Source organism: Lytechinus pictus, chromosome 12, assembly GCF_037042905.1.
Source record: "Lytechinus pictus isolate F3 Inbred chromosome 12, Lp3.0, whole genome shotgun sequence".
Classification (NCBI taxonomy): Eukaryota; Metazoa; Echinodermata; class Echinoidea; order Temnopleuroida; family Toxopneustidae; genus Lytechinus; species Lytechinus pictus.
In genome coordinates this window covers 15452261-15596439 of record NC_087256.1, presented here as the reverse complement: position 1 = coordinate 15596439, position 144179 = coordinate 15452261, and the positions used below count along the sequence as shown (strand labels likewise).

Here is a 144179-nt window from a genome sequence, read left to right as displayed (position 1 = left end):
ATATAAAACAGTTATCGATAAGCCTGTAGGGATACGTCATTTCAACACAATGAAATGAGGAATGCCATTTAAAATCACTTTCTGCGCCATCTTGCTACCTATATAGATTGCTTCCAAATTTATACAACCTCTATGGCGCAATGTGTTTTCACCAATTTGGAAATATGATTCGGTAGCGTTCACTGAGGGCACATTTATGTCTGGGAATCAAATTACGACACGGGCACTCGGCTTTAGTGTGTCTATATTCCTGGGTTCCCGCGAAATGACAAATTGAAAAATTGCAATGACACAACTGCGTTTGGAGTTATCTTGTTACCAGTTTATGAAAGTCCCAATAGAAGCAAGCGGGGGGTAAAGCGATAGGTGATTTGGAACATTCGTTTCAAAACAGGAGATTGATGTTTGGCTAGGAGCAAGATTGATATTGCGAAGAGCAGGTTTGATGAGTACTAGGCGTAGACAGGAACTGTTTTAGAGGATTTTAGTACTTACTTTATTCGATGGCAGGAGTGGGATAAAGAAACCACTATATGCCATACTAAAGAAAGTTTGACAACCCTATAATGGGAACGGATGTCAGAAAGAACAGGGTGGGTCCTTTCATGAAAATTATTGTTTAAAAGGAAATAGTTTTCCTGGATATTTCAATGTGAACTACCTGCAATGGAAAGGAATGATCTAGTCAGTAGTACTTGCATAAGGGGACACATTCGTTGTAAGATGAAATTACAGAAGAATACACGTGACGATTTACATTAAAATGTGCAAAAGAATGATGGGTGTATACGATCCCTATCACCACCACCCCACCTCTACATCTACCAATGGTTCACCACCACCACCACCTGTCTTATACCATAAATGCCACCAAGGAAAGGATGTTCCTCCAGCAATTGCGACAGCAGTGCTACTAACTTTAGAAAACTAATCTTTCGCTTTTGGGAACCATAAAGCGTTCTGATTCGGTTTGACATATTAAGTAATAAGCAAAGCAAATGAAAGAAAATACAATAACAGTCAAAATGTACATGAACGCATCATAGGGAAACACGTTGAGAAAGGAAACATGTATATGCAATACTTCGATGATTCTTTCTCCATATGGTGCAGCAGCGTCGCTAATGCGAAAGATCAATCACCCTGACTAAACTCTGTATCATAAAAAAATAAACTAATTACTCCTGATTAGGCGACGCCATCTTTCCTTTTTTAATATATCGCCGGGACGTACATGATGTGAGTTGAGTATGTACTCATATTGATCATTTGGAAGTGTGTATGATGAAAGACATCTGCTATATACATACATCTTTACCAAGTGTGCCATCTTTGCCAACCTGTTAGTGTCATTGATGTTAATAGGTTAGTTTGTCATCGCTTCTTCTTCCTTGGGGTTATGAAGTCGGATAGAAGCACGTGCTAGCTGAGTTGTGCTGCATGTTGATAACATCATTTGTAACGATGGCGCATGTATTTTGCAAATCAAAAGTGGTCAAGTATACTAATTCATTGTGACAAAGTATAATAATTTATCGTGACATGACGAATGGCATGATTAGTATACCATTTTATGTATATATATATAAAAACTGATCAGCCTTCAGATGGGTGAAGGGGAGGGGCGGACTTAGCAGCTAAAGAAGAATCATGGAGCTATTGGAAGAATATAACACACCAACTTGTATGATATCATGCTACATAAATCTTGTCAATTGTCAAATTAAGAGGTTGGTGTATTAAAACCATTCATTATTACTTTGCCACGTACCCATTGCTCAATATTTTTTGGTATGTTTTGTATCTATACGTTCGACAACCCTAAAATACATGAATTAGTATTCGCTAGCATTGCTTTGTAGGTATGTTTTCTTTCTATAGGTATATTAATGTATTGGATTTAACAAGATATGTTATATCAAACGGATAATGTCCATACTTATATATTTTCTTTGAACAACCCAAAATTGACATTTTCCCTATATATTCACTGATAATTTTTGATTTTTTTTATTCTTTTTATTAAATTAATACAACTATTATAATAACATGCTATATAAGCCAAATTCGATCTATATTCAAAGCGGAACATTAAATGCAATTCGTTAACCATATTAAGCAAAAGTAATGGTTAAGAATTGACATGTGTCGAATTTTATTTAGAAAATTAATAACTTTTGAAACATCACTTTTGGACATAAAACGTATACAACAAGTATTGTCACGTACTTTCCCAACGACCCTCCCTCAGCAAAGTTATGAGATATGAATACATGTATATCTTCGATTCTTATTCCAAACATGCCAAAGGAGGAAACTCAAATATTGAGAGACCAAAAATAGACACGGTGAAGCAGAGCTATGCAATTATCGATGTTCAACAATGAGTTTGCAATTCATTATGATCAAGATTTCAGTTTAATCAATATCTATTGATGAAAAATATTAATACAAAGACAGACAAGGTATATATGCATTGGCGTCCGATAAAATCCGCAATTACTTTTAAACCATGATCGTGGTGACGATAGTTTTTTTTTTGCTTGATGGGTTATAGAATAGTTATTAGTTTTATTTTTTTTCTCATCGATATGTTCCCCGAAGAATTTCAAAGGTATTTTACGCATCAACACCTCTTGACCGGCACACTTTCCCCAATCTGTTAAAAATAGTCTGGTTATCGGGAGGACCAGCCTGGTTGGATGAAAAATTATTGTGGTCTAAGGTTTCAAGATTCAAGATTCAAGATTTATCAAAAACATGTGATCGCAGCTTAAAAGCTGAATTGACAGATGTTTTACAATTTAAAAACAATGAAATTAACAAATAAGAAATATAACAAAACAATCAAGAAATTTACAGAAAATACAATACAAATTCAAAATATTATGGTATTCTCAAGATAATAGTGGTAATGTAGAAAAAGGTTTACTGGAGCCGGAATGATACACCCAATATTCCATGAAACCGGGAATGGCGTCTGACGATTAATTATTGGAGGTTAGGTTGCTAGTCTGGGTAAAACAGGAGTTATTATCATCATTACTCATGGCAAGTGAAACATGTATTGCACAATACTTACAGGTAACTTTATAGCATATTACCTTTATAGGCCTATGAATACTCTCATGTGGCACTTGAATTTCTATTTTCTTCAGGTTTCTCAGGCAGCGATCTTATGAGACCTCGTTTCTCGAAAGTTACCTCCATATACATACTGCTTGCTCATTGTTCCATTGAAAAACTCCTTTTCCCTTGACCTCACCTGACCAGCTAGTATATTGATTTAAAAGACGTTAAAAATGTTTCATCGTCATGCAGTTCATGATACAGTTTTGTTACTGGGGTTCCAAGTTCCAAAGATAATTAATTTTATATCCGGAAGCATGGCACATAATTCTTAAGCAGGTAATAACTGTTAATGTAGGTCATTTCCGTCAATTTGGTGTCTTTCAAGACCTTGAATTTTTTTCAAGCCTCTCCTGATCATAAAGTGGATGCATGACATTTTATCAATCTATCCATCCTCTTTCATTATAGATCGTGGAGAAGACATTGAAGAAAGACCACCTTATTGATGTGATAATCTTAACCAAATATATAAACTTATATTGAGACTATCCCCACGACCAATATAATAGTACGTATTGTTTTGGATAGGTTTAGCATTGATGTTTATAATGTCCTTGAAAGTGGGAAATGGATATATCACGTCTTACCTGTCCGCAGATGTGGGCCATATTAGTCACGAAAATGAACTATGAATGCATGGGATAACAATTAAGTGATGTCTGAAGTACCCCATATAGTCTTTCCTTCTTATCTGTTTTAATCATCACAATGATTAATAAGTCAGCTCAAAACAACATACGATGAATACACCGAGAGGAACTAGGCCTATATCAATTACTCGTGTGTACTTCGTAGATTTATACTGAGTGACGTAGAGATGATAATGATTCGTAATTCTGGCACATTTTTAATATATTCGTATCATCTAGATAATGAAAAGTGTTTTTTTACTTTTTCGATAAGGATATAGGGTTCATATGTGTAAATAAAGCAAAAATGTTAGATCCTTATCGACGTCTAAATCTTGTAACTGGTTTTAGAAGGTGTATGACACTTATGATAATGTAAAAAGGAAATAATTATAAAAGAGTAACATATTGTACGAGGGTGCCAAGACATATTAATATTTATATTAATTAATACAATTACAACTAACAATTTTAAGTAAACTGGAGTTGAATCTTCAGCAATAGCAATTTGTAACGAAATTCTGATTAACTACAGCGAAATTCCCACGAAAAAGATTGAAGTCTATTTCTTGACTAATGAAGACTATGCGAGGCGATGTAAATCCCGTGTTATTCATAAATTTGGTTGACATTTTTATAAAATGACCATAACTAATAATACACTCTTAGAATATTGGGCAACATACTGTCCACGAAACGATTGGTTAAACAAATTTCAAACTCTGGGTAGTTTTCAACCAAGACTGTGTAGTTTTCACCCGAAGCACACATTATTGGTTTTAAACCACCCATAATTAGATAAAGTATTAACCATTTGGTATGCGGACAGTATGTTGCCCAACATTTTTAAGAATAGAACTTTCTGTAATACTATATGATGTTCGAAAATGTACAACTTTTAATTAGGGTCCCAGTTTGCGGGCGAGTACAGTTAAAAGTCTTATAAATCTTCGCACTACAATACTCGTCAGATAGTGCATATTGACAGTGGTCATTACGCACATCTTTCAACACACTTGTTATTGACACAATCGAATTTAAAGTGGAATCGGACATCTTTTCTCTCACTATCTCTTCGCCCAAAATAGATTTTCCACAGATTACCTCGGACGTGCGAGCAATGCTAATTAAAGAAAATATGCCTATCGCAAGGAACCAGTATTTCAGCAGGGTCACTTTTCGTTACTTTTATTCCCTTTCTTATTTAAGTACTAACCTTGCAGACGACATTGCCGCACGCAAAGTACGATAGATCGATACGATTCATGTCTTGGGGAAAATTCCACGATACCAAGTATCGATCTTTTTTCCAGGTGTAGCATCTAGGCGGTTTAATATTATGTTGCGACTGCTTCGCCTATATTGCTGCTCGGACAGAAAACGCCCATATTCTTATTCAGCGTCGAGAGTTATTGATTCTAACCTGTTAAAAGCAGCGTATGTGCAAGTTGAGTATCAAAGGATGTGTTGTTTAGAATTCATAGGCCTAATTTCATATCATAAGCGCGGATGCTACGATGAGTAAACCGCCAAATCAAGTCTGATCGTTCAGCTCTAACCTATTTTGGTACTATGGTTATACTGAAATAATTACTTCCTATGTGCAAGAAACTACATATAAAATTAGAATAATATTTCATTCAAGGACGGTACAATATATGATACACTTGTCATGAACATTTTACCAGTATGCCCTTGTATAAAGTCAGTATGCCCTTGTATAAAGAGACACATGGATTTGTACCCGCCAACATAACAGTCTATCTTCAATCTTAAATCCAACCAATTGTATAACATAAAACTAGACAAAAAAGAACTCTTAAATACAACGATCAAATAAAGACTCCTATCGACACACCCTGTATCTCAAAACCATCCCAGTGAGGATCTTAGTGAGGATGCTAGAAATTCCAAAGACACAGGAGAATCAAAACTTAAATTAGAAAGTCTGGATATTAAACACCCTTGTCACTCTCAAAAGTACATTATCAAAATTAGCCGTGTTTTCCCCTAAACCCAACTTACGCGACAACCAGATGCTGGTAATTGTATGTCATGGACAGATACATTCTCTACCCCTCTCTCTCTTGTTTCTACCAACAGAGCTGACTTTCAAAGATTTCGGCGGCAAATCAATCCGCTCTACCGTTATTACAATCCTATTGATGCCATAAATCATGCCTTGAATAATATATATGGGATGCATCTGAAATAGCCCGCGGTTCGTTATTTGTTTTCTGCTAGCATGCTAAGGCATGCAAGATACACTGGAATGTGGGTGTTTTTTTTAGGAATAAAAAACCCCACTATATCTCTGGCTCCTTTTAAAAAAATTATTCATTATTAAACAGCTCATCAGTCATTATCTGTATAATATTTCGAGAACCGTGATTCCATCTGATTTCCATGATATCCCGGAATATCCGGATGTTGTTACAGATTCTATATTATAATGCCAAATCTATGGCAGGTTTTTTTTTAAGATAATGTAGAACTTCGGTAGCTCGGATTTTTTAAGAAAAAGAACAGTGTATGTGAAACGCATACCCTTGATACTTTACAGAATATCCCTGCTGAAATGGACAAAGTGTCACACAGCGTTAGCACAGTGTGCTCAAGGTATGGACTATGTCAAAATAATATTCACACTCACTCTAAAAGAAATATTGGGTAAAAGTGCTCCATGAGGGTAATTATGTGTCCAACCAACATTGGGCATTCCTTTTGGGCAATTTTATTTATCCAGTGTGATGAAAATTTTGCTCATTCTAAAGTAATTACTGCTTTTTTATAACTTTACTGGACAATATGCTTCCCACATTGGGTAAAATATTGCCGCAAATTGGTTGGACACATAATTACCGCGGTGGTGGTAGAAATTGTACCCAATATATTTTTTACAGTGTGTTAAAATGCTCAAATTCAACAGTTTGAAGATATTTTCACACTGTGGACACCTCGACAGTGTGACTGTTCACGCCGTGTTCACATATTCGACTATGTGAGAATGTGATATAGACTGTTGAAATGCTCAAATTCAACCGTGTAAGGGGGATTTCATATTGTGTTCCACACTGTGAACGCACTGTGGCACACACTGTGGAACACTGTGATCTTTCCAGTAGGAATTTGCCCATACGTTTCATTTCAACATGACTAAGAACAATTGAAATATCATCCTATGAAGTAGACATTGTATTACCATTATAATATAATAATAATGGTCTTTATTTATACATCAACAAATATCCGTTGCAGCCAAAGGCTAAATAACAAATACTATATAGTACAAGGTAAAAAAGACATATAAATTGAAAAAAAAACGCAAATATACAAACAAGGTATAAATTATATATGGATAAAAAATGCACATGAAACAGCCAGTCGATACACAGTAAAGAGTGAACTCCATTCGACCTTGCAAAGCCAACAAGAAACATAAATGAGTGGCGATATGGAATAAGGTCGATCAAAAATCACTAAGTATTTAACATGTGTGGAACGGAAACATTCAGAACACCAGGGGAAAGAAATGCGCAAAATTTGACATAATCATTGTCATTACATTATCATGATTTTTATTTTCCGCCATCTTTTATACTGCTTAGTGTCACTTACCTCTGATAACATTTTCCGGTCTGCATGGATAATCCGACAGCTGAAAAATAGAAAGGTGCAAGTATTAGGTATCACGCTTTAGGTTTGACTTGTTTTCAGCTATTTAAAGACCTGCCCTGTGCAATAAGAGACGGATTCTCGAATCACGTATCGGATTACTATCGGAAGGGCAAAAAAGGTCATGAAAACATGAAACTTGATCAACTTATTTCAATATCTTTCTCGGTTTATTACTATCATTATGTGATTTCTATTTTTTAACCCCGCCAGTAACAGGGACTTAGTTTTATAATTGTGAGGGGAGCAATAAAAAGCTCTCCTAGAACTTTTAAGGAGAGCGGTAGAGGAGCACTGCAAAAAGCTCTTCTTCAACATACAAGGGGAGCTTTTTGTCCAATTAACAAAACAGATGGAGGAAATATATGTACTAAGTTACAATCAACAACCAAAGGAAGGAAACAATCGAATATGCAATATTTATAATTGTTTTACAATGTATTGTAATTAGATTGTAAAACCTGTTTGAGTTAGGTTTTGACTTTGGCTTAAAGTTAAGTCACTGACAATTTTTTTTTTTTTCGGGGGCTCCATTTTTTTATTTTTTGGTCAAATTTTTGGGCTAATTTTGCATTTCGGGGGCTCTTTTTAAATGCTACTTTTTTGTATTTTCAGGAATACCTGTTCACTTATTAATGAATTATTACTTTTTGTTAAATATTGTATGATTTTTAAAGTTATTTTTTCATGCTTAGAATCTTGGATGTGGGTGTGTGTGGGTGTGTGGCACTGTGCGTGTGTGTGTGACTGTGACTTGGATATAAATGAATTCAATATCTAATTTCTACTCCGTCTATTCCAGTACAATACCCTGTACTCGGCCATGTACATGTAATAAAGGCCCACATACCCTAACTTTTCCTGAAGTTCTTTGAAAACGCAGATCTCCACGAAAATTGCATTTCTCTATGGGGGAGTCTAAATTTGGTGAGAATGTATTCATTAAGAACTTAAATATACATGACAATGAAGAAATCATCAAACTTTATTGGCAGTTTTGAATAATATACCTGAAATGTAAACTCTGTCTGAAACAGAAAATCACCATCATTGAGGCCTTTACTGAGCGAATTGTCCCCCAGAGCTCTGGCAGAGAGACAGAGCTCCGACTGGCTACATGCGCCAATGCGTTCGTGCGTGAGCCTGCCGCCGGCCTTGTAAAATAAATGGAGCTTTGTTTGATGATTTATTTTCTGATATTTACCTCATCCCCTAGAAAAAGAAAATAAATGATTTTTTAGTTATAATTAATAAATAAGGTAACTTATTTTGGATGTTAATAGGCCGTTTTGAAAAGCAAAGTCGAATGACAACTCACCAATGCTAGGTTACTAGACTCTGAATTGTGATATATGTAGGGGAAAACATGTGCATTAGAAATTGCACTTGGTGCGTGGTAGTCATAATGGACCCTATACATGCAACTGTTTCCCGACCGTTGCGTTTATTTTTTTTTTCCATACCTGGTACCATGTGTATGGAAATACGTGGTACAGAAAAAAAGACGCAACTTCGGAATTTGAAACTGCGCTCCTCGCTATTTTCAAGGCTTATTCATGAAATTTGAGTGTGGATATTGGATGATTTTTAAATGGTAAGCGGAGCTCGAACATGGCCGTTGAGTTGTTATCACTCGGCAATGATTTTGGGTGATTTCGAGGGGGACTTTAGGCATTTCTGCGCAGCTCAGCGATCGCGAGGCGCGCTATTAATCGCGCTACCTAAAATGGATTAAGGCGCGCATGTAGCGCGCGATCGCTCTCGCGCGCCTTAAAATCGAGTCCCTGCAGTAATTCTTAGCCTGCCCACCATTCCTTCCCCATTTTCCTATCATTTCTTCCATTCATATTGCTTGAGTTTCCATCGTTTTCGTTAATGGTATTTGTGTCTGGTGTTATCTCCTTGCATTCACTTCAAATTTGTGGCGGATCCATGATTTATTATAAGTGTGGAGGGGGGGGGGGGGAGTAAACAGGGTCATGTTTTGTTTCTTTTAAAAAAAAATCTCACTTTTTTTTCTTCGGGGGTGTCGGTGTGTGTGTGGGGGAGGGGGGGGGGTAGCAATTTGAATTAGCCGCTGCATCGTCCCATACTTTATTTGTAACTCAATACGTTTTGACACAAAGTTTTCACCCATTCGATTTTGAAAGTCTGCAATTTCTCTTTTTACCGATATTTGACATTGTTTTGCAAAGGACCATAAGCATTGATATCTTTAAACTTTCTCTAAGAGCTGTTTCTTAAGAATGAAAAAAAGAGGATGCCTTTCTTTAAATGTTTTAAGCCAAAAAAAAAACTTCACCCAGAAAAAAAAAATTTAATACGTGGTTGTCGTTTCTATAATGCTTTTACGATTATATAAATAAACTGATAGAGCGAAGGATTTTGCCTTTAACTTCACTCAGATAAGGTGGCATATAAATAGCGTTCTTTTGAAAACCATCTTTCACTTCAGAACGCACAGCATGAATATTGTATGTGTCTGGATGTGGTCATTACTTATTCAGGAGCAACGGAATCCGATGATGTGTAATCTTCATACAAATCCATTTATCACTACAGCCTTGACATTCATGACTTTATCTCATTTTATTTTCTTGCATCATTAAACACGGATTCAATATGAGCAGTGAACCAAATGATGCAAACACCTCACTCAACACTAAAGCATGTTTGGTGTCATACCGCCATTCGCGCCTGTTGAGAGGCAAGGGTTAATGTCATATTTAGTGGTAGGGTGGTGGTATGCAACCACTAATCATCGTAAGGGGCATGCGGGGGGGGGGGGGCGTTCAGAGCGCTCCTCTGACGGAATCTTGATAAACTCTTTTTTTATTAATTGTCAGGCTTTTTTTACGAGAAAGTGATTCCGTGAATGGTTTTGATCTTTGGTCGTTTTCTGAGGGAGTTGTTAAATTTTGTAGAATTTTTTGTGCATGTCCGATAAAAAACATCTAAATTTAGAAGTGTGAACTTGCGCACAAATCTGTATAAGGGATATCCTGGATATAAATTATCCTTGATTCTTGGACTAAACGATTGATAAACATCATACCTTTCTTATTATTGAACTTTCTGATAACCGTCATCACTTTATTTCTAAATGTGTAAGCAAAAGGTGTGATTGCATGAAACATAATTACAACCTAACACATAATTGGATACCGATATTAATCTTCGTCAGTCTGCCACTGTCTCAAATGACATTGGCTCTCTCATGAACACACACAGTTGATAAAAGTAACGTGGCAACTGAAAGAAACTCGATGAAGGGAATATTTGTCTCCCACCCCAAACATCCGGGCTACCACCCGTCATGATTTCCGCTTCTTTGAAATTCAACAATCCCCCGCCGAGCTCCGGGCTTAAAGAGACATTGCCTGTAAATGTTTCAAGGGATGATAATGCAGCATTTATTGAAATGAATATATAATCTACCCCATATAACTTCAAATAGGTTTACACCTCGGTGTCATCTAAAAGCGTCATTACAGTTTTATAATTAAACGTGCCATACTCCTAGAAGTTAGGGCCCGATTATCTGTGGATGACTTCCTGTTGCGATATGAGATTATGATATCGATTGATATCGCACGAATACAAATCGTGAAGGGATATTGATATTGCGGTCACGTTGTAGGTGTTGCACTCACCCAATCTCTGATCAATGCACTGAATACTGCTCTAGATTAAACTATGCCGTACTAATCGTAATAATTGATATTAAAAGCAGCATAAAAGGAAGAAAAGGAAAAGAGTTGTCTCTCTTTAATCTGCCCGAGGCAACGGTATTTGATACAAGAAATAAATAATGCCTTTGACACGGTGGTAGATAGCTGAAGGTTACCGACAGTGGTTCACTTCATCAATGTCTTTATGTTAGTTCTTTCGTTTCTCAAGGCAAGACACCGTATATCCGCCAGGGTTCTTTGAAGTATTATATTTTGTGCTTGGGGTGATCAGGGAAGAGAATACTTGCCAAAAGGGGAGGTACCAAAGGCTTTATATGAGCAAAGAATGGTAAACCTGACATCTTAAGAGGAGAACTCACTAAAAGGATGAATATAACATACGAATATATAATAAATACTTATTCATTATGATAAAGTTGAGGGGATGTATTGATTTCGCCGAAAGTAGACAAAATTCTCCAGGTAAATGAGCGACATCATTCATCCCTTCAAAGTAAATATACTTAACAATATGTATATAGGTGAAATAGTTAGCCGGAAATGGTAGTCATAGACTCTCTGAAAGCCCCCCCCCCAAAAAAAAAAAAAAAAAAAAAAAACACACACACACCCTCACTCTCTCCCATGCATAATCATAGATCGATAGTTTATGTACAATATTACTAAAACTAATTTTGAACCTATACATATTTTAGCTTTTTGTTAAAAAACATAGGTTGACGTAATCGGTAGAAGATAAATTATGTAACCAAAACTGATATCTTTTATGCAAGTGATGATGGATCAATAAGTAAGAAATTCTGTCCACAGAACTACACAAATTAGATATCATGTGTATGTTAAATTTAATTATGAAGCCTCCTATAGAAACACAAGAGTATAGTTGTTTCACATCTAACGTAGATAGTCACGCTGTGATTCCCGGGAAGCGTTTCACCATTCTGTTGATGATACTTGCTCTCTAAGCCTGTAAAGCCAATCAGGTGCAGAGAGCGGCTCTGTTTTGAGGGTAGACATTGACAATTCACTTCATATAACCATCTCCTCAAAACAATGCTAAGATTTTAGATTTCTTTTCTTTATTTCATTAATTTTATTCCATTGAAGAACGTTTCTTTCTCTCGGAAATTGATCGGAATAAAATCGGCAGATAGTTTTGCTTGTGGATATATTGTATTTTTGCGTTACTGAATTTTGGTCATTCGTGAAATGAGGAAACTTTCTTATTGACTTGATTGTAAATAGAAATTTAACTACGGCAATAAAGTTTGGCCAAGTCACTCTCAAATAATATCGCAGCAAGCATATACGCGGATGACTGACAATGGCAATATGACCATGATGATTTTACCACTAGGCCACAAACTCAATAAAAATGTCATTGATAACTTAACATGACAAGTAAATTACGTGTTCGACCCTGTGCGAGTGACTTTCAACCTTGCATATGTCATAATGACATTTATATTAGTGATATATTTTGTATGAAAACTATTACAGGCATGCAATGTTTGCCCTGATACATTCAATGATGATTAATGAGTACCTGTTTTATTGCATATTCCATCTCCTTCCATACGGAATCGTTATCCAATGATGAATGCGTTTAAGCTTTCGGACAACATCTCCTGCTGGCAGGAGAGACGTACTCCAAGGATCTTCTTACGGGACGCTACTTGTTTAGTCAAAGACATGCACTTACCTATTTGTAATGTGATCTTTTAAAGTCTTTTATTTTTTTATCTTTTATTTCTTTTCCATTGAATCAAAGTTTGCAAATACTCTCACACACACACCGTCATAATAATAATAATAATAATGATACTACTACTACTACTACTACTACTACTACTACTACTACTACTACTACTACTACTAATAATAATAATGATAAACTATCGAGAATGTATATAGAATCAGGCTTTTGAATTTATCAATGAAAAACATAATATTGGTGATGCTTTTTCGTTTGATATGGACAGGGCTGTATTTGTTGCTAGAGGGTTAGTACATGTCGTGAGTAAATTAAACTGATCGAATGAAGGGAAGACAGATAAGATTCTCGAGGAATCGTATGGACACCTTTTACGGTGGATTCTTGGATAAAGGGTATTGTCACATGACGAATATAAGCTTACTAATCAGTTTCAAGTAGGCCCTACTTTGAAATGAATCTTGTTTTTATAAAATCCCTGAAACTGTGGGGTCTCTGTGAATGCCAGAATTCCGCAAGGCATTCCTAGCTGAACACTGTCGTATTCCATAAGGGTATAGCTTTCGAAAACTCGACGTGGTGAAATAGGACTTTATCATCCTATGAAAAACGGCCAGCGCATGTCCATTCGGGAACAATTTAAGGATATGCTTTCTTTTCTGATGTAATAAACATAAGCAAGCAGTGATGACGAAGGATTGAGAGAAAATAGAAGCTATATAAAAGATTTAACCTGTTTGGAAACTTGCTGATATGACATAGTGGGAGAGTATTCAATTTAAACTGTCATGCCTGTCAGTGGGCATGTATTGATTGACGCTTGTAGTAAAATCTAAATGTATGCCTGGACCACATACGATTCCCCCAGGAATGTGACCCTTTTGGGCATTTCGGTAGTCGATATTTTCCGTGCCCTGATTTTTTGTTAAACTAAGTGGGGTCAAGGGCGTCTTCATATTTTGGGCACGTGGTGGAGGACTTGAAAGACACATGGTTGTAATGGAATTCCCAGACAGAATGGAGATGCACGAACTGTCCGAAGGTATCCTCAGGCAATTAGGGGATAAGGAGATAGAATTTAAGAAGAAAGACAGATTTGAAGAATGGGGTGAAAGAAAACTAAACCACATGTATAGAAAGAGAGAAATAGAGAGCAGCAGAAGATGATTATTATGGAGAAGACAAGGAAGAGAGGCTGCCGAAAAAAATGATCGTCAAAATAGATGTGTAACCCAAATAATGGATTTATTATTTGCTAAAAATGGTTTTGATCCCTAGGGACTTCTTAGGGGACACGTGTGTGAAACCAAAGACCTAAGAATGTCCTCAAAAATAAAAGATACAGTAAATTATGATATAGTCACCAATTCTGGAGTGGGAATTATTTCGTTATATATTAATATTGTGTCTTAATGTACACTAAAGTCGTTTAAAATTATTTCCATCTTTCATCTTTTCTTTTCTCTTCCACTGCCTCCTACTTTTCTCTCCTATTTTGAATTATTATTTTTTGCTTCAGTGTGTTCGTTGCAACGGAGCCTACTGATGCCAGGTCGGTAAACATAACGTAGTATATTTGGTTGGTTTGGAGTCTGTTCATTTAGAGTGACTGTAGCATATGTTTGGATAATGCTTAAAACTTGAAAAAAAAAGAAAATTGAAAAATGAGAAGGGGCAAGGATTTATCTGGTTTTAAACATTGTTCAGAGCCATCATCCTGACCAACCATGCTACGCCTGTGGTGGAAATATTGTCTTTATTTTTGCTTACAAAATGATTATCCTGGCTAGTCAATATTATTTTTGTGCTGAATAATAATTCATTCGGTTGGAGACAGTATTCTCTACACTGACTGGTCCAGTCTTTTCGTGCAATTTAATTGTGTCCCCATGGGAAATCTACGATACTTAGCTTTGTTTACGTAAAATTTATGATTATACTTCCGTGATTTTATACGCCACTTGCACGTCTTTCACGCACTTTGATTTCATTTAGCAGATTACGTTTTGCCATAACATAATTATAGAACGATGTAGAGAAATGAAAGGAAAGAGTGAAAGAGCGAGAAAGAGGGAAAGAGGGAGAAAGAGGAAACGAGAGAAAGTTTTATACTCTTATGAAGCCCTGTATTATATGATATAAATCAATACTGCGTGTTGGAAAAGCAAGACTACAGAGAGACACACTAGCATGTACTCTGAAGTTCCGGTTTAACTTAGGCCATAGTCTAAACTCTCTGCTAAAATTACGGAAAGCCGAAAATATATCAAAAAAATTGTAAAGCATGTACTCTGAAGTTCCGGTTTAACTGAGGCCATAGTCTAACTCTCTGCTAAAATTATGGAAAACCGAAAATATATCAAAAAAAATGTAAACATTTTAAGTTTATTTTGGTCACCACTCACTTTCATTATGTTGTATAAATAGCAAAAAAAAAAAGAATTCAGTTATAATTTCCAGAAAGTTTTCTTTTTTTATCTGAGAAAAAGATGAGCTGATAAATAGAACCTTGTTAGAGATTTGTGTCACGATTTGCTATCCATAGTTAAACCACAATAGACCAGAGTTAAATTTAAGCCTCGGTTCAGAATATGGGCTAATGACTGAGTTCCAAGGAGAGAGAGAGAGAGAGAGACAGAGAGACAGAGAATAAAGGGTTGGGGGACCCCGAAGACAGAAGGAGGATATACATATAAAACAAACTTCGTAAATCACAGGTAAGTAGTGAAGTATGATGTAAAATGAAGAAAGATAGAGATCGAAAAGTGGGTCGTGTATTAATGACATTAAAACATAATGATCTGATGTTTTATTTCATACATGTATCGTGTTGCATTGAGATAAAAATAAAAGGAGGCCATAAAGAAATTACCACACCTATTTGCACTCCCATACATACACACCCACACACGCTCACGCCCGAAACACACTCATGTACCCTAGTGCATCCAACCCACACCTTCACCCACAAGTGCACCCTCACAAACATACATTCTTACACAAACGCACACAGTTATAGCATCGCATAAGAAATTCAAGGAACATCCTAAACTATTCTCAGAGTAAAATGATATCCTAATTATTTCCTCTCATTATTAATCTTTATTTGATCTCAAAGAAATCTATCCTGAATGATTTCTATTATTGAACAATCACAAAGATGATCAAGATAAATACTAAAAATAAGTCAGTGCTAAAATTTGTATTAAGTGGTTTGACGTGTAGTTCAATTAAGTCTAGATGGTTAAATAGTGAGTATCTTTTCATGAATAAATGAATTTTGTATCATTACAAAGCCTCGACATATCTGACAATTTGTATGATATGATGTAATTCATTTTAATGTTTTAACAGTGCTCATTTCCATCCGTCTATCTCGTTTTCTTCATCATAACTCCTACGCAGGCTGTGGTGGTATGAAAACGCAGGAACATTTTTTTTTCAATCTCTAAAATCACACATGTGACCTTTTCTGGTGTAAGCAGAAACGAAATCTGATTCAGCCAACCAATATTGAAAAGTTCGACGTTTTTTTATTTTGATATGATAATGCAAGTCGATGATAAAGTCTATATCAGCCCGATGTCACCTCATCCGCGTTGGGACGATATCGCATCTACCGTGAAAAACAGAGGGAAAATAAATCATGCCATCTTACATTATTAACCCGGTGTTTTAACTATGTTTAACATGTATATTGCTGTAAAGGATTTGCCCATCTGGTCGTGTTTTTTGCATCTCTTGGTGTGTGTGTCGAGTGGAAGGGGGAGAGCTTTATTGAATATTGCGCACAAAGTACACCTATGCTCGTTTCCGAATTCCACAAGCAGTAATGAAGGTAAATGCACTCTGCGTATTGCACATACAGCACGGAAAGGACCTTCACATTCACATTGAAAACCCATATTACTTTGGATGACTTAAGAGTTTGTGTGGGAGAGAGTGCATTGAAAATTTGGGAAGAAAAGACAGAAAAAGAGAAAATGACGAAAAGTACATATAATATTAAAGAAATAGAATGCGTGTGAGTTTGGGGTGGTGTGAAAGAGAAAAAGAGAAATTAGAAGAGAGATAATTAGAAAGAGGGCAGATACAGATGTTGATAAAAGGAGGACGAAAGGGTGAATGATGAAGTGAGAGAGAGAGAGAGAGGGGGGGGGTCAATTACTTCATGACTGAAAACAGACCATGGGTGCTGTGGCAATACACGGAGAGAGAAAGAGAGAGAGAGAGGGGGGGGGGTGAATTTTGAAGAAAAAAAAAAGCAATTTGTCTAAAAAAGTTAAGATTCGACAAAAGTCAACTTTTTATAAGGACTTGATAGAAACTTACTGTGTCCTTATGTAATATTACAACAGTGGAAAACATTTTTTTTTTGTAATCATCATGTTTGCGAAGACAAAATAAATATCTTGTATCTTGCATCTTGTACCTTACCCTGCAGTTATATCACAGAATAAAATAAAATTCAATTATCGACATATCCAAGGGCGGATAAAAGTATAAATAGGCTCTAACAAAATATGCCCTTTACCCGACTAGCCAGTGAAATGGAGAATGGTTGTACACGATAACGAAAATGTTTTTCTCCCACATCAGGACTATTCGAGCGAGACCAGCAGGTTTAGACTACTGTTTCCCAACGGCCAATATTGGAACACAAAATGCAAATATAACTATGCAATCGCGGAACGAAGAAATGACAAGTTAAATACGCAGACGGGTCCCACTTTCCTCCGCACTCATGTGTTCAGGAAACAGGGTTAAGTAGAAGATTAAACCATTTTTTTACGAAAATCCAAAATAGAAACAATTCGAGTAAAAATCACGGGTGAATGATGAAGTCTTAAGCTAAACATAAGTTCTATGATGGATGACGATGATTAGTTTCTTGGGTGTTCGGAATTCAGTCATGATTGCTTCAAATTCATTTCTATTCAAATAAAGAAAAAAAGAAGAAAATGTATCAAAACCAAGATGAAAGGCGAACTGCGATTCTTGCTGTACCCAAATGATATTGAATTATCGACAGCTAGCTTGTTGGATACCCTAAGATGTGTTATATGGTTTAATCCACCATATTGATACATAATGAGTATTTTCGACATTGTTTGAAATATTCTCAAATAAAGATAATTATTATTGTAAATGCACCTCATGTTATAACACATGTCTAAAGTTGTATTGGGTGGCTAAGTGTGTATTAAAGGTGGGGTGCAAGGGCCGCGGAACCGGGGGGGGGGGGAGGGACTTCGGCCCCCTCTTTTCCTAAACTATGTTAAAAGCGTAAAAAATGACCAGCTGAATGTGATTTTTGTTTGCATGGTCAGCTCCCTACTTTCGGCTCAGCCCCTCACTTTCGCAACCTATCCGCGGCCCCTAGGGCGTGCGGACACGACGGCACAAATGTTTAATTCCTGCGTTTAATTGTCCTTTCGGGAAATTTGTGGGCCCTTCAATTCTCAATATTTTCAATATATTTTCAGCAATATTCTCAAATAAACTAGTTTGAAACATTTGAATTCAAAGGTAACTTTAGATACTGGAAATGGCATAAACTTTTTAGTTTGAAAGGGGAACTATAATTCTCTTATTGAGGTATAAAAAAGGGGGTATTTAAGATATGAAGTGAAAAAATACGATCCAATATTTCAAAGCGATAGCAGTCTGTGATGACATCTTACGGTTGTGGTTTCAAATTATGTGCGAAATATCAAGCCGTCCATATACATTACATGTTTCATTTTGGCTTATGTTTTCTTAATCATGTGTTCATTCTGTTCCTTAATTTGTCGAAGTTGGAATTAGTGACGCTTCTCGCACAACGTGCCCTTTTTGTTCAATGTATCTAGTTACCTACAGGGAATATCAATGACTATGAATGAAATAGATATGCCCTTTCCATGTACTCTGTTACCGTATCAAGTTAATATGCTATAAAAATGCCACGGTTAGAATGGTATTGGCTTTCATTGTTTGCTACATCGCCTTTCTTAACAATACTCGAAAGCTTTGTGTTTTGTTAATACGCAGCAGGTATAACAAATAGCCGCCACACAAGGACCGCACTCCCAGCGTTGTCCTGTTTCGTAATGTTAAGTAGAAGCTCGAACTTAATTCGATTATTTTGATCTTCATTTGGGTTTAATCTAATTGAAGATTAGCGTGCCTGCCTATCCTTAGAGGCATATAGCGTTTCCTTCCATATAAAGATCGATCGAGGTATCTGGGGGTGCAGATCCAGGGGTTACACTCGAATGGACCAGGGGCTAGCTGCCACCCGATCACATGAATGATTTCGTTGGAGATGTAACCTTTCATAGTTTGTTACCTCCCATGTCTCCGTAGTCATACCCCAACGCCGAACGCACTACGTGGGACAATGATATACAGCGGCGTGCATCTGCCAATATTTACACTTCGTTTATCACTTTGACATAATGGGAACAGTTAAACAGCGGGAACTTTTCTTGAGCACGTAAAGCACCCCTTCATCATTCAATCGCTGCATACCAATAATATTAATGGTGTGCTGGACTGAAAATTACATAGTGATACAATCTGGATAATGTGAGCTTGAAAATTTAAATGATTTGTTTATAAACAAAATTTGTAGATTTGAATACTCTTGGAGCGTTGTGGCCCAGTGGATTAGTCTCCGGACTTTGAAACAGAGGGTCGTGGGTTCGAATCCCAGCCATGGTGTAATTTCCTTCAGCAAGAAACTGATCCACAATGTGCTGCACTCAACCCAGGTGAGGTAAATGGGTACCGGTAGGAAGTAATTCCTTTAAAAAGCTGTGTGCGCTATGAACGCCTAGCTTAGCCGGGTAATATAGGAGCGCCTTGAGCACCTAACAATGTGGATATGTGCGCAATATAAATACCCTATATTATTATATAATTGATAACAACGGAACAATATGTGCTTGGTTAGTAAAACGAATGAGCAAGTACCAAATTACTTAACAAGGATATGATAGGATTCAGTTACAAGATGTCGGATTGCCATCTGGATTAAGCGTTGTTTTATGATATCATCATGCCCAGATCCCATTGTTGTCAAATATATTTATTCTTTGGATCAATTCACTCGTCAAAAACAATCATTGTAAGGAGTGTCCACTACCAATAAGGTCAGGAGATTGATATATTGACCGAGGATTATGGATGGTCTATTAAACTAAATTGAGTAGGGTTGGCCTCGTGGCCTTTTCAAACTAATATCCCTATACATGATACTGTCAAATATCATGAAATAATAATGTTGGACGAAACGCGTGATTGGTCCACTCCCCATGCATGTCAGGTTATCTCATTATAGCTAACTCAATTGTCACATGTGATTATAGGGAATTATAGAAATCTAATGCTTATCTGTATACTTGTCTATACCCTTTTCCATTACTCACAAGTCAACATATGTGATTATTCTTGTCACATGTAAAATGAGAAAGGCTGGCCATTTCATCATTAACAAGTAGAGGTTTAAAAATGGCAACATTAATAAAATTTAGAAAGTTTGATGCTTTTGCAGTGGTTTTTATTTCGCCATCTCTGCTGAACAGTTAGTGTCATTCAGGGTTCTTCAAACTGTTAACATGGTTTGAGAAAAACTGACATGAAATACCTATTTATTCATTATTTAGGAGAAGTGCACCAAAGCGATAAGGATATCATAAATCATAATGTGAGACACACAATTCGAAGGAATGTCACATTATTAACTTTATGATGGGTGAACATCAACCTTTAATTCTCTCCTATCACACTAAAAGCATCCTCTATCTTTGTTAGATGTGAACATAGTATGAACAATCCCCGCACTGCTGTATGAATTGATGCTATTTTCACGGAATCTGGCAATATTTCTACTAGTAACCTTCTAACTATGGGCCTACACAACAATGGATGGGTTTCTGCCATTTAGAACTATTACAAAATAGTTTATCCTACTTATAAGACTATAGAAAAAGTTCAAAGTCATAGAAAACATAACTGTTTTAATACGCCATAACGCTACACTTTTTACGGCTCGTTTAATGACATTTTATGAAAGCATTTACATCTTTACAATCGTCTATCAAATGTTAGAATGTTGGTTGGTTTGTTGGTTTTTATTATTATAGGCCTATTAGTAATGGTTTACAAATTAATAAAATAAAGAAATTACGTTGGTAATAATCATCTTTTGGCTGATCATTGATGTCATTGCGGGACTCGTTATGTATATGAAGAGCTCACTTGCAAAAGGGGTTAGGTCCATTTTTCATCAAATTTGATTTTTATGTCTCAATGTATAGATTTTTAGTAGCTCTATAAGATGATACCAAAGAACAGTTGAAATTCCTATTAAAAGTGAACTAAAATGGCAAAGATTTTTTTTTTTCAAAAGAGGTTAGGTCCATTTCAGTTTAGTTGCAAAAGGGGTGAGGTCCACACAATTTTTTTGGGAAAAGAGTATCATAAAAAATATGAAGACAGGTAGATTTCTTTTATACCCAATTTTATATTATCATGGTAAGGTATCATGAAAATTTAGTTTCGCATAAGAATATTGCAATATGGGAGAATTAAAAAAATGAATTTCTTTGAGTGGACCTAACCCCTTTTGCAAACAAACTCTTCTGAAGAGCTCATTTGTCAAAAGGGGTTAGGTCCATTGTTCATAAATTTTATTGTTTTCTGTCTAAAAACCTCTAAATTTTTTGTCGCTCTGATGAAAACAGAAAATTTGAAATTTTCATGAAAACGTGAATAAAAGTGGCAAAGAAAAATCACTTTTTTAATCAAAATAGATTGAATTAATTTCAGTTTACTTGCAAAAGGGGTTAGGTCCACAATGATGATTTTTAAAAGAATATATAGAAAAAAATGTAATGCAGGTAAATTTCTTTTCTACCCAATTTTATGTTCACATTATAAAGTAGTACATTATGACAATTTAGTTTCTCATAAGAATATTGCAGTAAGTGAGAATAAAAAAACATGGTTTTTCTCGGAATGGTCCAAAGTGAACCTAACCCCTTTTGCAACTAAACTCTTCATATGTTGTTCTTTTTATGCGATTAGTTTTGTAGATAATATTTGTAAGCATATCGATTATACGGCATATACAGACAAGGATAGAAACCCCGGCAAAAATTGTCGGCCATAGCGAAGACATTTGAATAACACATTAAAGCTCTGACTAGTTATGACATTATAACCAGGAGGTGAACATATGGCACGGAACAAATAGAATGGTCATAGTTAGGTTGACTGAAGAGGCATTTCACAGATATTAATTTTCAACAAATCGAATACAGAAGATAAAAAGAAACTACAAATACTTCAAGACTAATGAGAATAGGAACCTAGAAAATTGCAAATGATAAACCGAATAATAAAGTAGCATTATATGGAACGAGCCTATTTAAGCCGTTTATGTTCCTGACAAAATGCCTCTTCACTCCTGACGCAGAGCAAAATAAAGCAAATAAATTAGCACATCCTTCCTCATCCATGCTGTCCTAATGGGCTATAATTATAGACACCTGATAATGATGCGCTAGGCGAGAAATGTGATGGATAATTCTTTGTCTCAGGCTAGAAGATGGATTGATCGCGGATGGTTTTTATTCGTAATCATTATTTGACGTCGATTCTCAGATGAGTTTGTCAACGAGTCGCGATGTCTGGGGGTAGTCTAGGCTTGTGTGTAACTGACAGTGAAGCACGTGGCCGCTGGCGACACCGGCTAGGATCGTGTATGAGGTTGTAACTTATTTTCTTAAAGAAGGACGCTCACACATGTCCGCTTACTTTGCTAAGCTTTAGAGAAGAGAGTGCATGATATATACCTACAATGTGAGAACGTTATAGTAACGTGCAAAATATGTGCAATTACGTAAGATATCGCTTCACACAGTTTCAATATTTTTCAGTAAGATCGAAAACTCTCCATCGACTGCCATTTCTTTGCTTAAAATCATTTTCTAAACATTTCCTAACAACGTACAGTGAGTGGCATTAAGGAATGAATTATAAGGAATAAGAAAAATTGTTCGGAAAATTAAATAAGGAACTAGAACATGATAAAATTAGACACATTTTGATAAATCAAACTCCCCGTGTCTCATCCGATCGGTATCGAGAGTCGGGGTGAAATGTTGTCTTCTTTAGTTCTACGACAAATATTTAAGTGGAACAGCCTTGCTAATCGTGATGTCTGCGACCCAGATCGACGGGAAATGAAAATCTCCGCTTTCAATCTTAGCTAAATCAAAGAGAATTCGCAAATGAATTTAATCAATTAGTCATGGAAGTCGGGCAATTCCTGCATAAAACAGGTCGCAATGATAGAATGCATGGTTTCTCTAGGCAATGGATTCAACATAAAATCATAATTACATTGACTGTTAATTATTTTAATTTATCATGTCGGTTCATGTAATCGAGAGATACATATGAAAACGATTGAAATTAAAAAAATTTGGTTAAACCTAGGCCGGTATATAGTTTACACTTAGTCCGGCGATTACTGTATTCTATAATTGTAAATGGTCCATTTAGTATCACCAGTTCATGATTTAACTGGCTAATATTAGTTTGGATTTCCATTCCTAACCAACAAGGTGACAATTTGATGGTAGGCAAGGTGATCTCTTCAATCACCAGGTTAGAGTATACCGCAAATCACTTAGCCATGTACCTCATGCAACCGAATAAATGCAGGCTATTTCAAAGGACTCGGGAGGTATGGTCCATGTATGAAGCATTTAAAGTTTACTCCATGATAACATTTAAAACAACGATTCTAAAGTAGTAAAAAGGTGTGTTAGCCAGGAACACAACAATGTAATATGAGAGGCACTGTTTATTTTGTTCTTAAAGATTGTTGACCAGAGTCAAATGAAGTGAGCTAGATAAAAACAAGAATCACATCGATAAGGGGAAGGTAGCCGACTCAACATCTACATAATAATGTAGAGATTTCAAGAGCGGTATCAACCTTTGAGTGAATTCCTTCATCCTTTTTAGAGCGCTGCATTTTACGGCAAGACGTAAGACGGACAAGTTTGATCTCCTAACTATCCACTTTGTGGATAACATTTCCCTCTCTGCCACTTGACTGTCCTAATGGAGGCGGACGCGGTGATGTGTCGTTGTTAACCTAACGCAAGTCACCTACATTTTGTAAGTTGATACAAGCGTAGAAAGTGTTGATACTCATTTGACCATTGACTAAATTAAACCAATGTGTAGGGAACCTCTCCGGACTGATGGAAAAGTAATGGATTAGAAGAGAGATTGATAAAAGAGAGAGAGAGAGAGATATAGAGAAGAAGGTGGCGGAGGAAGACAGATATTTTGGAAAGAGAGTTTTTCTTGATCTATTTTAATTTGCCTGTCAGAGACGTTTCGGTCACAGAGGAGCGTCCGTCCTCCAATGAGTAGTTGCCGTATGTATATCCCCTAAAAGAAATAAATCTGATTCCATGCATTTACGAAAGGTCAACACGGACATCTGCGATAACCACCACTAAAGTGTGTTTGTTAACCACTAAGAAGGGAGAGAGTGTTTTGTTTAAGGGGTCGGAGTACAATGTGCTAACATAAGGTCAAATTAGATCATGGGCAAATGGAACGAATATAAAGTACCTGGGGGGGAATGTAAAGAACATAATAGTTGTGATGGACGTGAAGCGGAATTGTTTGAATAATTTGAAAAGCAATGTGCGATCGTCCATGAAATTGTTTGAAATGGCATGAAAAATAAAGTGCTAATTTGTGGGGACGGGGGTCTCTTGATATTAGTTCATATCACCTACTATACTATCATCTCTTCCCTTTCTTTGATTTCATCATGATTCATTTCAGTATTACAACCATCACCGTCAATACTACTACTACCACCACCGTCGCCGCCACCACCACTACCACAACTGCCACATCCTATTATCGCCATATTTACAAATTTCGTTATGTTTATACCAATGTTTTTGTCATCATCATCATCATCATCATCATCATCATCACTATCACCACTATCATATTAATCATCATGATCATAATGGTCATCACCATCGTCATTATCGTCTTCGTCATCATCATCATCATCATCATCATCATCATCATCATCATCATCATCTTCATCATCATCATCTTCATCATCATCATTGTTTTCACAAGCGAAGTCAGATTACGTGTTACGGGTTTGAAGTTCTTCATCATAAATATCGAAGGGTGGAATCACCTTCACCATTGCTCACACCCAAACTTGTCTCTCTACTAGACACCCACCAAACAGAATCAAAACACCACATCCCCTAGACTCAACCGCACCAGACGTCTCCTAATCATATTGGCAATCAACTTAATATTGTGTTAGATACGGCCGTGTCAATTTGGCATAGTTTAATTCAATTTACTTGTGACCTTTTTCGCTCATTCATCATACATATAGACACGATGGTATCAAGATGGCTCTGAAAAAGCAAAGCATATTAGATTTAATGAACAACTTAAACGAATGTAGACAGGTTGAGAGATATTTTCATAAGCCACGGAGATTTTTTTTTAACATAGTATGCCGCCGACTCAAGAGAACATAGTTTGGTTCGCCTAACATCATATCAACTTGATTGATTAATATAACTTGCATACCGTTATTAGGGTTCACAATCCTTGAATTAGAAAATAAATAATAACTACACAATATAATGAAATATGATTGAGGACAACCAAATAATATTTTAGATGGTTCATATTGCAATAATGTATTAATCTTTTAAAGCGATCAATTTCATGTCGACATGGTCTTTAAAGAAAATGCATTCATCCATTCCGCTTCTGGCAGAGTGAATAGACAAAGAACTGTTTGTAGATTGGTGTCATGTAAACACGTCTTCACCTTACGACTGATGGACATTATGTTTTCATTCATCTTGAAAAAGAAATCAAGCAATTAGATGGAGTGCCTATATGCCCCTGGCTGTGTCCATTCGGGCTCTTCCAACTACCCATATCCTAAAATCGATGGTCCTAATTCAATCCATAATTCGACCGAACAAACAACTGTCAGCCTCTTATCGAACTTGGTGAATCCTCCGAGGGTTGGATTCCAACCTCTATCTTTACACTCTTAAAATACAAAAGCCTTCACTTTTCGTCACCTGAACCTTGGTGAATATAACATTACGTTATAAAATCTAACCATTTAAGTAAGATTCAACGATGTTAACTGGACGAAAGATATGATGGGCGTCGATCTGTATGTTTGATTAAGGGGTGAGACCAAAGTGACAAAATCGTCAAAAATAATTTTGCGCACAACGCCCACCCTCCAAATTACAACTTTATTTGTCGTATTTTTATGCCAAGTTTAATGGTTTCAGTACTTATCAATGCTTTTTTTTTTAAATTTGCATCACATAGTATGCCTTTTTTAAGTTTTCATGGTCATTATTATTGGGCAAATCGATCAACCTTTTTTTCACCCAATATTTTCATAAGGAGATGGAAGTTCGCCCATGCACTGTCCGCCATCCGGATCGACGCATCCGTGACCAATAAAAAACAACAAAACAATACCATACTTCTCCCTCATCACGATTGTGTTATCATTTTCAAACATTTTGACATTCGCTATTTCAGTTTTGATTATATAGACATGATAGGATTCATTATATCTGTATATACCTGTATGATTCAAAAGAGATTTTCGGCCACACACCCAACTTAACCGACACTGCACACCCACACGTACAATAAGTCCCACAAAAAAGGATACCCACTTTCAAAGACAGATTTCACAGTTATTAAATATGCTTTTGCTATAAATTTGGTACTCAGGGCAAGTGTGGAATCTCATCTCTAATCCACTCTCATTTCAGGGATCAGTGGGAGAATCTTAACACAGAATACAAAAGAAATGCTAATGAGCAAATCGTCGAGTAAGCACGGTCGTCGTATCACCAACCAATCTTGTCCAATTTTTCGGCGCAACCTAATTTTGACATAAAATTTTCAAACTCGTCTTGTTCATTAATGCGTGAAGTGTTTGTTTCATATTAAGTATCAATTTAAAGAAGAATAATTGATTTATATGATTATGTAAATGAAATATATTAATTTATTTGAGTTTGAAGAAAAAAGACTTGGGAATTCTGGATTCCTTTTTTAATGGGACGCACTGTACACGTAGACTACCTTTCGCTATGGGATGACATTTTTTCATGCTGTAAATCCCATTAGAAATTGTTTCCTTTCGGGATATTATCAGCGTTTCATCTAACATTTTAGAGGTATGTCATCCATCATACCACCTAAAATATTGCGATCATGCTCATTGAGGCACAAAAATAAGAACGTAATTCAACCTATATCACCTAGAAGATTACGAACATACCGATTTCTGACCTTCGATCCCTTACAACTTTGATATAAGTTACAAGCTGCGTGTCCTCCATGTAAAAAAGAAACCGCTTTTCAATAGTCTACCAATGCCATAGATTAAATACACCTTAAAAATCTTAAGAATATTAGCTACTAGTAGTACAGTTATAGGGCTATTACACTGAATGTCAAGCACGTGAGGTAAAATCTTACTTTTCAAAGGGAAGAAGGTTGAAAGGAGGATAGCTTCTTATCAGCACATACTGTATATCGGTCAGTACTTCAAAGAAGAGGAAAATTTGAATCTACTTATTCCCAATATTGAACAAAAATGAATTTTCACAATGACTTTCTGATATTTTGATATACGATCAATCCCCCCCCCCAAAAAAAAAAAAACTACTTTAATTTTTTAGATCCGGGAAGCAACATTTCTACCACAGTGACGGAGGTGAGATCCTCCCACCTCCACATAAATAATTCCCTCCCAAGTTTGCTTGCTCTTCTGCTTTGAGCCTGCATTGATTTTTGCCCCTTCTACTGCTTCTCGGTCACATCTTACAGGTGAACCCTATAGGGACAGGTTCTCCATCCAATGTTATACTTAATACTTCTTTCGGCGTCCTGGTAGGTGTTCGAGATGGGCAGGGGGCAGTATCACAACCTCCGTTTTTTTCGTGAGGGGTAATAGATTGAAATTTGTCTCGTAATTTCGTAACTTATTATCAGGGAAAGGCTATCATCGGTTCCTATGAGACTGAAATGCAAAGTATAAAAAAAAATTATCCATTGTCCTAATTGGTAAACGTAGAAATAATGACCTAATCGTGAAAGTTTTGAAAGGGTATGTTTGAGCATGGTATCAATTGGTTAATCTCTTCTCAGGGATACTGATCGAACACTGTTTCTTAAAGCAAAACCCTAAAGAAATTAATTATTATTTTGAATTTATATACCAATGTCGTTGGGTTTTCATTCTCCATTTTTAAATTCTAACTGCCCATTATCATTTCTCACAAACTTGCAATGCATGGCATGGTAAGACCACAAGGTTGTGCTTTTATTCATACACCCCCTATTTTCATTCCTTCCACATGTACATCTAATGGGAATACGAATCAAATCAAAACAGTCTGGAGATACTTAATCAATAATATATATACTTGTCTCCTCAGCGACGAAGTGTATAAAACATTCCGAGAGTACAAAGCTGGCAAGGCAGACTTGTGATCTGCAGCAGCGGTGACCCCAGTCCGAATAGGCTCCCTGAAAAAAAGTTTCCCCGTATCCTACGACCAGTAATAAATACCCAAGGCATATCTAGTATATTGTTCGTCTTCATGAATTCATGTAAATCAAATGAATTCGTAGAATTCAATAAAGGCATACATGAATGTTAGTACATCGACCAAACTGTTGGCCGCATTGCGGGATGATGGGGGACCGTTAGGGAAAGCCTCGAATTTGAATTATGAAATTGTGACACCAAATTAGAATGTGATCGAAAGTACGGTAGACATGCTTTGTACGAAATATGCGCTTTGAGTCTGTGTTACAAGCCAAGGGTCAATTTGGTTGGCGTGTCTTACAAAATGAACATCTGCATTTCAGCCTAAATTCTTGTCACAAAAGTACCAAAAAAAAACATTTTCTTCATAGATCTAACCCTCCTTTGAGAATGCATATTCATAAAATCATCATCCTCAGATATCTACGTACGACGTATTTTAGTATGTTATTCTAAAAGCGATTATTGCATTTGCAAAAAATCTCTTCTAGTAACAACGTACATGTCTGATGCTTTATTGGACATAGTCTTCCGTTTACTTGCCTAGCTTTTAACCTAAAAGTTGGCCCATGTCATCCACAGTTAGTTATCCAGATAGATCTACATTGAAAGCATGGCCGTTTAATGGCATCTTGTTTCGTAACCAGCTATTTTCTTGTGGATGGACACGGAAGAGAAGAAACTATAATCAATGAATCGAGTTGAATATGTCTCGAGTGATTTCGAGTGGGTAGCTGGAATAGAAGTAACAAAGGCCATGGAAAGGCAAGATGAGATCCGGGATGTCATCAGAGTACACGAGAAACCTGATCCTGCCCTGGCCTCTCGGTTACTTTCAGGTGGATTTACGCCGTAGGAGCCCCGTCGAAGCCCAACTAATAACCATCACCCAGAAGTCATTACTACTTAATACCCGGCCTTGCGTTCCCACATGCCTACAAATAACTTCCAGTGTTTTTTTCTTTATTTTTAGAGAGATGTATTCTGCATTGGAAACATGGAATATCCAATGCTATAATCATAATAGCAGATGATTTGCTGATCATAGGCTTCAATTTGGGTAGAAAATTCGCTGTAAATATTCCGCTGCAACTTAACATACATGAAATATGATATAGGTAAATGGCAGCGGCGGTGGAACCAGGGGGGGGGGCAAATTCCCAGTAAGGAAACAATGTCCTTTTTCAAAATGCAAAATACCTCTTTTTCAAAATGAAATACCCTTTTTAAAGTACGTCTAAAACATAATAAATTCTAGGCCGGAAAATCACAAAAGTTATGGCTCACGCTTCACCCTCGCATCAATTATTGTTTGTTAAGGTTCTTATTCTGTTCCTGATTACAAAAAGGCTTAGAATATCCAGTTTTCGGGTCAAAATAGCACAAATTTTCAGCTCGCGCTTCGCACTCGCATTATTTGATTGGTGCGATATGTATCCTATTCATGAGTCACTAAATGCAGTCCTTTTCAGGTTCCTCTTCTGGTTTGTACATTAACAATTTTCGGCTCGAGCTTAGCGCTCGCGTTAATTGTTTAGTTAGATAAACTTGTTATTAATTATTACAAATCTGCTTAATTTTCATGTCTCTTACATGAAATATCCAACAATTTGAGCTCGCGATTCGCGTTTGCAACATCTCCAAGGATACATTGTTAACAGTTATTAGCGACATAATTGACAAAAAGCGTGTTTTACAACTTCAGATTAGGACAATTTTCCAAACAGCTCTCTCGTTACGCTCTCACGCGGAAAAATGAAACCTAAATATATAACTTATCAATCAGAAATCATTTCTAAAAGGCTTTACTCAACCTAATAAATCCACAACACACTTCTAGGAGATCATTATCTTACTGTGAAAATATCCGTTTGCTCCAAACTGTCAATTTTTGACATAATAAGTGCCCTTTTTGGCTTTGCCCCCAAAGGATATTACGTTCGGCCTCCCCGGGTAAACGGTGATAACATTTTTTTATGAAGTAGTTTAGGTATAAATACTCAGATGTGTAAGTTGTAAGTGACCATTTGTGATCGGTCACTTTCAACTCTTTCTTATTTGTTTCTCATTTATATTTTATTTTTTTAAGCAGGTATTTCTGCATTTATTAATAAATCAAAATTACAAATTTATAACAATGATATAACATCAAACATACATCATGATCAAATTACAAAGGTGACAATTGTATAGTAGTTAAGTAGGTATAGACATAATTCATGTAAACAATAACAAATAAATTTAAATGCAGAGGCCATCTATCGTAAGCTGAAAGCTTGAAATAATAGCAGCCAGGAAAATATGAATGGCTTTATATAAGAACTTCATCGAATACTATCTTTTCAATAAACAAGTTTCAGACTTCTTGTTTTACAGAAATGACAGATTATTTACTTACATCTGTATTTATCCTGTGATACGATGCTACTTTCGGAGCGTTGAACATGTCATTTGACAATTTCTTTCTCATCTCGAATACTTCGTCTTAACTTGGAGGAAGATAAACATTTTAATCGGACACAACGTAGCTCTGTTCAATAATACACTCTTCAACAACCATCATCACAGTTTATCAATAATTGGCTGTTTGTTGGTTTAAGTGAATCATTTGATCCGTCTTTAATCCACCCTGCTTTTCAGATCAAATTCAAATTCACTAAGAGTCACGAATAATCACTACAACAACACCGCCTTGCTTACTTGTGTAGCCTGTATTCTTGATGTTATTCCTATTTCACAGAATTTCAATCTTAATAATCATAATAATCTTGATTGTTAAGATCATTTCCACAAAATCAAACTTTAAAAGATAAATGCATCATAGTTCTTAAAATCGAGGTGTTTGATAGCGAATTAACAGCTACAATCTGTCAATCTAAATCATAGTTAATCAGTTTATAAGTAAATGATCATTCCCACTTCAATCACAAAAAATCCATATCTCCAGTATTCCCGTCCAATTGATTTATGACATGTATATGAGGGAATGAATAATATTAATTTTCAAAGGGATGTACGTTTTCTACATTCTTTTACCCTTTCATTTCTATTTACCTTTGTATTCTCATTCCAATGATTCATATCTATTATATATCATATAGGTATTTTCTACAAAAAAAAAAAAAAAATAAACAAATGAACAAGCAAACAAAAAACAACACTAAAAAGTAATAGAAGTGATGTGGGCGGGGGTGTTTCATCATGTAAAAAAAAATTCAGGGTATCTTACCTCATATTCATTAAAAATCTAAGAAAGTGATCTATAAATGACCTGAATCTTTACCCAAACCATTTTAAGAAAACATCCTCAATCATGATACTGTAAGTACAATCGATGGTTCACTTTTATCGAGGAAAACCATGGCAACAAAGAAAAAACTTACAAAAACGCATCGTTCTGTTTTATTTTAACATGTCATTCTTTATATTTTTATTTGATAACATAATTTATGGCGTTTTGGGGCTGTTTTTTTCCAGTGGATCCTTCCATTTTCTCAGATAGTTATAACGTTTATGATAATTTGCTTTTATATAATATTTTGTTCTACTAATGGAAGAATAACATACATTGTAACTACCTCAATTTATATTGTTTGTATAAGTTTCATTTGCAAATGTAGTTGTAATTATATAAGACCATTTTTTGTTTTATTGAAAACGGAAATAAAACAATCTAAAGAAAAAAAATGAATCCGTTGTATATAATGAGTACCACTGTGCTTTCTACAGTTGATGTGTAATCATTCATGAGCGAGGTTTTCTCCTAGGGTGGCGGGGTAGAAGATGCCAACAAACACATGTAAGCGACGGAAAAAGAAAGCAAGCAGGTTTTAAAATTGTTTACAAATTCGAGTCGAAGGATTCAATTTATTGATTCTTTAAATGAAAATTGTCTTCTGTAGCAATGAATTGGTAAGATTTTTAAAAAGTATTAAAGCAGTAGTAACAAGAGTATTCTTTTTATTCTTTTTTATTTGTAGAGGGGGGGGGGGGGGTAACTGCCTCTAATTGCCAATTAGCAAAACCAACTTAAGTTGCTTGCGGAATCACAATATCACTGGCAGACACAAGAACTGCTTGCCTTTATTCTTATTGTGGTAAACAATTTGAGCAAACTGGGGAGCATTAAATGGCTTTCGCCGTCAACTATGATTAAGAGAGATATTCTGAAGGGAACACTAACTTTTAAAAAATTGTTCAATATTCCATCGCTGATCTCCCGGCGGCATTTGTCGAGTCAATAATGCAGCGTAACCACCCTCGGGCAGGGCGATGGGAAGAGAGGATCTGTATAAACAGCATCGACATCGAGTAATGGTGTGTGTGGATGAAAGTACCAAGGACAAACTGAGGATGGTACAAAGTTGAGATTTGGAGAATCATCATAGTTTGCAAATGTTATGGAGTCAAGGCGTAGCTATGGGGGTGCCGAGCACCATGTGCGTAGAGAGAATGGAATTAGAGAAATAGGTAGATAGACAGAGAGAAGAGAGAGAGAGAAATAAAGAGAGATAAGGGGATGCAGACATACTGAAAGTAAGGACGTAAGAAATATGACCCCCCAAATAACCCTACTAATACAACTGAAGATGTCACTGAACTATACAAACTGATTGCACTGGTTGAATAATTATTAAAGTGACCACTATTCTTAAAATTCTATATTTATCAGGTTTTCATTAGCAAAATGACCTCAATCATTCGGGTCTCTGGGGGAGGATTTTAAGAAACAGCATTGTTTGTTTCTTTACTGATAAATCTACTCTCGACAGAATAGATGTAGAAATTTATGTTGCTTACAAGAGTTGTCAGTTAAAGTAACTGATAGATGGTTCGGTAGTACGGAGAAGTGATCTCATAAGAATATCCTCAGTTCAAACCCCAAATTTGATCACTACAACTGTAGGGTCTACCCGTATCATGATGAAGGAGAGAAGGTTCTCTCGAGGAAGAAATTAAAATATCTATAATTCAGTACATGAAGCTGGAATAGCAGCCCAAACCCTTTGTCTAAATCTACTCAGCAAGTTGCGAATATGAGATTTACTGAAGTTTTAGTGATCTTCCTCCCCCCCCCATTGTTCATAACTTTTCATTTGTTGTCCGACTTTTATACACCTTTCCTCATTCTGCCCGTATGGTGAATAGTGAAAATTCGATGAACTGAGCACGGGAACCAACGGATTTCGATAGTGGATTAACCCGATCATTCCTGTCAAATATCATCTTGTTTTGTATACCGGACACGTCACTTTCCTAACTAGGTGAACTAAATTTCGAAATGAAATTAGGCCCCCTCCTTCGCCCTGTATCCTATTAAGGCTACTCCCAAACGTATTGACAGGTTCACGGTACTTTATTAAGAAGTCAGAACATCGCATGTTTTACCAAACATGTTTCCCTCGTCATGTGTCACTACTCAGAGACTAGATTGCTTTAATCTTCCTCGCCTGATTAACTAGAATGTGTTTGAGATAATCATGATTTCAATTATGCAGTAATTCATTCCTATAAACTTAGAGACAGAAAGGAAAAGCCTCTAGAATACGGAAAGTGGTATACGAAATTTGTACATAGTCTGAAATTAATGACCATAAACTCCTTTCGGTAAACACCGCCGATAATTATATTCTCTCACTTAAGAGGCATACATATCTAATAAAATAGTTTATTTCTGTTTTTTAAAGTGAATGCTTCGTATTTGTGATTCATGATTAGGGTATTTCTTACATGACAGAAAATTGTGTTGCTCGTTGCTAATACTTCATTCTATTATGTTTTCAAAAGAAATAATTAATAGAGATTAATTGACATGACATGAGTCGTACGAGAGTAAAAGTAATTAATAGTAATGAATGAATTCAAGTAAGCCATGAGTAGGCCTGGTCGATTACACATCACATCAAATGCTTCAAGGTGAAATTTTACTGAAGCTTTAACACTTGTAATATCGATAGCTCAGAATTTGATAAACATATTTTATTTGAACGTGATATCTCATTGGTCCAACACCAACAGAGGGTAGTTATGAAGATATAAATGTGAAAGAGAACGCACCTATATAAACACAATCATCAAACATGCGAATAGGGAAACTGATATTTTAAATTTCAGAGAAAATGAGGCAGAGAGAGAGAGAGTGAATGATGATAACGATAATAATAATTGAATTTCAAATGGCGCCAATTTTAGAAGGTGTAAGCAATAATCAATGTTAAGATTAGCATTAAGTCTGATGAAAGAGGTGTGCTTTTAAAACGCTTTGCGGAAAGATCAAGTGATGAAATGTTGCGTAATATTGAGAGGGATTGCAGCCAGTCTATTTTCTGGTTTTGGAAATAAAATAAGAAGGAGTAATGTAGGAAAAAAGAACATTGTTGTTATCTGTTGCTGACAGACTGAAGAGATGTAAGAAGGGGGGGGGGGGGGGGGTGGTTAGGGGAAATTGTATTCGCCCAGAAACAGGTAGCCAAAAATTCATTTGAGCAGAGAGGAGGGAGACACCATTGTATCGTGGGACAAGCGTGGATCTGATTTTAAATGAAGTAATGCAGTACGATCCGTATCGAACGTTTAATCATCCGTTGTACTTTTCGAAGTTAGTCCCTACAGAAAGGGGATCTTTGATGTCTTATGACTTCTGTAATATAAAAAAGGATTAAGGTTAGGATGTTAAATAGAACCTCAGCTCTTAGGTTAAGCAATCTATAAAGTTAAGGCTATGAAAGTGGATTTAGGTATGCAATTATATGATATAACCTAGAGAAGTAGGCCTATCCGGGTTTATTCTTGCGAGGAACGTATAGGATCAACAAATCTACACCATCTAAAGAGAGCACGACCTATGTTCCTCATCCTAGTTTGAAATGTTAGGGGAGGGGGGGGGGGAGGGGGGAGGGGTGGGAGTGAGATTGTCTGGCAGTGACGCAGAATGGAGAAGAAGCTAGATGAGTTGTAAAAGGGGAGTGTGTATTGTATTTCACCATCTGCATCCTGCAAGGAAGAAGCCATAGGGGAATGGAAAAAGAATATAAAAGGAGAACGACTGAGGGAATAAACACCTGAACTCGAGTCGTTCCATTCTATGGACATGGTTGTATAAACCATGCAGAAAATTCGTGGAAATTGTGGTATAAACTAAGTAAGCTCCCATGGAAAATGACTGATAATTTCTTTAGTCTGCGACAGTAGTCAGGTAATAAAACAAGTGGAACGCCTCTGGCAGTCTCGCCTGCATTACGCGATTCAATATAGCAGCAGTGCTGAGTTTGAAAACAGCAATTGAATAATTATTCACAGAATAATACATTCATATGATAATACTATGTCCATTGAACAAAAATGACCTTTGACCATGATCATGTGATCAATAAGATGTGTGCAAAATAATAATTTATTTATAACTTTATGGCTATGTTTCATGAACTAGATCAACAAACTTTAAATAATCCAATTCAACAAATACCCTCAACATGACCTCCCCCGAATAACAAAAACATGAGACAAAAATATATATAAAAAAAGAAGTAAAAATTACATTAAATTGATTCAGAGAGTCAGCTGGAACGGTTGATATACAAGTGCCGTTTTACAAACAGATGACGATGATTAAAGGACAAGTCCACCACAACAAAAAGTTGATTTGAAAAAAAGGAGAAAAATCCAACAAGCAAAACATTGAAAATTTCATCAAAATCGGATGTAAAATAAGAAAGTTATGACATTTCAAAGTTTCTTTTAATTTCACAAAACAATTATATGCACATCCTGGTCGGTATGCAAATTCACTATTTCTTTTGTATTTTATTATATGAAATATTCTTATTTTCTCCCCCTTGTCAAGTGAAACAAAGTTTTATTTCTCCCTGAACATGTAGAATTACCATTATTTTAACAGTTTATGGTTAAGTTGGTCCTTTCTTGTTAGATCTGTTAAAAATAAAAAAAAATTATAATTCAAACAATAAAAAACAAAAGAAATAGTGAGTGATGGACATCATCGACTCTCTCATTTGCATATTGCTGAGTTGTGCATTTAACCGATTTGTGAAATATAAGCGAAACTTAAAAATGTCATAACTTTCTTATTTTACATCCGATTTCGATGAAATTTGCAGCGTTATGTTTGTTTGATTTTTCTCTATCGACTCAAATCAACAATTTTCTGGGGTGGACTTGACCTTTAAGAAAATACTGAAGAAGTATAATAAGTAGAAGTAGTGGCAGCTGTATAATATCTTTACAAAAGGAAGTGAAGCAGAAGAAGGAGATGAGAAAGAGAAAAAGAAAAGATTACGGAAACGAGAGGAGGAATAAAGCCAACAGGAAATTGAATAATGAGAAAATTTTAGAGAATAGAATGAAATAAAGGAGACCAATAAAGACGGGTAAAAGATGATGAAACAGGGATGATATGATGAAGAACATGAGGCAGCATTTCCAGAAGAAGACGACAACATTTTTAAAACAAGAAAAAAGGTATAACATTAGTTGCTTAAAAGCTTTATCTTCATGGCAGATCTTGAAACATGACGAGTCATCTGAGCCAATACTGACGGCAGAATAGAAGCTCTTCTATTGCACAAGATCGTGAATGAAATATAAAACTAGAGAAAATACACCAAGCTCCTAACAAAATTCTGGATATAGTTCCAGGCTTCTCGTCTCATGATTATTCTATAACTTCTCAATGAAATTTCCACAAACATTTGACATGTTAGATCAGCTTGCCAAAAATCTTAAATCATTCATAACCACCTGCGAAAACAAATCCCTCTGAAAACACATGCATCTTAGAATAGTTGAATATGATTCTAATGAATGGCAACCAAAACACACAATGACAATGACATACCCCCCTGATGCCAAGAAAAACCAGAAATCCATCTCCTGAAATTCAAACTATATACTCAGGAAGGAGACAAGAAAGAAAAGAAATCGATCCACCAGGATGTTGTTGCCCCAAGATACAACTCTGGCACAGTGAACCGGAGATCAGATGAAGTATCTGGGTTAGGTGTGAAAGCAAGAAAACAAGCAAGAGTGAATAGATTACAGTCATCACAAACACGGGATCACAGAGGAGTCGCCACGAGATTCCATCTCACACACGGGTTGGAGGGAGATGGTTTTGGATACGAATTGGGAGTATCGATATCCCCGCTACAGTGTCAATAAGACTATGGCGGATTAGTTCTTCTTAAAGCAAGACTAATCAATCGCCCTAAACATTGAAGAGTTAAATGTCATTGGGCATTGCTTCGTATATCTAAATGTTAATAAACTCAGACGAACTGCTGGGCACGCAAGGCACTTTTAATCCAGGCCTGGTAATGGCAAGACCCAATGTCCCAATATTTTCATCAGTTTCTCACTTTTAGGAAGTCAGTATTATAACAAGACAAAATCATTCCACATCTTACTGAAGTTACTCCTCATTATGAATCTTTATAAAACACGGAAAACGCATTATAGTCTGAAATATCCTCAATATTTTCTTCTTAAATCCCTTGACAAAAATACAATACTAAAAGTACTGCAGACGTTTGAAACAAAATAAATTCTGCTGGAATATATTTTGAGAAGCTTTGCTTGAACGCACGCATTTGCGGTAATGCCGGTTTTTTTTTTAGCCAAGGTCAAGAATGACCGTTATTTATTGCACTAGTTTCGGTGATTTCAATACTTCTAGCAGCCTGATCTGTGTCACCGTCATTCAGCTGCCCTTCTTTAAGATAGCGTACAGGAGGTGAATATAGGCATGGTAAAAATTTGTGCTGGCATGTTGAAGCGTACATTCTGTATTCGATAATGCTTTAAAACCGGAATCTTGACGATTCACGATTAAATAACGGCATAAAACTACCCGTTTTCACTTCATATCGATCATATTAATATGATATGGTTAAATCTATTTATAATTGACCGTAACCAGGACAAGCAATTTGCCTGGACATTGAACCCGAACTAGTTCAAGCAGATCACATCAAACGTTGCTGAGAACAAATACCCCATAAGAACACATCCCTTGGGTATCACTAACAGCGTTATTTTTATCTTTAGTTTGAAGCATTTCATATACCGTAGCCTATGGCTACTCCAATACTCCGAATATAACGTGATTACCGCAAGGGGTATGGTAGGAAATTTGATAAAGCTCACCGGTGAAAGAAAAACATCTTCGGCTTTTTCACGGATATTAAGTTGGCGATTGTTTTAGCTCGCTATGACGACAACTCTCTTTTAATGTGTTCATGTTATCTTGTCGGACTGAATGTTCAATAACCACGAAATGCATGGAGACTTTCCAATATCACCAGTGTAAAACCCAAACATGGTCAAATGCCTTTACTAAGTTTTGAGGTTGATAGGCAGAGAAAAAATATTTTTTTGTTATTTTCTTCTCTTCATCATATTAAATTGCTAGACGTTTAGAAACGTACACGTATATCACGACTCAGTAGGTTTCCCCCTCATCATGATAGATCAACAAAACAAAAGACCAGTTATTTCTCTATTCACCCATGCATCGTGATAATGTAGGCCAATCATTCCAGCTGATAATCGGGGAGCAAATCCCGCTGAGATTTCCATTCATCTATGAATATAACTGCCTATATTTTCCGTTATATCACAGATCAGACGGGGCAAGACCTTCGTTAACCCGTGATATTTAAGCCAACCAAATGTGACAGGCAACTTACGCGCGCCGACCATCTTCGCAGTCGATCGATCGAATCGATACCGGCCTGAGCACATACGTATCGTCTGTGCGCAAAAGGTCGTAACTGCAATATACATCGACAAAATGAGCGACCTTCTAGCCGGCATTGTGAGCGAAGATAGCTAGGGTGCAAGAAATAGAAAGAGGAATTCCCCCCTGAGTCTTAAAGTACGTCTTGCATCACAAAAAGAGTCACCGAGTGGGTTGGGCATTTGCCCTTATGTACTGCACTCGTGGCCACATTGGCTGGGTTGATTAGCATGCTGAGGATGGGAGAATTGATGTCGATTGCAACGGTGACGAATCAAAAGGACATTATCTGTTTTGTAATGAAATTCATCCACGAATCAGTTGATATTTAAAATTTATATGATAGCTTTTCGATTTAAGTTAGATCAAAGTTCCATTGTTTTCCTCACAATCTATATTATTATCAATATCATCATCATCACCATCATTATCATCACCATCATCATCATCATCATCATCATCATCATCACCGTTATCATCATCATCACCATCACCATCACCATCATCATCATCATAATTATCATTATCACTGGAAGTATAACAGATAGTAGAAGTTAAAACAGTCTTAGGAGAAGAAGCAGCAGCAGCAGCAGCAGCACCACCACCACCACCACCACCACCACCACCACCACCACCCCCAACCACCAGCAGCAGTAGTCTCACACTCACAGTAGTCGCTTCTTTAATATCTAACATAGATATCAACGTTAATCTTTCCCAGTCAGAAATTGATAGAACCAATTACCATAGTACTCGGAGTAGAAAGATGGTCGATACTCATTGTCTGTTTGGCGGCTTCCTGGGTCTACAGTCTATGTCGTGTATTCAGAATGTGTATACACTCGAATGTGGTAATAGTAATTTTATTCTTCTTCTTTGTTTTGTTTCAGTCAATGCCGATGAGGACACACATCAACTGATCCTTGATCTGATGAAAGACTACGATCCCCAAGTACGCCCAGTCAAGAACGCGTCGACTGTAGTAAATGTTCAATTCATCTTGTTCTTCAATCAAGTATTGGATATGGTAAGCCTGCATACAAATATTATTTCATTCTGGTCTTTCTGGACGTTAACATCATATCTTGAAATGATTTTTCCAAAGAGTAGAATATGACTTAAAATAATTTCTAGTTGCGTGCCCTATAAAAGGAATCACCACATTGGTCACAAACATGCTACAAGGACGCACACTGAGTCTCTGACAATTACGAACATGCAAATAAGCCATGGATGAAACAATTGCTAGAAGCTACAAAACTCGTGAAATGAATATGTAATGGGATATAGGGCAATGACATCTACAATATTGTACAAAATAAAGTTGGTACTGTGGCAAATATACTGAAACGATGACGTCAAAATCTTCTTTTCAAGGCTTTTCAGCTTTTTGTTATAAGTCTCGGTTAAACGTGATAAACATATAATAAATTTCGTGGTGAATTGGTTCGGCCCCACATGGCCGCATAAATACCTGCTTAGTGGTACAGATCATTTTCTTGATGGGGTGGGGTTATTTGCTTATAACCAGAATGCAAGAGCGCATGCCACCTTTTCCCCTTTTTGATATTTCTTCAACCATCTTGATCACAACCTGCGGACAAAGAAGTTGGAAAAAGTTTTGTCTTTATTTCAAAGACAATTCTGCACTGTACATGAGAGATTTGTCCGCATCTTGTCCAATATCATTTTGCGAATGAAGATTCATGGCATGTAGCAGTATATTTTGATTAAACTGAGTTAATTTATGGTAAGTGTAGACAAAACAAAGAAATACAGACTTAAGGGTGGGGATTATATGATCGGGTATGTGAAGATGTTCTCTTGTTAGGTCATGTCTCAGGAGGAGAGTAAGAAATTGGGGTCAAAATATTCCAGGCACGACCACATGGAGGACGGATACTCTCTTCATACGTGCTGTTGACCAAGATCCTCCTTAATCGAATATTGACAACGGATTAGAACTTTTCAGATGGTGTTTTTTAATTCGTGCTCCTTTGCCTAATTCGGCTTTATACGACCGTCTGGTTTTTGACATTGATAATAAGTTCTCCAATAGAGACTATTATGAAAAAATATGGAATCAGCAATTAATTGTATCCTGGACGATGTATGAGATGATCTTGGAAATCGTTCGATGCGATTGACTATCAAGTTTGGAAAAGAAAGAAACGTGAATGTTTCGAAAACCGGGAGGAAATCTATAGAAATCTGAATTCCTTCGAAGTCACTATATAGACAAAGATTGTTGAAATGTTGTATGGCTCCATGATACTGTTGACAAAGATTAACAACAAATAAAGCAGTATATTTGTCGCATTTGTAACACTGAATTTTAATTATGATTCCGTTGACAAACTGGTGAAAGGAAAACGATGGAAACGGATGATAACAAAGTATTTCAATCAATACACGTGCAGGGTCCAAATAACGTTTCTTTTTCAAAAGGAGGTGCTGGATTTGAAGAAAAATTTGACAAGCAAAACGTTTTTAAAAAGTTTTCACTTTGAAATAAAGGCGATTTCGCTCAGAAAAAATTAGATAAGCAAAAAAAAAATTGAAGGTGATTTTGGTTACATAAATTTTCTACTTCTAACATACCTACTTGATGTCCTGGGGGTGCTACCTATGGTGAATAACATACGCAACACCCCCAGGAAAATCACCCCAAGCACCCCCTCCTCTCAGGGCCATGTACACGGGTCAGGACTATACATTTAAAAACACTACCGTAGATTCGGGAATAGATCGGTCACGTAACTATTGCAACACCAAAATAGTTAATGAAAACATCTGATTTAATCATCAATTTACTATATTTCTATTCAAGGATAAAGTCAATACCTTTAAAAGCCAGGCGAAATACCCACAGTCAATTATCCTTTTAACTATGTTCCAGTTTCAGCGCTGTAACAATACAACAGTATTGATTATATTAATTCTGCAGGGGGAGAAAACAACTGGTTCGGAAGCCTGACTAAACAGGGTTTGGTCGGAAAAGAGGGACTATCAAGGGGCCCAGAATTGCCATTAAGAATGTATACGGACTGGAATAAAACAAACTTTATTGCATTTTACATGACTGTAATGAATGGGATATGGGAGTCAGAACTTCTTCTGCTTGTTCAGATAATATCCATCTGGGAGTCACATCAGTAAGGGGAGGGGGTATAAATGTACATGGAATACATTCTTGAACTGAATGTAAAAAGTCATCAGTCAAGGCGAAATATAAAACGAACATTCGGTTAACATTAGAATGGAGGATTTTCTTAGTATTCCGATGACGCTGTCTGTTATGTACATGTATATTGCCTATCTATCCCTTTCTTGATTTACATTCATCCTTGTTAATGTTAAATGGTTCGAGATGGGGGCAATCTACTGCTTCCAGAATGTCATGGCTCAAATCATTCGCATTCGGGTAGAACCTATAAAGGATATTATATAGATGAAGAGAGCTCAATACAAATTTATAGAATACAGACAATGAGTCAATTAAGATTCCTTAATGAACGTCATGGGCGGAAATCCCAGGGGGGACAGAGGGGACTCAAAATAGTAGGGGGGACACAATATCAAATGTCCCCCTACTATTTTTGGTCTGTTATGATGGTAAGAAATACATCATTCAAAATCGAAATAAAACATGTATTTTAGGACGAAATGACCTTAAATTTGGGATGATAACCTTTCTTTTTTTCTTTTTTTTTTGCCTGTCAAATTTATTTTTGTCGATTTTGTCGAAATGACTTTAAATTTGGGATGATAACCTTTTTTTTTTTTTTTTGCTTGTCAAATTTATTTTTGTCTAAATGACCTTAAATTTGGGGTGATAACCTTTTTTTTTTTTTTGCTTGTCAAATTTTCCTGCCCCTTGTCCCCCCTACCTTTTGGGATAGAGAGAGATTTCCGCCCCTGATGACCGTATACATGCCGTTCTTCATGAGTTTCCGTATGTACGCCATGTTGTCAACCTTATATTACGAGCCCGTTGCCATTTTGAACGGGGCCATTATGTCAATTAGCGTCTACTTTATTGTCAAAATATTCTGGTGACTTGAAAGGGGTCCCGACCATGTTCAGAGAAACAGGCTAATTACCTAATAGGCATTGTAATGGACCTTGCTCTGAAGAGCACAGCTAAGGCATGTGTAAGGCAAACAACATCGGCGGGGGTCCGTGCGCCGCGTCTTCATTCTATCTCCCGAAACTTCCGAAGAATGGTGCAAGTATTGACGTCTGCCGTACGATTCAAAATACCCTTAAAGGTAGCATGTAGTCACGGTTTGGTCTTTTAAGTGTTAAACACAATGCGAAATCACCTTCACACTGTTAAATTTGAGCATCTCAACAGTGTGAATCACATATTCACATAGTCGACTATAGGAACATGCTGTGAACAGTCACGCTGTTAAGAAATCAGTGTGAACATTTCTTCACACTGTTGAATTTGAGCATTTTAACAGTGTGAATATTACTATCACACATTCCACATTGTGAACACATTGTATGATACTGATTGAGTTCTTTCCAGCAGGAATATGCCCATATAATATACGCACACCCCCTCGACGCCGCTCGCGCATACATCCTCTGATGAAATACGATAAGCACTTCCGATACCAATACATTAAAAACCGGCATTAAAGAACCCCTTTTCTGGATATCAGCTAAATCGCACTACTAAATGGGATAAAAGCTTCACAGAAAATATCATACTGAGGGCTCCCTATATAATATAATCTAGAAAAATGTCACATTAGTACAAATGATGCTAATTTATAATACAAAAATGTTCGCCCAAGGTGCTTTAAAGGGCCGTAAGCATTATACCTCGTAAAATGTATCCTTTCATTTCAATATTTGCTTAAATTTGTAAAAGTAATCTTAGGACGAGGGTGTCGCTAGTGCATTGCAAATTCACATGGTTCCGTTTTTGGGATGGGAAGGGAATGATAATAATGTGAAAGGGAAACATTCGCCGCCAGCTAGATTTATTACCAAATTTCATCACTCAAGCGTCTGTTCAATAATGACACATACGAATTAAGTTTTGCGAAATGTCGGACTACATGCGGCGTATCAACAACGGCATAATGAGCCAATAATTTTGAGGGTGCCAGATCTGGTGTAATTGACAAAATATAGTTTTAAAAAGTTACGAGCGACTGAAGCGAGTGAGCAAAAATTCCGACATTCTTCATATTAAAAAAAAATCAAATTTTGTGATGGATTTTGACTTATCATTAAAAAAACAACATCGTATTTCACCCTTCTCTCTTATTTTTTCCCCTTTTTTTCTTGGTCATGTTACCTTTTTAATAATTGTTATTATTATTATTTATTATTTTTTTTTTGGGGGGGGAGAGCCCCTCAAGCTTGTCTTTTTATGAAATATATTTTTTTCATAAAGCAAATTAAAAAAGTATATTACAAACGAGTCATTATCTACTTTAAATCGGGAGGACAAGCTCATCCTGATCATGGCTACATCAATTGAGGATTAAAGATTTAAACTACACATCGAGATAGCAGACACAATTGAAGGTTGTGTGGCTAGACGGTCATCAGCCCGCCAAAATTTCCCTTGCCTTTAGGGTGCAATAATATCAAGAAAAGAATAAATTCCAGAGACAGTCTTGGGATTGAACAGCAGAACACTTCCGGCGACAGGATCGGCCGATGGAAGATCGAGGGTGATTTGATTGTATTTGATGAAAAGTGATCCCTTCTTTTTGTTGTAATTAGCATTAATGCATTGTTCACCCCTTGGAAAAAATACCTTTCTGTCATTGAACCCGAAAAAAGAAGATAGACAGGAGTGGGTGGAAAAAGGCAATGTTTATGCACTTTAGGTGAGAAGTGCGAGACTATTGCTGCATAATTTACTCCTTACCATCCCGGGCATCGATAAAAAAGTACTTAGTTGACGTGGAGGATGAAGACAAGGAGGGGAAAAAAGAAACATGAAGGAGAAGTTCAAAATGATGAATGAGAATAAGAATTAGGAACGAGGAATAACGAAGGAGGAGGTGAACAAAGGGTGAGAAGGGTGAGGAACATGAGATGGAGCAATAGGATGGATTAAAATAAGAAATGAAGGTGATAAAAACCAAAAAGTACTATTTTAACGACGAAAAAATTGTTATTTTTCATGTTAGCTTGATACTTATGTATGGTATACAGGTTTATGTGCCGATGCAATGACTACATAATCTTTTTGAATTTTAACAATCTTCTCTTATTCTTTATACGTAGGATGAAAGGGTTCAGATGTTAACCAGTGCGACTTGGCTGACGATCGTAAGTTATGTTTGACTTTATTCAATTTTATCGTGCAGTAAGTTATTCCTATTTCAATCTTGAATCTAAAATGAAATAACGGATTGTTTATTGGAGTGTATAAATCACGCAAGTCATACTACGAGTACGAGTAATAGAGTATCCTATCGAATATAAACATGACAAATATTTGAAATATTAGAACAATGATTTAGATGACTTGAGGTATATGACATGAACATCAAAGTAAAGCAATCTCACACTCAAATGAGAATATTTATGTATATATATATATATATACATATATAAGATATAAATAATCACAAATAGTTTAGAAAATGCCTTAGAAATAAAATCGTAGATTATATATATACTGTTTATGTGTCTTTGATCCGATATCTATGTTCGATGAGATATACTATTTTTTTCATGTTTCTACTTCTAGCAATGCAACTGAAACGAATTGGATGAATTGTTTGTTTTAGTATTTACCATGAACATGAAATGAACTGTAAATAAAACCTATTGATATTTTTTGATTGATATTTTAAACTTGAACGTACAAAGTTAAAAGGATAAAATGTTATGCCCTTGAAATAAAATCACAATATCATAAATAAACTTATTCAGAATAAGAGTCTACAATATTATCTCACGGATATATCTTGTCGTTGAGGGCAATTGTTTGTAAATTAATTAAAAAATGATTAGCAAAGTATTTGTTTGCAGATGGAAATCTTAAAAATATCCCTTGGAACACCAGAACGCGCATCTTTGTGTAGTTTTGTTCTTGAATAGGATTGTAAGATAGTGTATGGGACCCCAAATGCTCAAATCAGGACCTGCGTTTTACATTGACTTGTTTGAAGAATTCTAACCTAATACTCAACGAATAGTTCCTTCATTGAAGAGCACAGTGCCATAGTTTCTGATTTGCAAAGCTCCATTTTAGGCTATAATCTGGAGTTTAAATAATATAGATAATGACTAGCCTCTTAGTTTCCATTTGTTTCGTAGAAACGTCTGGGTAAAGTGTGAACCTTTTGAACTGCTACCTTGGGGTATACTATATGGGTGGATATGAATCGATAAAAACCAAGACCTTGTAAAAATTATTAAGAAGGATGCAAGTTCACCAAAGTATCAGTAGGGTTCAGCATCATCCCTTCTCTATTTCATCTGCCTTGCTACGTTTCTTAAATTTCACCAGACAGTTTTTTCTGCTTAACCCCTTGTTGAACCGATATTATGTGTGTTTCCATGGTAACTAGTTCGCATTGAAATCAGTTTTGACTTTTTGCATGCAGTCATTTCATTTAGATTTGTCCATGTCTTTAAGTAGTACTGGAAATTGTTTATATATTTAAAGCAAATCATAACAACGAATTGTTGAAACTGTAGGGTCTACGTTGATAGTCAAATTAAGAAGTTGTAATTCAGTCCATCCTTTAATTTTCTATATTGTCTCGTTTTGTAAAAAATGTTAACATATTGAATATAATAAAAAATGAAAATGATAAAGTAAATGTAATCAAAACAAACGATTAAGCGAATATAATTATTAATAGAACATGGATGAATACATTTAGGTAATTACAAGGTAGGCAACTAATACATATTACGGAAGAGTGAAGAGATAATAATGAGACGATAATGAATAACCCTTTCTCAAATGTCATGAATATTCTTAAATTGACATATATATACATGACACACAGTTTGTTTGCAAACAGAGCAATCGAATCTGAACTTACATACAATATGAAAGTTTGAGTGCTTCAGTTGAGTTTACCAGAGTCAAAATCATGCATTTAACTTAAGAAAACTTTCTGGAGAAGAGAGCAAGAAAATATCCCGTACTGCTTAGATTTTGTCATGTTTATAGGTGCCTGGATTATTTTTTTATTTTTTGCTTTGCTTTTAGCATTGTGTTCCACAAAATATCCTTTCTTATTTCAGATTCTTTTGGAAATACTTATTTCTTAATACCAGACACCTTTCAGCAAACCGTCGCATTGAAATGTAGCAAAAATCGTATTCCTTCCTCAAGTCATCAAGAAATTCATTGATGCCAATAATATTGAAATGTATCAAAATTGCTATTTCAAATATAAAATGTGTACGATGTACCATAAAGCTATATCTAAAAAAAACAACTCTTTTTTCAGTCACCAAACTTCTGTGCGATATATGCATGCACTGCCTTCGTGACTTTCGCATTTTTGGCCGGAGAGTATTAGGCTCATCCTATGAAATGTATATATTTAAAGTCCATCAAATAATAAGCTTGAATCCTCTATTCACTTTCTAAAGCCTGCTGGATGACTTTAAATGTATAATCGTGATAATAGGACAAACATGAATTTTGAAACTCCATCAAACTTTATGCTGGAGACCTCTACACGATTTCTATATAAAATCTACTGCAAAGCTTCCTGAAAAATATGTATGATAACAAGAATAGGAATACTGAGAGTCTATCAAATAATATTTTGGAACATATCAGTTTTTAAAACCTACTTTAAAGCTTCTTGCTACATTTCTTTTAATGTAAAATAGGGGGGGGGGATATGACGTAAGATTAATCAGTTGGGATTTTCTTCAAAATAATTGGAAACCAAACAGGGTAAACATAATATTTACTGAGGAACACTTGATGTCATGTTCCTATTTACTTTTGTCACCTAAAAGTTCATTACTGCATGCAATTTCATCATCAAAATGATCTACCTCGAGATTAATGATTGAGAAACATAGCTATTTTTTCTCCCAATCTGAATATTTCCTTTAAGCTTAGGCACACGCTTCCCATCCCACTCTATTCATATAAAGTACATTGGCAGCATAGATACAAACATTTGATATTATACGAGCCAAACTTACTTACTGCTTTTCAAAATTGCATGAGCTGTAACTACCCACGACCTTCAAAAGTGAATGTTTAATAAAAGCTTTTGAATTCTCTATTGTAAAAGGAATTATATTGGACATAGCCAATATGATGATATCATTGCAGTGTGAATTAGATTTATATATTGGTAATTATCAGCTCCGAAATATGAATACATCTATAATTTTTTATTATGTTAAAGATTGCAAGGGTATATAATATATAAAAGTTACATATTATTTTTTTAGATGGGAGTGGGGTGGGTGAAAGGGGGGGGGGGTAATGAACTAGTATAGCAGTGATTAATTGGGTGATATTCAGTGACTGGATGTCAAATCATAATTTTGTAGGCAAGTTAATGCCGCAATGTGCTGAAGATTTCTACTCTGCATGGTCCATACAAACTTTACAGAAACGATTATCAATATCAACTCATGATGATTCTATATATAGTCACTGACTCAACTGCGATTGTTTGTTGAAAGTGAACGCTATTCATCTTGTTTCATTTGACATTCTTCATGCGTGTCTGACCTAAATCATCTTCAATTCTTAGCAATGTTCATGAGTGAGTGATTTTATTTGTTATCATCTATTCGAGAATCCATGATTTCATTGTACGGTGTTAGCCTTACCTCCAGAATTTGGTGAAAATTTCTCTAATCTGCCCACAGGAACTATGCACTTCCCTGATTACCGAGCTCTTACAAAATAATAATTAAAAATATCTCCTCGAATCTTCTGTATGCACATCATTACGTATGATAAAATGCCTTTGATGGACACGTTGCCCTTCGACAAATTTCAGAGAGTAATTTCGATTAGAGTACACTTTTCAGGACACTTCTGATAATGTAGCCTTTATTAAAAATGGGCAAATATAAGGCTAAGGGTATACATTTAAAGCTCCTGTTGATAAATGAATGAAGAAAAAGTGACCTCATCATAAAACATTTTTATTTCATTTCCCAAAGTAACTTTTTTCAAAATTGTGTCTGAAAAAACGCCACATAGAACGTTAACAATTTTAGTTGCTATTATTTTGAAAAAAAAATGTTGAAAACCTCATATTTAAGAATTACAAGTAATTGAACCCAAACTGATTAGATAAACATGATTATTCACGATTTTTCCTGGAGTTAAGGTTATATGTCTCCATTGCATGAATATATCACGTCTTTTTGTTTCGCTTTGTTTTTTGCACTCTTCATCTTCCCCCTGCTCTTTCTACATGCCCTCCATTTCTTTTTCTACCTCCTTTGAAACATTTCATGCAGATTTGGGAGGATGAATACTTAATGTGGGATCCCGAAGACTATGGTGGAGTTAAGAAGATAAAAGTCCAGAGCGATAGACTTTGGTTGCCGGACATTTTCTACTATAACAGGTGATATATTATGTATCATTCATGAAAATACTAGACGATAGTGTCCCACTTTGAGAAAAAAACATCCATGTCACAATCAAACACACACAATGTGTCCCCAATGTGTTGTGTGTGTCGCCGATAACTGTCACGCCGGGGGAAACGTTACACCGTGACGCTGTTGCATATATGTAACTTGTCACATCCTGTGAATATGTCTTTCCACAGCTATGGAGAGATGAGTTTCTGGAATGGGATCCAGACCTTTATGGTGGAACAAAGAAGATTAAGCTAGTCTCAAGCAACGTCTGGCTTCCCGATATATACTTTTATAACAAGTAAGGTGTTGTTATACGAAAAAAAGAAGTGTGAATATATATTTTTCTATGAAACTAGTAGTGCTGTGTGCCGTCAAAGGTGTGCATGCTGACATTGCAGTCAGGTAGCCGTTGAGTGTTCTGTCTATATTTGTGTGTATTTCTTAATTCTGTAACTGTTTGTTTCGTGACCAGTGAATTGACGATTTCTGTACCCATTGCTCTACCATAAGTAGTCCAGGATAAAAGGGGTCGAACCTTGTTTTTTTTTAGATATACAATGTGTTTTGATGGTTTCTTGTCAATTCGAGGGTGCTGATTCCGAATCTGAATGATGCCACTCGTGTAACCTTCAGCATTCCTGCAAATTGGCAAAATCCAATATGGCCACCGAAATTATCAAATTACCCATGAAAATCATAAAATTGTCTACACATTGGCTAAAAAGTACATGCAATTGTGCTGCCGGAGTGAAATACTCTCTGAAAAAATGATTTTTGACAAAATATTGATTTTCTTGACATTCAAAATGGCCGCCATAGACCCCTGTACAATATGAATGGGGAAAATTATTTTTTTCCACAAACGTGAGCACTAAAATGCAAGTAATAAGGATCTATGAGTGAAGTAATGTCTGAAAACATGATTGCTAACGATATATATCATTTGTTATGTCATGTATGTGATAAAATCCTGTATTTTTATATTCAAAATGGCCTCCAAAAGTCATATCACTATTATGTACAATGTGAATGGGGACAAAAAAAAATCACAAGAGTGAGCACTAAAATGCATTTTGTTGAGCACTAAAATGCATTTTGTTGAGATAAACGAGTGGAATACTGATTAAAAACATATTGTTAACGAAATTCATTATTCAACATGCCATGTATATGATAAATTTTGTGTATTGATATTTAAAATGGCCGTCAAAGGCCCTAAGTATTATGTACGATGTTAGAGAGGACAAAAACAATCACAAGGGGCCTGTTGCATAAAACTTTTTACCTGAGAAAACTCTGGTAAAAACTGAAAATTAAGGTTAGTCTGGTTTCTGCCATTGACTTTAACACAGGGCAAAAACTCTGGTAAAAAAACCCTGAGTTTTCTCAGGTAAAAAGTTTTATGCAACGGGCCCAAGGTGAGCGTAAAAACGTATGTATTTGTGGTAAATTAGTGGAATACTGCCTTCAAATATAATTTTCAACGAAAAATATTATTTGGGTTTAATGTTTGTGTTAAACATTGTATTTTGACTTTCAAAACGGCCGCGAAAGACACTGACTGCCTATTATGTACAATCAATCTGGGAAGCCAATTTTCACAGGAGTCAGCACCATGAAATGCATATAACTGTGATCTAAGAGTAAAATATTGTCTGAAAACATCATTTCTAACAAGATATATCATTTATTCTACCAGGTAGGTGATAAATAATGTATTTTGAAGTCAAAATGGCCGCTACAGGCCCTAACGGTAGGTCTATTATGTATTATGTGAATGTGAACATATAATTTCAACAGAATTTGGCTTTGCTTGACTAAATGGTCTTACATTTATGAGTGAAATATTGTCTGAAAATATGATTTTTAACGAAATAGATCATTTGTTATGTTATTTAGGTGATAAATGCTATATTTTAAATTCCAAAATGGCTGCAATATGCTTTTTTGTGGAAATTATCTTTCCCCAATTCAAATTTTACATATTAAGATAAGGGACTATGGCGGCCATTTTCAGTTCAAATGCAGCATTCATCACCTTTATGACACAAGCTATGATATATTTCGTTAGAAATCATTGGGTTTAGACAACACTTCACACTTACATCAAAATTAAGCAATTTTTGTAGTAAAAATTCTGTCAAAATTATCTGTCCCCAGTTACAATGTACATGCTACTTTGGGGTCCTATGGAAGCCATTTTGAATTTCAAAGTAAGGCGTTTATCACCTTCTCAACCAATACGTGATGTATTTAGTTCGAAATCATGTTCAAGACAATATTTTACTTATACATCACACAGTTACGTGCGTTTTTGGTTCTCATTCCGATGAAAATTAGTTTCCCTATACGCATGTTACATGATTTAGTTAGGGCTTGTAGCGGCCATTTTGAAAGTCAAAACACAGTATTTATCACCTACATGGGAAAGGAAATGCTATATTTCATTAAAAAATCACGTTTTCAAACAATATTTTCCTCATACAACAGAATTATATAGAATTCATAGTCAGGCAAATCCTAATTCTTACAAAATTATTGGTCCCCATTCTCATTGTAGATAATAATGTAAGGGTCAATAGGGGCCATTTTGAATTTCACTATACATCATTTATCTCATGCATGACAAAGGAAATGATATGTTTCGCTATAAAACATGTTTTCAGACAATATTTCACTCCTAGATTACAATTACATTCATTTTATTGTTCTTACTTTTGAAAATTGGTTTCTTTATTCGATTTGTTCATAATACAGATAGGGCCTATGGCAGCTGAATGTCAAAATACAGCATAATTACCAAAATGGCAAGGGAAATGATATGTCTCATTAGAAATCATGTTGTCAGACATTTTTACAACAATATTTATCAATTATTGGCATTTTATAGTCAAGCAAATCCAAATGTTGTGAAAATTATTTGTCCCCTTTTATAATTGTACACAGTATGAGGGGTCTATTACAGCCATTTTGAATATCATAATACAGCATTTATCACATTAGATAGTATACAAATGACATAGTTTTGTTGATAATCATGTTTTCAGACAGTAGTCCACTCGTAGGTCACAATCACATGCAATAATAGTGCTCTTGTTTTAAAATTATTTCCCCCCATTCATATTCTACATAATAAAGTATACAGGGGCTTATGGCGGCCATTTTGAATATCAACAAAATAAACATTTTGTCAAATATCGATTTCCAACGAGTATTTCACTTCTGCACAACAACTACATGCATTTTATAGTTAATATGTTGGCAATTTATGATTTTCATGGGTAATTTGCATATTTAGGCGGCCATATTGGATTTTGCCAATTTGCGGGAAATGCTCAAGGTTACAAGAGTGGCATCATTCAGATTCGGAATCAGCACCCTCGAATTGACAAGAAACCATCAAGGAACATTGTATATCTAAAAAAAAACAAAGGTTCGACCCCTTCTCTATATGGGGCCTATCCTGGACTAAAAGGACAAGACCACCCCAACAAAAAGATAATTGGAATGAAGAGAAAAATCAACGAAGCATAACACTGAAAACTTCATCAAAATCTGATGTAAAATAAGGAAAATATGACATTTCAAAGTTTCACTTAATTTTACAATAAAGTTATATTCACATCCTGGTTGGTATGCAAATGAGGGGACTGATGTAGACATCACCCAAATACTGTAATCATTGTATTTCATTATATGTAATATGTGCGTTTTTAATTTTCTCTTCATGGTCATGTGAAACGAAGTCTAATTCTTCTCTGCACATGTGGAATTACCATTGTGTAACATTTTTTGGTTCGGTCAAGTTGGTCCTTATTGTAAAATATGAAAAAAAGAAGAATTGTCTATTTTAAGATAATACAAAAAAATAACAAGAGAAATAGTGAGGGACATCCCCGACTATCTCATTTGAATATCACTGAGTTGTGCATGGTTAGTGAAAAATAATTGTTACTTTAAAATGTCATATGTGCACTAACCTTTATGTTTAAAGTAGAAAGAAAAAAAACTCTGGTCCGTGATTTTCCATTCATTCTTCCACCATGGCCGATAGACCGATTTGTTTAAAGAAAAACAAATAAAATAAAATGACCATCTACAGGTATGCATTCCTCCGCCGAGAATAAGCGCGTCACAAAATTTCAGGAGGAAATCCCAATCTAATTTTAGAAAAAAATGCAGATTAGGATAATGATGTTTCATTTGCATATTTGCAAATCGAAGCCGAAATTTGTTTAGATTGGATCTATCGTTGTAATGCTTGTATGATTGTGAAGTGTCTATTTTGTATCCGTACGTAATTGAATGTAATTTTGTAAAATGGTAATACATGTAGTAAGATTGTTAATGTCATGACCATGATAAAATTGGTCATATACACTTAGTCATTTGGGAAAAATGTGGTTTGTGGATTTTGATCATTTATTCACCTTTTTATGGGCCTGATAAAGGGGACCTTTAAGCTTACATTAAAATGACAAAGAATAGCCAACCTTGATTACAGACGACAATATGGCCCCAACATTGATAACCAAATTTGATACGAACTCAAACTACACAATTATATTGATCATCAAAAGGCTCATGTAATCGACATACACTTATACCTGTTACTATTATTTTGCTGATCCCATTGATGATTTTGATTCCAGTGCCCTGGTGCAGCATCAACCTTTTCTTAAAGGGACCATCATAAAGGTGAAATACAATGGAGAGATCATGTGGGCTGCTCCTGTCAACTTTAAGGGCCATTGCAAGATCAATGTGAGGTACTTCCCATTTGACAAGCAGAGCTGCGAAATGAAGTTCGGACCATGGCAACACGACGGCACAGAGTTGGAATTACAAGGACAAGGTAGTGTATTTCTTTTTGTTTAACCAAGAAAGTTTCTGATGACCATTGTCAATTGCTTTTGTCATCGTTATTAAATTTATAATGCAATTCAAAATATGATAAACATCATGATCATATCTGATATCGGACAATCTAATATGATATATACACCTCATACTACACAACTATTTTCATGGACATACTCGCTATTAAACTATAATGTCCTAAATAAGCCAAAGTTATAAGGTCACACTGATGCTGATATTTGCATTTAAAAATGGAATTACTTGGAATCCTGTGAATCATTTTCATTTTTGAATGGTCACGTAAATGGTTGATCTATATCACTTTTACAATACCATGTGATCATTAACTAGTCAGGAGAAAGAACTTAAGACCACCATTTAATTTTAATTTTTATTCATTATGTAACAGACACCGACACTTGAAACATAGGCCGACGGGAAGTGCCCATTCTTAGTGATCATCAATCATGATTTCATTGAGTCAACCGGGTAGAAAAAGAAACGAGTATTACGCTACATAAAGTCCCATCAATGAAACCAGCTTAAAAACTAACCGATATAGCATTTGAAATAACCTTATAGCTTTTTATCGGTCAGTGATCGGTCTGATTGGTCTGACTGAAGCATCAAAGTCAGAGCGCTTCGTTCACAAGATGAACCTAAATTCAGAATGCGGAAACTTTCTATTCTGAAGATGCAAACGTCATATTGATCTCAAGCAATGCTTGACTGAAGATTTAGAAGAAAAAAAAATCATAATCCCCTTCATTCACTGAAAAAATATATGAATATCACCACGCACCTGCATATTAAATGTATGTTGGTGAAAGGGATGAGAATATGAAAAACAATTTCATGCCCCAAAATAATAATCGACCAGTGGAGATCTTAAAGGAGTCGTTTTATTTTCGAGTTGCCACTATCACCTGCGATAGATTTACGGATTTCGAAAATGTCATGACTCTGTCGGGTGAGTATGGATTAGGTGGTAGAAGCCTGAAGGGTCCCTTATTTTGGAGGTGGAGACCCGAAAGATGTTTGCTTCCTCACCAAGTGTTATTAAAAGCGACCCTAAAAATAGTAAACGAAGAAAGAAAGGACATGGGCGGTGAGGATCTTCAAGGAAACTCAAATACCAAATACTGCTACACCTTAAATATTCCTTCTTGTTCTTCATCTTGTTCTTCTTCTTTTTGTTGTTGTTGTTGTTCTTCTTCTTCCTCTTCTTCTCTACTACTACTACTTTCATTCATCACTGTAATCACTATTCATTTCCCACTACCAGGTGATACGTCAGTATTCATAAGCAATGGAGAGTGGGACATGAAAGGCTTGACCTGGGTCAACAACGTCGAGTACTACCCCGATGACCCTGGTGTGCCGTACACTGATGTCACATTCACTGTCTATTTCCAGCGCCGATCTCAGTTCTATGTCTTCAATCTTCTCATCCCTGCCAGTATCATAACGTTGATGGCGTCAATGGCCTTTCTTCTTCCGCCAACATCGCAGGGAAAGGTAGGCCTACCTACGCCTTTTGTTGGGCGCCGAGGCCAGCATTATGCTGGATTTGTCATACTCAAGAGAAATGCGATAAAGACGTATATTTAGTAACGCTTAATGAGCATAACTACGGTGTTATTTATGCTCGTTTGTTTTTGTTTTTTGGGTGAGAGGTGGCAAACGCAACAAATGCACAGACCGAGGGCGTTCCAAGAGTGTTCTTTCGGGATAAATCATATCGGAAAATAAATAGCAAAAAGAGAGTATTTAAAGGTTTGCAATGTTGTTTAAAAAGGTAAATGCTGAGTGGATTAATGATCGATAAAAGATGTGCGTTCTTGAATTAAACATGGTTTGACCCCTATAAGGGATGTATGAAGTCATCCTTATCGTAACATATTTTGAATCATTAACTTATACAAACCGAATTCAATCCACCACATGTATTGAACTTTTCATGAAATATTCATACTTATCAACTGTACGATTTCAGATAAAAACAGGAAAGAACAGAATAGAATGGACCCTCTGCTTGTTATCTTATGACCATAAGTAATAACCAGAATGTTTTGTTTCTCTTTATAATAGGTTACACTTGGTGTCACCTTCTTGCTTTCGAAGACAGTGTTTCTGATGATTGTTGCCGAATCAATGCCCCCAACCAACGAAGTTCCTATATTAGGTAAAGGATTAATATGATGATTTATTCGGCTGTCACTCCTTCATATTTTCGCTAGCATATACCGACCTACGTATGGGAAGTCATTTTCTCATTTAATCTTTTTCTTTACATAACACAAACATGTACCTTTGATGTAAAGAATTGGATTTCTCGATATTTGTTGTTGTTAGAACAATGCAATTATTGATATCAATACATAGGAGTTAATGGGTTAACGGTTTACCATACCTACGTCGACACACGCTGGTTTTAACGTCCAGGCGCCTGTCACACAAAGCTTTGCGATCGATCGTCAGGCTGAGTTTTATGATGGATCATACACAATAATCTATTAAATCAATCGTAGAAATCAGCCCATGATCAGTCGCTAAGATTTATTTTACGGCACACAGGCGTGACTAACCCTTCATCATGTTTATTTAGATGATGTATGACGCGCTCAAGTGGGCAAATTATATAGTCCCATTACATTGGATGTGATCAAGCCTAATAATTTAATAAATAAGTTGAAATGAAGAAAAAATACGCACATGAAATATTGAATCCAAGTGGTAGATTGGACTAGAACCCCTTATCTTGGATTCAAACATTTGGTTGGGTCTTGCCCCTCTATATACATATAGGATGTATAGAGAAGACAAAACCTTCAATCGCGATCTGTGCGTTTCCTATCTAAGCACCAGTAATACCTAGTTTCCACTGTCACGATATGCGCGGCCACGATTCAAACGGCGTACTTAATCGTGGAGTAATCGTAGTGATCTTATCACATCGTATCAGATCAGTCGTGGCAGTCGTATTGATCGTAGGAAAATTTTCAATGGTTCAAAATTTGTCGCGATCAGTTACGAAAGGCCAATCGTGGCGCTCGAAACGGATTGCACGAAAGTGGGAAGGAGGTATTAAGAAAGTAACCAGAGTATGTGTATTTATCTTAGAACAGATTATAACTTGTGTATAACTTGTTTTTACTGGGTTTCTTTCATTTCTTTTCGACTGCTACTTTATTTCCAAAATCAATTAAAAAAATAAAATAGATATTGATTATTTCTTAAGACGTACCTGCTTGATAGATGACTGCTACTTTGAAATGGAATTGATTGGAGATTAATATTTCAAATAACCGGTGATAGTATTTTTCATTGTCACTAATGATAATTCCATTATCGTTATCCTCTTTATTATCATGCTCGTTTGAGAAGAAAAAAAAAACCTTGCAAACAATGCTTTGTTCCTGCTTTATATTATTAACTGTGTATGAACATAATTGTCAAGCAGATTTCCAAATTTTAAAATTATATTCGATATTTCAAACCATCCAATTCTCCCACCATAGCTACTTCGGTATTCTGAAGACATGTTTAACAAAATCTGTTAAAAGCACTCGAAAGTATTCAATAGTGGTCCGAAACAAGAATTCACTTCACCATCGTTTACTTATATCCTATCATGAATTCATTATTCATATTATTACTCATCTGCAGGTGAATACTTCGCAGTGCTCATGTTTCTTGTCAGCATTTCACTGGTTCTCAACGTCATCGTAGTCTCTGTCTACAACTGTGGCAATTGCGGGGACCCTCTACCGCATTGGGTTCGAGTTGTGGCCTTACATGTCCTTGCCCCGATAGTGCGTGTGAAGGTAGAGCCGAAGCGGTTTCCACCGACTCGTGCTGCAAGACACGCCAGTGGGCGACCGTCTGCAGGACACAGGGTGAAGGCAAAGTTACGTGAGAAGGCGTACGAGAAGGTGCCGCTAAAGGACAGGTCTATGAACCTCATGAACAATCACTCGCAGGAGTACACAGTCGGTGACCAGTACTCCATGCACAATGGTGGAAGCATGGAAAAGGAGAACTCACACGGCGGGATGTATGCTGGACACTTCCAGAAGATTGCGGGTGAGCTTCGACGAATGAATGACATTCTCGTCACTATCACAACAGAGGCTCTCAGCGTCGACAAGAAAGCCTCGACCAAGGAGAAAGCCATTCAAAAAGAATGGTTGCTGATAGCCAAGGTGCTGGATCGAGTGTTCTTATCGCTCTATCTTCTTGGTAATGGCATGGGAATCACTTATCTATTAGTAACCATTCACCAGACATCCACCATCCTAGAAGATATCCAAAACGCACAGGAATCTAACGTTGAAGCGCATTACAATGGCGGTTAAACCGTCAATGAAACCTTGCCCTGTGGCCGGAGATTCGTTAAAAACAAAGAATGAACGGTTTAGCCGCAGCTCAAGAGGGCAAACAAGATGCTGCAATGATCCCTCGAGATCATACCAGCTTTGTCAATGATTGGCATTGCATGGGCAAGCACATCTGTATAAAAGGATAACACCCTCTACGATTCGTATTTGATCCATATATTATCCACTGTCAACTTTCTTTATTACAGTCTGCATGATGAATGGTACAACAAATAAGTAATTCCCAAACTCCCCTAGACAGTTCCTAGACTGACCCAAATGAACCAAGTATATAACCTACTATTTATGGTGTTTTCGTAGTTATTGTTGAAGAGTTATCAAAGGCAAGAGAGGAGCTTCTCTATAATTCATCACAAACAAGAACCTTACATTTCTTTTGACAATGGAGATCAGGGTCGCAATTGATGCCAGTGTTCTTGAACTACTGAATATATAAACCGTAGAATTAACTCGTACGGAAGACGAAAAATCAAGAAGTGGAGCAAATGGTGGAGAACTCCATCAAGCGTTTGGAAACTTGTCGTGGAAGCTGAATTCCTATATTCCCGAGGGATTTACAAAGAAACACTGCCACAACATGCATCTTCTTGGACGGTGGACACCTATAAAAATACAATTTGTATGATGATTCGTTTTTCCAAATGGCTACGATTTTCATTTTACGAATTTCCAAGAACGGAGTCTCTGGTTCGCACTGACATCAATCACTTCTGGTATCTGTGTGTATATAAAGATCTACATTTTGTATCTGGCTGAGGATATATTTGCTCTCATAATCTTACATGGTACAATGAGTTCTTGAAGTAACTATGTTTATTCATGCTGTCCAGCAATATTTTAGGAAACGGGTGGATGAAATTAGTGTAACCATGGTAACCATGGGATAGGGAAGGCAGAAGTGAAAGTCAACGAATATCACGTTTAGATACGGCCCTGAGTGTATTTTCCGCATTTTTTTTGGCGACAAGGGCAGTGATTCGAAACAATGGAAAATACAAGATAGAGTACAAGAGTAGTTTCCTTGATGTGACAAAATGGATGCCATTGTATCATAGTACGGGGGAACGCATTGAATCTGTATGTTTATTTTAAAGTAAACGTTATCAGGAATACTGGAATTTGAAATAAAACTAGCTTCGTTAAAAGAATTACCTTGTGAGAAACTGTGTGGAAACGTGAACTAATGGACCTATGCGCTTGTTTGTATAACAGCCCCTAATTCCTCGAAAGATCTGTCTTCATGTAGATCATGTCCTTCATTATGTTTGTACTATATCAGATCAGACGCACAATGAAGAGCGCCATCTTTGGACATTGAAAATAAGCCGTGAAGGCTTTCGGACGTCAGAGGCGATCTGATTACAATGGAATGCTTAATCATAAATGATTGTTAAAGTAATGTACCAGACGACCCATGGCTTCATTTCCTTCCTTCGAAACCTAGTAAATATGATAATAAAGGCAAACACGTCTCCGGCTCTGTATTACACTGCCATCCTGGAATAGTAAGGTCTGAGACCATTATGAGTTCGTGGATTAGACTTTTTCCAATGACTTCCTTATAATTGAGCGAGTTGCCACCCGGAAAAGGATAAACTTTTGTGTGATGTTTCTAGACTGGTTTTTGTTAAGCTGAATATAGATATATGAGGTAAACAGGCTGTAGCCTGACCCTTAACACATTAGTGCGCTTTTTAAATGGCCGATAACAGTTTCAGAATATTTGAGCTTTCGTACATAAATTTTGACACAGACATTCAATTGCCACAGAAGAGGTGACGTATGCAAGATAAATAAAAAAATATGTATGAAAATTCAAACTTTCTGAAAATGTGGTGGACATTTTGAAAAAAAAAACGCCCTTAAGAGTTAAACACAATTTCTTCTTCTCCGACTGGCACCTCACTCAGGTATATCTCGAGTCTCACCACTCAATGTGAGTAACTGAATCGTAAACAAGATGTTCATAGACATTGCTTCACTTCATGAAATAATTTGGATATTTTCAAATGTATACACCCGAAAAGCAAAATAGCTCATCAAACTCCTCTCAGAGTGAGACGAGGGACCAGTCGTTTTAGTGTGGTATTTACATCTTTTGAGAGTGCATTGCAGCTCCTTCTGGAGTGAACAGTGTACATTTTTAGACATTTTCACTCCAGAATGAGCTATAATGCACTCTTAAGAGGTGTAAATCCCACTCCAAACGACTGGTCCCTCGTCTCACTCTGAAATGAGTGTTATAAGGGACCAGATTAGATCTTTTGTATTAGATTGAACATTGCATTGTAATGATGAAGACTGACATGGTAATTACGTTTAGAGATTATGTTATCCTGAGGAGATTATTTGCATGGTAAACATAATTCATGATAAAATAAATTAGAAAAGCAATAATTGTGGATCATGTTACCTTCCGAATGATTTTCTTTACTGAGTGCATGGACTCTAATTGATTTATATCATATGCGTTGACTCAAATAACGCATAAGTAGCAGCTGTGTAAAAAAGGGTATGGTGCTCCTGTTTCATCAGGTTTATATCTGTAATGACAAATATCAAAGGGCATGTTAACATATTCAGGTGATAATTAAACATACCTCATATCATTGGATATAATATTCAGTTTCCACACCCTACATGCCCTATACAGTGCGGTTTTCATGGGAGAAACGAACATTTTTCGAAGGATGCCAATGTCGAAAAAATGGCAAATTCTGAGAAGATTTTGTTCCGAATCTATCATGTCTATCACGGCAAGTGGGTCCGACATTTCTTACTCAGCATTATTCTCGCGATTTTTGTGAGAATGTCCACATAAACGAAGAACGTGCAAATAAAAAAAGATTATCGTAAATGTTTCCAAAATCTGTAGCGTCAGTTAGGCCGAAAGTTTGAGGGACCAGATTTGGCGTATGGGGCAAATATTGCAAATACACTAGCGAGCGAACCGGGCTATTAAAAAAAATTTCAACTTTTTCAATCCCCCCACAAAAAAAAATCAATTTTGCGATATAAAAATAACATGTAGAAAATAATGTCGCATTTCACCTCGTTTGATTTCCCTTCTTTTCCTTTTTTCCCTCTTTTTCTTGGTCGTGGAAATTTTGGAGGCTCATTTCCCCCAGGCCCCCATCTTTACGTCAGTGTCAAGAATTACAGGATAGCTATTGGGACGAAATTCACAAATCTTTTATGTTCTGGCTAGGGATTTGCAAAAACTTTGAGAACATGGTACACCTATGATAATTATATGATTTGCATTATAAAATACATTGCATAGGTCACACATTTATTTGACTACTACTTATGGACTTTGATCTTTGTCATGATTATAGGGTCAGCATCAGTGTGCTTTTATATTGGGCATGCCATAGTGCACTTGCAAACATGTTACTTTGTAGGCTATACAGATGTGGGTGTGGTTGCGGGTGTGTGCGTGTTTATTCCTGAATACAAATTAAACATTAAACCATCCCCCAGGCCCCCATCCTCACGTCATTTGATTTACAAAAACTTTGAGAACATGGCACACGTTTTCAATCTTTCACAGTTTATGCCATACAACGAATCCGAAAAAAACCCACATACCGGTATACAAGAATGTACATGATGTACAGTATGTGCGATTAATTTCATTTTTCAAATTTACCTTGAACAAAAAAAAAAGAAGTACACACTATAACTATATGCAAAGTTTTTGACCCATAACACGCCTTCGGCACACCTTTCCGCCCTTTTCCACACGGAAGTAAGACTGTTGGACTAGTTCGTTTCCTTTTGCTTTCATAATGATGAAAAATATTTCAGTTTTCATTCCCAGACGATTTGGGTGTCATATGAGTTAATGAACTGGATGTGTACTTTTAGGGATTTGTGCACCAATTGGCTCTCCATTTTTAAACCACAACTTTAAACCATGGTTTAATTCAAACCCGAGTTCAGAATACGGGCCATTGAATCGATGACACAATAGGTACGCAGCCAGTGGGATTTATAATATCATTTTCCGTGTATTTGTGAATGTGCACAAGAGGCATTAATAAAAAAAAATGCACTTCTAATAATGCATTGTAACAATGCATTACCATGATTATATAACATAGAGATATTCACATAACCATGCGTTCACCTAACTATCATGTGCGTGAAGTTGTACTATTATCTTGATATCATTGTGGGTACTATGAGAGGATTAATATGAATTGCTTTCCCCAGTGTAGTTTCGCAATATGAATGTACATAAAATGTCTTCCTATATGTGTATTTAAAACTAATTACGTATGCATGAGACAGAAATCGAACTTTCGCATCATTATTTATCGTTAAACTACAATCATATGTAGTGATCTCGGTGATGCCATATTTAAATAATCACGTAAATTATTTACCACTTATTTATGGTATAACTGTTTAAAATCTATTTTACGCTATGCACATTAAGAATAATGTCGGAAATTGTGAATCTGTATGTTTATTCATTAGGTTGTATGGATATTATGGAACCACATGCAGACGTGCCAACACTTTACATTAATATGTTTATGGAATAAACATTCGTTTATACTGTACTGGAAAATCGTAATTCTCTCATTTGGGTTTATTATCCAAACACATAAAAAAAAAATAACATTAAGAAAATAATCTAATTAATATAAAAGGTCAAATACAATCCGGAAATTGTTGATTTGACTCAACAGAGGAAAACAAGCATACCGCTGACAACTTCATCAAAATTGGTTGTACAATAACAAAATCATGACATCTTAAACTTTCGCTTTATGTTAGTTTCATAAAACTATTGTATGCGTACGTCAACGATATGCAAAGGAGGAAGTCTTATGACGTAACTTCTTTATTGTTTGAATTGTACAATATTACCAATTTTAATACAAATGTCACATTAAGGGCCCTCTTGATTGAACCACAAAATGTTCAAATGAGGGTAATTTCACCTAATCATGGAAGAATAAGACTTTGTTTCACGTGAAAACGAGAGGAAAATTAGAATTATAATTTAAAATAAAATTCAAAAGAAATAGTTAGTGGGTGATGTCATCGGTCTCCTCATTGCAAGCTGACCAATATGTATATAACTATTACGTGAAATTAAGCATAAGTTCAAATCGTCATAACTTTTTAATTTTACATCAGATTATGATGGAATTTTCAGTGTTATACTTGTTTGATTTTTCAGTTTTTATTCAAAATTCAAATGAATTTTGTTTTGGTGGACTTGTTTGTAGTATTACTCACTGAAAATACACAATTTAATTTACCGTCGAGAGTGTGTAGCATTATGTAATAAACTCCTTGTTTAATTCTTAGTAAATCTGAAAAAATGTCATTTTCAAGGTTTTCAAAGTGAGAGAAAGACGACGGGCTTGTGTGATAATTCTATGGAGGTTTACATAATAATAATAATAGCCAATTTTTATAAAGCGCTTTTCCCAGAATTGCTCAAAGCGCGTTACAGCATATTATTACCCCGGTCATTGGATTCATTTTAATCCCGCACGAAAAGTGCACAATTTCCACTCCCTGGGAGCATTCCTTGCATTCATCGCAGCCTCATTATGGCGCTGGCAAAATCAATCATACAATATCTTTCGCATCCTACCGGGTACCCATTTAGCACCTGGGTCAAGAGTGGCAAAGTGTGGATTATCGCCTTGCCAAAGGACGCTAGACCGCGGTGGGATTCGAACACACGACCCTCTGTTTACAAGGCGAGAGTCAGAACCACTACACCACGGCTCTTCCACCAGGTATGCAAATGAAAATTTGGAACATTCTTGCCTATTTATCATTCTTGGCTTCACCTCAGGTAATTTCAGGACAGAAAGGAACAGATAAATCTCCCCGAAAATAATTTCCCCCATCATCTTCAATGTGCAAAAATGCTATACACCATGAATGACATGAAGAAAGAATGACATATTTCATTTAATTCGTCTACCAGCAATATAATGTTAATCGCTATATTTAAGAATGACAGTTCCTTACAGCAATTTCGATTATCAAATTATCTGTGTTGCGTATGGAATGATACAGATTGTGAAATGGATTGATTTGATATAACCAAGATGTATAAAGTGAAACATTACAAACTTGCTTTGTATATATATTTCGACAATGGTGATTGATGGTTAGCTACCAAACCGGATAATATTTATGGGTGTAGATTTTTGCAATGTGCCAAGCAATCATCAATATTGGTTTATTATGTTTATCATATGATTCCGAAAATTACACATACTGACATTATATGAGACGATTGTTAGTTATGAATTTTTACAATTTTTCTCCCACTGTTATTTGCAATACTAGATCAGTCCAAAAATCATTGCCCTGAGGGTGGGGGGGGGGGGGTGTTGGGGATGCTATCCTCCATAGGCTGCACCCCCTGGAATTATGGTAGGTATGATAAGTGGCATGATGATGATAAAAACAAAAATCGTTCTTAGGGCAAGTGTCAAACGGGCATTATGCCCGTTTGACACTTGCACACATTGCGGTGCCCGCATTGCTCCGCATTGATGCGTGCCTGTGCAGAACATTTTATGGCACGACTTGCCCGTATCAGTGCATGCATTGTCCGGACACATTTACGACATAGTTGCGACATGTTTCCGCATTGCTTGGGCATAATTCACGCAATGTTCACGCACTGTCCCTGAGTGCTTTCAGCATATATTATCGACACCCTATTCTGTGACGTATCTAGCGCAAATTTAAATATTGCAACGTTGTGGTGTTGACGCCCTCTCCGTTCGTTTATCAGGACCACTTGCACTGGTCACGTGGCCTATGTGCATAATTTTGTACGTATCATTCGTGGACTATGCTTGAAGTATGCTTAGCCTCTGCGTAAAGTATGAGCGCCCTGTCGTGAACTCCCACTACCCCGGACACTACCTACTATTTTTTTTCGCCACGAAATTTCTATTTCGACGCCACGCAGTGGTACGCACTGGCATGGCCATGTTGCGCATAGTTTACGAATGGTTCGTGGATTTGAATTGCGTGCCCAAATTGTCAAAATGTTGAAAATTTTACGCACTGCCACGCGTCCTATACGCAAGCTGACACGCATGAGTGCGTGCCCGTGCGCAAACTCTGCGGGACCACAATGCGTGCAAGTGTCAACCGGGCTTTTTCCGATACGTAAATTAATTAATTAATTTTTTTTTTCAAATCAGACCCATTGAAATACTTGGAGGATTGGGGTACCCTGTTTTGTAAATTCCTTTATCAACGAGTTTTCGGTGGAAGTGAATGCAAACCATGGCAACAACCGTCTCTATTATGTCTCTTATGTTCTAAATTTTACAACGTACACCCCTTATTAAAAATGAAAATTATTTGTATACAAATTCTGTATGATTTAACAATCTTAATAAACATTGCTCTTTCAAACATATGCTATCGTTTTCAACGTTTCCTTTCGTGTGAAGATATTAATCCTATGTTATTTCTTCTATAATATTTGTTTTGCCTATTTTCTTCATACATTTTACTATTTGTTAATTTATTGTATGCTTGCTTGATTATTCAATTAATAAATTTGTTATTATTATAACTATGATTATTATTATCATCATCATTATTATTTATATTATTTATTCATTCATTTAACTATTTTTTTAAATTTAATTGTAAGAACCAACAGGTTTTGGGGGCCACTCATTGTATAATACAAATAAAATAAAAAAAACCCAAAACACGTTGCCTTTGGGAATGATGATATATGCGCGGTGAGGGTTAGCCTATAATCTAGGCGGAGGCTGCAGTTATTGTATTTGCCGTTATGCTTAACGCAAGCGATACGTCTGATGTGGCAAAGACTACGTATCGCTTGCGTTCAGCATAGCAGCAAAGACAATAAATAGAGCCTCAGCTCCGCCTAGATTATAGGCAAACCCTCACCGCGCATATTATATCTCATCATTCACAAAGGCAACGTGTTTTTCGTATTTGGATTTTAGAAAAAAAAAAATAATGATGATGATAATAACAATAGTAATAATAATACTGATGATAATAATAATAATAATAATAATAATAGCGTAGCGCTTGCGTTAAGCATAACATCAAAGACAATAACTGCAGCCTCCGCCTAGATTATAGGCTAGGGGAGGGTCTGATGGAGTGGTCTTCAAAGCATGCCGAGTCGATTAACTTACCGATTAGCTTAAAGGGGAATCCAACCCAAATAAAAACTTGTTTTTATAAGAAAAAGAAATATCAGACAAGTTGATAGGTGAAAGTTTGAACAATATTGGACAAACAACAAGAAAGTTATGAATTTTTAAAAGTTGTAAATATTGGTAATCACTATACTCATGGAGACTTCAAATTGGCCGCATATGTGATGTCATAGTGATGTAAGGCAAGGACTACTCTTCCATGTACTCCAATACATATTATGGCTAAAATGTCATTTTTCCCAACATTTTTATTTCAAATTATATTTTTCTTTCATGAGGACATTAAACAAAATACTACCTGGGTTATATTTAGATTACTGCCCCAGGGGAATGGGTATTTAGGAGAAAACCACAAATCCCTGATAATAAAGTACATAGCCTATGGGAAAGTTGTCCTTGCCTTTTGTCATAATTCACTTACCAGTTGCCAATTTGAAATCTACATACTAATAGTGATCTCCATTTTAAAGCAGCTATAACTTTCTTATTGCTTGTCCGATTTCTTTCAAACTTTTACCATTCTGTTTAATTTGTTTTTCTCCTTTTAACACAACATTTCATGGCCAAGGCTGGATTCCCCTTTAATCCATGAAAATGTGAAAAGGTTCTTTCTTATCGGTTGGTCATTGCTTTATGGTGCCTTTTATGACGAATATATGCCACTGTTGCATCTCAATGTATAATGTATAACCTTGTATTGTGAAAATGAAGAAATGGCTTACCAGATATCAAAAGTTCTTATTAAAGATTTAAGACTTTCCAGAAAGCTGCAAAAGCACAATGGATTCATTTTCCATCAAATTTAAAGGATAAACAATGAAAACACTGAAAATTTCATCAAAATCAAGTAAGGAATAACAAAGTTATGGCATTTTAAAACTGTACATTATTTTTGTGAAACTGATCTAGGCATGTCTTCATGAATATGCTAATTACGTCATATTCTCATTTATTATTTTGTATTTTGTAATACAAAGTTATTTTTCTTCATATAGTTTTTAAACCAAGAATGAAAAAAATACTCGTTTTTAAACCATCAGTAAATCTCAAAATAGCAAAACATGTAAGATAATCAATGCTACATGCAAATTGTTTTACGTGGGTGGCCTATTATACACACATGTATAATAATTAAATTCAGAAAAAAAAGAAGTGGGGACGTGATATCATCGGTCCATCTCCTGCATATTGTTGAAGGCGTTCATCCTTAAAATATTGCTTAACTTCATAATTCAATTACTCCGTTACTTTTATCAGATTTTAATGGATTTTTAGCGTTTTGCTCAGTAAATGTTATAATATTATATTTAAATATTATTTTCAGCCTGGAGTAACACCTTTAGAAATTACAAGACTTGACAGTTTAAAAGTAGAATTAAAAACAGACATCTCTATTGGATGTTTTTATTAAGTTCCATCTCTTCAAACTCAATGATGTTTGGAATATTCATCTATTTTTTTTCTTCAAATTTTCAGTCGAGATTTTAGCATATTTTCCGCCACTTACTACTACTACTAATACTACTACTAACAATTATTACTATCATAATCATTTTATAATCAATTTATTAATTAGAATACAAATATATCACGCTTTGACAAAGAAGGCCTATAGTGGGAAATCCGAGGTAGGTCTGGCAATTACTATTTTCCCCACTATGCTTTTGAAGGAAACGCCTGAGATATTTGTTTTATATCCCTTCTTTAAGTGGGAACTGTTGTGTAACCAATCTGGACCATAGTAGCGTTAGATCGTCCTGGCTTAAAAACAAACGTTCTAACGTTAGACCTATAGCGCCTGAGCTGTAAATGCTAACCAGCTTAGTAGGCTGTGCGCGGCTTCTACCCTACAGCGGTTAATGAGAGGTCCGCTGCGCTGCGCTCTTGCTGCTTTTTCACTCAAGTCAAATTGCAACGCGCTAGCCGGCTAACGTTAATTACTGTACATCGGATCTTTATTGACTCACCTTGTTATGCTTCTTCACAATTTAATTATCCTGTATGAAGTTGCAGAATAAATCTAAAATTCTCGATGAAAAAATTGCAGTTTTTGTAAGTGCACTTGATTAACGTTAGTGCCAGGCATGGTTAGTGCTAACGTCCCAGCGCAGCTCGCCGAAACTTTCCCGTGGCATGCATGCGATTCTAGGACATCTACCCCCTGGACATCCACCCCCGGATATCCACCCACTGGCGTAAATCCGTGTTGATGGGTGGGGGGATGACTGAAATATTTTGGCATTTTTTTGCAATCATGTTTTTAGATATGCAAGGAATTGTCATTGATATGTCCACAGTGGCGTACCGTGGGTCACGGCATGGGGGGGGGGGGGGGGGGCACCAGCAAAATTTTTGAATGACTGAGTGAGTGACCTAATAGAGACATTTTAAGGACAATGTCATTAAACAGATATGTATCTCACTGATCAAATAATGCGAGCGCGAAGCGCGAGCTGAAATTTTTTTATATTCACACCTAAAAAGGGACATTATAATCAAATTTGTGTAATCATGATAGGTACCTGTCTCGCTTAACAATGCGAGTGCGAGCTGAAAACTTAGATAATTCAGACCTGAAGTGGGGAATTCTAAGGTTTCTTTGTAGGAATTAACTAGGACCATACGTATTTCATTAACCAAATGATGCGAGCGCGAAGCGCGAGCTGAAAATTTTTGATATTTAGATCAGAAGAAGGGACATTTTAAGGACTGATTTCAGGAATTCATGAAGAGCAGACATATCTCACCAATCCACTAATGCGAACGTAATCACGGACAGGAAATGTTTCATATATACGAAGACCTTAACATGGGGCAATCACTTTTGAGTCATGAAAAAGAAGCATATGTCACTACATAAAACAATGATAACTCAAGTGCTAGGAAATATATTTGGTTCATATTGACTTGAAAACGGGATGTTTTAGTAAAACAGGATTATATATCTCGTTAAACAGACAATGCGAGCACCAGGAACAATGAATACGTAGGCCCTGGGCAAATTATGTTTCATAAAGTTATGATAAAAATGTTTCTTATGTAATGTAACTTAACATAATTATAATATAATATAACATTATAATGAATAATATTTTGTTCTTTCCCACTACGTTTCTCTTCCTTTCTCCCTCTTTTCTCCTTTTCCACCTTTCCCCGTTTTTTTTTTTTGTCAGCTGATGGGGGGGGGGGGATGTGCCCCCGATGTCCCCCGTAGTTACACCTCCAATATTATTATCTTTTTTACCCCATGATGGTTTAATGGTTTTATTAGAGATTACATTCAAAAGTTTTTGACATTCCATCTTAATCCCTTCCCAAAGACCCCAACATTGATGAATTGGAAGAAACGGGGGTTTTCTCTTCAATGTTATAATAAGGACATAAGTATTTCGTTTGGAAATGGTGAACTGGCTCTTTATTTGCATTTTATGATTCAACAATATTATTTTACTTGTTAAGCGGTATTTTCGGAAGAATTTTCACCAATAAAACAATTATCTCTTGTGATTTTTTTTTCATTTCTTTCGTAAAAAGTGGGGGGATGTTTGTACAGGCCATCCCCCCTCCTCGAAAAGTGGGGGGGGGGGGATATATCCCCCCATCCCCCCGGGATTTACGCCAGTGCATCCACCACCCGGACATTCACCCCCGGATATCTACCCCCTTAGGACAATTACCCCCTAGGACATCTACCCCCCGGACATCTACCCCCGGACATCATGCTCACTAAAAAGTGCTGACAATAAAAAAAAATTATCCAGCGCTACGCGCTCGCATGATTTTATTACCTAAGATACGCATCTTCTCCATGAAATCCGGCAAACAGTCCTTGGGATACGGGGGTAGATGTCAGGGGGGTAGATGTCCGGAGGTAAATGTCCGGGGGGTATAGATGTCCGGGAGGTAGATTTCCGGGGGGTGAATGTCCAGGGGTAGAAGTCCTGATACGATGCATGCAGTGCAGTGGAGGTTACAGCTCAGCTAGCGCTACAGCTCGGGAATAGGAGGGGGGGGGGGGTGAACAAACGTGTAGTTCATTTTTCCCCAAGGGGAAAATGGACTATGCGTGACGTCAGCAAGGAAAATGAACTATTTCATGGCAAACGTTTCTCGTAGTAAAACTATTCTTTTTCTTCTGTTGTGCACTCTCAATGCCACAATCTTAAGTAAGGGATATAATATAGAATAATCACAAATTTAGGTTCATCGCGCAACGTCATGGAGGACGGCCGCAACCCGTTGTCTTCTGACTAGAAAATCTCGCCTAGGACTCAAATTCAGGATGTAATATACCTCAAACGTTGGAAATAATCTAGTATGAGTGACTCTGCAAAGCATAATCCAGGACGTGACCCATATTTTCTTCGTCAAAAGGGGGAAAAAAGGTGATAAAGGTGACTCAAATAGGGACTCAACTACTCGACCACGTGCACCCGCACCCCAAATGCACACAGACGCCCCATCTACAGGCAGCATTACACCAGAAAACACCGCGGAAAAAGCGACGTTTGCTCATCCCGTAACTTCACACACAGATACGCAAGAATCAAACATGGCGGACAAAAACGAACCGGTGAGTCATGCTGAATTTCCATAGGTCACAAACACAAATTATTGACAAAATTGATAATATGAACTCGAATGTATCTTCTCTGAGAAAGGAGATCATAGACATCAAGAAATCAATGGCTGAATAGAGAAATTTGCTACTGACTCTTCTGATAGGCTAACCAAAATTGAAAATGAATCATTGCCAAGCATGCGAAAGGAAACACAAAGAGTAGAGTCTGACTTGAATGTGAAGCTTAGTGCACTTGAAATCTATGATAGAAAAATGAATCTGTTGCTATATGGGGCAAAACGAGAAACTGATGAGAACGTTGTCGATGTGGTGGGAAAGGTCTTCAAATAAATTGGTATTCAGCGATATATACTCCTCAGTAATGCTCACCGCCTACCCCGCCGTGCTCAAGGCGGCAGCCAACAATCGCCAGAACCAGTCATCATCAGATTTGTCTCGATGATGGATCGAAACAAAGTATTGAACGCCTACCAGCAACGGACATCAAGAAGAGGAGACAATACACCTACGCAGTCACAACAGTTCCCATGGAGATTCGTCGTAGATTTACCTCCTCAATTGAAAAAGCATCGATACCTACTCGAGAAAGAGGCCTACAGAATCCGTAAAGAGGAAAATATTAAAGTCGACTAGAATCAGGCTGATTGGAGTCAAGTTATATCTACAAACCAGAGAAAGGGGCTCAATCCACTCAGAATGGAAAACTGTGAATGGCTAGCTTTGCAGATTTACTCATCATCATCAAGTTTTAGATCATTATATTTTTGACTTTCGGACTTCCCTGAAAAAAAAATCATCCCAAGCGTTTTATATTTCTTTTATTTAACTTTGGACTACATCCATTCCATTTCTAGTGCTTAGTTTTCATTTTTTTAGTTCTTAACACATTGCTTTGTCCATGTCATACAAAAGAAAGATAAGCACATGTTTCTGATTTTTGCCTAAATGAACTGATGGGCAATGTAATGCTTTTGTTGTTGTTGTTGTTTTTTATTACATGAAACAAAATGAATAGGCCTATTTTCCAGTACAAGATAACAATTTACCTGGATGATAACAAAATATTTTGGAAAAAATAGAAAAGAACTTGTACGGGGATTTTGTGCCATAATGGAAAGGGCATAGAGAATACTTTAGTTTTATGAGACCCAGTATTAAAATTTAAAAAAATCCTTTCTGCTTCTTTTGTACTGCTCGAATAAAGAAAATTGAGTGTTTTTATGTCATGGCTTTTATTCATAGCATGGATGATAAAGACTTAGTTGCTGCTTTTATATATATATATATATATTTTTTTTTTCATGCATCTCCAAATAATAGAGATGTCAAATAAGGAGTTGGTTAACCTTTGAAGACATTTTTAATTTCATGTTTTTAAGGCTTTTAGGTCAAGACCTAATGATTTAAATTTTTCAGTTATGTATTTGACATGAATTTTTTTTTAATTATTATTATGGGGTACTTTGTAATAATATGAAAGAAAACAAATGAAAGAAAGTAATATAAAAGAAAGCACGTGAATAACGTGTAGCTCAAGTAAACTGGTATAGTTTTCACCAATGTTATTTGCATGTCTATGGAAAAGTAGTAGTTTATTCGGCCATTGTTGCTCTAAATATTGACCAAATTTCATGTTTTTGGTATCTTTGTAAAGAAGAAGAATCATTCTTTCAGGTCATGTGTTTGGGTTTTTAAAAGAATGTTGTAATATAGGAAAAACTGTTGATCTAAAACATGAAACAAAATATTTTTTTTCATGCAACAAAAGTTGTTGTTTTCACACTTAATTTCTGTTTGGGCACAAATAATTTTTAAATCATGATAAAGCTGAAGATCTAAGCTTTAATATGATATAATTTTTATAAGAAGATGTATTTTAGATGGGTCAGCAGCCAGCTTTTCATAGGCCAAGTACATTTTGCAGCTCAAAAACAAGAATACTGCGCTCTGATTGGTCATAGAGACCACACACCCACGCAAATTCCAATGTTCCCCACACTGGGCCTCTGCAAGGTCACACTCACCATGTGGTAATCTCTTCAAATTACCCGCGCCTGTTTGTTTTGAAAACAGTATTTAGCCAATCAGAACTCTGGATTTTATGTTACTCAGAAATTTCAGAAATCTCGTCTTGCATCTTGATGGAAAAAGCTGGCTGCTGACCCATCTAAAAGATGCCACATATCAAAAGTGACATTGTAAGAAAGTATAGAGTTTGAGCTTTCTGATGATATAAATAATGTTGGTGCCTAAAACACAAAATGTTGCACAATTTGCCAGTGAAAACAGAGGAAGAAAATTATGTTTGATGCATCTTTTCAGGTAAAAAAATCACTAATTTATCAAAATATTTCATTCAAAAGAAATGACCAATATAAAAGAGTAACATCTATTCTTGCCCATGGTATAAAAATAATCAATATTACTCATGGAGAAAGTGGTTAAATTCTTTGAGAAAGAAAGTCTCACAATTTACGAGATTTTGCAGGGACATGAATTCAGCCACGAGAGGACTTGGATAACTCTTGCTCATTTGCTCATTAACACAGGGGCTTGCGGACTGACTGTTGTGTTGTCAGTGTTGAAAACAACTGAAAAAGCCTCCACAGGAATTATTGTTCATAACTCAATGCTAGATTCAATGTATGATGGGTAGTTGCAGTATAATTTCTTTGAACTGTCGAGGTTTAGGAAATAGTAAAAAAAGAAATGATGTCTTAGAATATATTAAGGCAAAAAAGTTTCATATCTGCTGCTTGCAGGACACTCATTTTGTAGGTGAAGAAGAAGTTTCAATATAACATATTTTGGGAGATAATAGTTTTTTTAGTCATAAAACGTCTAATGCTAGGGGTGTAGCCATTCTCTTTGCGGAGGGTGTTATCTTTAATATAAATCAAATCAAAATGTCAACCGAAGGGAATTTTGTTGCTTTAGATTTCCAGATATATGATTATAATATAACATTGATATCTCTATATGGCCCCAACCAAGACAATGTTAACTTTTATTCAGATGTTGAAAATGTTGCATTAGAATTTGAAAACCCTTTAACAATTTTTTGTGGTGATTGGAATTTGGTCCAAAATTTTATAAAGACACATTTAATTATGTTCGTTTGAATAATCCAAACGCAAAGAAAAGAGTTGATGAAATGAAAACTAACTTAAGCTTGGTGGATCCATGGAGAGAATTACATGAACATGAAAATATATTTACATGGCGCCAACCCACTCCATTTAAGGCAGCCAGATTGGATTATTTTCTTGTATTTTCTTGTATCTCATGAATTAATGTATCTTGTTAACAGAATATAAATTCTACCGGGATACAGAACTGATCATTCGTTGGTGAAGTTATCATTGAATCTAAATCATTGTAAGACAGGACCGAGTTACTGGAAATTTAACAACTCATTGTTAAAAGATGATATTTATATAGAACTGATTAAAGGTGTTATTCAACAGACAATTGATACCTACTCAACCCGACCGGTAAGATTCGGTGGAAATGTAGTAGATGGTCAAAATCCTTGGTATGAGTTTAATGTAAGCGATCAGCTGTTTTTTGATACGCTGTTAACAGTTGTTAGAGGTGAAACAATTTCATATGCTGCTGCAAAAAAGAAAAAAAACGTTAATCTAGAAAATGATTTAGAGAAAGAAATTGTAAATTTAGAAAAATATTTGGTTTTAAATACAAATATAGAAAGGGGGTTAACTGTTCTGAATGAGAAGAAAGCTCAGTTAGAGTAATTGAGAAAGAAAATAATGAAGAAGTAAAGATGAGATTCAGAACTAAATGGATGGAGTTCGGAGAGAAACCATCCAAATATTTTTTTTAATTTAGAAAAGAAAAATTTTGTTAATAAAAGAATATGCAAATTGATTACCAATGAAAATAAGGAAGTAACAACACATGAGGATATTACATCAGAAATTTTTTTTTTATTCACAACTGTATGAAAGGCACCCTGTTATAAATATTGATTTAAATGCAATGATAAACAAAGATGAACTAAATAAATTAACAAATGCTATGTCACGGAATTTAGAAGGAGAGCTCTCCACCGACGAGGTTTATTATGCCCTAACAAATATGAAAAACAATAAATCTCCTGGTCTAGATGGATTCACTGTTGAATTTTTAAAACATTTTTGGAAGGAAATCCATATATTTTTAGTTAGATATTTAAACTCTTCATTTTTATCTGGTATGCCTTACATACAGAAGTTGGGAGTTATTACTTTAATCCCCAAAGGAAGTAAAGTTAGACACTATTTAAAAAATTGGAGACCCATATCATTATTAACTGTCGTATACAAAATAGGATCTACTTGTATAGCTAATAGATTGAAGAATGTACTCCCTCTTCTTATTCATGAGAATCAGAAAGGGTTTATGTCCGGACGCTTTATCGGAGAAAACATCCGCTTGTTATATGATATATTATTATATACTGAATTAAACGATATTCCCGGTTTATTGTTACTTATAGATTTTGAGAAGGCATTCGATTCAATTTCTCATGACTTTATTCGCAATGTACTACACTTCTTTAAATTCGGTCCGACCATTGTTAAATGGTTTGATGTGTTTTATGAAAATGCTCAATCTTGTGTTTTAATCAATGGACACCTGTCTCCCAGATTTTCAATAGAGCGAGGCTGTCGCCAAGGAGATCCATTGTCTCCATATATTTTTCTACTATGTGCTGAAATACTTGGCGTTTTGTTTCGACAATCAACGTCAATAGATGGTTTGAGGATGCCCTCTGGTAAATGTCATAAAATATTACAGTATGCAGATGACACTCTTCTGACATTAAATGGTTCAGAAAGAGAATTGAGTAGTGCTTTTGACATCTTGGAAAAATATAAAACAATATCAGGTTTGACCGTTAATATAACCAAGACACATGCAATATGGATTGGAGGATACAAGAACAAGAAAGACTGTATTCTTGCCAATAGGAATTTGAATTGGGTATTTGATGAATACTTCAGATATTTAGGTAAAGATTTTTGTACAGATCTTCAGAAAATAACAGTGCATAATTACAATGAAAAGTTTAAAGAGATCAAAAGTCAAATGACTTCATGGTTAAGACGTTACCTGACGGTCCTTGGAAGAGTTACGGTTGTCAACTCATTGTTTGTGTCTAAATTGAACTACTTAATTCTTTCTCTCCCGAATCCAAGAGAGTTATTTCTAAAATATGTAAATTCCCAATTTCATAGATTCATATGGGGAGAGAAACCAGATAAAGTAGAAATCAAATGTCTCAGAGTTATTCTGAAGGTGGAGTAAAAATGATAGACATAAATCTGCATTGCCAGTCATTGAAAATTTCTTGGATGAAAAATATGATAAACGGTTCCATTGACGGTAATATTATTTGTCTTCTTCAGTCGTTTTTGCATAAAACGCAAAACTTGGATCATTATATGGGAAATGGCTATTTTTTTAGACTGGCACACGAAATTAAAAATCCTTTTTGGAAAGAAATGTTCTTAGCGTATAGCACACTGTTATCTATGCACTGTAATGATATACCTTGCCAACCCTTATGGAACAATGATTTTATCAAAATAGGTAATAGCTCAATTCACAGTAGATCTCTAAATAATAGGGGTGTTCGTTTTGTTAATGATATTTTAGATGTACATGGCAATTTCCTCTCTTTGAATGACCTTCAGGAAAAATACAATGTTCAAATAGATCTTATTTTTTACCGTGGATTATGTGATGCTATAAGAGACGGTTTTAGCAATGGCACATACTTAAGCAAAGTTCCAAGAACCTATTATCCCTGATACGATAGCACTTGTTATGAAATATAATAAAGGTTGTTCACACATCTATACGATTCTTAAAAAGAAAAGAAAAGTGGAATGTGAAAGTTTTCTTAAGTGGAAGTGTATATTCGATATGAATGACAAGCAATGGCAGTCTTATTGCTTTATTGGATTCAGTTGTACTACCGATGTGAATTTACGTTGGTTTCAGTTCAAAATAATGCAACGTATTTTATATACAAATGAAATATTGTTTAAAATTAATTTAGCTCAACAAAAAGAATGTACTTTTTGTAATGTACACCGTGAAACAGTTACTCATCTACTTTGTGAATGTACATGTATTAAACATATATGGGACAGGTTTGAACAATGGATATTTCTTAAAACTGGAAAAAGAATATTTTTATCTAATAAAGAAAAATTATTTGGTTTAAGAGGTTCAAGTAATTATGCATTAAATTGTTTATTGATAGTGATACGACAGATGATTTACACTTCTAGAGTAAAACATCAATTACCAGTTTTTGATAATATCAAATTTGCACTTCAGAATTATTTCAAGAATGAAAAATATGTCGCAGAGTCAAATTGTAAAATGGTAAAGTTTACAAAGAAATGGTTTCAATTACGTGCCATGTTTACATGAAGTGATCTGTTCAGTTCCCTTTCCATGAATATTATTGTTCATTTACTCCTTGCTTGTTCCTTAAATTGTTTACTATTATGTGAACCTGACAGTTCAATTTATATATTTGTTGCAATTACTGTTGTACTGTATTCCGTTGTTATTAATTTGATTTGTCATTGAAAAGATATATTGTTATGTTTGAATAATAATACAATCCCTAAGCCGAGGGAAACAAATTGAAAAAAAAAATCACAAATTTCAAAACAATAATATAAAATGTTTGATATAGTACTTTAACTGTACTTGCATTAGTGTTTTAAAAGGGATTTAATACGATTGGGATAATTGATTTATAGAAGATAAATGAAATGTTTACTGATTATTCACTCCCTCCGAGGAGTTGATAATTAAGTCTTTTCAGAGGGTTTTGTAGGCTTGAAAGCGAACAATCCCATGAAATGGGAAACGTTTAACACGTAGAGCTGAAACGCATGATATCTCGAAGATTTGCTAAAACGCACTTCATCTCCGTGTAACACGAACACATGGCTGAAGAGTTTTTACTATGAGAAGGTGAATTATCATTATCATCACTATCGGTATTTTTATTGTGAGAAATAGCATTGTAGTAATACATCAGGAGCCGCGGACGCGGGAGGGGGGGGGGTGCTTCAGCCCCCGCTCCCACTTTGAAAACCGTCCTGCGGCCCCTGTACATTATACAATGAATTTAGGTAAGACATGTCAAGTTTCTTTAATATAAATTTATATATATATATAAATAATAGGTTGAATTGGGTACACACATGTCAATTTTCTTCAATGCAGAAAACATAGGTTAAATTAGGTGCAAATACTTACACTATGTGCATGTGGTGTATATGCACGCACACACCCACTCCGGCACGCACGTACATGTATCCACGCACACTCACACACATATCCATCATAATAAATGTTTGCACTTTCCATGCAGTGCATACGACCTATAGCATGTTCATAGCCAGGGGGGCGATGGGGGCGGTCGCCCCTAAAAACTCTCCCAAAAAGAAAAAAAAAGAAGGGGAAAGGAGGAAAAGGAAGAGCGAAGGGAGAAAGTGAAGAAGGATATGATTTTGTTGTTTTTTCTCTCTTTTTTTGTGTCAACAGAATAAAAACCTAAACGAGACGTACTTCTTTCTCTTCATACAAAATTTTGCTTTCCCGCTCCGCGCGGGAAAAAAATATCGAAATTGCCTTTCCCCTTTGTTTCCCTCACCTTTTTTCTACTCCGTTTTCCTCCCCGGCAAAAGGTACCGTGAATTCTTTCCAGAAAGTATACAGTTGAGGCCAGAAGTTTACATACACCCAGGAAATTCAAAGAAAAGCAAACACTTGCCAAACATCATAAAATGTGCTCTATCTTGTATATTAATTTGTGCTATCATGACGAATTCGATATCAAACAAATGAGTATGTTATGTCCCTTCATCACATTGCTTTGTCACCAGGTGCTGAAAAATATCAAGGTGTCATTTTCCCCCAATATCTTCAATTTAAAAATAAAAACTTGATAAAAACATTTAATATCTGTGCTGGTTACTATATACTCAACACAAACATTTTAGATTACATTTTTTTGTTCAGTGGTGACATATTATGATAGAAAATGTAATATAAATCATAGATTTGACATTTATTTATTTCCATTAAATGATGTTTGAAAATATAATAACTAACAGTAGAATACATTTGGCACGAATATTTCTTTTTTTTCTTCAAAGAAAATTCCACCTGAAATACACTTTGATTCCAGCAGCTTAATACACTCTTTCATTTGATACCAAATTCGTCACAGTAGTATTTATATTTCTAAAGATATAGTAAATTTTATGTTTGGCAAGCGAACAAATGTCCCTTAATTCCATGGGTGTATGTAAACTTTTGGCTCAGGACTGGGCTGGGAACATGGCGACGCTCGCAGCAACGTAGAGCTCTCAGACGTCTGCCTTTCGTGTACTAAATATTCCTTAAGTTAGTTTAAGCTCATATAATATAACTAGAAAATGATTGATAATTTTTTATAGAAGACATTGCCACAATAATCATGACAAGTCCAGTGAAGAAAAAAGCTAAAACTGATGACATTAAATCCGATATGAATGCGAGTGCGATGAGCACGTTGTGTGACGATGATGCCCCCCGGTGGGCTCGGGCATTTGAAGCGAGAATACACGCCCGATTCAAACAGGTAAGAGAGGATTGTGCCAACGCTCACGGTCTAATTCAACATGATGTAGATAAGTTACGTGAGAAGGTCAATGCACTAGCAGGTGCTTTAGCGAAGGTTGAGGAGAAGATAGATGACCTAGAGAATCGATCACGGAGGTGTAACATCGTCATCTTTAATGTTCCTGAAGATGATAAGAGTGAGGGTGATGGTGGCGCTGAAGCTTGTCTGAAGACAATTAAGCAGCTCATTTCTGATGCGAAGATAGTTGTAGATATTGTTGCCCAGACGCACTCCAACTTACCGTAGTGGCCAGACATCGCGACCTCGTCCAATCCATCTAGGTTTCACAAGCTTCAGAATGAAAGAGTACGTGAAGAAGGAGTTAATCAAATATGTGTCATCGCAAGACAAGCGATAGAAGAAAATTTTCGTCAGTGATGACCTCTCTAAACGAGCAAGGCCTCAAGTCTTCCTTTTCCTGCAATCCTCAATGCCAGAAATTCATCAGGGAAGATTATTTCTCCCCCTGACAAGTAGAAATCCATATCATAGAGGCTGAGGTAAAAAAAAAATGGTTACACAGAACAAACATTAAATATCTTCAATTGAAAATAAGCTTGAGATAGCACGGGAGAGCATCTAGGACCCTAGAGCTGCACCCCGGCCGCAAGGGACTTCGCGCTCGTGATGTGCGTTCGCGCACATCAAGTTGAAGTTTTCAGTTTGCTTGGGGATCCAGGCGGGAGAATCTCCAGATCAGAAGGTGCTTGGGGTTTGAGTCTCTGTTAAACAATGGTTAGTCGCGTGTATTTGAGTGTCCGAAAGTCCACACACAGTGCTTCAACACAAGGAACAGTCGTTTTCACGAGCATAATATTGCGAAAACCCGGTTATATCTTTATAATTATTAATAATCTCACACCAGATTGATACACTGTAAAAACAGTGGTGTTAAAACTGACACCAGTGGGTGTTAATATAGGACCACACCCTCTGGTGTTAAAATTACACACTAGAGATTGAATATAAACACCAAAGAGTGTACATGTAACAACCAAAGGTGTTGCAATAACACCTATAGGTGCTAAACTAACACTGTCAATTTAACACCAGTGTAAAATAACTGGTGTGGTCCTCTATGTACACCGGTTAACACCGCAGTTTTTGCTGTGTAGGATTATGAAAAATTAATTAATTTTCATTAATTTGATGTAAATATTATTACAATTAATTTTGTTTTTACGTTTCGCTTTTCATTTGAAATTAACCATGTTCAGAACTTTTGCTATGGCAATCGGTCGAAACTACCCACTGGCACCTTTGTTTTCCCACTAAAATATCCCGAAGGATCAAAAGGTCAAGATTGATTGTCATCTTAATGCTAAATAGATTACCTACATGTTGATGTATAATACTATGATACTATGATACTGTGACTGATGTAATAAAGGTTTACATCTCGTTATTTTCCCTAACATTGAGATCGAGCAGACAGAACATGGCATATCCGTTCTAGAACATCGCGTGACTAGCATAAATTATGATAGTTTCCGTGCCTAGTATAGACCCTTTTCATTTGAAACAATTGATTCAGTCCAAACAAAATCAATTAACGCTCTTATTGTTGACAGTAACAATGTTCCTGTACTATTAAACCGACCTGCTGATAGTTACAATTTACCTCCAGTTTGAGAAAGCCAATATTATTATAGTATCGAGTCCGGAATTGATTCTGATTTGCAATAGGGTCTACGTACACTAAATGAGCGTACATGACCAAAACTAAATATCGTGTTGAACGTTAATGATTTTATAATATCGAAAACAAAATACACGAAATAACTTCAGTCATGTGCAAGAAGTAAAATGCACGCACCAGAAATATGTATGCATTGTATAGCACTATTTCGTGCTAGTATGGAATTTATTTCCTATGGGAAATTAGAAATATCTCGTCAGTCAGTGTTCAGCAAAACCATGTGATTACAGATATCAGGTCGTCTATATTAAACAAAAAAGAAGATTCTGCGAAACAAATCTTTGTGCATCTTTGATGTAATAAATAATACAGCTAAAATGCCATGCGAGCACTGAAAGGCATATCATCGCAATACTTACATGGTGGGGATATTCCCGCGAATATAGTAAAATAGTATCAAATAGAAGAAAACTGGTCAACTATTAAGCAATTCCCATTCCACACATCCAGCAAATATTATTCTCACTATCTATTGCATTTTCATTGACTGTTTTTCGTAACAAAATTGAGTTTGGAAATTATTTTGTTCGAGGAATGTATTCACGGAACGTTCAAGCGAACACTTGGCACCTCATAATGACATAGTCTCACAGTCTCCATCATTTCCGGGAATCGTTTGGTATGCACAGACTTCATGTTATGACTTTCTCATTCCTTGTCGTGTATAGGGTGATATCGTATCTCATTCTTTCATTCTTCACTTGCAGTTTAGAATGCAACTTGTCAAATCTGTATTTTCTGCGTGTTGAGATCTGCAAATGCTTTTGCTCCTAGTCGTATAGTCATGTTTCCCGTTGTAAAATCAATCGCTGGTTATACCATTTTGTAACAGATTGTATTACCTACCAAAATATCAGCCATACAAGGATGTATAGTGTTTTCAATGGGTGAAAAATATTCATAAATGCTGATCCGTTTTGTTTTTACTGAGGTAAGTTATTTGTGTTATTATATCTCCCCTGTGTTAAAGGGTGTGTATGTGTGTATGGGGAGGGTGTGAAAATGTGTGTGCCACCGCGTGCCAGCATTTACAATGGCACACTGGGGACATTTCCCTACATTTTACCAATAAACCGAGGAAGCCCCGGCCAAGCTAACTATGTCAATCAATTCATCTTCTCATTTCAAACCAGGGCCCTTGGAATGATTTTTTTCAGTGGGGGTGCTGAAATCTCTCCTCAAAGGTGGGGGCCGGGGGGGGGGGACACAACTGAGTTTTCCATTGTTACTTTACACACACACCACTAAGGGCACCACACACACATACTCACACACACACTACCACACATTTTTAGCAATGTTTGTGGTCCTGTATCGGCCGCACAGAAACGATGTTAGCGTAACATTGCGCTAACACTGCGCTAACAAAGGGCCCTGTTACAACCGGTAATCTCGCCCGTGAAAGTTGTGACTGGCCCTACTGTTACGCTACAACGCTTCTGTGCGGTCGCCACTGAACAAGATGCGTATGTAACAAATAATAACTGCGAGCGCGATCAGCGCGAGCAGATATTTTTAATATACGCTCTGCCTGATCGAAAGGGACCTGTTATAAGGACTGCTTGCAGTTACCCATGAAGACGATACATATATCAACAATTAAATAATGCGAGCGCGAAGTGCGAGCTGAAAATGTTTACATTCCGACCTAAATACTGGACATTCTAAGCACTTTTTGTAATCATAAACTGGATAGGTATATAACTATACAATTGATGCGAGCGCGAGCGGAAACAAAATTGAGATTTCAGACCAATAAAACCGAGACATTCTTAGTACTTTTCTAATCATGAATAGGATAGGTATATAACTATATCGATGCGAGCGCAAAGCGCGAGCGGAAACAACATTGAGATTTCAGACCTAAAAGCGGGACATTCTATTCATGTTTTGTAAATCAAGAAAATGATGGGTAATTGGATATCTTCCTACATTCATAATGTGAGCTCGGAGCGCGAGCAGAAATTTTTTGATATTCTGATCTGAAACTTTATATTTAAGCACGTTTAAAGGGGGTACTCCAGACTGAATGTAATATGGTTTGAACAGATAAAGAAAAATCAGACGAACAAAAGAATAAATATTTGATCAAAATCAGACAAGGAATATCAAAGTTATTGCATTTTAAAGATTAGTATTATTCCGGTGAAACAGTTTTAGGCATGTCGTCATTAATATTCAATGAGCAAACTGATGATGTCATATCCCCACTTGTTCTGTTGTATTTTATTATATAAAATTAGGTTTATTCAAGATTTCCCCTTCAAGAACAAAAACATTTGAATTGACAACTGATTTAGTCCATTAGATATTTTTTGCTGCAACTTATTTCATTATAAGGGAGACATATCATTCACACTGGTATGAAAAATATGAAACAATTTTGATTCCATGTAATAACATAAGAAAAATGATAGTGGGGATGTGACATCATCAACCCACCTATTACATGTTCATGACGACATGCATATCACCATTAAAAAAAATATTGCTGAACTTTAAAATTAAATAACTTAACTATTTGTTATTAGATTTTGATGAAAATTTGTTTATTTTGATAAAATGTATCAGATATAAATATTCTCAGCCCGGAGTACCCCCCAAAACAAGCTGCGTATCTGAATAAACATGCGTGCGCGTGTTTGGATCTAGACCTAGTATCTGGGCATTCTAAATACATGTTTTCATTATTAAAAACAATAATGGGAGCGCGAAGCGCGAGCAGAAAATATTTGATATTCCGATCTGAAAAAGGTTGAATTTAAAAACACTATTTCAACTACTGTGTCGGAAAATTCTGATGTGGGGGGGGGGGGGGTGCAAAGGTTTCTACACAATGTCCTTCATTTTCATTCCATTTCTGTCATTTATACTAGATTTCCAGGGGGTGCTGCCTATGGAAAATAACACACGCAGTACCCAAAATTTTAGGGGTGCTTCATCACCCTCAGCACCCCCGCTTCCCAGGGCCATGGGGCAGGGCGAAAAAGACTGTGAAATTTGATTTCTGACTTGTATTTTTTATACAAAATACGGGCGGTCGTGCGTTGCACACTTGATTCGACATAAAACCTGGAAGTTTCAAGTCCAACCACATCCATGTCCCTCCCTGCTATCGAGTAGTGTCATGGTTATCACGTATCGCGCGGGACCACGTCTGTATCGGAGCATGGACCTATCCATGATCGGAGTGCCGGAGTTTGATTGAGTCGCGTTAGGAGGGATATATGCTATTGGAATAATGTGAAAAACAGAAAGCCCTAGTAAGTGATTTGCGATTGTCGGATGTGATAATTGTGTACATTATAACATTAAAAACAAATACAGGGGGAACCTGATTTCGCGGGGGTGCGGCCTATGGAAAATAATACACGCAGCACTCCCAGGAAAATTTCTGCTTCACCCCCGCTTCCCAGGTCCATGTTTCAAACCATTATACAGCGTGTCCCACAAAAATGTTAATGGCACTGTAAATGGGTATAATGTAAAGAAAGAATCTGAATCATATTGTATATAATTTATAATCGTAAACTAGCATTTATTTACTAACTGGCTCAAATTTTATGCAGTATGGTCAATTGAACACATATATATGAGCCTTCTTTCAGCACTCGTCAGAAAACCTCTCAATGCAAGTTTCGTTATTTCATTGAATAAAGTGCGTAGTCCAATTGTGTTTTCTTTCACACCTATTTTAGCTCCCTTTTTAGATTTTGTGCCCACAACTTGCGGGCCCATACAAAATTAAAATGTATTTGTATTATACTGACATGACTTAACAATTACTAAAACAAAATAAATCAAAACATTATTTTAATCCATGATCTCACCTTGAAAAGGTCTGTGTTTATTTTTTCCTGCCTAGTTTGTAGGGATGGATTTTAGGTCTTTATGTAATTCGGTTGAATGTTGGTTTAGCTATTTGTGGAACATTGTTTCTCCTGCAGCTTTGTCGGGGTTCTTGAATGAGGCTTTACCTTAAAGTCCAGTCAATCTAGCCAGAATAGGGGGGTAACCCACCACTAATTGCAACACGAGATATTCCACTGAAATGCTTTCCAGGAAGGTCCCCTAAACAACATACTAAAAGTCCCAAGAAATCCGAGCAGTGGAAATTTATGAAATTTGCATATTATGCAAATTAGCCATGAAAAATTAGAAAAAGAAGGGAAATAATCCAAAGATTACAAATTAAATGTCCAAAATAATTTAATTTGAATGGAAATTCATGATAAATAACTGAATTCAATGTTTTCAATCAAAAGTGCAAAAATTTCTACCTCATTTGCATATTATGCAAATAAGCATCCTTATATGGAAATAATGTCAAGATATTGTGAATTTTCTCATATAGACTGCTTGAAAACATTTCATTAATGTTGACATTAATATGCTTCTATATCACTAAGCACGAGAATTCATCCCAATGCCTGAAAATTAATTTGCATATTATGCAAATTACCCATTTAAAAAAATAGAAAATGAGGAAATTAATCCAAAGATTACAAATTAAATGTCCACAGCAAGTAATTTTGAACAATATGAATAAATAAGTTCAATGTCTTTATTTAAAAAAGCTAGCAAATCTGCCTCATTTGCATATTATGCAAATAAGTATCCTTATATGGAAAATGTCAAGAAATTTAGATTTTTATCACATTGACTGCAGTGAAAACATTTCAGTTTTTCAAATTAATATGCTGCTATCACTAAGCATTCAAATCTATCCTAATATGATTTATATTCAAGGAAAAATACTGGAAATATGTTTTTCGCTTCCTAAGCGTTAGTCTGACAAGATGATGGGATTGGCAAGAACAAAGCACAGTATTTGAATTGGTGTGTAGTTTGTTAGAGTTGACAACCCTTTCTTATATGGATGGGAACGACTTAGACTTTCTTGAAATTTCACCGCATAAACATGATAAAGGGAGGCCAGGAAAAGCAAACTTATGGCAGGTAAGATCTGATGAGTAGTCTCATTAAGAAGTGCAGCAGAGATTCCGTCTGGCCTAGTAGCTTCATGCAGGTTGTTTTCTTTAACAATTTCTTCAGTAGTCTGGCTACACCTGCTTGACTAAACAATATGTTATCTGGCCATATCTGGGTCAGGACTGGGTCCCAGGACTTCAGCGTCATCATCATCATGATCAGTGGTGAATACTAAGACTAAAAATCTTTGCCTTCCTTTAATAATGATATTCCAATGTAGTCATAGCTATTGATATTAAGGGCTCCCAACATGCTAATTGTTACAGCCTGGATCATTGTCAATCCGGTCAACAAATTATGTATTATAGGCTTGTCTACAAACCCTCTTATTGTCCTCTTTAATGCATTGTAGTAATTCTGAGCTTTACCTTACTGATGCTTTGGGAGCTCTAAAATGTGCAAGCCTTCCTAGCCTTTCTCTAAAACTCTTGACATCTTCCGACACAACTTATGTCCATGCATTCTCTCATTGAGGCAGCTTGTGTCGGAAGAAGACATGGTTAACGGTGTGTTCTTGTTAAAGTCCTCTTGATTGGCATTCAGTCTCCTATGCTCGACTTGTCGGATTTCAGTACAGATCTGTATGATTGACCAAAGTACATCTGCATGACACTATTAAAGTCAGCATTCCTCCAGAAGAACATCTTTAGTCGTACCATACAATTTTATTCCTCTGGATAACCTCACAGTATACCCATGAGTAGCACATTGTGGCAAATTAGTATAGTAATTAGTTAAGGGTGTTCCAAGCAAGTACTCATGTTCACCACCAAGAAAAGTGATGATGATGATAGGTTCTTGTAAAGCGTCGGTATCCGCCTCAGCTGGGCGCTCATGGCGCTTGCTCAAAATAGGAAATATCTCACAAATCTCAATGTCTTCAAACAGTGCTTAGGATCACCATTCAGTTCAAATACTGTCCTAGTAATGCTACAATTGAGTTATTCTTGTCTTGGGATAATGTTGGAGTGGGGAACAGAAAGGTCTTCAGGAAAGACTCAAAAGTTTATTGGGTCTCTGCTCTCCTGATATAGAATTGGGGAAGGCTATTCCACAGCTTTGGTCCAGAGATGTAGAAGGCTCTGTCACCCCAGGTTGTGTGGCTGAGAGATTCCCTCAGCAATGCTTGAGCTGCTGATCTGAGACTGCGTGTTGGTCTTTACTGAGATAAGAGCTCTGAGATGTAGGGTGGAGATTTATCATTAAGCGCTTTAAATACAAGGACCCCAAGTTTATAAGCTAGTTGGTGTGCTACAAGGACCAAATATTCGAAGCTAATGGGCTTTTATTTGTACGGGTGTGACATCTTGTGCTGATCACTTGGCAATCCAGGAGTTGCTAGCGTGGACTATACTCGCAAGAAACGCAAAGTCTCTATACAAAGTCAAGAAGAGAGCAAGACTTGGATGGAAATAATGAAACATTCAAGCAGTGGGATCCATGTAGAATGGACTCATCATTGTACAATATGAGTGGGGTAACTGCTCGTGACAAAACTCAATATCAACCAAGCAAGAAGTGTAGGGAAGGCCATCATGGTTAATACACATAATCTACATGGAATTTTAGAGGAAAGTATCACTTATGTGTTTCCTTGAATATTTATAACATGTCGGATGCTTATTTGCATAATATGTAAATTACACTTTAGATATTAAGCTGATTATTAATTTATTTGCCATTCTTAGTGATCACATCATATTGATCTAGACTGAAATGTTTTCATAACTGTTTTTGTGAGAAAAATCAAAATTTCTGGATCTTTTTCCATATAAAGATGCTCATATATATGCAAATGAATTTGTAAAACTTATCATGGGCTTCAGTTCAATTCGTATTGATTGCACTTGATTTCCCATATTTGGATTATTTTCCTTATTTGTAATTTATTATGGCTAATTTGCATAAAAGGTAATGATCATTGTTAGTGATCAGTAAAATTTTTAGAGAGACAAGTGTTAGCTTTATTGAAGAATAAGTCAGGTGCTTAACTATGTAAATAGTTTAAATTGAGTTAGAACGTGCATCTGATCACTAGTTGCATATCATGTGAATTAATCACAGCTGGGAACTTGCATTATGATATGCAGCATTCATATCGCGCTTAATACAAATGATTCTAAGCGCTCCATACTATTACCCCGGCTCTATAATGACATGTGCTCGTATAAAGCCATTGCAGTTTGAAATCCCATCGAGGCAACAAGTTTTAGCTTTCGCTTCAGAAATTCAGAAATTTGTCCGTCTATCCAACAATAAGTGCCATAGAGACGGGAAAGAGAAGAGGGCAAAGGTTTTAGCAGACCTCTCGATTGAAAGTTTTAGCTCAGTTGGAGGCGGAACTAGAAAAAAAAAGAACCAAAATACAGCATCTATTCGGCCGGCCGGAAACGCGGTAGACCGAGATGGAGGACAAGATCTAGACCAGCTGATACGGGCTTCACGCGCTAACCCCCGCCGAACAGCGGGGAGACAGGCGCAGGCCGTTGGTCCCAACCCGCCGATGACGTGGTAGGGAAAACATCCTCGCCACGGCTTCTTCCACAAATAACAGGTAATGTCCTCAGGTTTACTATGCCCAATGTGGTTTATACCTCTTCTCATCCCTTATAAGCTATACAGGGTGCCAGTTTTCGGGCAAAAGTCTGAGTTCAGGCTCTGGCCATTTCTTTTCAGGCCGTAGTTATATACTACCTTTTGTGTACAAAATATTGTATTCTAAGTGATTTTCAGGCTCTCTGATCAATTCCCACTGGCATCCCTAGCTACACGAATGGAGGCAACCATTTGCATGATTTGTTTTCTCACACGTACGGCCACACAATAGATAATAAATAACCTATAAATTCACATGAAATTCTTTTTACTTTACTCTAGTTCACTAACTTTGGGTTGATTTCATGAAATTCATCCCTTCCCAGAAGGAAAAACCAGTTCCACTGGACCAGTTAGACCAGTAGAATTTTAACTGGTAACTCTGGAAATTGGAACATCGGTTTACTGGTCTAAACTGGTCATACTGGTCCAGTTAAATTTTTACTGGTCCAGTTAAAAATTAAACTGGTCTTGATCGAATTACTGGAATTTTATACTGGTCTTGTTTCTGGTGGTTGTTACTGGTCTTCATACTGGTATCAAATTCAAGCTGGTCTTTTTTTGTATTTTCTACTGGTCTGACTGGTCCTCGAACTGGTCCTCGTACTGGTCTTACTGGATCAATTAATGACATGCATTTGGTTTCTTATATACCATGGTCAGTGAAATGTGATGGAAAAGATGGTAAGTAAATTAATCTTTCTGCTGTTATTTTAAATGTGATATATGAAATTACACATTTTCATTGTGAATTAGTTCACACACTTATTTGGAAAGTTTTTAAACAACAATGAGTGCCATTGCAAGGATATTCCATTCTAAATCCTGATTTTTCTTTTTAAAATGGGAAATATGCAAATGAGGTAAACCACGTGATCAGCATCATCATAATTACTGGTTAACTTACAGTTCAATTTCAAACAATGAATTACTTTAGACCAGTTGACTATATCAGAGGAATATATCTTGCTTTGATCTTAATCATAATTAAAGGAAATAATTATTTTAATGATAATGTTAATACTTGATAATTATGATGATATTAATAATAATAATTACAATATCGATAACAATGATAACAGTAATAAGAATGATAACAACAATGATCATAATAATCATAATAATAATAATTATGATAATGATAAGAAGAATGATGATAACAATGATAACGATAATAACTTTCTCTGAACTGCAAGATTAATTTTCCATAATTCGTCAAATGATCTGACTTGAAATAAAGTCATTATTTATTGGACCAGTAACACCAGTTTGATGAAAAACAATTTAACTGGTATTACTACTTTAATTGCTTCAACTGGAATGCAATTGTTTGAACTGGTCTCAAGTTGATTTTTACTGGTCAAGTTAAAAATCAACTGGTCCAGTAAACATATACTGGAAACCAGTAAAAATCTACTGGAAACCATATATTGGACCAGAAACACCAGTTTGATGAAAAACAATTTAACTGGTATTACTAATTGCTTCAACTGGAATGCAATTGTTCAAACTGGTCTCCAGTTGATTTTTACTGGTCCAGTTAAAAATCAACTGGCCCAGTAAAAATATACTGGAAACCAGTAAAATTTTACTGGAAACCAGTTTTCGCATTTATTATATGGTCGTTGGCCGAAGCGAATGGCCGAGGTTGAGGCGGAGCTAAATTTTTTTGTTTTTAGGAACATATCTCAAATAAAATCATGTAAAGGGCCTATCCAGACCTAATATTGGTATCAAATTCAAAGGGATAACACGCTCTATCAAATTTTCAGTTTAAGTCACTGCTACAAATGCTGAGCGTCATTTAGCAAATACATAGGTCAAAGTCATACATTTTGTGCATAAAGGTACCATACCTTTAAAACCAGTTGGATGTTCAATTGGAAGTCAGTATATTCAATGATGATGTTAATTTTATCTATAGGGCCAAGTGTCAGAGTTGATCTTATCCCCCCCCCCCCCCCGGCCATTGCAAAACACCAAATGTGTGAGAAAATTATATTATTAACGATGATAGCATTATGATATCGACAATAAGACAAACTAAAATAAACAGATTAATGAAATAATTATATTGGCTTATATACCGCTTAAGACTTGGGTCTCCTATGAGGAGTCTAAGTGATATGTAGTAAGGTAGCAAAATCACCCTGGCTTTTGCAGAGCGATTGTTATGCGCTCTGTGTATTAATGAATACATGTGGATTCTTACCAGGTGCTTTATTAGCCTCAACTGCGTTTGGTGCAGCTCAGCATTTCATGCAGAGAAGGGGCACGGATTGGTTTGAATTGTGCCACATCCGCAGATTGCAGGGTGGAAGTCATGACCACTAGACCAGGATGCCCCCACCCAGGCGAACATGCGACAATGAAGCCTTTGAAGTTTTAGAAATAATGATGAATATATGATAGTAAAAAAAAAAAAAAAAAAAATTAAGGTTAGATTGACTAATAAATAAGAAAAAAAAAGTTTAATAGGACACAAAAGTAATAGGGGCACTACTCCTGTCACTCTCTCCATTGGGGGCATGTGAGCACACCGGACACGTCCTCATGTGTATTTACTGGACTTCATGTACATGTCAGATCAAAAATTGCTCGCAAACACTATTTCATCATTAACAAAGTCAGGGAACGAATGGTGCTGTCAGCTAGTAGTCGAAGAGAGTTATTACTTTGATTATTAAAGCTGGCAACAGTGAGTTTGGATGCTTATTATGGCTGAAAGGAATTGTGAAACGGGGGGGATGAGTAGGATTTAAAAAAAAAAGATAAATAAATAATGCAATACAAAAGGTATTGTCTCCTGCACCAAGAATTTGCCAATTGCAATTGTAGGGAATGATATCTCGAATATGAGCTTTCATAAAGTGTTATGTAATGAAGTTGAGCAGTAGGTTTGAAAATTGTCTGTGTTCACAGCTCACACATAGTAAAGCTCCATAAATTCGATTGGTTGAATTTATTAGTCATTGTGCAGATTTCTATACATTATCACGCAATCACTAGAATATCTCTGGCTCGAAGCATTGTTTGCGATAACGATAGCTGGCCACCCCTTTTATGCAAAGAGAGGTCTTTGCTCAGGATTTGATTGCACAAACATTGGTCAAATTCATACTCTCTATGAGGCTTAGAAAGAGACCCCAAGTTCCGCAAATAAAATTCAGAACAAACAGACTCAGGGATAGCACTATCCCATACTCGGTGAATTTGCTGAACGAACTCTGAAACGAACATAAAACATCGAGTCCCCGAATGAACTAAGTAATTGAAACCAATATTCTTACCAATATTTTTACATCGTCTACAAGACAGTTTGATATGTAAATTCCAGTATATTTAGGAAAATTATTTTTAATATATTTCAAAATTCAGCCAATTCTTGTGTCTTAATTTTATTTATTTATTATTTTTTTTTTTTGGGGGGGCGAGGAAATGTTCGATGATCTGTTACCATGGTTACAGCATTGTCGTTGGAACACTCTCCCCCTGAGGATTGTAGGAATATGCTAGTAATGGTGTGTGTGAGGGTCAATGTGTGTGTTGTGTGTGAGAGAGAGCGAGATAGAGATGTATATTTGTTGACTTTCTCATTCCTTGTCGTGTATAGGGTGATATCGTATCTCATTCTTTCATTCTTCACTTGCAGTTTAGAATGCAACTTGTCAAATCTGTATTTTCTGCGTGTTGAGATCTGCAAATGATTTTGCTCCTAGTCGTATAGTCATGTTTCCCGTTGTAAAATCAATCGCTGGTTATACCATATTGTAACAGATTGTATTACCTACCAAAATATCAGCCATACAAGGATGTATAGTGTTTTCAATGGGTGAAAAATATTCTTAGATGCTGATCCGTTTTGTTTTTACTGAGGTAAGTTATTTGTGTTATTATATCTCCCCTGTGTTAAAGGGTGTGTATGTGTGTATGGGGAGGGGTGAAAATGTGTGTGCCACCGCGTGCCAGCATTTACAATGGCACACTGGGAACATTTCCCTACATTTTACCAATAAACCGAGGAAGCCCCGGCCAAGCTAACTATGTCAATCAATTCATCTTCTCATTTCAAACCAGGGCCATTGGAATGATTTTTTTCAGTGGGGGTGCTGAAATCTCTCCTCAAAGGTGGGGGCCGGGGGGGGGGACACAACTGAGTTTTCCATTGTTACTTTATACACACACACCACTAAGGGCACCACACACACATACTCACACACACACACTACCACACATTTTGAGCAATGTTTGTGGTCCTGTATCGGCCGCACAGAAACGATGTTAGCGTAACATTGCGCTAACACTGCGCTAACAAAGGGCCCTGTTACAACCGGTAATCTCGCCCGTGAAAGGTGTGACTGGCCCTACTGTTACGCTACAACGCTTCTGTGCGGTCGCCACTGAACAAGATGCGTATGTAACAAATAATAACTGCGAGCGCGATCAGCGCGAGCAGATATTTTTAATATACGCTCTGCCTGATCGAAAGGGACCTGTTATAAGGACTGCTTGCAGTTACCATGAAGACGATACATATATCAACAATTACATAATGCGAGCGCGAAGTGCGAGCTGAAAATTTTTACATTCCGACCTAAATACTGGACATTCTAAGCACTTTTTGTAATCACAAACTGGATAGGTATATACATGGGCGGAAATCCCAGGGGGGACAGGGGGGACGTGTCCCCCCTACTAAAAATAGTAGGGGGGACACAATATCAAATGTCCCCCCTACTATTTGTGGTCTTTTATGATGGTAAGAAATACATCATTCAAAATCGAAATAAAACATGTATTTTAGGACGAGAATTACCTTACTTTTGGGGGCTGATAACCTTTTTTTTTTCTTTTTTTTTTCTTGCTTGTCAAAATTTTCAGCCTCTTGTCCCCCCTACCTTTTGGGAGAGATTTCCGCCCCTGGGTATATAACTAAACAATTGATGCGAGCGCGAGCGGAAACAAAATTGAGATTTCAGACCAATATTAAAAACCGAGACATTCTTAGTACTTTTCTAATCATGAACAGGATAGGTATATAACTATATTGATGCGAGCGCAAAGCGCGAGCGGAAACAACATTGAGATTTCAGACCTAAAAGCGGGACATTCTATTCATGTTTTGTAAATCAAGAAAATGATGGGTAATTGGATATCTTCCTACATTCATAATGTGAGCTCGGAGCGCGAGCATAATTTTTTTTTGATATTCTGATCTGAAACTTTATATTTAAGCACGTTTAAAGGGGTACTCGAGACTGAATGTAATATGGTTTGAACAGATAAAGAAAAATCAGACGAACAAAAGAATAAATATTTGATCAAAATCAGACAAGGAACATCAAAGTTATTGCATTTTAAAGATTAGTATAATTCCGGTGAAACAGTTTTAGGCATGTCGTCATTAATATTCAATGAGCAAACTGATGATGTCATATCCCCACTTGTTCTGTTGTATTTTATTGTATAAAATTAGGTTTATTCAAGATTTCCCCTTCAAGAACCAAAACGATTGAATTGACAACTGATTTAGTCCATTAGATATTTTTTGCTGCAACTTATTTCATTATAAGGGAGACATATCATTCACACTGGTATGACAAATATGAAACAATTTTGATTCCATGTAATAACATAAGAAAAAGGATAGTGGGGATGTGACATCATCAACCCACCTTTTACATGTTCATGACGACATGCATATCACCATTAAAAAAAATATTGCTGAACTTTAAAATTAAATAACTTAACTATTTGTTATTAGATTTTGATGAAAATTTGTTTATTTTGATAAAATGTATCAGATATAAATATTCTCAGCCCGGAGTACCCCCCAAAACAAGCTGCGTATCTGAATAAACATGCGTGCGCGTGTTTGGATTTAGACCTAGTATCTGGGCATTCTAAATACATGTTTTCATTATTAAAAACAATAATGGGAGCGCAAAGCGCGAGCAGAAAATATTTGATATTCCGATCTGAAAAAGGTTGAAGTTAAACACTATTTCAACTACTGTGTCGGAAAATTCTGATGTGGGGGGGGGGGGGGTGCAAAGGTTTCTACACAATGTCCTTCATTTTCATTCCATTTCTGTCATTTATACTAGATTTCCAGGGGGTGCTGCCTATGGAAAATAACACACGCAGTACCCAACATTTTGGGGGTGCTTCATCACCCTCAGCACCCCCGCTTCCCAGGGCCATGGGGCAGGGCGAAAAAGACTGTGAAATTTGATTTCTGACTTGTATTTTTTATACAAAATACGGGCGGTCGTGCGTTGCACACTTGATTCGACATAAAACCTGGAAGTTTCAAGTCCACCCACATCCATGTCCCTCCCTGCTATCGAGTAGTGTGTATGGTTATCACGTATCGCGCGCGACCACGTCTGTATCAGAGTGCCGGAGTTTGATTGAGTCGCGTTAGGAGGGATATATGCTATTGGAATAATGTGAAAGACAGAAAGCCCTAGTAAGTGATTTGCGATTGTCGGATGTGATAATTATGTACATTATATCATTAAAAACAAATAAAGGGGGAACCTGATTTCGCGGGGGTGCGGTCTATGGAAAATAATACACGCAGCACTCCCAGGAAAATTTCTGGGGGTGCTTCACCCCCGCTTCCCAGGTCCATGTTTCAAACCATTATACAGCGTGTCCCACAAAAATGTTAATGGCACTGTAAATGGGTATAATGTAAAGAAAGAATCTGAATCATATTGTATATAATTTATAATCGTAAACTAGCATTTATTTTTTACAACTGGCTCAAATTTTATGCAGTATGGTCAATTGAACACATATATATGAGCCTTCTTTCAGCACTCGTCAGAAAACCTCTCAATGCAAGTTTCGTTATTTCATTGAATAAAGTGCGTAGTCCGATTGTGTTTTCTTTCACACCTATTTTAGCTCCCTTTTTAGATTTTGTGCCCACAACTTGCGGGCCCATACAAAATTAAAATGTATTTGTATTATACTGACATGACTTAACAATTACTAAAACAAAATAAATCAAAACATTATTTTAATCCATGATCTCACCTTGAAAAGGTCTGTGTTAATTTTTTCCTGCCTAGTTTGTAGGGATGGATTTTTGGTCTTTATGTGTAATTCGGTTGAATGTTGGTTTAGCTATTACGATTAATAGACCATATGACATATAATTTCATCCAGTTGAAGAAAATGAATTGTAGTTTACGGTTGTGACGGTATAAATAATTGTAATATTATACCCATGTAAAGTGCCATTGAATTTTTAGTTGGACATTCTGTATAGTAAGCAAAGCTAAGGTTTGTAAAACTTCCTGGTAGGCAAATTAAACTCAAGTTGGAATAGAATGATGCGTCCCCGATTGGCGAACTATGCTCGCGTTATGTCCGAAAATATATAAGCCTGGTTAGTAGACTGAATAATTTTTTTATGAGATCGCAACCCACTTTGACGATTTATGATAATTGGGTCACCGATTGTCAAATTGAAACAAGAATGTGTGTGTTTATAGGGGTGGTTTGTTGAAAGGGAAGTCTACCCCAAAGTATAACATATTCGTTAATTTTTGTTGAGGTGGGGGAGGCAAAATTATACATAAATTCAAAATGAACAAATAAACATTTCAGGAAATACGTAAAAGAATTGGGATATCTTTTTAATCTTACGACTGTATTTTGCCATGCAGGATACAAATTTAATGAGGAACTTCTGACCCGCCTTTGATTTCTGGTAGCTCACATTTAAATCTAAAGCTACTCACGTCGCAATACATCCATGGTAGACAAAACATTACAAACATTTTTAAAATCCAGTTTTGATCGGCAAGAATTACTGAAATTATTTTTTGTTGTTGTCACAATGAGTAGCATCTGTTATTTCGCTGTAGTCTAGTGGTTGTCAGCAGAGCTTCCAAGTCTCCCGGATCCTGCGGGAGAATACTGGATTGCGATCCAATCTCCCGTTCTCCCGACCCCATGCCAAAATCTCCCGGATAATCAGGATTTTTAGCTGTTAAATTGTAAAATTCATACAAACGACTGTTTAACGAGTCTAGCATGTTCAATTCCCTAACACCCACGTGGAACCTCCTTATCACATTTTCATTTTACCCAGTAACTTCTACCAGTTTTTGTATAATCGTACATTGATTTCCCATGTAAATGAAGATAATTTTACTGAACGACTGGTGAAGTAGTCTAACAAGCCATTTTATTTCCGGGTTCTGCAATGTGTGATGAAAACTCTTCAGCGGTACTCCATGCACATGGCCCCCGATGCGCCCCGGCGGGGCTAGCTCCAGCCGGCCGGCCGCGCTGCGCCAGGAAGCTCCGAGAAGGAAAGTTCACGAGCACTGCGAGGCATTTTTCGTAAGCTTGCTTGCGCCTTATTCGAGCTGAAACTGTGGATCAACGATGGGATTAACAAGTGGATTACTTTTACACCTCGACTTTCAGTTTCAGGGATAATTTTATTGACAATCCTGAAAAATTAGAAGCAAAGTGGAGATTTTTTCGCCTACTTTCACTTGGGTTGATCGGATTCGAACATTTTCTCTTTCGTGAGTGAGCTAGCCTGGCGCTGGCTCAGTGGCTGGCTGAGCTGTGCGAAGCACGCCCCGTCCCGATTTATATCCACACTACAATCGCATCGCCAGTGACCATGGAGATCATGGAGATGAAGTCATCCAAGACCAAGACGACAAAATACTTTGTCGAAGTATAAAGATACTTTTCAAGCAGAATGGGACTGTGTGACAGTTTTCACAGGAATCCCTCAGAGACTTTAAACAGTCCACATATAAAGCTCATTTACCATGTTTACCACTAGGCACTAGGCACTACTGCAGCCCCTTCCCCCTCTGGCCAATTAAAGGTATTTTCATGTTGAATTTATCTTTTATGAATTATTCAAAAAATCTACTGTATTGCCTGAAGTGTATATTTAGTCAATGACAATTCATGAATTCTCTCTAATTTTTTTTGATGGTTTAGACAGCTGTCGGTTACTATCAAATGTTGTTTCTTAATGTGTTTTGCTACCCAAAACTCCCATCTGTGGGACAACGTTCCGCCGCTCCCTCACAAAATCATACCTCCGCGAAATCTACTGGATTCTATCATCCCAATGTTGGCAGCTCTGCAAGTTGTGACACTCGTCTTTCGATCAGAGTCATTGTTTGAATCTCAGGCATGGCGTGTTTTCTTCCTTCAGCATGTTCAGCAACGCAAAATAACCCACATTGTGTTGCACTCAACCCAGGTGAAGTGAACGGGTACCCGGCAGGATTGATTCTTTGAATGCACTAAGCGCTGGAAGGCAGCTCGAGTTATTTTTTTATATCTTTATTTCATTATCTATTTTGTATTGCTGTTTGCTTTTGGCCCATACAGATTTAAGTGTTATACTTTTTTTCTTCTTGAGTGGTCCACACTTTACAAGCTTTGCTTGTCAGTGGGCCACTCCATTTTTCCAACATATCTTGCATATTGTTATTATCAAATTGGAAATATTATCTTCTGTACCAGGTGTATATTCTTTATATTTGGTTTATTTGAATATTTATGTCATTTATATTTTCTGCTGTTATGTTTTATTTATTGTAATTATTGCATTATAAATTTTGTTGGAAAAATGAATAAATAAATGAATGAAAGCCAGGGAGACAAATGCAGTGCGCCTTAAAAAAAATTCTACGTAGATGGCGCTAGGTTAATGTCCTATACATACCTTATTATTATCTATGTAGGGCATTATGTAAATTGATGACAGAGTTACAAAAGCACTGTACCCCCTGACTAACTGACTTTGAAAATAAAATGCAATCTTTACCCTTTTCCGGAGTAATAAATCCAATCACACACAGGCCATTTGAAATTATCAGGTAGAAGTATACGGTTTTCTTTTTTGTATTTATATTATTCTTACATCTTTAAGGTTCCTGTGTTTCTAAGCATTTTATCGATTCGACAGATGATCAAAAGCTAGAAAGTTAAAAATAGGAATTGCTTCTTTTTTTAAATCGATGCTGACACGTATTTTTTTGATCTAATGCAAGTAACAATGTGTAAGGAAATCGGCCAAACTGCACTAGCATTAAAACCCTGGTATCAAGTTTGTTATGATATAAACAGCAAAATGAGACAAACGTATAAATGAAGGATTCACAATCGTTTATTGAAATATAACATTAAGAGAAATTATAAATAATGTGTGATTAATCCATTTTTTGTCGAATATAGCATTCTATTCTGTTGTTTGTGTTCTCTTCCACCTCAGCGTTCACTACTTAATGACGAAGTCTTCATTTGACCCCGGAAAAAATGAAGGCTCTTCTGTGTACCAACTCCAGATTATTAGTTATTCTTCCTGCAATTATATTCATCATGTCATTAGTATCTTCTATGCTATATGAAGGTAGCGACAGGAAATTTGTTCATATCCCGTACAGGCAAAGATATTGGAAGGTACCATAAATTATTTTTTCTTCATAGACCTTACGTATGTATGTATGATATATGGGTGTAGGAGAAAAGGCACGTGTAAATAGCTGCTTTTAAAACTATGTATAATAATAATAACAACAATAAAAATGATAATGATAATAATCATGATATTAATCATGATAATAATGATAATAATAATAATAATCAATAATAATAATGATAATAATAATAATAATGATAATAATGATAATAACTAGAGATGCTCGGCGGGTCGCGCGGCCGAGCGCATGTATCCCCCGAACCCACCGCATCATCCATCATTGCGATGTATAGAGCTTTTACACAGAAATTTGACGAATAAGTACAATCATCATGGCAAAAATGACCCTGCCCACATTTTTTATGTCGGTACCGAATTTGATGATAATAATTTGACGCAGCAGCGTGACTCTGCAGAAAGTATTGTCCAGTAGCACCTGTTGGGGAATACAATTATAGAGTAATCTGGATATATTTTGTAAGAACCCCCCAACCAAAAATGATAGACACATTCGCTTTACCTTCTAATATTGCTTCTGTGTGCTAACTGCTATGATAAATTTTCTGTATGGGAACAGCATAGTATTATATGATACATGTACCTTGGAATGAAGTAAGCATGATACATTGGATTGTCATAGTTATTGGTAACACTCACATAGATTGTTACCATGGCAATAAAGACCCCCCACCAGATATAAAAGGCATATTCGCTTTACATTCTAATATTGCTTCTGTGTGCCAACTGTTATGACAAACTGGAAAAAAAGCAGAAGTTACAGGTTTTACCAAATTCTCCACAAAAATATGGTTATTATGGCAAATATGTCTCCGCCCACATCAAAATCAATAGGCGGCTTTGCTTTACCATAATGGACCTTCATGCCACATTTGAAGATGATCAGAACAGAAATGCAGCTGGTAGAGCGCTCACAAGAACATCTCTGCTATTTCCACAAAAAAAACTTTTGTTACCATGCAAACGATGTCTCCACCCACACCAAAATCAATAGGCGGCTTTGCTTTACCATAATGGACCTTCATGCCACATTTGAAGATGATCAGAAAAGAAATGCAGCTGGTAGAGCGCTCACACGGAGATCTCTGCTATTTCCACAACAAAACTTTTGTTACCATGCTAACGATGTCTCCGCCCACACCAAAATCAATAAGCGGCCTTTTTTTACCACGATAGACATTCATGCCATATTTGAGGATGATCGGAAAAAAAATGCAGCTGGTTGAGCGCTCACAATGACATCTCTGCTATTCCATACAAAAGCTATTGTTACCATGGTAACGATGTCTCCGCCCACACCAAAATCAATAGGCTGCTTTGCTTAAAGGGATGCTCGAGGCTGGAAATATTTTTATCTAAATTAATGGAGTAAAATTCACAGAGTCAAATACTGAAAATTACAGTAAAATCTGATAACAAATAGCGAAGTTATTGAATTTCAAAGTTAAGCTATATTTTGTGAAAACAGTGATATGCACATCGTCATGAATATTCATTAGGAAGGCTGATGATGTCACATCCCCACCTTTTATTTTCTAATGTTATTACATGAAAGCTTAATTGTTTCCTTATTTCATACATGTGTGAATGATATGTCTCCCTTATAATGAAATACGTTGCAGCAATGAATATCTAATGCACTTAATCGGTTTTCAATCCAATGTTTTTAGTTTTTGAAGGGGAAAAAATGAATAAACCTTAATTTCATAAAATAACAAATGGGGGATATGACATCATCAATTTGCTCATTGAGTATTCATGAAGACAAGCCTACAACTATTTCACCGGAATAATGCAAAACTTTTAGTGTCATAACTTGTTATTCCTTGTCTGATTTTGATCAAATTTTCAGTGTTTTGTTTGTCTGATTTTTCGTTATCTGTTCAAATCATATTATCCTCAGCCTGGAGTATCCCTTTAATGGACCTTCATGCCACATTTGAGAAGATCGGAGACGAAATGCAGCTGGTAAATCGCTAAAAGTACATCTCTGATATTTCCACAAAAACTATTGTTACCATGGCAACGATGTTTTCGCCCACATCAGAATCGATAAGCGGCTTTGCAATGTCATAATTGACCTACACTCATTCTTTATACAGTATAAGTATATATATATACTGTATATATATATATATATACATATATACTATTATTCCTATATCAGTAATGTCAGCTGCTTTGCTTTCATCCAGTATGATATATACACGTACATTCATCATGCCTATGTAGGGAATCGAAGTCATGTTTATAGACTGCACTGCACTTAAATCTGCATGGATCGTTAATTATTAGTTTCACGTGATAGCTGCGCAAAGGAACAATAGGTCAGTGCACGGCAATGAATCAATCCGGATGCCAATGATGTCATAATTCTACATGAGTTAGTAAACATATTTGCAATTCCCCTTTCAATTAAATAAACTTGGAAACTGATACTAAACAGTGTTTATGAAACAATTACAATTTACAATATGAATTATTGAAAATGTGTTAATGCAAACGTTGTAGGATTATGACATCACTGACATCAGGACTCATTCCTTGCAGTCATGCCTTTATTCTTTGGCGCAAATCAAAATTTACATCACTGCAAAGAATACATCCTGATCATCAACGCATTAACGCATACCACGCATATATGGTACCAAATTATTTGGGAGAACATACTCTTTTAGGCCATATATAATAGTTATGTGTTCATGACACAATATTTCCTTAATAAGAGGATTTGAGAGGTGTGATTTTTTTTACTCACACGGTATATACCGGGTCATTCATTGACCAGAATGCGTATTTACTTGTTTTTAGTCAAGCCGGACTAAGAAATCTTAAATATTATACGTGGCTTTTCATGAAAATTATACAGTTCTAACAATTATACCATCATTATTGAAAGACATCAAATTCAGGGTATTATAATCTCACTTCGGATGAGCAAAATTCTTTTTCAAAAAGCATACCTTTTTGTAATCTTGTATTTCTTTATATCATTAGGATGAAAGCCACAACGCTGAAACATCACTGAGATACTCCAAATACCATATTGTCAATCGCAGCGACGTCTATTATGTAAACGACAGAATTAAAATTCTGATCGAGGAATATGATTCTGAAGGGCGCCCTCGTCGTAAAGGTGGGGCATTCTTCCGAGCTAAACTTGTTTCCAAGGACATCAAGGCATCGGCGAGGTCTGACGGGGAAGTAGTTGATTTAGGAAACGGGCAATATCAGGCCGAGTTTGTCCTCAGGTGGCCTGGTATTGTTACTGTAGCAGTCATGATGGTGGACAGTAACCCTGCCCTAAACATTCTGGAGCGAATGTGGCAAGAGTTCCCAAATAGAGGGACATACATCGGCCATTTTAAAGATGGCACGAACTATGAACAAACGAATTGCAATGTGGACCATGTTACTACATTGGTAAGTATAATATAGTTGCATATAATAGGACATGATGCACAAATGTTCTTCACTTTTCGATGCTTTCGGGACACGTCTAGTCCAGGGTCTTTTGGTAAACGTGATCCGAGGCCAGAATGCCAAATACAACGGCTCTTTGTGTTTGTGATTTATTTAATTTACGCTTGAGACTGAAAGGAAAATGCACACAAAATGATTTTAAAGCCTGGAATAGATAGCTTCCAGCTCTTGCACTTCTTTTTCTTTTAGTTGCCTGCACCCCCCCCCCCCCTTTCTCACAGAAAAAATATCCTCCAAAAACAGCTATAACAAAAATATCCTCCAAAACAACTATAACAAAAATAACCTTTTAAATACTTATTGTCCGGGAGCCAGCGGCATCTGCTTAGCTAAAAAGGCTACAAATTTTCATCTTGATAGCAATATAGTGTGTATGCCCTTAAATATAAGGAAATGCATGTCTGGCTGGTCGTTAGTGGTGGACTTTTAAATCGGAATCCCCTTTCAATAAATTATATAAACAAAATGTAATAAACATATAAACCTATGATATCCATTCTTTGCCAACATGGTACAGAGTATAACATTATCGTGACCAATTTTGAGTAAAACCATTACCGATTATGAATTGATATGATCTTCAATAGTCTGTAAACAATTTATTGCACCTTCATATAACACGAAACAATATGGTGAAAGCTCACGCTGTCCCCCATCTGCGAAAGTTCTAAGATAAACGGCGTACGGTGGTTTCACACCGGAATCTGCGTAGAGTCTCGTAGGGAGTGCGCGAAAGTTTGCTGCGTTCTAATGACAAAAAAACAAAACAAACGTCAACAACAACAAAACGATGAATCGGCATAGTCCCTGAGTAGTCTCTGCGTAGGTTAGCTTAGGGTTGCGTTACTTGTCTACTTACACTTAAGTAGGGCATGCCTTACGTCTGCGTAGGCTTTGCGTATTGATTCAATGTCGACTTTGAAAACAAATACTGAATAACTATTCACGAAAACACCATCATATGATAATAAAAAACACTATGTTTATTAACCATAAATGACCTTTGACCTTGACCATGTGACCTAAGACTTGTGCAAGACGATCATTGCTATTTGATTACCCTCATGTCCACATTTCATTAACTATATCCGTAAACTTTCAAAGTTCCAAAGTTATGGTGGCAATTCAACAAATACCCCCAACATGGCCAAAGTTCATTGACCTTAAATGACCTATGACCTTGGTCATGCGACCTGAAAATACCACAGGATATTTACTGATACTTGATTACTCTTATGTCCAATTTTCATGAACTAGATCCATATACTTTCAAAGCTATGATGACAGAAGAGCGGCGCTCTGCTATGCAGGCGACGCAAAAACTAATAAGAAACAGTAGGATCCAGTATGAGTACGCCAAATTTAAAGGGGTACTTCAGGCTGCTAAAATATGATATAAACTGATTAAGAAAAATCAGACCATCAAAACACAAAATCAGGCAAGCAATAACAAAAATATGACATTTCTAATATTTGCATTGCACGGTGAAACAGTTCTATGCATGTCTTCATGAATATTCAATAAGAGATTCGACGGTATTATATCCGTACTTGTTCTTTTTTATTATGTTAATCCTAATTTGTCATCCAAGAATAATAAAAACAAGATAGGTAACCGATTTAAGGCATTGGATGTTCAATACTTACCGTGTTTACATGTGATCGGCTTTTGCATCTGCTTTTTTGTTGCGTGTAAACGCGATTAACTTGCATCGGCTCTTGGTTCAGAATCGGCAATTTTGCACGACCAAAGTAGTAGGTTCAGAACCGCAAGCCGATGCTGAATCAGCTTTTTTTTTACGTGTAAACAGAAAGCCGATTCTGCATCGGCAATTAGCGCGCATTTAATTTACTTTTCCATTATGACGCATTTGTAAGAGCACGCATCCAGCCTTGTCTTTATTATGACGTATATTGCTGGTACGTGGATCATTTCAGGTTTTTGACACGCGAGCCAATTCCGAACCGCGAGCCGATACAGCGTGTAAACGCGGTTCAAGATAAACCAAAAGCCGATCGTGCATCGGCTATTTGTTCTGAACCAAAAGCCGATCGCATGTAAACACGGTAACTGCAACTTACTTTATTATAAGAGGGACGTATTGCTCTGCGCCAACAATGCGCGAACAAAATTAAACATGTTTATTTTTTTGCATTCCTCCGGCGGCGGCGTACCCATTTTGCGTAGATTTACGTAGACTTGCGTTACTTGCTTATAAAGCAAAACGATTTGCGGCGTAATGTTGCGTAGTCTCTACGCGGCTCTACGCAACTCTACGCAGATCCTGATGTGAAGCCCCCTTAAAACCAGGCGTTCACTAGGATCTGGGTCCCGTTTCATAAAGTTCATGCACCTTAACTTTTATATCTCTTTATATTAATAAGAAGTTGTCATTGAAATTGTAATGTTAATTTAAGATAATTATATCCAGGGACCTCGGGGAAGATAATTGTGGCTGTATTAATAGCCCATCTGAAACGAGTCATCCCTACGATATGTATAAGTTTTATATGTTGTATTATATTCATTATTTATGTTATGATTATGTTATACTAATTTGATCTTACAATGTATATTTTGTTTATATTTATATATTTTTTATCTTGAATAAACCAAATAAAGACTTGTTATGGTAACAAATGCACAATTTTTATAACATATCTACTATCAACCAATCAGATTGAAGGATTTCTGTAGCTTTTAACCGTTATTCTAAATTTGTTATTAGTTTTAAGAAACGGACACCAGGGGCCCGTTTCATAAAACTTTTGACTTGCAACTGTAACATCTCCCATATCTATGACAAATCTTGTTATTGCAATGGCAACTTGTCATAGTTGCAAATATCCGTTTCATAAAAGCAATAACAAATTGTTATCGTAAATAAAAATAAATAAATGAAAAATAGTTCGTGAACGAGCCTGATTTGCAGCTAACAGCCGGTTTTTTTCTTCACACACGTCGTCTGCGATAAAATTTTGATGGTGACAGAATTGAAGTAAAATTTGAATCGGAGATGTAAGTACTTTCTAATTATTGTATTTATTCAATTATTACATCATTTGATAAAGTAATAAATAAATCACTTCCGAAAGAATGACATTGATAATACATATCATATTTCCATCGTTTTCTACGAGGTAAACATGCATTTTGCCCGGGGATATCGTGGAGGCATCATCGAGATGCCGAGTGGTCGCTATCCCGGAGCTTCGGCGTAGTACACGGCAGTAGTGTTGATGTGTGTGGGGTGGAGCTCGAATGAGCGGCGTTGCGACTCGAGTTGCATCTGTCTTTCTTTCTGACTTTAGTCTTTAATTACCTAATTCAGTGCGATATGTGAACAGCTGTGTGAGAGTGAGCCTTTATTTTTTTGTGGCTTGGGTTGTTGTGGGCGACAAAAATACAGTCAAGTCTCGAGGAGCATTGATGGGTGTTGATTGGTGTTCACGCTCATGTTTGGCCTCGGCTTTGGCATGTTTTTTTTTTTTTTTTTTTTTTTTTTTTTTTTTTTTTTTTTTTGGGGGGGGGGCGGGGGTGACTGTCACAAATATTGTACTCTGTAACTATGAGGGATTGTTTTTCTTATAGTTTTCAGGGGGGGGGTGGGTGGCTTGCGAGTGTAAACAGTTTGGTGGCCAGACAGTACTAATATAAAAGCTTGAGCTTACAGTTTATGCATCGACGTTAGGAATGTGTACTCTCTCAATAGACCTTTTTTTTTTTAATTTAGACAATACAACACTTCTATGTGTGAATCATATATAAATGCATAACTATTAGTGTTGTATCCTAGGCTGGGTCAGCCCAGACAGAGACCGCTAAAAAAATTTGCATGTTTTTTGTTGAATTCAATTGACCATTGACCCCCCCTCAAGAAAAAAAAATAAATGAATAAATTAATGTAAAAAAATGAAAATGAATAAATAGAATAAATTAAAAAAACAGGCAAAATAATTAAATATTACCGGTATATATAATCTATAGAGAGGGGGGGGGGGGTGGGGTGGAATCTAGATCTAATAATAGTGTGTGCATTAGAAATTCACATTGCGTTGATGATGGACACAATTTATGTGCTGGAAATGACTGCATTTGTCAGGCCTCGGAGCCGAGACATCAAGACAGAGCGACCGAGGCCGAGACATCGGGCTTCGAGGCCGAGGACGCAAATTCTGGTCCCGAGGCCGTCCTCGGTACACAACACTGATAGCTATAAAATCAGCATGCTCTCTATACCCTACAAGATTGATAACAAAGACATGTGTTTCAACAAGAAATAATTGGTCAACGTATATCTGAATGGGGTATTGTACAGTACTATTGATCAACCAATGATACGAGTTGTATTCTGAGATTTAAATCCATGTTCCTCGTTGACCAATGTTGTCAAATAAAAACCTTGCTTTGAGCACAACATCCTCAAGGTGGTCTGAAATTCTATTAGAAGAAGGTACATGTACTCTTCTGTGGAAGTTCATTTTATGCTTTGACTGCTATATCTACAAGTTTTATTATCAATATACTAGTGTTCTGAAGTTGATGTGTTAATAATCAAATGTTTTAATGTTTATTCTACTTAAAACATAATAGATGGCAGCAGGAGCAAATGTTGGTCGTGATGAGGCGTATACCACCATCAACAATGCTGCAATTGCAGTCACCACCACCACTGATGCCACTACCATCAGTGCTACTAATGCCACCACCACCAAGTCTGCTTCTGCCACTGCCATCACCATTGCCACCGCCACTACCAAGACCACTCCTGACACAAAGCCCCCAAGTCCTCAACTGACCAGATATTGCAGCTGGAGAAGGATAGACCAGGAACTTCAAAGCCAGGGCTTGCCGGTCTCCTACAATAAGAAAAATGCCAAGGGCCCATCTAATGAACTTGTTGCAGAATATTTGGCCACAGTTGTAGAAAAGCAGAGACTAACATGCAGCCACAGGTAAAAATCAATGTCAGATATGATGGATAGTCTTTGAAATATGGGTTGCAGAATGAATATCAGTAAAACCCATCATGATGTGCAATCTGATTTAACCCTAAAAAGGCGGTGGGGGGGCTCAAAAATTTTCGCGATAAATCCAAAACGTGAAAGATGGTGCCGCGTCATTATATGCCTTTTTTTAAAGATTCATGAGTTTTCAGACAAAATTTGTGACACATGGGTACCCGGTTCTGTAATTACGCAACGTTGTGTAAGTACATGTCAGAATTGCTTTAAAATGTGATTTCATTAACAAATCCAATGCAAATTCTGTTTCTAGCCAAAATTCATAATTGTATCATACCGGTAATTTTTATTTTTACTGATTAAAATCAATTACTTTCAAGTTGCTTATGATCAGAAAATTTTGTCAACAATATAAAAAAAAAAGTAAAAAAAAACAACAAAGAAATACTTCAGAAAAAAAAAAAAGATGAATGGAATTTGATATCATTTAACGTTTATGTGTCTGAACAAAAAAAAAACACTTCAAGGGCTTTGTTTATAGATTTCCAGCCAAATTCTAATTTCATGCATGAATAAGTAAAATTTATTAATTACAAATAAATTTAAATAATTTTAGAACGATCAAATATACAATTTTTTCATCTGTGACAGGCATGTTGCATTTTTTCACAATTGCGCAATTAACGGTCAAGATCTTGAGGGCCCCCACCCCCCTTCCGCCCATCTTTCCTGCCTCCAAAATACCCTGGCAGTCTTATTAGGGTTAGATTAGGTTAACATTGAAATATAACATTCTTACAATGGATTTCAGTGGCGTAATGAGCCAAATATTTTGAGAGGGCTAAATATGGCGGATGGAACAAAAGTTCTCCAAAGATGCAAGAGAGCGAAGGGAGTGAGCAAAATTGTTGAACTTTTAAATACAGAAATCAAATTTTTAGAAAGATTTTGACGTAATCAGAAAATAATAGACTATTTCACCCTTTCCATTCCCTTTTTTTTTCTTGGTCATGAAACATGGGGGGGGGGGGGCATTGCCCCCTCATCTATACACCAGTGATGGATTTAATACTTTTTGCATGTACGATGACAACGCTCGCTCTCTCTCCCTCACCCATCCTCACTACGTGTACATGTGTGTGCAAGATAAATTATGAGGAACAATTGCATAGCATATGAAGTGATGTTTCTCAACCAGAGATTCCTTATATATTATCTATTGTTGCATGTTTGCATTTTTGTTCATCATATTAACCCATCTTGATCCCTTTACCCCCCCCCCCCCATGATAAAAACTTAGTAGTCAAATGACGTTTCCTCTTATTTTCTTTTGATATACATGCAATGTATACATGTGAGAAAAAAAAGTGCCAAACATTTTTTGAAAATTTCAATTTAATTTATTCCTTCAGGTGAGGCTTTGTCCACATTTCCAGAAAGACACAAGATAGTATCAGAAAGCCATGCCAAAATCAACGACTGAAGGGTTTGGAGAGCCATACAAAGAGCCTAGAAATGTGATTTTACCTGTAAGTTAAACACTCTTGATTATAATTCTGATTCACTTTGGCATAGGAAGTATGTCACATGATAACAATTTGAATGATTTTTGTCTTCTTGATTTGCTCTTCGTCAAGAATCCAGTCCATATTTTAGAATTAAACTCTAAGTTCAAGGTGTTAAATTAATATATGATATTTCTTTTACAGCTGCAAAAACAACAAACCAATATCAATCATTGGTAGATAATGTGACTTGCTTTCTCTTGCCAAAGTGGTACATGAATATTCTGCATTTCTATAATTATTGACCCCCACCACTACCACCTAAGATGCAACATGTCAAATTACTGCAAAGACATAGATGCTAGTTATTCACTTAATCATATTTTTAATTATTAATTTGTCAGTAAAGGAGTAATAGGACTCAGGTAGATTACCCGAAGAAGCTCACATAATTTTTTTTACTGGTAGACCCTTTACATTCATTTGATGAATTGAGTTGATGCAAAATCAACTGAATGTAATGAGTACAAAATCCTGTTAATAAACCTTACTAGGTGAGGCTATTCTGGTAGATCATCCCGGGGGGCGCGTGAGGATCTTGTCCATTTTGAGAAATCTTGCAAAGTATCGAAAGGTGCCTCCACCCCCCCCCCCCAGTCTATTAAGGGTTAACAATGAAAATGAAATTAGGAATAACTTTGGTATCTTGCTTATATGCATTATAAATTAATTTCTATTTCAGGTACTTCAATCACATGAACAGCAGCAGGAGCAAAAACAGCAGCAACCACACAGGAGATGTAACGACAGCATTGACCAACAGCAACAACAATAGCAGCATAAACAATTTCTGCAGGAGGTGCAAAAACCACACCGGCAACCTCAACAACATCAAGATGTCCAACAACCACTCCGGGAACATTAACAGCAACCACAACTTCAGCAAGAGTTTCAACAAACACATCAGCAAAAACCAACAGCAGCAGCAACAACAGCACTTATGAAATGAATTTTAATTGAAACTCAAAAGCCAATGAGGAAACATCTTTTACAAAATGAGACATCATTTGTTCATCCTTTTACAGGATAAAGGAAAGCTTTTTTGAAAGTGTAAATTTGCAGGAACACAATGAATGTTCCCTCTGTATCTATTTATTGAAATAAATTTGACTTTAAAAAGAATGAATGATGATTCAATAAATATCTACTTTTTATTTGTCAATGAGTAAAAATACATGTATTTTCTATTTAGAATGACAAAAAGCAATTTATCAAATCAAAATCATCAAAAAATTGACCAATATGGCTCTTAGGCCCTCAAAATTGTTGGTATTTTGATGAAAAAGCTATTTATGCGGCAATATTTGACGCAGCTCAAATAGCTGCGTCAAATTTGCCGCAGAAATTGTCATTTGCCGCAGCTCCTTGAGCTGCGTCAAATATTGCCGCTGAAATTGTCATTTGCCGCAGAAAGTATCTGCGGCAAAGTTTTATGAAACGGAAACTTGACGCTGTTTTAAGATTTGCCGCAGAAACACAGATTTGCCGCAGAAAATGGTAGTTGCCGCTGCGGCAAATGTTTTATGAAACGGGCCCCAGGTCAACGTCAGGACAAGGCGCAGAATACGAAATGTTTCATCTGCGTCCCATCCTCAGCCGGCCCAGACATTTCAGAAAGGGTCAATATGCGGTCTTTGTCGTTCCTGTGCCCTTCCCGGTGTTCGGGACGTCAAACAATTCAAATTTTGGATTTGTATAAATGTTACTTTATATTGAGTAAAGCCCTCTTTCTCGTTTATCAAATCATTTTATAGGAGAGAGAATGCGACTACACGGACAATGAGACAAACATCCACTGGTATTGTGAACGTCCCTCCAATCCACATTTGAACTGCACACACTGGTGGAAACATAATTCAAATAACACCTTCATCTTCTCGCAGCAAACACGCTTTATACGACCTGGGGAAGAAAAGCATTTTGTTGAGTAAGTATGTAATAATGCAACATTTTATAAAGCGCTTAATATATTTTATGTTTATAAGGACTATGTACTACGATTCAATCATCTCAATCGGAATGACTACACATTAACACCCCCATTTGCTCTGTTGCAGTCATGATTATTAGGAGCTTCACATTCGAATCTGAACTTTTTTCATATAATAATTATTGACTGAAATAATAGCTTGAGGTATTATAATCCTAAACAATATCCTAAACATATATAATAACTTGAGGTATTATAATCACTAAACAATTATGCAACTGGCGCTGTTCATAATATTCTTAGGTTGAGAAGCAAAGAGGCAAAGAACATGGGTTAAGCCAGGGCTACACCTAGACCGAATTCTCCCGAATAAATTCGGACTGATTCTGCCCGAATATGGCCAGATTCGGATGGATTCGGAACCTATTCGTCTCTGACAAATTTTATTCAGGCCTCATTTTGAGATGTATTTGGAAAGAATTCGGTTGGATTTTACATGTTTTGGGAGGCATTTGGGCAAGTCTTAGAAGTCAATTAATGGCAACTGTGCTCCGATTCGGGACCTATTCGCCTCTCATTCGGTCCGAAATTATTGAGGAGAATTCGGTGTTGGTGTAATCCTAGCTTTAACCCTGGTTTAAGCTAGGGTTACACCAAAACCGAATTCTCCCGAAATAATTCCCACCGATTCTGTCCGAATAGGGCCTGATTTGGAATTTATTCGTCTTTGATTCGGGGAGCTCCCCAAATAGAGACGACTACTGGGTCCCGAAGAGATCCTGAGGTCCAGCGCAGAATCGAAAAGAATTGACCCGTATCAATTTTGGTAATCCCGGATAAATCCAAAAGCCACCCGAAGAGTGTCAAAAATTTAGAGAAAGGTTGCCAGAATCGAGCTGAATGTGACCCGATTGCTCCGGTTACAACCGAATGTAGACCCGAAAGTTGACCTAATCGGAACTATATGGCCGAATGCGCCGAGCTCGGACCGTTACTCCCCGAATGATACGAATAGGTCCGAATGTGCCCAGAATATTCCGAATGCCTCCCCTAATCCCACCAAATTTAAGTATTGGGTGTCCCATGGACTCATCAAGCTTTTGTTTTTAGGGGCACCCTAATCATTAAGCTATGTTTTTTTTTATAATATCATTGTGCATTCATGTTTGATATTGATTTTTAAATGATTGAATAAAACGAAAAAAAAAAAATGTCATCCGAATTTATCTCGTGCGTGGCCCGAATGAAATTTGTTGTCGCCACATTCGGGAGTATTTTTGCGGGTATTCGGCTGGTTTAAACATTTCGAATCAAGCCGAATTCATCCGGGAATGTTCCCGATTCCCTACCGACTTTTCTCGCCTTTGTGGAGGGAGAACAGAATGCTCCCAAACCCTCCCGAATACGTGTATCCGAATGGCTTTGCAGCCGATTCGGTTCCGCTGTATCCCTGGATGAACATTGAAACAGAATCAGCTGCGAATTTATCCAAATACACGTATTCGGGAGTATTCTGTTCTCCCTCCCCGATTGCGAGAACATTCGGAAACATTCGTGGAGGGATTCGGCTCGTTTTGAAATGTTCCAAACCAGCAAAATACCCTCCAAAATACTCCTGGATATGACCAAGACAAATTTCATTCGGGCCGAATTCGGGATGTATTCTGATTTAATTCGATTGGATTCTGGAAGGCATTGGGATCGTCTGGGCAGTCAATACATACTTTCGCAACCTCGGGTAGGGCAACATTTATCTGTGGTTCGTGTGCAACATACCTACGTAACGTGCCCAATCTTGAAAAAGAGATCCTTTTCATGCGTTACTTTGGTCGCGCCTGGTATGCAATGGAAGTGCTCCCCGCCGGCGAAATTATTTTTCCCATTAATTGTGGCCGTAAGCGTTCACGTTGCCACGAATGAATCAGCACCCTCAATTACCGGTATCCTTCCATAGGCCTAAGGCTTAGATCTATATTTAGATCCAATTCTTAAAAACTTATCAGATTGCCATTAATGACAAGACAAACTGCTAGGCTATAGGGATAGCCTAGGCTAGCGCATTAATTTTATCTCAAATCTGGACCTGTCTAATGCCGACTAGTGCCATGGTTAACTTAGAACTGGTTAATTCCGAACTTTACATTTACTAATACGTTAGAATAATGAGCTTGGTAGTCTTGGTTTGATCATGGTCTAGTCCGTATAGATCTAAATGAATTTATTTTAGATCTAGTCTAGCCTCTAGATCCTGATAGACTCTGATCTACACTGTATCAGCATGGAATGTATTCTAACGTCAGTGAGCAGAACAAGCATGTATACTGATTATGTAAACGCGCAGCTCTGCATACTATTGCAATCGCACAGTAAATTATCTTGATCAACAAAATGCAAAAAATCGATCTACATTTTCTTTACCATTTATTAACTTTTTGATTTCCCGTACTCGAAATTGGCAATTGTGTTTACATGTTCTATATACGGACCTGTTAAACCAAGGCTACCAAGCTCATTGGTCCAACGTAATTGAACATAAAGTTCGGCATTAACCAGTTTAGCCATTGCATTAGTCGGCATAGGGGGTACAGAATTGAGATAAAGTTAATGCCCTATCCTAGGCTATCCCTAGCCTAACCTTGCAGTTTATCTTGTCATTAATTCCAATTTGACAAGTATTTCAGAATTGGATCTAACGTTAGAAATAGATCTAAGCCTAAGGCCTATGTAAGGGTACCCGTAAATTTGATGGTGGTGATTCATTCATGGCAACGTGAACGCTAACATACTGACCACAATCAATCAAGATCCACGCGCATGCGAACTGTTATTCCGAAGACGCAATACATGAATATCCATATTGGGGCCCGGCACTGCGGTGGGAAAAATGATTTTGCCCCCGGGCGGCTACCTCGAGTGCTAGGAGGCACCAATGTGGCTCTGGAAACTCATCCTAAGTCGGATATGTCGCTGTTACCATAATAGCAACCATAATTTTGCACACGAACCGCAGATTGATTGTTTCCGTTGTGGATGCGAAAGGTAAACAAATTCTCATGTCACACATTTTGCATTGCAGGACAGTCTTTTACGACGGGACAAAAAGTTTCTTCCAAAATCAACAACCGTCGTAAAGGTCCGTTCCCGTCTTCCTGCGAAAAGTCTGGTATCATTGGCGTCGGGACCTATTTGTCTCTGATGCAGGTCTTTCAAGGACTAAAATTTGAAAATAAAAAACCCAGAACCCAGAAGCCCAAATAGATGCGCAATTTATTATTATTACATGAAAGCTCTTTCTGTTTCAAAACCTTCCTTTTTGGGGGATTTTTTGAATAATTAACTGAATAAAAAGCAAAGTAGATAATAAAAAGAACCCCGCGTATTTTATATTTTTTTGTGAAGATTGTTGATATGGCAAAAGGATGGTAATTGTTTCACAGTAGGAGCGGGAAGGTTTCATTTCCTCCAATATATAGTATATAAATTTCATGTTCCGAATTTCCGAAAGTAGAGAAATAAAAGCGATTCAGTAACAATAAGAAACAAAAATAAAATGCCAACCCAACTTCTACCATGTTCAAGAATCTTTGCGCCAACGTCATAATTTTCAACATCGCCGTTTACCATCTACTTTGTTTTTCTCTGCAGTTACAAGAAGTATTTGACATGTAAAGACTGCAGTATAACCGTCCGCGAGAAGAGAAAGTCGAATGGTTTGTGATTTCTTCATACTCCCATAGCATTGATAACAAACGAAAGATTGAAGAAAGTCATGCATTTTTAATCATATATGCTTACAGATGATTGGTCAAAGTAACCCATCTGTTGGTTAATATGTGTCCGACCATGGACCTATAAGAAATGGACGATTAACGCGATCATTCTTTTGATGCAATCATAGTCGCCGTCTCTTGATTATGTGCATATTAATGATAACATACAGGTGCTTTGACAATAGCGACTACCAAGGCGAATCTGATCTTCCCAAAGGAATGTTTTGCTCTTTTTGCCGTTTGTTGGCTGATGTCTTGTAGCAGATTATAGCTTTCAATTAAGATGTTTCAGATTTGGAACAGCAAATTGAGAAGCAGACGATTTTTGTGATATCAAATTTATTATTATCGATTTGCACGCTTCTGCACACTCATAATGACTTTTCTAACAACGAGAGGGGGACGACCCCTACAAGAAACCCACCATGTTTCTCTGGAATATTATGAGGAAATCTTTAAAATGTGATTATAAATTACAATCAATCAATTTCATTTCAGCCTCTATCTTGAAATATTCATACACTTTTTCCAAATAAAAACCATGGAACTAAGATAACCATTTGTAAACCAGAACTGCACATTAATTTCCGAGAATTCAGGTAAATTTATTACCTTCTGCGCATACAATTTGTCTAATGTTAAATGTCTAATCACCGAAAGCTTCTGTAACTCATGGTTTAATTGACGGCGACCATGATGGTATCACAGGAGATAAATATGAAGAGAATGTTATTCACATGACAATGACAGTCAGATGTTAGTGAATTCATTAACTAACCGATGAATGTCCAGCTTTCATAGGTCCATGGTCCGACCAAGAACTATTTTTTTTCAAAATGAATCAAATTATTGGTTAGAATCTACGAAAATTTTGGTTGGTATTCACCATTTCTATTTGACACATGATTCACCAAAAGGTTGTTTACTTTGTCCAATCGTCTACTGTATTGATTGTTGAATAACAAATGCATTTTCACTTTTTGATTATCTCAGCCGTCGATTAAACAAATATTGTCGTACGGTTTGGTCTCGCCTGCAAAGCAGAACGATACTAAAGGCGCCACTTTTCCGACGGCGGCGGCGTCAACATGAAATCTTAACCAAGGTTAAGTTTTTGAAATGTCATAAATTAGGAACTACATGAACCTAGTTCGTGAAACTTAAACATACGGGTGATGAAGTATTACTAAACATCTTGCCTGAGTTACAGGTCACATACCCAAGCTCGAAAATCATTTATGGTCAATGGACTTAGACCATGTTGAGGGAATTAACATGGAAATCTTAACAAAGATTAGGATTTCGAAATTTCATCATAACTTTTATTTTTTTTGGATCTAGTTCATGAAACTTAGAGCTACCAGGAACGGTGTATCACTTAACATCTTGCCTGGGTTTTGGGTCACATAAATAAAGACAAAGGTCATTTAGGGTCAATGAACTTTGGTCATGGGGGGGGGGTAATTGTTGAATTGCCATCATAACTTTGAAAGTTTATGGATCTAGCTCATGAAAGTTAGACATAAAGGGTAAGGGTGTATTACTGTTTCGGGTCACATGACCAAGGTCAACGGCCATATAGGGTCAATGAACTTTGGCCATGTTGGTGATGTTGGGAGCTTTTGTGGAATTGCTATGATAACCTTGAACGTTTATGGATCTAGTTTATATTACTTAGACATAAGAGTAATCAAGTATTATTGAACATCCTGCGTGAGTTTCAGATCACATGACCAAGGTCATAGGTTATTTAAGGTCAAAGAACTTTGGCCATATTGGGGGTATTGTTCACTTGCCATCATAACTTTGAAAGCTTATGGAACTAGTTCATGAAACAAGGAAGAAAGGGTAATCAAGGTCACATGATCAAGGTCAAATATCATTTAGGGCAAATGAATATAGTGTTTTTTATCATATGAATGGGGGTTTTGTGAATAATTATTCAATGTCAGCACTACTGCTATATTGAAAGAAGAATTGCAGGTGAGACTGCCTGAGGTGTTCCACTTGTGACAATAAATTTACCAATTTGCAAATTAGACATTTAACAATTCATGCCAAGGATATTAAAGGCTCAGGACACACTAGACGAAACAGAATCTTACTTTTGATAAAACTGTGATTCAACAATGTGGTCGGGGATCAAGATTTTTGTTAATCCATCTTTGAAAATTATTTCCGTTTAAAATCTGATTTTTTTTATCGTTTCCACATTTTCTTATTCAATTGCAATCTTATCTGCAGCAGAGGTGGACAAATATGGACGGCATCCTTGGCAAGAACCATGGCACACACTACCAAAGTGCCTCCCAGGACGTATCAACAAGTTCGAGAACACGACTTCCGGTTATCTTTACCGAGACAAATGGTTTTCTACGAGGTGTCGAAACCGGGCTTTTAGCTCCCGAACCGCTGCCGCGTGTCTCAGAAACAAGACCGCGCTTATTCTTGCTGATTCCACTGGCAAGCAGCTGTATGTATATTACGTGCATCTTTTGAAAATGAGAGAATTAACCACGATCAATTGTATGGGGCACGCATACAGCGACTCGATTAACTTCACCATCTATTACAAGTTCCACGGTCTTCCTTCGGGAGGGATGAATGGGGGACCGAGCAAATGTCTCAGACAAAGCGTAGTTAATGTGCTTGACCACCTAGCCTTTATACCAGACGTTTTCATGCTTTCAATCACTGCTCACTTAACAATGCACAACCAGGACTATTTTAGAGAGAGGATGAAGATCATACGACCCGCCGTGGAAAGACTACATAGGCGAAACCCAAATACAAGTTTTCTCATTAAGAGCGCAAATACGAGGGAATTCAAGACTTTACAACATGTCCTTGCCAATAATGAATGGTACATGTATACATTGGATAGGATAGTTCGAGAATCTTTTGCTGATTATCCAAAGGTTGCATTAATAGATGCCTGGGACATCACTGTGGCCCAATTTAATCCAGATATCATCCACCCAAAACCTTCTACATTAGCTAAAATTGCAGATCTAACCTTATCATATATATGTCCAATTTAAAGGTCGAGTCCAACTAAACGAAAAATGTATGTGAATAAATGGGGAAAAAATAATTTAAACGAATATCAAAGTGGTAAGGAAATAAGAGAGTTGACGCCGCAATACAGTGCGTATCAAAAAAAGTTTACACTTAGAAAAAATCCTGTAAAATTATACATTTGTGTTATCCTGAAGATTTTTCCACATTTTAACATTGGTACAGATCCATTTAATCAAATGACGATATAACTGTCGAAAAATATTTCCGCTTGAGTGAGCACCACTTACTTTTGAAAAGTTAGTGAAAAATAATTTGCGCAGAACTTGACACGTGACAGTTAGCTAGTAAAATTGATTTGAAGATCTCTTTAACCTTTTTTTAACTTGTTTCCTTTCCCAAAACCCTTCGAAGAGTGCATTGCGCCCCACTCCACTCCCCCACACATCGAGGCCATCGTGACGACATTTGCTTTACACTGAGCTGTGAATTACATGAAATAACTTAGGCTTGATTTTCATTGTGTTAATCATTTTCAATCTTGGGAAAAGTGTGGAAAAACATGTATTAAATGAAAAATGAAATGTAAACCCACTTTAAATGATAAAAACTTTATAGTGAAAAAAATGCTGGAGATGTCTGATACAAACTTTTGTTCAGATTCAGTTATGTCCTCAGATCCAGCTGGCACAAAAATTGTAAAGGTTGTGCTTACTAAGTGTTGAAATGTGGAAAATTGTTACAAAATGGTTGAATGTATCCGTTTTATTTCAATTGACTGAAAGTGCAAGGGAAATGTATGAGAAATGTTTCACAATGTAAGTTTGATTTCGCCCATTCCCCTTGACACAGCGTGAAAACGAGCGTTTCTGCGCAAACAGATTTCTGCGAGCTTTACAAAAATGGACAGTGCTTACTCAAGTGTAACATTCTGTCAAAACTTTTACTTTCATTTGATAGATGAGACCCAAACCCAAGATTATATGTCAAAAAATTACCCACATGTTGTATATTTTTTAATTCCCAGAGCTTTTTCAAAGTGCAAACTTTTTTTTGATACGCACTGTATATCATCTTTTGTAGATTTGACAATAAAGAGACGTTTTAATAAAAACACAATTCCCAATGTTAAAGGAGGAATCAAAGTTTCACATCATACTGAGGAAAATAATATATCTCATATTTCCAATAACAAACTAGGAAAATGGGTGCGTCTAGGCACTGGTTATGTCAAGTGCAGATTGTTAAATAAGTCCTCTTAAGATGCAAGGAAACTTTCTTATTACAAATCAATTAAAAACTATATTCTAACCAGGTAGGGTGAAACCAAACAGCTCGTCAGGGTCATAACTATAAAATACAGCGCGTCCCCCAAAAAATGTTCTCTGACAAAGGGCCGAATTAATTAAAAAATGTGGTCGTATTCTCAATCGAATGTACAAGAGGAGAAAGCTTATTTCATAACCTAATTTCTATGAAAATTTAATGGGTTTCGCTTCAGCGGTTTTGAATACACGCCCTTATACATGTAATACGTAGCAGTGGTGCATTTCAGGCCATTCCAAGTTTGCAACACTGATATTTCTGCATTGTCTTTTTAGCATGTTAACCACCACTTTACCATCTATGATCTGAGCAGGGAGATAAAATCACAAACTTTAACGTGTGCAGAAGGGTATTGATCATAAAAAATGAAGTTGTTTTTTTTAATAATTTTTTTTTAATATGAATGATGGATAAGTACAATAAGCAGAACAATGAAGGGCAAACCACAAGAGTATCACACTTTGCGAAAGAGAACATTACTTTTGGAAATTTATTTTTTTCATTAAAAAATGTACAGTGAAATTTACTTGAGCTCATTAATTGAGCTCATCAGATTCTGAATGATCCAATGGGGTGATATGCTAGGCAGTGGCAAGCATACAGCAGTGGTAGGAGTGCAGCATGTATAGGCAAACTTGAAATTTGCTGAAAAGCACCACTGTGACTTAATAAACTAAGCATACAAAACCACTGAAGCGAGACCAATGATTTATTTTTTTATAGAATTTAGGACATGAGATGAGCTACCTATTACTATATATTTAAGTGGGAATAGTTATCAATTTCTTAATTAATTCAGCCGTATCAGAGGGAAATTTTTTTGGGGACGCGCTGTATAGATACGCGCAGGAGCCAAAAAATGCATAATCTTCCGATATATATTACGTTTATTTTTGTAAATGGTGTACTTAACCCTCAGAAGATTGGGCTACTTTGACGCTTAAGAATACTGAGAATAAGAATAATGAACTAAATAACGGTTCTAAACTGCTATTTTTCTTCATAGACTTTTGGCAGGATTCTGAGCAAATATATCTGAAATAATGATATCGATTTTTTTCTAACGTATTTCATTGCTTTTTAATTTTATGTATTTCCATGTTTTACGACTTTTTTTTAAATTGTTTTTTGGTATAAATCATCGGCTTCTATACTTTGAACATAAGGAAGATGAAATTGATCGAGTTTAACCGGCAAATATAAAAATAATGATAGATTAATGAATTTTGGCTAATAACACAATTTGCATTGGATTTGTACATAAATTCACGATTTTGAGCAATTTTGTGTCTGCGTAATTTTGGAAGCGCAATTTAAAAGTTGCGCAAGACTTGAAAGGAAAAGGTCAGTGAGCAGCGTGATCAAAAAATTTTGCGCTGCAGATTTATGGCGAAGAATGTCGAGGGGGGGGGGGGGCTGAATTAGGCCCCCAGTCTTATTAGAGTTTAGCGTGTTAAGAACCAATTGATGTAGTTGGAACTTTTTCTCATTAGATGATATTATAGCAGGTAAGGTACTTTATCATTAAGGAAGTGCAACTATATTACGTTAAGTTTATTATGGGAAAATTATTTTAACGGTCATGTGTCAAATATGTTACGATATCAGTTGCGTCAACAAATGAGTTTTCACATTCATTCTAGATTCGATCTTTCTTTTATTACTACAAAGGTTAACAAAATAAAAAAATATCTTACATATCCATCAGTGGGTTGAAGAGCCGTCAATTCTGTTATATTCCAATTACACTGCATATCCAAATAGGCTGGTATGAATTCCTTAACTTAAAGTCAACAGTGCTGGTAATGATGAAATTGATGTTGAATTGCGTACAAAAGCAATGATGTCCGTGAGGACAAAGTCGATGATGACAATTTAAGCAATCTATGGGTTGAAAAGTGTTCTCTAGGTTGATGATCTTGATGAGAACTGAGAATTTCTCTCTTAAAAAGTTGCGAACAGTAATTGATGACATTAAATTAATTCCTCAGAAGTTAATGCTGTACTCGACATAGAGGTAAAATGGGAACGTCGGACATAAAGACCGGGCTTTGAAACGCGGAGTTCTAAATTTATCGAAGGATGTTCCAGTATTTTCTATCAATTTCCATCTTCCAGGCATGGAAGCTTAATAGTGCCACCCAGATGCTCATATGATCATTTCGTCATGTCTACATCTCTTAGGGAGAAATATGAGATGACGGGATCTCAGATATCGTCATGTCTGCATCCTGTGGGAGAGATGATGATATGACGTGATCTTAGATCTTGTCATGTCTACATGTTTTAGAAGAGATGATCAGATGACAAGATCTTGGATCCGCGATCTTGTCATCTCATCATCTCTACCATAAGATGTAGACATTGCGAGATATAAGCTCACGACATAATCATTTCTCACAGTATGTAGACATAACGAGATCCGAAATCTTGTCATATCATCATCTCTTCTAAAGAATGTAGACACGACGAGAAAACAAGTTCTTGTCATCTGATCATCTCTACCACGGGATGTAGACATGATGAGATCCACGATCTTGCCATCTGATAATCTCTCCCACCTTCCCACGATCACGTCATCTGATCATCCCTTTTACAAGATGCAGACATGACAAGATCCAACATCTCATCATCACATTTTATGCTTTAGGATATGTAGACATGACGAGATTATTATCTGAACATCTGGATGGCACTTTGAAGCTTCCATATCCAGGAAGTTTCTAATTATAATGAGAACATTCTGTTTTTTTTTCTTGAACAGTCCACTTCTTCTAGAAGGGTCTTCAATGGCCCCCAATTAAATTAACAATGTAAACAACATACTTAATCATATTGTCCCTTTTTCTTGCCAGCAATCCATATCGTCTACTGGAAATACCAGTTCTTGTGAATTTCAGCACACTGAGCATTCCACTTTCTCATTAAAGGCAACCAAAACCCAAGAAGAAAAGTCACAATCTTATTTGAAAGAGTAAAAAAAAGAAAGGAACAACTTAAAACAATTTTCATCAAAATTAGTTAAGAAATAAGCAATTTATGGACATTTTAAAAGTATTGCTATACTTTCTATGGGGTTCCTCAAATTGGCCACCATGCTTCAGAATCGCAGATTTTGTGGAAGACTCTCCATTTGTTTTGTACCCGAATTTTCAGATTTTCCCCAGTAACTTTCACATGGCATCTTGCCTCCTAAGCATAACATATGTCATGAAAAAAGTACAATTCACGTCACATTATGTCAAGGACATGAGGAGATAATGTGAAATATGTAAAATAAAGGGGGAAATCAGACAATTTGTTTACAAACCAAATGGAGAGTAGTCCACAAAATCAGCCATTTTGAAGCATGTCTGCCAATTTGAGGATCCCCATAGAAAGTACAACAAGACTTTTCAAACTTTCATAATTCGCTTATTCTATAAGCGATTTTGAGGAAACAAGTTTTAGATTGCTCTTCTCATTTTATTCTTTCTGATAAGATGGATTCTCTCCTTGTATTTTGGTTTCCTTTAAGCATGCGTGCTATCACATACAATTGATTGGAGTGTTGCAACAAAACAAACCTAATCGAGACATTCTAGAATATTCTAGTTTACTTATCATAGCAGTTCTTACTTGCAATTTTTTTACATTAAAAAAATGTTAATTTATTATGTGCATTCTCTCTCCGGGGTTGGGCACAACCTAATGAATAAAAAGAAACGAATTTCTACATAATTCTTCTTCCAGGTAAAATATATAAATATACATTATCCCCGTTACAAGAACCGTGTTGGAAAGAATACAGTGCAACAGAGTGTGATCACTGTGTGTTGGAATGGAGGACTTTGTGAAATTGCTCAAATTCAACAATGTGCAGACATTTTCACACTGTGGACATCTCGACAGTGTGACTGTTCATAGCGTGTTCATATAGTCGACTATGTGAATATGTGATTCACACCGTTATAATGCTCAAATTCAACATTTTAGGGTGATTTTACATTGGGTTCCACACTGTGAACAAACTGTTTCGAGCTATTAGTGTTTCTCGGTCTTAATACTGATAGAAAAGGTGGATTTGGTCAAATCATTGTATAAGCATTGCTAAGGATCAAACCCAGGGTGCTTACTTTTAGCTAATTTCTATGTGATTGCAAATTGAAACAAATGTATTAATGAAATAATAGCACTAGGACCCAAGAGCTAAATGTAAGACGGCAATTAATATGTAATAGTTGTTTTAAACTTATTGTAAAATTGCATCTTTCCAGATTCTAAATCTAATTTTTGAGAAATATCCGTTAAAATGAGTAAGTCTCATAAAAATTTTATTGATATTGTTTGGCCACCCACCTCACTCCTTTCACATCTATTTATTATTTCTGGATAATTTGGACAAGCTAATCTTGCCTCTGTTATCCTCTTCATGTACTTATAACTTATAACAAGTGTTTCTTGGTACTATCATTGTATTGTATATGTTGTTTGATCTCGGATCGAATGTAATTATGATTGTAATTATGACTTAATTTGACCAAAGACATTTGTATTTTTATGTATATGTCAGTACGATAAAGCAATAAATGTACTATAAAGCAGTATACGTACTATAATGCGATAAATTAAATGAAAGTGACTATTGAACAAGAAACAAAGAAAAGCGTGATTAAAAACGAAAGAGAGGGATAGATAAATGGAGAGAGTGAGAAGAAATACACACCCCGATCTTCTACACATGAATATAACCATCGTCTAAATACGGACGAATTTCCCAATACACACTCACAAATCACATTGCACTCTCTTGAACACACCACATTCACAAAACGCAGACGCGCGCGCGCGCGCAGACACGCCTATAAGGGGCCAAACAGGCCAGTAATATGACAACTATGCAACCATACATCTATTCGAGATTTGTCCAATACATACATAGTTTTAACCAATCAGAACGCAGTAAACTATACAATTCTATACATTTATCCCACTGACCCAAGCCGAGTTCGTTTAGTTGCATGGTTGTAGAGTAAGCGAGCCAAACTGCTATCATTCCGCCCAACTACACATCCATACCAGTCCAGCAAATACATGTAGAATTTTAACCAATCAGATTAGGAAAAACTATACAGTCTATGTCATTATTCCGCCAAACTATACATCGATGCTTTAATGTATCACCACCATACGTTTTATTAGCGCCATCACCAACAACTGCATCTTCCTGTTCTTTCCTTACTTCCTTCCCTTTTCTCCTATAATACAAAGGGGAAAACCCACATATATTACAGTGGAAATTTCCGTTTGCTGCCCCCATTATAACACGGCACGAATTCATGTAAATCAACAACAATCAGATTTTATCCTGGTATTCGAGGGGGGGGGGGGGGCTTTACGAACCACAGGCACCGTTTCCGCGCAACTATACATTTAAGTTAACACGGGCCTAATTACAACTGGCAGGCAAAAAATATTCATTCGAGCCAACCAATTCTCAATTTTTAAATTTGATATTGCTGATTGACAAAAAATTAATGAAAGTGACTGACAATCAAACACTGATTCTAGGGAGGGTACCTACTGAACTACAACATTGGAAAGATATATCACTACAATGGAACTATTTTTTTTTACTGGCGGAAGAATTATGGCCATTTTACTCTCTCAAGTGACGAATTTGATCCCGTCAGGTGAAGTCTTCATAAATGCCGATTTATTTTTAAAATGAGCCTGTCGAGGTACCCTTTTCTGGTCAGATATGGAATGTCAGACATATATCCTATCCACTGGTAGTAAACATTCAACCCTCGAATTTCCTCCTTATTTTGTATGAATTTTCTTAAAGTGCCACTTTAACACACGAGTCTATGGAAATGAATTAGGCCTGTGATACCCCATGCATTAATGTATCACCACCATACGTTTTATTAGCGCCATCACCAACAACTGCATCTTCCTGTTCTTTCCTTACTTCCTTCCCTTTTCTCCTATAATACAAAGGGGAAAACCCACATATATTACAGTGGAAATTTCCGTTTGCTGCCCCCATCATAACACGGCACGAATTCATGTAAATCAACAACAATCAAATTTTATCCTGGTATTCGGGGGGGGGGGGGGCTTTACGAACCACAGGCACCGTTTCCGCGCAACTATATATTTAAGTTAACACGGGCCTAATTACAACTGGCAGGCAAAAAATATTAATTCGAGCCAACCAATTCTCAATTTTTAAATTTGATATTGCTGATTGACAAAAAATTAATGAATGTGACTGACAATCAAACACTGATTTTAGGGAGGGTACCTACTGAACTACAACATTGGAAAGATATATCACTACAATGGAACTATTTTTTTTTTACTGGCGGAAGAATTAGGGCCATTTTACTCTCTCAAGTGACGAATTTGATCCCGTCAGGTGAAGTCTTCATAAATGCCGATTTATTTTTAAAATGAGCCTGTCGAGGTACCCTTTTCTGGTCAGATATGGAATGTCAGACATATATCCTATCCACTGGTAGTAAACATTCAACCCTCGAATTTCCTCCTTATTTTGTATGAATTTTCTTAAAGTGCCACTTTAACACACGAGTCTATGGAAATGAATTAGGCCTGTGATACCCCATGCATTAATATATAACCACCATACTTTTTAATAGCGCCATCACCAACAACTGCATCTTCCTGTTCTTTCTTTACTTCCTTCCCTTTCTCCTATAATACAAAGGGGAAAACCCACATGTATTACAGTGGAAATTTCCGTTTGCTGCCCCCATTATATCATGGCACGAATTCATGTAAATCAACAACAATCAAATTTTATCCTGGTATTCGGGGGGGGGGGGGGGGCTTTACGAACCACAGGCACCATTTCCGCGCAACTATACAATAAAGGTTACACGGGCCTAATTACAACCGGCAAGCAAAATATATTCATCCGAGCCAACCCATTCTCGATTTTTAAATTTGATATTGCAGATTGACAAAAAATAAATGAAAATGACTGACAATCAAACACTGATTCTAGGGAGGGTACCTAGTGAACTTCAACATTGGAAAGATATATCACTACTATGGAACTATTTTTTTACTGGCGGAAGAATTAGGGCCATTTTACTCTCTCAAGTGACGAATTTGATCCCGTCAGGTGTAGTCTTCGAAATAAAAGGAAATAATTTCCACCTTATTTTTTATGATTTTTTTAAGTGCCACTTTAACACACGAGTCTATGGGAAATGAATTAGGCCTGTGATACCCCATGCATTAATGTATAACCACCATACTTTTTAATAGCGCCATCACCAACAACTGCATCTTCCTGTTCTTTCTCTACTTCCTTCCCTTTCTCCTATACTATAATACAAAGGGAAAAACTCCACATGTATATTCGAGTGGAAATTTCCGTTTGCCGCCCCCATTATAACACGGCACGAATTCATGTAAATCAACAATAATCAAATGGTCCTAGTATTCTTTTTTTTTTTTTGGGGGGGGGGGGGCTTTACGAACCATATAGGCACCATTTCGATATATCCTGGTGCCTATTAGGAAAGTCTATTAAACCCTCTGGTAAAGTTTAATTTTATCATACTTATCACACTACTGTAAATTTACCTGTTTTGTGATGGAGATGATAATTATAGCTACCATTCTTTAAACCCCTGGAGATGGAAATAATTTAGAATCAGTTTAAAGATTAAACTCTGAACATAATAACTTGCCTGACATGGCAAACATAAAAAATAATTTAGTGATCAACTATACCTAAAGCAGTAATACATTATCCGAAGTACTGAATCGTTTAAACTCCTGTCTGAAGTATTAATTATGTAAATTATATACATGTAGACTATCAATAACACTACAAAGTGTAATGGGTGTAAAATCATTCTTAGTAAAATTTTGATTTTAAATCTATTTTATTATATTAATTAGGGTCATCTTGCCGAATTGCTTTGTTTAAAGAAAATAGCTGTGACTTACGTTTTGATTGAGCTTTACACATACTTTAAGTCAAGTTGCGGTTGAATTTTGCGGAGCATTTGTATTAGTATGTGTGTCCTCTTTATGCAACAGACACACTAGCGTACCTACGGGGGGGGGGGCAGGAGGGGCACTCTGCCCCCCCTGACGAGATTTTGAAGACCTTTTTTTTTTTTTTTTTTTTTTTTTTTTTGCTTGTCAAATTTTTTCTGGTACGAAAATCTTTATTTTGTATTGATGACCCCTTTTTTTTTTTTTTTTTTTTTTTTTTTTTTTTTTTTTTTTTTTTTTTTGCTTGTCAAATTTTTGGGCGGCCAATTTTGCCCCCCCTGTGAAAAATCCTAGGTACGCCACTGAACAGACATGTTTGTACTACTGTAGGACTATGGTCCTTAAATGCATCATTTGTAAAGACACCCTATGCCATGTCATGGAACATCATAACAACTCCACACGGCCTTTGTATGGTTTTGTCTGCGGCCCTCTACGATGTACAACAAGTGAAATCGTACAGTGGACGGAAAGAATGTAAACATTTCAATCGTTGCCCTTTTAATAGTCACATATACGATTCCATTCGAAAATCGTAGACTATTGATTCCGTCAAACGGTGACCGTAACAAATGTAAACAAGACATTACTGGCTATAGGATAGGATAGTTATTGGTGTATAATCTCACAGACATTATATTGCAAACGCAAAAAGAGTTGCAATTCTTTTCCAGAGTTTTTCATTTATTATGTTAGTAGTATAGATAAAAGGCGTATTCTTGATGTCTCCCCCTCAATAAAAAATAATGATAATGATGATGATAATGGTGATGATGAGTAAGATGATAATAATAATGATGATTATAATGATGATGATAATAATGATGATGATAAACTTGTACCTGATATGAAAAAAAGGTCATGAATTTTACCAAAAAAAATATATTGACAGAACCGTGAAAACAAACCCACTCCTTTATAAGACAAGTCAAACGACAACATTATCAGATATCAAAATTATTAATAAATTACTGATCACCCTAATATCATCTGCATTATAATTCCCAAACGTATTGGTATGTTTTACAATTGAAATCTGTTTCCATTTGCATTTCAGTAATTGATTCACTTTATTGTTCGTTTATAATTTTATAAATGATATGGACATCCTGATGGACGAGTTGACAAAATATTATTCAACATTAACATCTTAATTAAAACGTAAATAATGCTGAAACAAACTTTATTATATCAAACAGACTAAGAAAATAAAATTCCAAGCAAACACCTTATTTCAGTTTCATGTTCTATCCCCTCTACTTCATGGACTTGGCCAAGGAGTATTATTATTTATTGTTACTGCGAGTGCTGTGACAATGCTCAGCACCCCCAATATTAACAATAGAATAGTCGTATGTGGACAAGGCCCTGCTCTACCTTTCTTTATATATTTATACTTATATATTTTTCTTCCCTGGAATGATTGATTAATTAATATGGAACGCAATTATCGGTACGTGGCTCTACTGATCTGTATATGGCAGCAATGCAATTATACAGCCTCAATTACACGAGGACAATAATTAATGTGTTTTCTATTCTCAATTCACTTTCTCTCTCCATCTTTAAAAAAAATTATAGCGTTACTATTGTTCACTAAAAATAACCGCATATCTCTGCTTTACTTACGCCAACCTCCTCTCACTTTGGCATTATCTCTATTCTTATGGTATAAAATGCTTCATTCTCGTTTCATATCTTTATCTGATAGTTTTGGTCTGTCTGCCTCTTTATCTCTCCCTGTCTAGCTTTACCCCCACCCCCCTCTTCCTCTATGTTCATTCATGTGTCATCCTGTCGTCTTGTTATACCTCGGTCACATTTGCTCTACGGCGGCCGTACGGTGAGTCGAAAACAACCGTTTTATTCATTTTTATTCAAACCACCTATATGTAGCTGGAAAAAAAATGTTAAAACGGCTGTTTTCGACTCGCCGTACGGCCGCCGCAGAGCAAATGTGACCGAGGTATTACTGTGTGTCTTCTAAATAGGGGGTTTCAACTTGTAAATGCACTAGCCAATTCCAGATACATAGACTTAACAATCTGCATACGACAGGCAATAGTGAAGTCGTCTTCTGGAATAATCCGAACCAGCGTACCATTCTTTCCACACGGCCTGATCATACTTGCATCATGATCGCGCGTCAGGGCTTGTGCGTTGCAATACGAGCCATGTGTTGACGGACCTGCGCCTTTCATACGCCGCAGGATTTGAGCAAGGCAGCGCGTTTTTAATGTTATCGCGATCAACACCATTAATAATCGAATTCTACTTCTAGCGTAAATCATCGATTAAAAGTGATATGGAACCAAAAAATCGGGAGAGGTGGTTCAGAGCACCAACAAATCAAGCAGGATGCCTAAAACAGAAAAACAAACTATTGCTTTCCAAGGAGATTGTTTTTATTGAATGAAAGAATACAAAATTACAAACATATGGATTGGGTTTTTTCCGTCATTGTTGCTCACGTTCTATGAGAGGGGAAAACCCAATAAAGTTATCGACCCGTTTCGAATTCCTATTCAATATTTAAAACAAAAGCTGATTATACAAAAATATCATGACAACATTAAAACTGATCACAATAACATTAAACGCACTGCCTTGCTCGAGGTGGTAAACGATATTGTTTGATTTCTAACAAATAAACGTTTAAATTTTGCTTCGGTTATCAAAATTTATTCATTCTCCGCATATTCTGTTCACATTTTATTTCCCTTAAAACATTCATTGTACTTTTTGACAGTGAATACATTCCCTACAAAATATATTTATATCCATCTCTTTTATATCGAAACATGTTTGTTTGTGTTGAATAGATGAGGGTGAGGGTGTGTGTGTGTGTGTGTGTGATGGGTATTTAAAAGTGAGAATAACGACTAAACTATATACTGGATCTAGGTTTCTGTGCGCTTGTGCAGCTTTGCTGCGCGTGTGTCTGTAAATCTTTTTTGTTGGTTGATGACATGTGGCGGAAAACTGGAAAGGTTACTTATTACACTTATATTTCCTCTCGAATTATAAAAACGAAAAATACACAACGTAAAACTCATGATTTTAGGTCAGATGTAGGCTACCAGTTTGTGTGACTAATTGCTGTGAATTCCAAAGTGCTTTCCAAATCTGACTTTGTTTTTGCTAGTATAATCAGTTGTCTGATAATGCTATCTGGGCTGAAATCATTGAAATAATGCATTTTTGCAGACGGCACTGACTTAGTAGGAAGACGCCGATTGGTGACAATTCTGCAAAATTCGTACATCGCGGAGGGATACATCGTTATTAATGCTCTTTGAAGAAAGAGGGTCAAAGAGGGAGAGCTTGAAGGAACATACTTCAAAATAAATGACTCAGGCACAGACTATGAATCCAACATCATCTAATGGCGAGTATCTAAGTACAAAGTACAAAAGACTGGTAATTTCTTGGTGGCCACTGGAAACGATATTTGTGAAGGAAAGGTGAGAAATAATGTTCAATGCAAGACAAACCTGTGGCTTAAGATGGTTAGTAATTTGCCTCGGTGGGAAGTTATGGTGTTGAATCTGTGCTATCTTATTGGCTGAATGTGTACCATGACAGAGCGAACAACCGTTCACTTATTGCGCATCCTACCAAGAAAAGAGTCCTCGCAAGTCGGGTTTTGCGGAGCTGCCGTTTATTCTCGATGTTCTTTAGTAACTCGGATGTATTTATTCTGAAGAAACGGACGCATGGACGAAGATTAGCTGTTTAGATTCTTAAATCAAATGTTTATTTTAGTCTGAGGATCATATATTCAGAATGGAAAAACCCTGCATTAAAAGGATTTATGAGAAACAACGAATAATGACTATTGTCCATAAGGGTGCAACAAAGTGTCTATGGACCCTGTTGGTCGGGATTTCATTTCTCATCATGTCAAGTAAGTGGCTTTGGTTATTTTCTTTTAGAGTAATATCTAAGACCTGGATTTCGAATACACGTATCTATCTGATGGAAAAAATAAACATCGATTACCTGATAAAATAGATAAAATAGCGATTTCGTTATGCAAAACATCTTCCAAATTTTGGTAAATATATTATTATTCTAGAGCAAGGGAAAATTCGTTGATCTAAGGAATCATTGATTGACGAAATTATATGGGTGCCGCTTTTTATTTATTTTTTTTCCAAAATACATTACTATTTCAAAACTTTGTGGGTACTTTCTTCTGAGTTCAAATTCATATTTAACAAAGCATTTCTTACCGCTCAGATGGCCATATATTATTCAAGTGATTTTCATATATATTAAGATATTAATTCTTGAAAATTATAAGCATTATTTGGTTTTCCAATCTTGCATATGATTTTTTGCCATAGATAAATATCGTTTATAAATGTTAACATTTCCCCATTATGAACATAATAAACATGGATACATTGGATTACAGTTATATGAAGAAATTATTTGAAAAAAAACGAACTACAGTATATAAGAAGAGCCTCTGTTAGATTGTATGCTTACAAGCGCACGTGTATTCAGAGATAGAGACGGATTAAAGCAAAAAGATAGGACTTTATAATTATTTTGAAATATTCCCCTGCCCCCCCCCCCTCAAAAAAAAGATCTAGATTGATAAGAAGATTAACTGTGAGAGAAGGAGAGAGAGAGATAAAGCGAATTTTTAGTATGTTAATGCATTGTCAGTGATAATTCGAAATATATTTTTACCACTATATACATGTATCAACAACAACATCCGTCGTGTCAAACCAGTACTTATTACTCCTCTAGGCCCGAAAAATCAATTGATAAAAATACATCCTTTGATATGTGAGAAATAAAGAAAAGAAACAATAAAAAAGAAAATTCACTTGAGCCGTATAATGCATCAAAATTACATAAAGTCCAAAATAAAATATCTGCGAAAAAAAGGCATCCCGTTCATCGATCACGTTCATCATCCAAAGGCCAAATTTTGTTGACAACTTTGCAAGTTTTGATCCTCCGAGGCGTATGAACTTTTCACCGAAAGGGCGAACTTTGAAAATACAGATCAGAGTCAAGTCTTCGTAATGGCTTGGTAATTGAAGGTCGTTTCTTTCTAAGTGCACATCATTAATTTTCCCTCTTGGTGAGAGGAAAATAATGAATATATGAAGTACTGTTTAGTGTGCGGGCGAGAATGTGCAATAACAAATCGGACCCGATTTTGTGGAAAAACTTGTTGATAAAAAGTATCGTCCGTATCAATGGATAATCTTCGTTACTTTCGGGTAGGAGATTGCAATGCCATGCATCATATGATCATGATGAAGAGTTGATGACAATCGAAAAGTGAAAATATCTGAACTAAATGTATACAAGTCCATGTATGTTATGGGATTGCGAGTGCTTTTTAAATGATTTCCGTGGGGAGCCACGTCGAAAAAAAAGAGAATATTTTATTGTGTGGACACATTCAGTCATGTAGGTACTTACAGAATGAACATTATTGTAACTGCTTTTGGATTTCAGGCAGGGCAGATTAAGGTTACCAATAAAACATATTTAATCATTACCAATTTTTGCAACTTGCATGTTAAAGATGCAGACATCCATGGGGGAAATACAAATTGTCAGTTATCAGAGCGTTTGGTGACTCGCATTCCTGAAATGATTTACAAACACTGTGGCTTGCCACACCAAAATCAATAATAATTCGGCAGGGTAGGTTCTGTTTTGGTATTCAAAATGTAAAACTATAGAATAAACTTATTTCAGTTGGTAATTCGTCTCCTTCACACTGTCCAAATTTAAAGTTGAATAAAATAGAAGATAAAAGAGTTTCCTTGACACCACTTTTTCGGACTACTAGGACTTTTTTACTCATGCTTGACTGAACACCGCACTTCAAACCTTGTCCTCTTCCTATTTATTGAAACTCTCGTTGAGCTTCTACAAAGTCAGAGGTTTGAATGACTTATTGCTGATAACATTTGACAAGTTATGCATTATTTCAACGCATTCGACGTGCTTTGTAAATTAAGCTAAATAAATACTTCAACATAATTTTGGGTGACTCATTGTTGGGATAGCAGGTCGCGTAAAGTGTCAATGTCAAAAAGTAAGTTATGAAGGAAGGTGTCATCTTACCCTAAAAGACTGATTTTACCTGGGCATTAACCTGGGCATTCTAGAAATCCAACGATTGTTATAACGATCATGGTTCATTTCCCTCGTTGCCAATTTCCGAAAATCAAGTATCTTCTCAGAGAACACGAAGAAGGACAATTTTCGAGAGATGAATCTCGACGTCAAATCATTACTGTAGTCTGTCTGTACATGTCTTTATGCCAAGCCTTGTTTGCTAAATCAAAAAGTGGTTATCGATATTTTGAATTCCATCAGATATAATTGTGATGTCTTGATGTCGAGAAAGAATAATTTTAAACCACATTTTCACAATATAATCACGATAATGAATATAAAATAATTATTTAACTCAAACATGGTACAACAATATGGGCTAAATATTTGGACACTTTACGTTTGAAAGTACATGTAGCATTCAACACGAACATACTTAATCTTTTCGACCATGCACTTACGAGTGTAAAATAGTATGAATGAGCAGCACGTTTCATAGACATTCCTAGGTAAATACATGCAAATTCCATTGCTGATTTGATGTATGATTTTCAATAATAAGTACAAAAATTTGAGAAGTTGATTTGCTTTCCCCCAAAAAAAGAAAAGAAAACAAGTTCACATCTACCGAAGACAACTGGAGCCGTTGCGCAAATTGCTGTGATTAAACGAATCTCCGAAAAAGCAATCGTAATTCTTTTACAACTGACGGAATGCACTTATTAGTGACTTATTCGCTAGAATTTGTTATCCCTGGCAACCGAGAACATGACTACGCTTTAATACTGTTTATAGCACATGAAAGTCACCATGATCTGAGATGACAATAAATCATAAAGTTACAGAGGGTTTTGGGGGTTTTGTTCGAATGTAGATGCAGGGCCCTATCACTCGAAATAATTAGTGGCTAGAAGAATAGTGAAACGAAAACTGACAAATGGTAATCAGAATGAATAATCAATGTGCCATTTATTTTCATCATGGATCGAAACGTGTATAAAACATACATCTTGAAAATCATCTTAAAATATTTAATCAGTATATTTTCTCTTATACGATGCAATAAAAGTATCCGTGTTGATGCTTTCAAATCAAAACGAGACAAAATGAAGGCTAGTCAAAGGGGTTGAAATGGGGGCGAATATACGCAGGTGCAGGTGCTTAAAAGAAGGTAGAATGTAAATTTGTGGATAGTTAGGGTTTCGTTTAAGCATCAGCAGACTGTTTGTGGCAGCATCTTCATACTAGAAAAGAGGGCACAACGTGATGAAACAAGAGTGAATTCGAAAAAAGCACAACATGTGTGAATGAGAGAAGCTGTCAACGGTGTGCAGCAATCCCTCAAGCACACGGTCCATTGGCGTAAAAAAAAAATCTGTATATGTTTAAAGGAAACAAATACATGAACTTGTTCACAACTCTTTATTGTAAAGGAAAGACAAGTAATTTGGTGTAGGATTATATAATATTTTCACTCTTATTTGACAGACGGCTTTTTATTGTGACATTTCCTTTTGTCATTGAACAATTTACATTTTTGATGAAAATAAGGAATTTTTTTAGAACGAAACTTGAAGCCCCCCCCCCCCAAAAAAAAAAAAAAAAAAAAAAAATGGAACAGAGGAAAAATATAGACTGATTAATTAAGGAGAGAGAAAGAGGTTGGAAATCGAGAGAGTAAAAAACCGGAATATATTAATGGTCGGTCATTTGAATTAGTATAATAATAGTTTGCAAGGAAATTCCAATTATTATTTAAATCAAAGTCCTTTAAAGTGTGCCAATTATGCATAATACAATTAATATCAATTCCTTTAGTTGGTACTCTTATTTCGTTTAAAATGATCCCTTGAGTTAGTCAACAAACTATCATGACTGCCATAGTGAAGGTTACAGAAGATTCTGTTCACATTGCCCTGGGAAAGAATGTATTTTACAATATCAGAAGAGCCACATATTAAAACGAAATGTCAAAACTTTAAATATCTGATGCATATTTAGAAATGGTCATCAAAGGTGATTAGAGGTGGTGGCAATAATTTTGTTGATACGAAAGGAAGTTTAATTGAGAAAGAGCTTAAAGAGTATCTATATCAAACTGTATGATCTTCCCCAGTTTACATAACTGATTTTGGAATGCGTTATTTACCGTTCTAAAATATTATCTGGTGAGAAAATAAATTTAGATTTACTATAAAAATAACGATGATTGTGTTACACTGATTACCTAAATGCCAATGCCGTTCCCACAGCAAACGCAAGTTAACTAGCTTTCTGAACGGCCCCACTGGAAATGACGAATGCCAGATGGATCCCAAGCAAGATTGGTGCACGTCACAACTCAGTGGCAGTGTGAAGGCTTGATACGCGACACCATAATATCTATATTTCACACCAGTCTGACGCGCTCTGACACCGCTCGCGCACACAGGGCATCAAACATTCATGACACCACGTAATGAGCTGGTGGGCCCTTATAGACCTTTCGCACCTTCTTGACATTATCCCTGACATACATCCTAGATTTTTGTGACAGACATCCTCCCAAATAGATAAACACTTGAATCATCCGGTGCTGATGTATGTCTTATATCGGGCCCTCCTCCTTTAAAATTAGGGATTGGTCCCATATGTCTCAAGTATCAGTGGGGAGATATTAAGAGAGGCAAGATTGTTGCTCGCCATATCGGATTTCACCCCGATTTGAAAAGGGAAGAAAAAAAAAATGTGTTGTTGATTTTGTTTTAATGTGAGTTCAACGTTCTTTCCATTCCAACTATACCCTGCGAATAGGATACGTTTTCTGAACTATTCTCCAAATCTCATTTATGGTTAACAACTTTGATCATCAACAACAAAAAATCCCTCTCGTTCTTATCCCTACGAAATATATATATATTTTTTGCAATTGTCAATTGATAACAAAAGCAATACTTATTTTCTTACTAAAATACTGCTGCACTCGACCCAGGTGAGGTGAATGGGTACCCGGCAGGAGTAATTCCTTGCATGCACGGAGCGCCGGTGATGGTAGCTCGAGCTAAAGCCGGGGTAATAATAGCAGCGCTTTGTATCCTCTGGCAAAAAGCGCTTTATAAATCCAACTATTATTATTATTATTATTATTATTATTATTGATATCCGGAAAAAAATGACAACTGCTGCATTATGAACAATTGGTAAATGCATATTACATGGTCTTATACCATTTCACACAAAACAAAAATCAGGAGATATACAGTCGAGGTAATATACAGACGGGGGCACGATTTAATCATATTCATATGATGTCTTCTGGGTGTGAGACTATAGGAATGAGACATGTGTTGATATGTCTTCCTACGTCACAGAGAAAGGGAGGAATCCACATGGGATCTCGAGGAAATACAAAAAGGTCATCGTATGTGACCTTTATAGTTTTTAAGTAGCTATATAGCTATGATTTATTTTTTAAACATTTTAACTGGGTATAGAATTTGCAATGTATTCTTATTCATGTTATGCTTTAATGAGGAATGGTGTTGCCTACTGATCGACATCGAGAAAGTTTGTTTGCTTATTCTTGCTCTCTCTCTCTCTCTTTCTCTCTCCCTCCCTTATCCACTCTCTCTCTCCCCATATATATATATGCACATATATTCACCGGTTTCTTAAAGGACAAGTCCACCCCAACAAAAAATTGATTTGAATAAAAAGAGAAAAATCCCACAAGCATAGCACTGAAAATTTCATCAAAATCGGATATAAAATAAGAAAGTTATGACATTTTAAAATTTTGCTTAATTTCACAAAAGAGTTATATGTACATCCAGCAGGTCGGTATGCAAATGGGACTGATGACGTCACCAACTCACTATTTCTTTTGTATTCTATTATAGGAAATATGAAATATTCTGATTTTCTCCCCCTTTTCATGTGAAATCGAGATTTATTCCTCCCTGAACATGTGGAATTAACATTGTTATGTGGTTCAGAAAAGTTTTACTTCATTGTCAATTCTGTAAAAAATGAAATATTGTACAATTCAAACAATAAAAATCAAAAGAAATAGTGAGTGATGGACATCATCGACTCTCTCATTTGCATATCAGTGAGTTGTGCATATAACTGTTTTGAGAAAATAGGCGAAACATTGAAATGTCATAACTTTCTTATTTCACATCCGATTTTCATGAAATTTTCAGTGTTATGCTTGTTAGATCTTTCTCTATTGATTCAAATCAAAATTTTCTGGGGGTGGACTTGACCTTTAAGCATGATTTACAAAACTTAAAAACAAGAGGTTATTTAGAAATGATTGAAGAGAGACACAAAAGAAATAGTGAAAATGGAGGGGAGCAAGAGAAATAAAGAGGGAGCGGGAGAGGGAGAGAAGGGAGAGGGGTGGGGTGTCGAAAGGATGATATTTTCGGCGAAATGAGCAGTACCCGTTTCTCTTCTGGATCATCCAGATGGCGAAACAATCACTGATTTCAAACAATCTTTTAAGACTGGACAGCAATGTTGCATCCATATTGCGCAAACCAAGGTTATCATTCACATTTGCTATAGGGTCATTTCCAAAAGTGCGGACGTCTCTTTTTCATTGCGATTGGCTATATAAATGACAAAATAATGTGCGGGTGTTATGTTAATTGGCTTGCGTGATTGAATAAATCGATCAAACACCCGGCATATACCATCAAGAAACACACACGCTACGAATCCACATCAAAACACTGAAATCTTGTCTGAGTGTAGGTGTACTATGTGCTCCCCAGGAAAGGGTTTACTTAGTTGATGATAGTTAATAACCAATTAAATAAATCGAATTTCTATACATTTTCAACTGTATTAAGGAACAGGAAATAATGGGTTTTTTCCAACTCTAAATTAGAATGCTATGATACCAAAACCCAACATATTTATGCATGATATGTGGACGTAATCAAACTACCATTTCGGGGGGAGGGGGCGGGGGATGAAGATATAATTGTTTGTTTCATTGTCGCCATATATATATGCATTTTTTCGTTTCCCTTTGGACATGTTGGATATCATATTGAATAAATAAGTGTTTGCGTGTGGGCGATAGTGGCTGCATTAGTTTGACTACATCGTAGATTAAAAAAAAGAAGGCCTTTCGCTGCTCCAGATATGTAAAGGAACTTCCCGATCTGCAACATTGGATTCATGAATTTCTATCAATTACAATCATGAATGATTTAAGTCAAAACCGTTTATGATACAAATATCACACAACGATATTTCTTCAACAATTATTTGTTTGGAAAAGTTTTAATTTCCATTTAATCAGGCCTATATCAATACCACAAGATAAATATTTGATCACAAGAGACATGGGAGAACAGACAGCGGATATTGTTAGCAACATACCCACATCGCGTCATATTTTTAAAATGTTTTCTTTAAGTGAATGTAAGCGACCCGGCGCGCCGTCTTACTGAATTTACATAATGTACTCTAGTTTGATGATGGATTTCACTCTCATGCTAACGGGCGAGCACTGCGAAAACTTTTATCATTTGTTCTGAAAAAAGTATTTATCTTTAATTCATACAGGCACGCTGCAAGGTAAAGTACAAATAGTTCCGACAGGGCACCCAACACGAAATCACTGCAGTTTTGCTCCCCGAGACGATTACTTTTTTTTTTTTCCTCCCGATGCGTTCTAATGGCATTGGCCCGCAACTTGAATTAATAGATTTCTCCATAGACTCCTTTTGTTTCTTTCCCTCTTTTCAAAAGGCCGGGGGAATGATGGAATATCATAAAAAGGGATTGATGAAAAATTAGCATGTTCATTACAAAACATGAAGAAAATTGATATACACAAAAACATGTACAGATTATGGCTCTCGTTGAAAGTCCTAATATAGTTTACGAAAAAAGTCACCTTCCCATTGCTAAGAAATAAATAATCAAACAATGAACAAATTCATTATCAAATGATTTTGTAATTGCTTATTGATTACTTAGTTAATATTTAACATGATCATGTTTACTACTCATCACAAATAATTAATCATGACAGACCAGTTGTCAGTTGATGACAATTTATAATTATATTAACTGAATGGCTCAGAATGGAATACCTGAAATATTCCAAGAGTTTGGGCAAATATTCCACGAATCACAGATGAGTGGAATATTGGCCATAACGAGTGGAACATTTCTGGTATTCCATGAAATTAAGCCATCCAATATAATTTACATCATCTTCCCCACCCCTCCCCCTAAAAAAATGAGGGAAAATTTTGATTAAACGAGTCATGTCATCACTACACAAGGCACCAGCACTTCATAAGATTAAATTGGGTCATTGACATGCGACTCGCATGTATTTCATTATGACATCATTGAGAGTCACTGGCCCGAATTCACAAAGGTGGTTTTGAAAACTCACGGTTGAGTCCATGGTTTATGCAGATTTCCTTTATGAATTACGCTTATTTTACCGCGTATATTTAAAAATGTCCAATGCTGATGCGCGCTAACCTTTTGTCAGAGTGCACCAAATTGACGCCTGTTGCCGTGGTTATCCACGCTATTTTATTCATGAGTTAAGCCATGGACTCAACCGTGGGTTTTCAAAACCACCTTTGTGAATTCGCGCCATTATTCAAAACCAACGAACGTAGAGGGCAGCAACACACAAGCGTGTTGCTCTAAGGAAGGTCAACTCCGCTCGAATTTTGTGACCACTTTAAAAAATAAGGTGGGGTTTTGGGAAATTTGTCGAGTTGATTTTTTTTCATTTGTTAATTTCAAATATTTTTTAATGAACAATTATTAGATCGGTTATTCTGAGTATAAATATCAAAAATATTACTTTTATTTTTAAAGAAAATATTTAGCTTAAATAATCATGATTTTGACATTTTTCCTCATTTTGGAATATTAAGCCTGTGACGAGGATACCTCATATCTCTTATTTTCTTCTGCTGAATTTCGCTGCACCACTAATAAATGCAAAGACAACCACCGTAATAATCGAGGTCATTTTTCTGGCCTGGGTGCGCCGAGTCTGGGCCGGTCGCGCAGCTAGACGTTGATGATGCGCTGGGGCTTCAGGCGACTCGTCATAGATCTAGCAACTTAGACAATGACGTCTAATTTGCCTGGCCTGATTTGAAGTGTAATGGCTTCAGGGCTGATGTTTATCAACGATGATTGTTCAAGGTTAGATTTCAAATTTTAAATGTCATTTGACTTTTAAGTCTATAAATCTGAAATAAAGGCGCTGTATCCCCGAAATCCGGGTCTAAATTTCAACTCTGAGTCCGAGACCATGGCATGGACGGCGAAAAAACAACCCATGCATCGGATGCATTGCATTGCTGCGCGCTGCGCTGCAGCTGCACTGTGATGATGGGTTCAGCGAAGAGCTCAGAGAAAATAAGGTGGTTATATTCAATCCCGAAATGCTTTGCGAGTGGTCACAAAATCGTCTCGACGCAAATCACCTAATACAGCCGTCTGGTGAAATCGCTGATAACAACAATCACCGATTTGGTAATGATTTTAGTTTCCTGAAACTTATATTTGTAAAGTTTTAAATATCAAAGTATGTTTTTATATGTATGTATATTCCTCAACATATTTTTTAATTTATCTTTGATATTGTTGTAGTCATATTCTTTCATATTCGTTTTTTGATCGCCACTAATTTGTTGTTGTATTGGATCGGCATTTGATTTCGTTGGCAGGAACAATAAAATACGCGCGCAGCTCAGTTGCATGCGCGTATCGAGTTGACCTTCCTTATAGCAACACGCTTGTGTGTTGCTGCCCTCTACGTTCGTTGTTCAAAACAGTGGACTCAGGAATAAAATAATGTGGATAACAACAGGCGTCAATTTGGCACACTGTGACAAAAGTGCGCATCAGAATTAGACATTTTTTAATATATGCGGTAAAATAAGCGCAATTTAAATCTGCATAAACCATGGACTCAATCGTGGGGTTTCAAAACCACCTTTGTGAATTCGGGCCATTGTTCTCTATGCTGCGCATCGCATTGCTTTCGTTTTTTATACGCGTTGTACATTACACGCATTTGCGCATGCACACAAGACTGTTAAATTTACGGTCTCATATTCAATGGCAAATTTTGATTTATATTTTCCTATAAGAATATGAACATTATTTAGAAGTTTAGGCACAAGAAATTTGTTTTCTTTGCATGATGAATTGAGTGCGTAGCTTTAGGACCCCTTCTATATCGGGCGGCGAAATCAAGAGGTGTTCGGAAACACGGTGGGATTTTCGTATTAGTGAATTTTGTGATATTTTCTTTTTGGTTATGAATCTTTACAATATTCAAAACAAATTTGTGAGAAATGATTTGTTAGAATATTAAACTTGGCATAGTTTTCATCGTTTGTAAACAAAGTGCGTAGCGTTAGGTCCCCCATCATACGCTCTGATACTGCAAGTGAAATTGATGCAGACCAAAATACGCTTTTTTAACATTGCTGTAAAACGCTATATACATATATATATGATAATGATTATTAATATCGAAATGTAGTATGGCATTTATATTATGTAAGCCAAAGTGGATTGATGGAATTTACCAACAACCATTTTTATCTAATAAATACCGTTGTAAGTATTACTTTAATAAAAGAACTAAACCATACATGTATTCAGTGTTATGTTTTGGGAATAAACGGGTGTTCCAATATTCTAGAATTTTCAATTTTTAAAGGACATATATCATAAAAAATCATATTCATATCGCAACGATTGGACATTGCATGTGGATTTCATCGCCCTCACGTGTCCAAATAAATTCCAATCGAATATGTTAAACGTAAGTTGATACGATCTCAGAATTGGCCTCAGACTCAGATTTGTGATTTCAGAATTAATAGCTAGAATTATTTAGGAATATATGAGAAAAGCCTGAAGGATGCGAGTTACTGCAGTGCTCAAGAATGTGTGGATACCGATATCGATCCTGATCTTCACTTGGCATCGATCTATAGCCTAGGTTTCTACTCAACAATCATTGGAAACCGGTCGCGCATTGTGTTCCCCAAAGCATTCCCTTTCTCCACGTCCTTTTTTCTCTCTCACACATTCTCACAAACTCTCGTTCCCTGTCAACTGATTTTTTTGTAAATTATTTCAATTTGACCGGTCGTTCCTCTTTCTCTTTTATCTTAAGGCATTGATGATTGTGTGTGCTTTGATTATTAATTATTGCAGTATTTTTACGAATGAATTATTATAACAATGGATAACTGGATGTAAAATTGAAGCAAGAAACTATTAAAGATAAGTGAATGTGGAGGAGCAAAAAGCTTGGTTGCGGCCACTATTATGAAACGATTTTGAGCGTATAAAAGGGAAAAGTTATTAAAAATGGAAGGGGAGGAAGGGGGGGGGGGGGGGCTAGTTGTGGGGTCCAGAGTAGACGGCAGGGAAAAAAGTTCACAGAGATTGATCCTTTACAGGCATTGGCTAACATTGATAATTTGACTTTTAAAAAATCTGAGCTGCGAGGTCCCACTTGTCACCCGTGTCTGTTATATGTTACAAAAAAGAAGCCCTGAAAAAATCGCGTCGGAAAATCATTATTTAGTGAAATATAAAGTGGCCGGAACCATCTTAATT

General features: G+C 36.4%; 3 protein-coding genes across 4 annotated transcripts; all 3 read left to right on the top strand.

Moving 5' to 3' along the window:
- The first annotated feature begins 40157 nt into the window (after positions 1-40157).
- Positions 40158-61125, top strand: LOC129272971 (neuronal acetylcholine receptor subunit alpha-10-like). Its single transcript, XM_054910043.2, has 7 exons — positions 40158-40289; positions 45524-45568; positions 49715-49824; positions 54496-54698; positions 55989-56221; positions 56795-56888; positions 58373-61125. Exons 1-7 carry the CDS (start codon positions 40194-40196, stop codon positions 59059-59061), a joined length of 1470 nt encoding a protein of 489 aa, XP_054766018.1. The 5' UTR covers positions 40158-40193; the 3' UTR covers positions 59062-61125.
- Positions 61126-82945: 21820 nt separating this feature from the next.
- LOC129272972 (NXPE family member 1-like) lies at positions 82946-122139 on the top strand. 2 transcript variants are annotated; one of them, XM_064107819.1, is made up of 6 exons: positions 82946-83226; positions 100156-100343; positions 103378-103803; positions 112148-112320; positions 115969-116033; positions 118341-119249. In XM_064107819.1, the coding sequence occupies exons 2-6, from the start codon at positions 100200-100202 to the stop codon at positions 119132-119134; spliced, it is 1602 nt and encodes a 533-aa protein (XP_063963889.1). In that variant the 5' UTR covers positions 82946-83226; positions 100156-100199; the 3' UTR covers positions 119135-119249. The 2 variants fall into 2 exon arrangements, with proteins under 2 accessions (XP_063963889.1, XP_063963888.1); XM_064107818.1 differs by lacking the exon at positions 82946-83226 and adding an exon at positions 93468-93808 and having other exon boundaries at positions 100119-100343; positions 118338-122139.
- LOC135156181 (uncharacterized) lies at positions 106798-112150 on the top strand. Its single transcript, XM_064107820.1, has 4 exons — positions 106798-106882; positions 108458-108819; positions 110241-110357; positions 111076-112150. Exons 2-3 carry the CDS (start codon positions 108458-108460, stop codon positions 110242-110244), a joined length of 366 nt encoding a protein of 121 aa, XP_063963890.1. The 5' UTR covers positions 106798-106882; the 3' UTR covers positions 110245-110357; positions 111076-112150.
- Positions 122140-144179: the final 22040 nt, after the last annotated feature.

What these genes read in the sequence shown, in the direction of transcription:
- LOC129272971 (XM_054910043.2), top strand. Translation starts at nt 40,194, where the DNA reads ATGAAAGACTACGATCCCCAAGTACGCCCAGTCAAGAACGCGTCGACT. An exon ending in GTGCGACTTGGCTGACGATC is followed by an intron (nt 45,569 to 49,714) that starts GTAAGTTATGTT and finishes CATTTCATGCAG; the next exon opens with ATTTGGGAGGATGAATACTT. An exon ending in GACATTTTCTACTATAACAG is followed by an intron (nt 49,825 to 54,495) that starts GTGATATATTAT and finishes TTTTGATTCCAG; the next exon opens with TGCCCTGGTGCAGCATCAAC.
- LOC129272972 (XM_064107818.1), top strand. Translation starts at nt 100,200, where the DNA reads ATGAAGGCTCTTCTGTGTACCAACTCCAGATTATTAGTTATTCTTCCT. An exon ending in TGGACCATGTTACTACATTG is followed by an intron (nt 103,804 to 112,147) that starts GTAAGTATAATA and finishes ATCATTTTATAG; the next exon opens with GAGAGAGAATGCGACTACAC. An exon ending in GAAGAAAAGCATTTTGTTGA is followed by an intron (nt 112,321 to 115,968) that starts GTAAGTATGTAA and finishes TTTTCTCTGCAG; the next exon opens with TTACAAGAAGTATTTGACAT.
- LOC135156181 (XM_064107820.1), top strand. Translation starts at nt 108,458, where the DNA reads ATGGCAGCAGGAGCAAATGTTGGTCGTGATGAGGCGTATACCACCATC.